At 49.4% G+C, this 143,281-nt stretch overlaps 3 protein-coding genes and 2 long non-coding RNA genes across 5 annotated transcripts; 2 read left to right on the top strand and 3 right to left on the bottom strand.

The window, feature by feature from the left end:
• Positions 1-43,802: 43,802 nt before the first annotated feature.
• On the bottom strand, positions 43,803-45,470 carry LOC121141749. The gene is made up of 3 exons (XR_005878688.1): positions 45,419-45,470; positions 44,854-45,111; positions 43,803-44,068 (listed from the first exon to the last, which is right to left on the bottom strand). It is a non-coding gene; the product is annotated as an uncharacterized LOC121141749 (long non-coding RNA).
• A 10,611-nt stretch (positions 45,471-56,081) lies between these two features.
• Mis18a (MIS18 kinetochore protein A) lies at positions 56,082-67,624 on the bottom strand. The gene is made up of 6 exons (XM_040750356.1): positions 67,538-67,624; positions 66,769-67,156; positions 64,311-64,377; positions 60,074-60,196; positions 57,174-57,270; positions 56,082-56,501 (listed from the first exon to the last, which is right to left on the bottom strand). Exons 1-6 carry the CDS (start codon positions 67,622-67,624, stop codon positions 56,421-56,423), a joined length of 843 nt encoding a protein of 280 aa, XP_040606290.1. The 3' UTR covers positions 56,082-56,420.
• Positions 67,625-70,489: 2,865 nt separating this feature from the next.
• LOC121141748 lies at positions 70,490-71,406 on the top strand. The gene is made up of 2 exons (XR_005878687.1): positions 70,490-70,593; positions 71,020-71,406. It is a non-coding gene; the product is annotated as an uncharacterized LOC121141748 (long non-coding RNA).
• A 5,592-nt stretch (positions 71,407-76,998) lies between these two features.
• LOC121141901 (melanocortin 2 receptor accessory protein) lies at positions 76,999-86,236 on the top strand. The gene is made up of 3 exons (XM_040750518.1): positions 76,999-77,398; positions 85,015-85,114; positions 85,730-86,236. The coding sequence occupies exons 1-3, from the start codon at positions 77,293-77,295 to the stop codon at positions 86,001-86,003; spliced, it is 480 nt and encodes a 159-aa protein (XP_040606452.1). The 5' UTR covers positions 76,999-77,292; the 3' UTR covers positions 86,004-86,236.
• A 1,645-nt stretch (positions 86,237-87,881) lies between these two features.
• Positions 87,882-142,295, bottom strand: Urb1 (URB1 ribosome biogenesis homolog). Its single transcript, XM_040750517.1, has 39 exons — positions 142,092-142,295; positions 138,202-138,341; positions 137,199-137,350; positions 136,446-136,578; positions 132,587-132,683; positions 130,935-131,020; positions 129,480-129,614; positions 128,436-128,560; positions 125,677-125,872; positions 124,878-125,015; positions 123,648-123,821; positions 122,764-122,893; positions 121,887-122,003; positions 120,703-120,815; positions 120,390-120,509; positions 119,078-119,194; positions 118,597-118,735; positions 117,806-117,976; positions 116,033-116,226; positions 114,466-114,684; positions 113,454-113,633; positions 112,168-113,017; positions 111,439-111,637; positions 110,417-110,603; positions 108,591-108,649; positions 105,608-105,801; positions 104,532-104,642; positions 104,361-104,424; positions 103,163-103,334; positions 102,802-102,910; positions 98,644-98,804; positions 98,054-98,165; positions 96,834-96,940; positions 96,075-96,218; positions 94,499-94,608; positions 92,998-93,195; positions 91,659-91,900; positions 88,784-89,383; positions 87,882-88,539 (listed from the first exon to the last, which is right to left on the bottom strand). Exons 1-39 carry the CDS (start codon positions 142,222-142,224, stop codon positions 88,367-88,369), a joined length of 6,801 nt encoding a protein of 2,266 aa, XP_040606451.1. The 5' UTR covers positions 142,225-142,295; the 3' UTR covers positions 87,882-88,366.
• Positions 142,296-143,281: the final 986 nt, after the last annotated feature.

The following is a 143,281-nucleotide window of genomic DNA, read 5'->3' as shown; positions in this document are numbered from 1 at the left end:
TGGCCCCACCCTGTAACCAGGGGGTACAGCTCACTAACCACCCATACCGCCATGCTCCCCATGTGTCTTACCCCCACTGTCCCTGCGCTGGGTGCCTCCGGACTCCAAATCACATACGTGGTTTCAATGGAATAACCTACCCCCTTCCCGTCGGCTGGCAGGCAGACACAGACGCAGATGAGCCCACCTACGATGCCCGAGGGGTTCTTACTGTGTCTAGGAACTAGGAGGACCACATAACAGACAACTGCATCCTGTCTTAGAGGCTGGCCCATCTCCGTCTCTCGTCTACCTGATCAAGTCAGATTGGAATCAACATCAAAGGCTGCCCGTGGGCATGTGGGAAAATAAATAGGGTCGACATTTTCCTTTCATAATAATGAGAGACGAGAGAAGACGCAGGACATCCAAGTCCAGATTCGGGTTTTGTTTTCACTGGAGCTGAAGCGGTTGCTTCACCCTGACTGACAGTCCTTGGCCAAGGAGAGAAGGCCAGGGCCATGGCAGGGTGAGCTACTCCCCAGGAAGAGTCTGCCCTTCACAGAGAAAAGAGCAGGTCTCTGAATCCTAATCAGCCTCAGGGCAAAGTCTGTGTTTGTGGAGACATCTGGTCACAGCAAACATACCAAGACATTCACAGCCAGATCCTGCACCAGCAATGTCAATAAGGACTCAGGAGTTATCCTATTGCACTTTACCAAAGTCAAAGCAACTTCTCTGTGACATTATAGATGGATGATAGACAGGAGATAGATAGATAGATAGATAGATAGATAGATAGATAGATAGATAGATAGATAGATAGATAGATAGATGATAAATAGGTGATAGAATAATAGAGTGATAAGGAGATGAGGGATGAGAGAGAGAGAGAGAGAGAGAGAGAGAGAGAGAGAGAGAGAGAGAGAATGAAGTAACTCTATCATGCTGACCTAAATAAGATTGAGAAGACGCTCTTGGAAAAATATTGTTTTAGGGGAATGAGTTCAGGAAACAGCAATCCAGCATGCAGATCCAACACAGATGTACCAGAGAAGTTAGGGAAAATAGAAGATTTTAAAGACAAAGAAAGAGAAATTCAAATAAGTTTAAGACAAAAGAACCATGGTTGCAGGATCTCATCACAAGGTTCACATCAGTCGTTTGTGGAGGCAGCATGTTAGGTATGCGTTAGACATGTGTTAGATAACATGTCCTTTACATTTGCAGAGGCAGAACGTTAGATACATATTTTACAGTTGTAGAGGCAGCACGTTAGACACATGTGTTTTACAAGCAGCTCTATAACACGATGCTGTTTGGGAAAATCCCTTTGAGAGTTCCTGCTGTTGGACCTCCATCGTTACACTGGCTACATTCTGTCAGAGTTGGACCCAAGTGACTCGTTACAAGGTTCCCAGTGAAGCTGATGCTGACACTGTATCACGAGTTATCTAACAGCTTCAAGAATGTGAATCTAGGACTGGAAAGGTGGCTCAGTGGTTAAGAACGCTTGTCGCACTTACAGAGGACTGTGGTTCAGTCCCCAGCGTCCACCAGGCTCCCACAACTCTATTTCCAGATGATCCAGTGCCCTCTTCTGGCCTCCATGGGCAATACATGCACAAGGTGCATAGACCTACATGCAGATAAAACAGCCACACATGTAAAGTAAACATAAATAAATATTCTAAGACAAGAACATAAGACAGGCATGGTGATGCAAGCTTTTCATCCTAGAACTCAGGAGGCAGAAGCAGGCCAATCCCTGTGAGGTCGAGGCCAGCCTGGTTGCTTAGTGAGTTCCAGGACAGCAGGGCTGCATAACAGAGACACCCTGTGTCAAGAAAGACAGGGAAGAGGGAGACAAAGAATAAAAATCAGTGGAAGAAAATCACCATTCCTTCTCTTAAAGAACTGCATCACATCGTAAAGGGTCACGATCTCCCGCTCTAACTGCTCAGCTATCCCTAATTTCAGACATCAGATTCGCCACTGCTTGATTTGATTGGATTTTTTCCTGATATTTTAGCATGTGCCTCTGCAGGTGTTCAGTGACACTGTTGACCTCAAACTATGCAATGGGTTCTCAACGTGGCTTTATTGATATCTGACATCTGATAAAGTCTTTGGGGGGGGGCTGTCCCATGCATTCCAGTTTGGGTTAGCAACACCCCTTGCCTTGTCCCTACACGCTCATCAGTGTATCCCATTATCCGGTTGTGTCTCCTGACATTGCCCAGTGCTGTCTGCAGGGAGAAATCACTTGAGTTAAGCAGCAGTATTCTGAGATAATAAGACTGTGGCAACAGCTACTCTGTCACTCTTGCTGAAAGTTAGATGTATTTTTAAACTGTTGCGGGATATTTGATCACACTGTGACACCCTGAGATTGTGTTAATAAAGTTAACCTTGAGTGAGGAGGCAGAGCCAGTGACTAGATGACAAGAATTAGTCATAGAAAGTATGGGGGGGCAGGATACGAGGCACAGGAAGGAGTAGTGAGGGACTTGGAGAGTCTCGGGATATTTGTACTTTCCTTTTGGTCTGGGAAGTGTGGAGAGGGGGTCAGCTGGCCACTCCTCCGGCTTCTTTGCTCTATCAGGTTTTCACCCCGACATCTGGCTCCTGAGTCTTTACTGGTTGTAGAGAGAAGCCTTTTCCTTGCCAGCCGCTTTGGTTTTTCCCCACCAGTCGCCTGGGCTCTGCCACGTTGTAGTCCCCAAATAAACACACAGGAGGCTGTATTAATTATGAAGCTGTTGGCCTTGCTTGTCTCTTACTGGATAGCTCTGACTTAAGTAATTACCCCATAACTGCCAATCTAAGTATTTCTCTTACCGGAGAAAAGTTTCCGGGCTTCTTACCCCTATGGCGTTACATCTTGACTCCCCGTGTTTCTCCTACTCAGAGTCCTCCTCGACTCCTAGTCCCACCTATCTTGCTTCCCTATTGGCCAACAGTGCTTTATTGACATATACACAGGACTTCCCCATCAACTGGTAATAGAGCAACCAAGGAAAAGCACCAGAAATCAGAGAAATGAGCTTGTTTTCTCCTGAAGGCCCCCCTATATTCGTGTAGGAAATGGGGAAACCATCGATCATGTGGGAGCAAGTCCCTCTGTGGGGCAGAATAAGTAATCAAAAGGGCCAGCTATAGGAAAACATAAGTTCAACGTGTCTGCATTGAACATCGAGAACAGTCAGTCAGGGGTGTGCCACCCGCAGTAGCAGGCCAAATGTTCGGCGAGGTGGAGAAGGAAACCCCAACCGCTGCCCCGGTGAGACAGTGCTCTAGAGAGTCTTAATACCCTAAGAGAAAATCCTTCTCTCTTCAGAGCACTGAGTCTCTCTGTTCACACCCAGAAGTTGAGGGAGACAGGGTACATTCACTCAACATCCCTCGAGATCCAAAAGGTGCTGAACTAGACGCAAAATAGATTCTCCATGAGGAGAAATCAATGCCGAAACCCTCATGTCCCGGCAGCGAGTGCAGAGGCATCCCTTCCTTACAAGAGGGTCGCCTACCTCCACCCTCCAGCCCCAGCCAGCCTCTGCCTGATCCATCTGGCTACCTGACAAGTCTGTGGGCCCTTCCCCAGAAAACATTTTAAAATCTCCAAGTTAAAACACATAGTTACAAGCTGCACTTCTAATATTGAGGCATTTTATTTTGTAATGTAGACATGTTCTTGTTTCTTTCCTCCTTCCTATATTCCTTCTCTCTCTCTCTCTCCTCTCTCTCTCTCTTCCCTCCCTCCTCCTCACACTCTCTCCATCAACAGGGTCTTTCCATATACAGCTCAGGCAGGCTTCAGACCACTCAGGACCCCCTGCCTTGGCTTCCTGAGTGCCGGGGTGGCAGGTGTACACCGCGACACCTAGCTTTCCAAGGTCCAGGGCATCATAACCACTCCACTTTAAAGGTGCATAAACATGAGTGCTATCATTCTGAGATGCTTGCCTTCGGTGTAATGTGATACATGCACACTTTTGTCTGTCAAAGTCACAGGCTTTATTACTACTACTGAAGTTTATAATCTGTGTGCTACTATAGAAAAGCATTCAATTTCAGGTAGGGGGAGTTTGAAATAAAAATGTAATTCTCTACCCAAGCTCATCAGCGCTTTGAATATGAACCCTCGTGGAGTCTATGTCCCAGGGCAAGAGCTCTACCTCCCCAGCCACACTGTCCAACGGGTGTTTCAAAATGACCAGTCACAAAATCTAGTAGGCTTTTCAGAGATGAGCATTTTTGACCAAACCAGATCAGCCAGTGTCTTTTCTGGAACATTCTGACTAAGCTCTCCAGGTTGGTTTGTCTTACACAGAGGATATTGTGTTTATTTTTAATTAGTAACACAGTGGCTCAGGCCCTAGGCTATCCTTGTTGGTTACTTCCATGGAGCAACTTCTCTGGGCCACAGGCTGCCCAGCTGTGTGTTAGCAGTCCTCTAGGTTTGTCTGGGGTGGCTGTTGGGGGACTGATGCTGGAACCAGCACACTGTTGTCCTCAGCGCTGGTGGGCCGTGCGATCTAGCGTAGGACTGCCCTCCTGTTTTAATAGGGGACACCGGCATTAAACTGCAAACCGTTCTTGGAGATGTGCAGAGTGACTGAGAGCCCGCCAATGGCTCTAGCACCGAGATGTCCTTGTTCTGGATCAGCGTTTGGAAGAAAGCCTTGAAGCTGAGCCTACCTTCACCACCGTCAGTTCAGAGAGACCTCACTCGGAAGCACTTCCCTGATGCTGTCAAATTAACCCTCATAGCGGAGCCCTCTGAGGCTCTCTGCCTCTCCCCCTGCATGGATGCCATTTCCGCATCCGTCTCCTGTGATTCTTGTGCCCACATCCATCCATCCGTTCCAGCCACTACCGGGCAGAGAAGAAGTCCAAGGACCCGAGAAGAAGGGTTTGAGGCTGGATGTGATGTTTCTGGTTCACCTGCAGCATCTGGGGAAAGATCTGCAGATTCCCAAGGCTGAAAGAGAATGTTTGGAGCAACTTCAAGCTAATGAAATAATCGAATCAAAGTCAGAGCTGTTTAGCTCGTGTCTGTGAGGCTGTCTGCTGGCTCCCTGACTAGAGCTCGGCAGAGAAAACCTTTCTTGTAACTTGGCCGTCCTCGTTCTGTGGGCGGGAGACACATTGCAGAGATGTACTGCAGCTTGGAGTCAAGGAGAAGCAACCCAGGCTCGCTCGGCACGCCAGGAGGTGACTTCTGGACACCCGCGCCGGCTCCCCGACCAGCGCCTCTTGCCTGGCTGGAGCTGGAGTTGATTTCTGTCCATTGTGCTTCTCACTCCAAAGAAGCGGCTATTTTATTTGGCTCCCAGTCTGCAGCTCACACGGTGCAGCATGTCTGCTGCCGCCTAGCCAAGAAAGTGAACCAGAGGAGACTAAAAACAGATTCGTCTAGGGAACAGGTGCTGCGCATTATCTAATAGCAAACTAAATATAAGAAGGAGACTAATTAGAGTCCTGGCATGCCTTCTGCGGCTGGCTTCCCGACTCTTTAACCCTTGAAGGGGCCTCTCTGGAAGTGGAACAGAATTCACAGAAAGGGGAGTCTGTGATTTCACACTTGTGCCTGTGTATGTGCATGTGCGTGCACGTGTACGTGTGTGTGTGCGTGTATGTGCACGTGTGTGCATGCATGTGTGTGCATGTGTGTACGTGTGTGCATGTGTGTGCGTGCATGTGTGTCTGTGCATGTGTGCATGTGCGTGTGTGCGTGTGTGTGCATGTGTGTGCATGTGTGTACGTGTGCACACACGTGAGTGTATGTGCGCGTGCGTGTGTGCGTGTGTGTTTATACGTGTGTGTGCGCGCGCGCATGCATGTGTGTGCGTGTGCGTGCACGTACGTGCACGTGCATGTGTGCATATGTATGTGTGTGCGTGTGTACGTGTGTGCATGTGTGTTCGTGCATATGTGTACGTGTGTGTGTGCATGTGTGTACGTGTGTGTGTAGGGGAGAGGGTCTGGGAAAGGACTGGTTTTGTCTGGCGATGCCCAACAGTGATAAACAGTAACAAGGAAATTCCAGCCTTCAACAACCTTGTTCCTCGAAGTATGGGGCTCAGTCCAGCAGCCTGGTATGCCCTGGTAGTTTGTAAGAAATGAGGTCTTGAGCCCCACCCAGCAGGCCCTGGGCTTGAGCCTATATATCTAACAACGGGATTCCAGTTGACTCCTAGGCACACTGACGTCTGGGGTCCATCCCATGGACTGGAGGAGGATGGGTTGAACTTCTGCCAGTGCAGAGGTGGGGTGAGGCTGAGGGAACAGGCAGGTGGGGTTTACGGCAGCTGCCTGGGGCAGAGTCAGTGCATTTCCCTCATAAAGTTCTAGACGGTAAATATTTAAGCTGTGCAGGCCCCGGGGCCTCCCTTATAAGCCGTCAGCTCTCTCCGCCACAGTACAAAGACAGCCACAGGCATTACACAGACAACCACAGCCATGTTCCAATAAAACCTTATGTCCAAAACCAAGCATGGTGCTCCTTTGGCTCATAGGTAGTAGTATTTCTGGTCCCTGTTTGGAGAGTACAGGTGTGTCTTCATGCAGTGTAGAACATTCTAGACCAGCTAGACTGAAAGTCTCCACTGGATCTGTCAACCAGACAGAATTCTTGTTCTTCGATGGCATGTGATCTCGTTATATTTCCCATGCATTCCTTATTCTGAAAGTTGTAACAGATTCAGACCCTTGCCTGCTTGAAGCATTTCTAATTGCTTGTGGCTTGAAATACTCTCAACTGTCCTCTGAGAGCCCCTCAGGAGATATGAGAGTGACATCGGTCTTCAGTGACAGGACAGCTCAGCAAAGATGGTGAGTAACAGGCCTGGAGCTGGTGTCTTCTCACCTCACTTTTTGTCTCTGTTGCCATAGCAACCCCATCAGCCCGTCCACCATCCTGAGGCTTGTACCAACACATCTCCCTGCCGGTCTGACACACGGGGGTCTGCATCTCAGACCGCTATGGAGGAGCAAAAGACTCAACTAAAAAGAAATTCCACAGGCAAGAAGGAGCCCTGCACCCCTGTTTCCTCGAGAAGCCATTGCCTCTGGTGGCACTCCGAAGAAGAGAGCCCTTAACCACGTCTGGGGTCATTTCACTTTTGTGACACTAAACAACCTGCAGCGAATTCCGTTGCCTTAGGAATGGAATTCCTAATGGTCTACAGAGGCGAGAGCAAATCCTGAGACTTCAGAGCAGACGCGCCTCTGCCAGTCCCTGCCAAGGCTGCGGGAGTTTAATGCGCAAGAAGGAAGACAGCCAGCAAGACTGAGCCATGGTGGGACCGCGGGCAGGGAGAGCCATGCACCGTGAGATCCCGGGGCCCACGGGGAGACTGACTTAGAAGTGACCCACCGAAGAAGAAAGAAGCCGGGAATTTGCACAGCACCTACATCAGTCAGGGAGTGACGGGTGGCTGCTCCCACGGACGGGAAGCAAAGGAACAGGCTGAGACTTCTGTCCGGCCTGTCTGTCACATGTGTAACCTGCAGCTGACTATGGAGTCTGGAGGATGACCTCTGGCTGGGTTAAGATGGCAATCGGCTTGACCTCGGAAAAGCCACGAGTACCGAGGGGTCCCAGCAACATCTGCCGGGTCCTCTCTTGCCACCCTCTCTGAACCCGTAACTGTGTAGAATCATTACAGACACAGGAATCTGTGTCAGCGTGGGTTGCATTTAGTTGCAAGAAATTGGAAATGTGACTAGATGGTGCTTTAAGTATATTTAGAGGGTTTGTTTTCTCATGGAGCCAAAAAAAAAAGGAAAAGAAAAAACCAGGAAATAAGAATTCAGGGTCTGACTGGGTGGTTCTGCAATTCTAGAAGGGAGGAATCTCCTTCCGTCTTCCAGTTAGTCACCCTTATGCAGTTTTGATCCTCCTGTTGGCCCACTGCTGGCTGTAGGACAGTCACTCCAGTCCCAGAACACTGTCCACTGGCTAGGCAATGATAAGGAGAAGGTCAAGGGTCAAATCATCTGTGCTAGCTTAGTAAGTTTACTCTAAAATGGCCCTCCATGAGCCCTTCCCGGGGACTCCAGCATTCTGACTCTCCCTAGGGGCTCGTGTATAAAGAGACTAGCAAACAGAGGTTTAATTTCAAATTTGGATACATTGATGTCCTGAACAAAATTGCTAAATGACTTTTCCGACATTATTTTTATTTTTGCTTTATTTTATGCCTATGGGTATCTTGCCTGCATATGTAAGTCTGTGTTCCATGTATCTGCCTGGCAACCACAGAGGCCAGAAGAGGGCATCCTACGCCCTGGAAATGGAGTTACAAGCAGATGTGAGCCTCCGTGTGGGTGCTGGGAATCAAACACAGGTCCTTTGGAGGAGCTACAAGTTCTCTCACTGTCCAGACATCTTCCAACCCCTTAAATGCCCCTTTCCCCTTGCAAGTCTGGAGGCTGAATAGAAATGACCGGCATGCATGAAAAATGGGGTGCATTGATTCCCTGAGGATGAATCATAGTAACTTCTCTTGCTTTTAAGTTAGTAGTTGTGACATCTTAGTGAAACACATCAAACACAAATTTCCCACTTTCCCAAAATTTCTATGAAAATGACAGTGAAGGAGACTTGAAATTACAACCCGCAAGGACAGCTTGGTAACCAGCAAGGGGTAAGCCAGGACAAGCTGTGGGAGAGCACAGAGAGACCTAACCCAGTCCCCACAGGACCGCAGAAATGCCCGGGGAGAGCGGGCTTCGGCTGAAAGAATGGCTTGAGTGTCTGCAGACAGCTGTACCCACCACTTCCTGGACCTGAGACAGGGAGTTTTGTTCTCTGGGGAGCTGAGCTCAGCGAGAGCAGCGTAGTTGTGGGAGCTACTCTGAAGGGGTAGTGTGACAAGGAAAGTCTGCATATAAACGGCGAGATCCCCCCACTCTTCCCACGCCGGTGCCCAGAACTGCGAGACTCTGAAGAAGAGTAAACACCTCCAACTGTTTGACGCCTGAGGTCCTCCGCCGAAGAGTGCCATCATGAGAAGGTTAAGCTGCTCTTGCCTGAAGGGACAGAAAAGCCCCTGCCCACCATTCTCGGGGTTTCTAAGCTATGATTCTCTTGATCTGGGCAAATATGCATCCATGACTGACTCCCAGGCTACCCCCTTTTCAGCTCCTGGGCATCCAGTGGCCAGTTCCCCTACTGAGAACTAAGATGACTCTCTCCATATGCTCCCCCCATAACTCAGAGTCTCACCTTCAGCAGTTTCAAGAGTGATTCAGTCATGATTGTTGAAGTCCTTCAGACTCTGAGAGTTTTGTCAGGCTCTTGGGCTGGAGGTAAGAGGGATAACGTTTCCTGCCCCATATACATATGCTGCAGGTCGAGGTGACTGGTGCTAGGATTCTGTGAACTCCAACTCTTCTAACATACATCTCCAGCCCACTATGCTCCTGCAGCCTCTTCAAGACTATAGCTGGGGGCCAGCCGAGAGTCTGTGATGGCTAGCTTTGACTGTCAATTTGATTGCATCATCACGAGACACTTAGAAGATTAATAAAAGCACTTCTGGTTGCGTCTCTGAGGGTGCTGTGGAACCATCTTTGTACACTGTAAAAATGCAATACTCTCATTGTTAATAAAAATCTGACTGGCTGACAGCTGGGCAGGAAGAGATTGGGTGAGACAAGACGTTTGAAAAATGAGGTAACAAGCCATAGCCATGTGGCAGCGGGTAGATAAGAAATATGGGTTAATTTAATGTAGGAGTTAACTATAACAAGTCTGAGCTATCGGCTGAGCAACGGTGGAACTGGAAGTTTCTACTTCTGCCTACATGAGGACTCTGATCTAATCAACGGCTTAGACCACAGGTAGGGCCAAATATAGACCAGACTGCAGACTGTGGGCGTGGCCCAGCAGGAAGTGAAGCTCTGAAGGGTTTGTCTTGCTCCTGGCCCAAAGTTGATGTTCAACTTAGCTTCCTGGTGGCTTCCCCCACCATGACCTTCCTCCAGGAGCTTTCTACCATGCCACAAATGTAAATGTAACAGAGCCATCCAATTACAGGCTGACGCCTCTGAACGGCCAACCCAAATAAACCTTTCATCTCTTCATCTGTTTTTCTTGGGTCTTTGTCACAGTGACAGAAAGCTAATTAACATATGACAGAATCTAATTATTGAATTCTCCATTGCAAGACCTGTTCCAGGACCTTCTCTTGGTGCTATGGGCCTCAATTTGCTTCTGTCTTGGAGTTTCATCTTAAATCGGGGATGTGAAAACCCCTATTTTAACACCTAGCTACACATATATACGACTTGTCTCAGCACTAAACAGTAGCTATAGTAAGTTAATAATGTGACTGCTGGGTTGGTAAAAACTGATAACGACGTCACACTGTGAGAGGTGTGTAAGATGGAGAGGACCACAGTTGTACCTTCCAGGCTGAAGGACAGAGCTCCAAGTTACACACAGACTGCACCAGGGCTTTTTAAAACAGGAAATGACACCATTAGAAGAGATCAGAAAGTTCCTAGCCATGCTAAGGGGCTACACTTGTTACTGTTCTACCATCCCTAAGGTCCAGAACCCACACAGCAGCCAAGACATCACAGCCGACAGACGCTTGGGCTCTGCCCTTCATGCTCACAAAAGCCAGAACATATACCCCCAAGGTCACAGGAAAGCTCCTTGCCTTCTACTCCCCTTCTATCAAGAACTCCTCTTCTCTAATGCAGGTATGCATCTGGTGGGTGAAGCCCGAATCCCATGCTCCCCACTCGGCAGCAAGGGAGACCCAGAGCACGGTGTTCATGGCTTCTATCTTGGGAACCACTCAGGAAATTACCAACGTGTGAGGCACGTCCAAAAATTATCAAGCTTCTACATGCAACCAATGTCTACTCCGGGGGAGCCAGCAGACTGATGAAAATGAACAATTCCCAAATTGCAGTTCAGCATTTCACCTAGAAAGATGACAGCAAGGACAGCGGAAACCGTTTCGAAGTTAAAAGTCCTGGGAAAACATGAGGGACGGGGGTAGGTCCGGGGTAGCTATTTTTCATAGTTCTTAGAAGACGTCTTTTTTTTTTTTACTCCTGTGCAGGTGATGAGTATAGCTTTTAAAAATAAATATGAAAGTATTAAAGATGTCACATTTTATACGCACCGTAGGTAGCTACCCCAGTACAGGTGGCTTTGTAGAGGCACCTGTCAGGATATTTGGTCTGATGACAAATAACTTGTTTTCTGCCAATCTGTCCCAGTGTGGTAAGAGGGCAGCCATAGCTCATGACAGCATTGGGAGGGAGGGGGATGGATAAACTTTGGGTTTTGTTTGTTTGTTTGGGTTTTGTTATCTCTCTCTCTCACTCTCTCTCTCTCTCTCTCTCTCTCTCTCCCTCCCTCCCCGCCTCCCTTTCAGTTTCCCCCTAATCCAGCATAAATATAAGCTTCATATTGAGATGTAAAAGAACATTACAGTGCCAAGGTACCAAGCTCTCAGGACACACGCTAAGGCGGGACACTCTGTTTGACACTGCTACAGTTTCGCTGTGGCTTTTTGCTTCATGAGCATCTGGTCCTGCAGGCACTGGGTTTAATTTGGCAGTGGGTCCAGAGAAGTGGATAGTCAGTGCGCTGTGCACCCGAAAGTCCCAGGCTCGGTGCTTCAGGCTGGCACCCACAATACATGTCCCCTTGTTGTCACCTTGTCCCTCCTCAAACCCTGCAACTTGCACACAACTTGCTCAGGGACGAAGTTCCACGACCCTCAAAGCTCCGGGACCTTTGACCTCCTGTCTCTCCTTTCAGAGCGCAGCCTAAGGTACACTTCCGTGCCATTAAATCTTGAAGGTGGCAAATGGGACATAATTATAGCTACGTCCAGGGCTCGCTGTCGGCTGGGTCATGTGCTTGCATTTCTCAGCACCAGGGATCCCTCGCCATAGAAGAGGGCGCCAAGCGGTTGGCAAACATCCGTTGTTGTCCAAAATGGTGGGGAAGGACCCAGCTATTGACCGGGTTCTCAGATGCCATAGTAAGAACTTCCCAGCAGACTCTGGGTCATGCAGGGCAGGGCATCTGCAAGGAAACTCATTTCCTATCCTGTGGCTTTGAGAGCCATTTGTAGCAGAATCTTCTAGGCACCAAGGGAGCCCTCCCAAGTCTTCCCCCTAAAAAATAAAATCTCAGGGCATCCCAGCATCTGTTTGTCTAGCGGGTCAGCATCCCGTGCAAGCCAACCAAGGGGCAGGGTTTGCTGCTGGGGAAATTAGAGGAAGGCAAAGATGTGACCCTGCCACCAAATCACACGCCTCCTGACCCCGTCTCAATCCATCAGGAAATCACGGGCACCTCCAGCTACATCCTTTCCTGAGACCACAGATGTCACCCTACACTAGCAGGGCCCATTCCAGGAACCCGTACCACCTGCTGAGCCCGTGAACAGACCCACTGAGCTTCATCTTTCCATTGGAGGCCAAGGCAGACCCTAAGCAGAACCCAGGATGGGAATCTTAGGCGAGCACTTGTTTTGGACTAAAGATTAGAGACTTCCCTCTCCGGTAAGAGAAATACTTAGATTGACAATTATGGGATAAATACTTAAATCAGAGCTAGCCAGTAAGAAATAAACAAGGCCAGCAGCTTCATAATTAATATAGCCTCCCGTGTGTTTATTTGGGACTGATGTGGCTCTGGAACCAGGCTAGCGGGAAGGCTTCTCTCAAGGAAAAGGCTTCCCTTTACAGACTTCATACTGCTCGATTCCGTCTCCCCCTGCTGGCCAGGCATCTCTGTCTCGGACCTCGAGGTGATTTAAACCACAATAGCAAAAGCATAAAGGAAAGAGAATGGTAAGAGTCCTACTTACAAAGGGCATAGCTTAAACTATGAGATTCCACCTCCATCTGCATTAAGAGAAGCACTTGAAACAATTTTTTAGAGAGGAAATATCTGTTAATACCCAAGCCTGCACTTTCTCCTCTCTCAGACCTCTTTACCTCAATTTTCTAGAGAAAAGAAAACATTTTCCCAGGCCTGCACACCCCACTCATGCTCATTTTAGCATCAATGGGTACATTTGGAGAACTGCAGATGCTGCCCACATAAAGGGGTTGCGTCCGGTAGATCTCTGTCAGTGAAAACACTCCACACGCGTGCTCCAGGTTGCTGCTCAGCAACACAGTGTTGACTCCCCCGCCGTGGTTTCCACGGAAGAGTATTTCCTTGCGCCATCATGAAGTTGCCAAACCATTGGATCGTGGCGAGTTGGGCACGGTCGTGTGGGCCGATTGATTTGGTGCTTTCACGGTGCTGGGAGGGGCAGGACAGTGTGACAAGTCAAGTCAGGAGGAAAAGACTAACATCGAAGCACCCGGGTACACTTTTCCTTTTAAAATCACGGGGTGACTTCCGCTGACATAAAGTTGTTACTCAGATTACCAGGCAAGGCTTGATGAGTGTCAAACGCAGAGCAATCAGAAGGCGCAGCTGTAATGTGTCCTGAAAACGCAGTCATGCCTTCGTCCTACTTCTCGGAGTAAAGCAGGACCCTGCGGCTGCGAGCTGCCGCCGTCCTGTCCTCGAATGGCCTGGACGTCCCCTCCCAGCTGCGAGTTATTTCATCCGGTCATGGGACTGCTGTTAAAAAGGGACCAGAGAAATCACTCTCACAGCTGCACTTCCAGGAGGGCTGAGGGACAAACAGGGAGAACATGTGTGCTGGTCTCAGCTGCCCCAAGGACGCAAGACAGGAGGCCTCCCAGGGTGGAACACTAGTGACACTAGCTAGCCTACAGAACACTAGCTTCTGAGTTAGTCAGGGTCCCCAAGCTCCTACCTACCAGTGGTGGAAGAGATACAGGACAATGATCTGTGTAGCCAGAAGCTGGGGGCGATGGCTAATCTCAGTGGTGAATTTGTCACACCTCTGACAAAGTGCCTCTTCTGATTGGGCGTGTCTTTGGGACATTTTCTTCACTGTCGGTTGATGGGGGGGGGGCAGTCCACTGTGGGCGGTTCCATCCCTCGTCGGGTAACTGGGGATTTGAGGCTGGAAACGAGGCAGCTGGTAGCCTTCTATGGTCTCTGCTTCAGTCCAACCTCCAGTCCCTTCTGGAGCTCCTGGCTTCCCTCAGTGACGAACTGCGCTACCTGTAAGCCCTTGTATTTTAGAAATGGCTGTAAGTGGCTTACTTGAGACCAGATAGGCCCGGAACCCAGGGGAAAACAAAGTACCCCTGCTCTGCTAAAGGAGTGTGACAATGGAGTGACCCGCGTTCATGGTCACACGGGCAGTGTCAGGTGTGGGCACAACGCCAGTCAGATGGCAGTGACTTCCTTCCACAGCCTCCCTGCCACTGTTGTAGGTAGGCCCACCAGGCCTCCCTGAAGTTTCCTGAGAGTGCCACGGACTTGCAGCCATTGCTAAAATACAAAGGCCTGTCTTCGGGAGGCACCTGAGATCTAAACCATAACATTTTCCTGTCTCTCAAAATGTGGACCATATTCAGGTATTCATTTTGAAAAACTATTCTGTTTTTTGGAGAAGAAAAAAAATAGAACTGGTGTGGTGAAGACTACGGCTAGCAGTTTTGCTAGCATTCAGAAGCTTAAAATCAACCTCACAGGGCTGACACCAAGGTGTCAACTGCTCTGGTTCTTTCTAGAAACTCCAGAAGAAAAGCCATTCCTTATGTTGTCCAACGGGGAAGGGCCTGGTGCATCCCTTGGCTTGTGGCCACAGCACCCTGACCTCTGCCTGTCGGGGCACATCTCTGTCTCACTGACTCTGTCAGGGCGCATCTCTGTCTCACTGACTCTGGCCCTCCTGGCTCCCCTTAAAGAAGGCTGTCGTGACAGTACTGGATCCTCTGCTCGATCCAGGACAAGAAACAGATTCAGGGCTTTGACATGTGGGCGTCTATGGAGGCCACCAGGAGGACAGGAGGAACCATTTGATTGGCTGTTATTCCTGATGTCCCTAGGAGACAGGAGTGAGAAGATGGTCACTGTGACCATCCACAGTCGCAGGTCACCAGTGTGGGGATGGCTGTGTTAAAGGGCCGTCTCCACGTTCCCTTGCGTACTAATGTCCTTGACTCCACACTCCACTTCTCTTCTCTGAGGCGCCTGCCCACCAGGTCCACCCTAAGACATGGAATCTTCCATCGTGGGAAGAACATTGAGCCTCCGCCGCACTCCCGGAGCTTAACTCGTAGCGCCACATCTTGTCGGTGTCCGAGACCCTCGTACATCAGACCCAGGCCACGGCTCTTCTGTCTGGCCAGACTCTTGGCGAGTCAGACAGCTGGGATCCCAACAGGCACATGGGTCCCTGCTGAGGAGAGGTAGTGCCACATTTCCTGGACTTTTGTTTTGCTCTTTTTTAATGAATGAATTCGTGACATCATTTTTCTCTCATGGTCTCTTGGGCTTTAGAAGGTTTTTGTCTTCCAGGCCACTTTTACTTCCTAAGCATAAATCCAATCCAAGATTAATGCATGGCTTCCATTAGGCGTTTAAAAACACCAAAACATAGCACACTCAGACACACTGTGAATTGAAGAATGCGTTCTTGACAGTCTGAAAGGTTCAGATTGGGAAATATGGATGCAGAAATAGTAGCGGGGGCTACAGCTGTGCTGTTAGCCCTCTGTGTCTGTCGGTTCACTTCTCCCGATGCTACGAACCATGAGTGGGAAATACTGAACATGCTTAAACTTTATTTGAGTCATTATTGTCTTAACAGAATAATACACCAAGTGCTCTCATAGAATTTACATTGTATCCAGTGTTAGAAGTAACGCAGAGGTGTTGTTACATATACAAAGGACATGTGTGCAGTGCATGCAAATACTATGTCACTTTATGGAAGGCACTAGAACACTGTGGACTTTGGTACCACAGTGGGCCTGGAGCCGATGCCCCAGGGATATGGAGGGAGCATCACATTAGCCAGCAAGAAGAACTAGGCTGAGGGGCTTTCTGTCGGCTATGTCCTGCTCTGCCACCCACTGACTATCTGAGCGAGGATGTCACTCGCCTGCACAGGGCCAGTGTCACACCTTTATAATCCAGCCCCTCCGCTGAATCTCCCACTTAATTTCCCAGCGTGGGATTGACCATGGAATTTCTTTTTAAGTTCTCTAGTGACTTCACTGCAAGGTCTGGAATGAGACCGTGGGCTGCAGATTCCTGGAGAACACCAGGACCATGTCTGGGTTTGGGGAGCCCAGGGTTAAGATTCTCCTAGGACTCCGAGACAGGGAGAGGCAGCGGCTGTAGAGAATAGGTCAACCCACATGTTGAGAACTGTAAACCTTGACTCCCTGGGACTTGAGTCCAGTGGAAATGCTCTTGGCCATTCTGACATTGGGTGCCAAGCCAGTGATGGCTGGAACCTAATGTGATTTGAAAGCCCTTGAGAGAGATGCTGTAAGTCATGGTCACACCAGCCAAATCCTTTCCCACCAAAACTTACAGAAGCAGCATCAGGGAAGACGTTCCCAGACAATAAAGACGGCACTTCAAGTGAAAGGCTAAATTTAGCAACAGCCTTTCGGAGTCTCTATCAAGACTGAAAATCTGTATCTACTTCCACTTAAAGAGATACGACATTCAGAAAACAAAAAGAAAAACAAAACCGTATGTACATACAGCTCAAAGGTGTGTATGCACACATGACTAAAATTCCTTCCCTGGGGGAAAGATAAGCAGCACCCGCGCCTCCTCTTAGGGTCCCAAGGACAAACCAATGTTCACTTCCACAAAATTTCACCCCTGGGAAACCAGCCAGTCTACTGGGCTACAGGGCAGCAGGTGACTTCAAGGCAGCCACAGGGGGAGGATGGGCTGTTTGTTTCTTGCTGGCTAGCTCTGACTTAAGTATTTAACCCATCTAAGTATTTCTTTTACCGGAGAAAGGGTCCAGACTTCTTACCCCTATGGCAGCTACATCGTGACTCCCTGTGTTTCTCCTTCCCAGAATCCTGCTCGACTCCTAGTCCCACCTATCTTGCTTCCCTATTAGCCAACAGTGCTTTATTGACATATACACAGGACTCACCCATCACAAAATAATAAAAATAAAATTCAACTCATGAATTGCTTATTTCTGGAATTTTCCATTTGTTATTTGGGACCATGGCTAACCTCTAGTAACTGAAACTGAGTGAAGGAAACCTCAGTTAAGGGAGTCTACTGCTTTTTACACTAGAAATAATGTTTGCTAATAAAAAGGAATGAAGTAATAAAACTTAGACAGGGATGGACGACTAGGCTATGCTAAGTGAAGGGAGGCCCATTTTATGTAATCCATTCGCATGAAATGTCCCCAACAAGTGAAGCCATGAAAGCAGAAGGGAGCTTGATGGCTTCCTGGGACTGAAAACTTGGGGGGGGGGCGAGGTATGACAGCCGAAGGGTACAGGAGTCTGTCTTTGTGAACAAGTGACAAGGATGTTCTGAAAACTGACTGTGGCCACGGTTTGACAGCTCTGAGAATGAAGCCCAACCACTGTGTGGGTAAATCCCGAGGCTGATGAATCCTGCTCCAGTAGAGCTAGCGCCAGGCTGAAAACCGTCACCTCGGGCTTTGTCTGTGTCCCTCCTGGTCTTCCTCCTCCTCCCCTGCATGCCGTCAGGTAGTGTGAGGTAAGAGGCCAGGAACCATTAGGAACCCAAAGGAGACGGTTTTATCTTGCCCAGCTTTGGCATACCCTGTGTAGCAACTTCTGTTTGAAAACTCGATATGAACACCAAGAGGAAGCAGCCCAAGCTGACTTAGCCTTCCAGCCCAAGGCCACAGTCCAGGGACCACCAGCAGGTTCCTATGGACACCGAGCTAGGAATGAACGGCCCTCCTGGGTGGACTCCTGACGCTTTTACATGAGGGTTTCCTTTGTGAACGCCACGGTTCTCTGCAGGTAAATGGCCTACTTAAAACAGACCCATTTCTGTATTTTCTCCATTGCTTTTTAGCCAAGGCTCCTGTGTATTAATTGCCCTGCAATCTATAGGGGTGGGGTGGGGAAAAACAAAAGAAATATCAAATTAAGTCTATCCTATAATTGGTAGGAAACCATAATTTGGGGTTTTGTCATGCTGTTCTGCATAGTGATACTGTAATCAAAATGACTCATGGGGGAGAGGAATCTCAGGCATGCTGTTCTAAGAGAACAGAGAGGACCAGCCTTCTGCCAAGCCTGCCCACCCGAGTCTGAGACCCAGGACCTACAGAGTGGAAGGAGAGATCAGATTCCTGCACAACATCACCTGAGCTGCTCATACACACACTGAGCAGACAGATGTAATTTTAAAAGAGAATGAAACACAGAAGTCGCATATTTGGCTGTTATTAGAATCACTCCAGATTCCTCTCTGTATTGCACAAGCCATCCCACCATAGTGGTCTACGTAACCCCAGCAATGTGTAAGAGTTGACACTGGACACAAAACCTGCCTGGCCTCAGCTCAGGGAGATAACATGGAGATAGGGAGGTTTATTACAGCCGAAAAGGACAAAACCAACTTGGTTTCCTTTCCTGTTGCTGTGATAAAATACGTCCACAATAGCAACTTAAAGGGGAAAGGACTATTGGGTTCACAGTTCCAGGCCACAGCCCATCAAAGCACGGAGATGGCAGGGGCAGGGACTTGAGAGGACTGGTCACATTACCCACAGTCCAAGAGCAGCGAGCAGCCTTCTCGTGGGCATGGGACTCTCTGCAGCCTGCTCCTGCGACTCTCTGCAGCCTGCTCGTGCGCGTGGGACACTCTGCAGCCTGCTCGTGCGCGTGGGACACTCTGCAGCCTGCTCGTGAGCATGGGACTCTCTGCAACCTGCTCGTGAGCATGGGGCTCTCTGCAGCCTGCTCCTGCGACTCTCTGCAGCCTGCTCGTGCGCGTGGGACACTCTGCAGCCTGCTCGTGCACGTGGGACACTCTGCAGCCTGCTCGTGCAAGTGGGACTCTCTGCAGCCTGCTCGTGCACGTGGGACACTGCAGCCTGCTCGTGGGTGTGGGACTCTCTGCAGCCTGCTCCTATGACTCTCTGCAGCCTGCTCGTGCGCGTGGGACACTCTGCAGCCTGCTCGTGCGTGTGGGACTCTCTGCGGCCTGCTCGTGGGCGTGGGACACTGTTTGCTCTCTCCTTTTCATTCGGTTCAGGATGCAGCCCGGGAAATAGGCTGCCCACATTGAGCATGGGTCTTCCAACTTCACTTAATCCCATCAAGAAAACCCTCTCAGGCATGCTGGGGGCCATTTCCCATGTCAACCATCACAACAAAGAAGCCAGAAGCCCAAAACGGCCTCCCAGTTTATCCGCTGGTCTCAGAGAAAGTTCCTGACACACAGTATCCGGTCCTTGTCTGGAGACCTGTCCATCTCTCTCAGCCATCTTTTGTGACAGGAGATAGTCCCCCCTCCCCCGGCTGAGTGCGCTCGTAGGAGCAGGTGCGCTTTTGAAGGGCATCACTGTAAATGGCGTCAGGAAACAATCCCACAGTTGGGTATATTTATTACTAAATATAGCCTGGCTTTTTGCCTCTGGTATTGTCTATACCAGCTGAGGCTTTTTTTAAAAAATATGTTTGAATAGGAACTGTGTAGGACTGCTGGAAATTCAGAATAACCATGGACAAAAAGAATAAATTACCCTCTATTTATCTCCTCTATGAAAGTCCGAGCTGCTATTTGGATCAATGATGTGACTTCCGTGAGGCTACGCACTCTGCTGCCTCGATGCTGTCTCAGGCCCACAGCGTCAGTCTTCCAGGTGAGGGTTCACCCGCGTGCTGCCAAGCTTGCTGCCAGCAGCAGGGGTGAAGAAACAGACGAGAGAGAATATGTCCCTTCCTGTGGGAGTGCCATGTGGTTCATCTATGCCTTTGTCTCAGCTTTTGTTGACTAAGAGGTGAGATGTAGTCATACATCCTCTCAAGTGAAGAAGAGGGTTTAATTTGGAAGCTGTGAGTCCATCTACAAATTGAAGAGGTTATTGCTATGAGAGGAAAAATGGTGGCCATAGGCCAGCTAGCGGCGGACAGATGCCAGGAATGCAGCTAACGGCTGGAGAAAAACAGCATCTACTCGATCACCAGATTCTACTTTTCTCTCGTCACGCCCATTCTTCACCAGCAACTTGCTTTGGCCAATGGGCTCTCAGCAGAAACGGCGCTGGTCACTTTCAGGCAGTCTATAAAAGCAAGCACAAGGCTCTTAGTCTCGTCTCTCGTCGAAAAAACCATTGAGGGATCCAGTAAGATGGCAGACAGTCTCTATCAATGGGCCAGGCGTCAGGCATCAGCAATAATGGTTGATAGATTATGTTGCTTTGGCATGGTTATTGGTGTGTCCGCAGCACGCTCAAGCCTAGCCTGGTGGGAACAATGCCATATCTTTTGCCAGTAGACCAGTAGTAGAATCTCTGTTCAAAACATGCATCCCTTTGCCATCAGCACCATAGTGCTGGGGGCTGCCTGTGGTGGGCTGAGTGAGGCTTCCCCTCATAGGCTCGCATACGTGCGTGCTTGGTTCCCAGATGATGAACTATTTGGAAAGATTAGGAGGTGTGTCCTTGTTGGAGGAGGTGTGTCATTGGGGGTGGGCTTTGAAGTTTAAAAAGTCCACACCAAGCCCAGTCCCTCCCTCCCTCTCTCTCTCTCTCTCTCTCTCTCTCTCTCTCTCTCTCTCTCTCTCTCTCTCTCCCTCCCTCCCTCCCTCCCTCTCTCTCTCTCTCTCTCTCTCTCTCTCTCTCTCCTCCCCCCTCCCTCTCCAGTGCCACACCTGTCTGTCCCCTGACATGATGACAATGGACTAATCTAAAACTGTGAGCAAGCCCCCAATTAAACGCTTTATTTTATGAGCTGTTGCCTTGGTCATGGTGTCTCTTGCCAGCAACAGGACAGAGACTAAGACACTGCCCTCTACTGGATATTCACAATGAGCCGCGATGACTTTACTAACACAATGAACATCATTTCCACCTCAGTTGGAGAATGCTTCCAACCGTTTTTCCTCCATAGTTGACCATACACGGGCACACAGCTTACTGCTACTTGAAACAATGTTGCCCAATGAAGTTTTACATAACACAAGGAACTTGAGGGGACTAAAATCTGTCCATTAATTTGTTTTCTAACTTTACATTTTCACAAACGGAGAACCAAAGAACATCATACCCCCAATAATTAGGGAATGCCATAATGTTAGTGATATGATTAACAACACACTACTTGTAGGGAAAAGGGACCAGTCAAAGAAGCACACCCTGAGCAGAGCCAAAGAAACACACTTTGGCCCTGCAACCACAACCAAAGAAATGTACCCTGGCCCTGAAACCAGTGCCAAAGGAACACACTTTGTCCCTGGAATCAGAGTCAGTGAAAGAAATGTACCCCGGCCCTAAAATTGGAGCCAAAAGGCTAAAAAGGACCAGAGAAAGAAACACACTTTGGCCCTGAAACCAGAGCCAAATCTGACCCTAATCCTGTGTAAAAAAGTAACCAATCCCGGAGCAGAGCTCTAGCCAATCTGAGCTCAGCACTGAAATCGGACCAATCCCTACCCTGGAAAAACTTCCCCAATCCCTATATAAACCCTGTGTATGTTCAGCTTGGCTGGTCCAGCTGTCTTCCAATAAACACCTTTGGATGAGCTTCGGGTGAAGATCTTCTTTTGCGGCGGCGACAGAGCAGAGGCGACCCTGGGCAGAGCAGAGCAGAGCAGAGCGAGCAGCGCTGTAACACTTGCCCGGGAAACCTTCCTTGGCAGAGCAGAGTTGTTACACTCTGCTCCCGGCTCCCTGCTCTCCGCTCTCCGCTCTCCAGGAGCAGAGCTGAACTGTAGCAACTTCGCCTGAGAAACCTCCTGCGGAGCAAAACTGCTACACTAGGCGAACATCCCCAGCTGGAAGACCCTGTCCTGCAGGAGCGGAGCGAGCTGATACACCGGAGAAGCCTTTCTCTGAGGCAAGGCTGTAAGCTGCCAAGCTTACTGCAACCTGTGGTGGTCCTTGGCTCCCGAGCTCCAGGATACCTTTACATCTGAGCTGTGTACCACTCAGTATCCTTGGCTCCCGAGCTCCAGGATACCTTTCCACCTGAGCTGTGTAACACTCAGTATTCTGTGACTCCCGAGTGCCAGAGTACCATACCTGACCCACTCCTGTTCCATCCTGTCCCGACCCATCCCGACGAAACGCTTACATTTGGTGCCAAAACCCAGGATAGGCTCTCCTGGTGCCTGGGCTCCCTTTCATGGTCTGAGCCGCACTGGGATCCTATCCCTCATCTCCAGTCTACCCGTGACTCGGATAGGCTCTCCTGGTGCCTGTGCTCCCCTTCGTGGTCTGAGCCGCACTGGGACCCTATCTCTCATCTCCAGTTGGCCTGCAGCAGACTCGCCTTCCAGCTCACCAATCGCTTGACACTCCATCCACCATCAACGACTGGGTAAGTCTCCCCTTCATTTGGTGTTTCAGCTCCCTAAGTCAGGGATACTTGTAGAGACAGAGGTACCCCAGCCAAGGCCCTTAAGGCTACAGCTGACCCTCCTCACCTTACCCCATCCTACCACCCTTGAAATTGCAATCCTGCAGTTTCCTTAGGCCCCACCGGGTCATTGCGTCCCTTCCTGACCTCCTCCCTTGGAGCTGGCTGTCGTTGCACAGCTCCTCTAGGCCCTTGTGGCTTCTACAATTCCATTCCTGACCCTTTCTTTTGGATGAGACCCTTTTAGAGCTCGGTTTCCATCTACGCCTTCTGGCCTCTAGAAAAGCCCTGGTACCAGGCGCCGAGTCTCTTCTGGCTTAGCCGGGCTAAGCCTGACCCCCGTTGAGTTGGGTGACGACCCTCTGAACGGCTTGGTCCTCTTTCAGTGGTCCTCCCTGAGTCCTGGGGACGCCCTTGACTACAGGCTGCAGTGACCTTTTCCTTCTCATCCATGGGAACCGTGTCATACGTACCCTCCCATTCCCCCTTGGGATGCCTCCTAGAAAACCTCAAGTCTCTACACCTGACACCTGAACTAAAGGGTTCTAAACTTATTCACTTTTGCAATAAAATTTGGCCTAAATACCATTTAGATAATCAGTCCAAATGGCCACGTAATGGCACCCTCGATCCCAATATTATTCGGGACCTTTACAACTACTGTGAGCGATTGGAGAAATGGAAGGAGATTTTCTATGTCCAGGCTTTCTCTCTGCTACGCTCCAAGCCTTCTCTCTGTGCCTCATGCTCTCCCACTCAACTCCTTTTGGCTAGGAAGTCTGAGCAAGATGATCCCTCCACTGCTTTTGATCCAGCCAATGAGCCTTCTCCCCGTCGAACAAAACCCTCAGCTCCCCCTCTTGTGCTGGCCCCTCCGATTTCCCTTCCTCCCTCTTCAGTGACAAGTCACCCTAGTCAGCATTCACTGGCACCCTCCTTCAGCTCACCACCAACAGTCCCTAGTCCTCCCACTACTCGGTCCCGCTGCACTAAGGGACCACCCCCTTTACCTCCCCAACCTAAACCAGCTCCAGTTCTCCCCTTGCGAGAGGTTGCCAGGGTGGATGGCTTAGTCAAAGTTCATGTCCCCTTCTCATTGACTGAACTCTCCCAAATAGACAAAAGGTTGGGATCCTATAGTGCCAACCCTTCCACCTTTATTAAAGAATTCCAGTATATTACCCAGTCCTATAACCTTACCTTCCATGATGTTTATATGATTCTTACCAACAATCTCCTCCCTGAGGAACGCAGGCGAGTTTGGGAACAGGCTAGAATCTATGCAGATGACATCCATCAAACTGATGATACCTACCCAGTTGGATCTATGGCAGTTCCTGACCAGGAGCCTGACTGGGATTACAATACCCCAGGGGGCATCCTAGCTAGGAAGCGGTTTTTAACTTGTCTCCTGGCTGGTCTCCGTAAGGCTGCTCTTAAAGCAGTAAATTATGAAAGGATCCAAAGGGTCATCCAGGACAAGGATGAAAACCCATCCCAATTCCTAGACCGTCTTACAAAGGCCCTCTTACAATACACCAATGTGGATCCTGAGACTCAAGATGGAAACCAACTCCTTATGACCTACTTTTTTTCCCAAAGTTACCCTGATATTAGGGCCAAACTCAGACGTCTAGAAAAGGGTCCCTTAACTCCACAGTCAGAAGCCCTAAATGTGGCATTCAAGGTGTACCATGGAAGGGATGAAAAGGCCCCAAAACAAAAATACCTGATGATGGCTAAAACCTCTTGGGCAGCCAAAACAAAAGCCCAGGCTCCCAAAGGACAAAGGCTCCTACGTCCTTGTTTCAAATGCGGTCAGGAAGGCCACTGGGCCCGGGCCTGTCCAAACCCTCGTAAACCACCAGGACCATGTCCAAGGTGCCATCAAGAGGGACACTGGGGCATTGATTGCCCCCATGTTCCTGACAGCATGGGGACATCAATCCCAGATCGCCCTTCAACTGACCTCCTTGGCCTGGCCATTGATGACTGACGAGGGCCCGGGCTCCCTTGGCCTGACCACCGCCATCTCCGACAGGGAGCCTCGGGTAGTTATCATAGTATCAGGGAGGCCTATCTCCTTCCTCCTGGACACTGGAGCCACTTTTTCAGTCTTGACAAATTTTTGGGGACCAACCACTCTTTCTTGTTCCTCTATTGTCGGAGTAGGAGGACAGCCCTATCAGGCCCAACAAACCCCACCACTTAACTGTATCTTTAAGGGTATCCCCCTTACTCATTCCTTCCTAGTGATACCAACCTGTCCCATCCCATTGCTGGGAAGGGACCTTTTAGCCAAAGTGGGAGCCTCCATTTCTTTTGCTCCTCCTATCCGTTTGGCCTCAGGTTTGCCAGCTGTTCCCCTTCTCCTCCTCCTACAAACCACACCGTCTGACACACTTCTTCCCTTACCATCCTCTCAGGTAGATCCTCAGGTATGGGACACCCAAAATCCCTCTATAGCCAAACATCACACCCCTCTAATCATCCGACTACAAAACCCTGCCAAATATATAACTAAGGCTCAATACCCACTTTCACTCCAAAGTCTCAGGGGACTCAAACCTCTCATCTCTGACCTCCTGAGAAAAAGTCTTCTTCGCCCCACTTCTTCCCCCTTCAACACCCCCATACTTGCAGTCAAAAAACCTAATGGAACCTACCGCCTGGTTCAGGATCTCCGACTTATTAACTCAGCAGCAGTGCCCCTTCATCCTGTAGTTCCCAATCCTTATACTCTACTCTCCACCATCCCTTCAAAAACTTCTCATTTCTCTGTCCTTGACCTCAAGGATGCCTTCTTTTCTATTCCTCTGGACCCCCAGTCACAAAATATCTTTGCCTTTACTTGGACTGACCCAGACACACACATTTCTACCCAACTTACTTGGACAGTCCTACCTCAAGGGTTCCGGGACAGCCCCCATTTATTTGGAGAAAGGAAAGGCGGGGCTGGCAGGCAGAGAAAACAAATAGGAGAAAAAAGAGAGAAAGGAGATTATGGGATGAGAAAAGGAGAGGAGGATTCCGCGGGCCAGACAGACAGACATGGAATAAAAAGTAAAGAAAAGATATACAGAAACAGAGAAAGGTAAAAGATCAGAGGCAAAACGTAGATGGGATGATTTAAAGGTAAGAAAAGCTGGCCAAAAAAAGCCAGGCATTTACAAGAAAGAATAAGCCTCCCTGTGTGAGTCATCTGGGATCTGGCGGAAGGTCCCCCAGAAGGCCAAAGGGTAGAACAACCAGCAGCACTGGAGAGACGAGAGACAGGTCAGTGGTTACAAACACTGGCAGCTCTTGTAGAGAAGCCCGGTTCTGTTCCCAGTACCTACATGGGGCTCACAGCCATCTGTAGCTCCAGCTCCAGCCCTCTTCTGGCTTCTGCGGGCACCAGGCGCACATATGGTCCAAGTACATACATGTAGGCAAAATCAGTACACATAGAATAAAAATGAGTAAATAAATCGTTGTGCTCACCTCGGCAACACACAGACTTTACTCGGAACCATACAGAGAATAGCACGTCCCCCGCGGATGGAAGATGTAAAAATCCATAAAGCGTTCCAGGCACTCTCACCCAGCAACAGAGGGAACACTGAAGAACCTGGGGTTGTGGTAGGCACCTGCACCTCTAGTACCAACTGCTTAGGAGCCTTGGACAGTCTGCCCAAAACACTAACTGAAAAGCAAAACAAGGCTGTACTCGGCTTGCAAAGGCTCCTCTTCCGGTTCCCAGCACGCCATCTCCAAGGGCACCTGGCACCCTCTTCTGTCCTCCCTGGGTACTGCACTCACACATACACACCTACACGCAGATACATATAACTAACTATAAAAACAGAATCTCTACACGTTAAAGCAAAAGTCCCCAAAGAGAAACCAGAATCCCCGTCGCCAAGACTCTTTGAAGCTGTTCTCTCGGTTATTCACGAAGCTCTAACCATGGAAGGCTCCCAGGGCAGGGCTGTCACCGCCTGGTACGCGCGCGAGCCTTGGTGGAAAGACAAGATCTTGATTGCGTCACCAGAGGATTTTAGAATAGCCTGGCCCCAGAAGAGCCTCAGAGAGAAGGAACACAGAATGGGACACCAGCCCAGTTTGAGTCTGCCCTTGGGGTTGGCATTTGTTACTGTTGCAATAAAGGAGGCTGGAACTCCATGGAGCCCTCTCAGTGGTTATGTGCTGAGAGCACTCTCCTGGGGAGAAAACCTTCAGAGGTTTCAAAGCGAGCCCCAGTATGACGTGACTGCCAGGGGCGCTCGGGTTATTCCCGGCTGTGCTTTCTGAACCGCAGACTTCTGGCTCTTTTTGGCCATGTGCAAACAGAGGAAGCTGTTCTCTGAGGAAATGCACGTCCGTCATGATGCTCAACCTGCATTTCTCTTGCTGGGGACCTGTGCAAAAACAGGCCCTTGTCTGTGGGAAGCACACTGTGGAATCTATGCGCCACGCTGAGATAGATGGTAGCGACAAATGATGTGCCTTCACTGGAATGGCGCTAAGATATCTGTTGTCTGGGAGGTGGTCGTGTGTGAAAACGGAACCCTCGGAGGAGGATCTGTGTCCTTGTAGGAGCTGCAAAGACCGCAGTCTGGCCTTCCATCATGGTGGACACAGAGAGAAGACATCTTTGTGACCTCACTTCCTGCGTTTTGATATTGGGCTTCTGGCCTTTGTAGTGGGGAGAAATAGGTTTTGTTATTTATCAGCCACCCAGCTTATGGTGTTTCGTTATAGCTGTCCAGAGGGACTAAGACAATGACCTTGTGTAAAGCCAAGGGATAGAGAAAGACAGGCTCACCAGGTAAGACAATGATCAGGATGCCACACAGGTATTCGTGAGGAGTAAGTAAGACCTCTGTCCCCTTTGCTCCCCTTACCCAATCCTATCCGTACACGGATGCCTTTATCTTTGCATGCCGGCAGATAGACTGAAGTACCACAAGCATCCATGCTTGGAAATCCTATCTAGTATTAGATTTCCTTTGTAACTGTGTCATCAAGACCACGTGTGCCGTCACTTTTCAGAGAACTGTCACCACAAAACACACTTACACCCTTCGTCCTTGGCATTTATTGGCAGTTTTTCTTATGGATACTATAACACTCAGGATTCTGGAGTCTTAGTCATGGTTCACTTCTGAATGTATCTCTCTTGGTGCAGTGCTTGCACTGGGCATAGTGGCACGTCCCTATAATTCCAGCACTTAGGAGATGAAGACAGGAGAATCAGGGGTTCGGTGTCATCTTTGGCTATATAGCAAGTTCCAGGCCAACTTGAGATACATGAAACCTATCTAAAATAACAAGAAAGGATTTCATAGGTTACACGATGCTGCTGGGAAGCTTGACAAATGCTGGTTAAATGTTTAGACACTTTTATTCTTTAAAGAGCAGAGCTGAAACTGAGGCCTGTCACACTGCTAAAATTGTAGTCCCAACCCTTAATCTATATCTAAGCACTATGGTTGTATCTGACTTTTAGAAAAACCACCGTTAGGTACACTTCTAGATAGACCACCATGACTTAACACCATTGTTTTCAAGTCCATGCGGATAGCATTTATCTTTTCACAGTTTTCTTACATGATTTTATGACTCTGAAACTGTAGCATAGAGAGCTATTTGGTTTTGGATTTAAGTAAATTGGTTTGATTATTGTGAAAGGAGAATATAAAATTCCTCACTACCCAAAGGAAGCTCATCAGAAATCCAGGTAAGATGTCTGTGGCACTCCAAGAAGAAGAGTATCTATCTGGTCGCTAGTCAGAAAGTGTCAAGCTGCGGGCTCTGTGGTGCACCCCTGTGATTCCAGCATGGGGATGTGGGAGCGGAAGGCTCAGCATCCGTGGCAGCTCTGACCACAGATCAAGTCTAAGCTGGAGCTGGGCTGCATGACGCCCTGTCTAGTGAGACAGGGTAAGAAATGTAATTTTCACAGATGGGCCACCAGGAGGCAACTTAAAAATAATCGTCCCCCATGATTCACTCCCTGAAGATGACGGACTGGGATGGCATGCTCAGGGTACCACCAGCGCCCATCACAATCCCGCCAGTGACGTACTGCCTGGGTGGTGGTGGTCCACTATGCTATATCAGCTTGTAACGTAGCATCTTTGTGGAAGCACTCTCGCCTAATTCCACATTTTGATGAACATGTTCATGTCATTGAGCAATATGCCACCATGTTCCCTTGCCTTTAAAAGGAAAGAACATAGAGTTTCTGAGCGTTCAGACTTGGGGCCAACTTTTCCAATCTTGTCGACAGTCTACTACACCAGACTGTCGGAAGCAGAGACGTGAGAATCTGAATATCAGAGAAGGAACTGGGCGTTCTCCGGCTGGCTTCCTGGTTCTCTTCCTCCCCTTGATGGGGAAAGATGAGACACACATGTATCAACTCCAACTGCTCAGTAGTAACAGAAGCAAAAGTTCACTAGGGGCTGCAGGCACCTCTCCGTGGTAAAGGGCATGTCTAACATGCACAAAATCCTGGATTCAAAATCTCTTCTTCTCTCTCTCTCTCTCTCTCTCTCTCTCTCTCTCTCTCTCTCTGAAATATCTGCCTTATCATGCTATTTCATAATCCACAGACAGTTTTGGCTGATTTCTTAATAATATGTTACCAGAAAAACACATCACAGCTGCAAGAGGCAACCTCATATGGACCATTTCCCCATTTCCTAACATAAGCTGCAAACCACCACACCCATTCCACAAAACTAGGGCAATACCCCTCCATAGCCTGGCACGCCTCAAAGACGCTTGGACATAGAAGCAATACCTGCTCTGCCCTTCACAGTATTTTAAATGGAATAGAAGAGGTAAATTTAGTTACAAAAATATATTATTTTCCCCATGGGACTTAACATAATTAGTTCATTTTGATGGAGTGGGAAGAAATCCAGCTCAGGAGTATACTGTTTTCTCTAGAATTGAGAGAGAGTGAGAGAGAGAGAGAGAGAGAGAGAGAGAGAGAGAGAGAGAGAGAGAGAGAGAGAGAGAGAGAGAGAGAGAGAGAGAGGAGGAGGAGGAGGAAGAAGAAGAAGAAGAAGAAGAAGAAGAAGAAGAAGAAGAAGAAGAAGAAGAAGAAGAAGAAGAAGAAGAAGAAAAACTCCCCACCACCGCAGCATAGAAAAAAAAGTCTCAGCCCCTCATTTGTGAAATGGCCACCGTGGGAGCAAGGAACTTCCCTCTTCTCTCTCTTTTAGAAGGCAGGCAGCACTCAGCCAGTGAACCCTTATTCATTTTAGGCGACAGGTCTTGTGTGCCTGCTTGGCACCGAGACACAGACTCGGAACCGAGACACAGACTCACAGGAAGAGAAGGGCACACAAGCAAGTTGCAGGGACAGACCACCCGAGAGCCAGGCTGGAGCAGTCGGGCCACCACCGGCAACAACAAAAGCAAGCCTCCCATAAACCTCACACCGGACACAAGGAAGGGGCGATGTCAATCATTAAAGAATGTGAAACTTCAAAATATTTCGGAGCAAACAAGGAGGAAGGAGTCTGTGAGCACGGCTCAGTGGTGAGTTCTTAGGGATGACACCTGGAAGGAAATGAAACAGTGGCGGGGAGCTCGCCCTCGTGACGGTCTCTGCTCTAGCGGAGGAGAAATAGAAGCTGCGTGGTATTCTTTTTGTTGCTGTGACCAAAGGCCTGGCAAGAAACAACTCAGAGAGCTGGAGAGACGGCTCAGAGGTTAAGAGTTCCGGCAGCAATTCCAGAGGACCTGGGTTCAATTCCCGGCACCCACAAGGCGGCTCACAACCATCTGTAACCCCAGTTTCAGGGGCTCTGATGTCCTCTTCTAGCCTCTGTGGACACACACGTTGTAGACTGATAAACGTGCAAACAGCATACACATACATGTAAAACAATTTCTAATTTAAAAAAGGAAAGAAACGCCGGGCGTTGGTGGCGCACGCCTTTAATCCCAGCACTGGGGAGGCAGAGGCAGGCGGATCTCTGTGAGTTCGAGACCAGCCTGGTCTATAAGAGCTAGTTCCAGGACAGCCTCCAAAGCCACAGAGAAACCCTGTCTCGAAAAACCAAAAAAAAAAAAAAAAAAAAAAAAAAAAAGGAAAGAAACAACTCAGTCAGAAAGATGGCTCAGCAGGTAAAGGTGTTTGCCCCTAAGCCTAACCATCTGACTTCCTTCAGAATCCACCTAAAGACAGAAGAAGACAACCCTTATTCCACTAAGCTGTCCTCTGACGTGCATATACATGCCGTGACACACACACAAACACGCACACACACACACACACACACACACACACGCCACACACACACACATTAATTAATTAAAAAGAAGCAACTCAAAGGATGGAGAATTACTTCAGCTAGGTTTGAGGGTCCTTCATGGAGGAAGGTATGGAGGTGAGAGGCTCAGCTGGAATTCATCTCTTCCCCATATAGCCGCAGGACAGGAAATGGAGAGCAGCCTCCAAGTGGCTCTAAAACCTCAAGTGGCCCCCAGTGACCCACCTCCCCCTGTGAGATTCCGCCTCCTAAAGACTCCACAGCCTTCCAAAGCAGTGCCACCGGACGAGGACCAAGTGTTCAAATACACGAGGCAAGGGGGACATTTCACACACAGACCACAACATCCCACCCCTGGCTCCTATAGGTCCGTGGTCATCCCGTAACAGAAATTGTGTTCAATCCAACTTAAAAAGTCCCCACAGTCGGCAAGAGTCCCAAGACGGAAAAGTCTGAAGTCTCTTCTGAGACTCTAGGCAGTCTCTTCACAACGAGTCCCTGTAATATCATTCCCAGTGTGGAAAAGCATAGCTCAGACCTTCCCATTCTAAAAGAGAAGCTACAACCAGGCCAAAGCAAGACTAAACCGAGCAGGGCAAACATCACTCACTGAGCAGGGAAAACATCGCCGAGCAGGGCAAACATCGGTGTCTACGGCTCCACGTCAAGCATCTGGGGCGTATGACGGGCTCATCTGGACTCCAATGGTCTTGGGCAGCTGCAGTCCCCCTGCTTTGCCGCCTACAGCATATGTAACCTCTGTTTTGGGCTGGTTCCACTCCATGCCTGTCATTTCCCCTGGGAAATACCCCCTGTCTCCGACATCCTGAGATCTCCATTGAAACTTAGCATTACCTTCACAGCTTGGCACAACGGCCTGGGTGGCCTGGGCGCCGTTTAGGGAATGTGACATTGCCTTACCTTATTTGACGTTGGTAGCTATCTGAAACCTTAGTATAACCCTACACAACCACTTTCCTCTTGCATCTTTCGTGACGGCAAAACCAGTACCTTGTGGATGATATTTCTCAGGTCTGCTGCTGGCTCAAGACGTAGACTCAAACACTTTGGATATAACATATGTCATCTGTATATGAGCATCACATACTAGATGAATGATTTACATAAGAATCCGGCAGTAATAAAACATGCCAATTGAAAAAGAAATGGTCAAAGCACTTGACTAGACAATTTACCAAAACTATATGCATGAAAATTACCATCTGTCGTTAGTTGGGGATTTTATTGCTGCAACAAACACCAATTCTATGCAGCTGTTCATCACCAAAGAGGGTCAGGACAAGAACTTAAGCAGGGCAGGATCCTAGAAGCAGGAGTTAATGCAGAGGCCATGAAGGATGCTGCTTACTGACTTTTCCCAAGGCTTTCTCAGCCTGCTGTCTTATAGAACTCAGGGATGGCACCACCCACCATGGGCTGGGCCCTCCCCCCATTGACCACGAGTTGAGAAAATGCCTGACAGCAGGATCTCCCAGAGGCATTTCCTCAACTGAGGGTCCTTCTTGATGACTCCAGCTTGTTTCAAGTTGATACAAAACCAGCCAGTACAGTCATTAAGTATATGAAAATCAAAGCGACCATGAAGTGTCACTGCACAGCTATCGGAAGAGGAAAAAATAAAAATATGAAACTAACATGTGCTGGTGAAGGTGCAGAGACATCTAAACATTTCCCACAAAGTTCAACTTTACCATGGGGCCCAGGAACCCTGCACTTAGGTGACTACTCAAGAGAAATATGGGTCTACGTCCACTCAGAAGTCTTCCAGCAAATGGACAAAGGATGGAAATGACTCAAACACCCACCACCAGGTGAACGGTTAGAGAAATAGTGCATATCCACAGGGAGAATGGCCACCAACAGTAAAAAGGAACAATAAGCAGTCCTACAGTTTCAAAAGGCATTATGCCATTGAAGAAAAGTCAGGCACAAAGGACGACACGCTGCGTGATTTCCTCCATATAATAGGAACAGGAGAAGAGAACAATGATTGCCCAGGGCCAGGGTTGTAGGGAAGGCTGACTGCAAATGAGTGTGAGGGAGCATTTTTTAGATGATGGAAATGTGATACGCCACGAGTGCGGTTACATGATAATATTCATGTGTTGAAACTTAAAACTGTACACTAGGCTCATTCTTTTGCTGATTTTATTGCAAGTGATTTATGCTTTAAGAAAGCAGGAATATGTATATTCATATTATACAACTTAGTAATAGAGTACTTGCCTGGCATACTCAAGGCTGTGTGTTCAATTCCCAGCAATACACACACACACACACACACACACACACACACACACAATTTCTATTGGACCAGATGATGCAAGCTATGAATCCCAGCTGCTTGAGAGGTACTGAAGCAGGAATGCTACCAGTTCAAGGCCTTCCTAGGCTGCAGAGAGAGTTCAAGGCTCATCTCAGCAACTTGGTAAGACCTATCCCATAACTGAAAGAAGAAAACAAACAAGCAAAAATGGTGAAAAGAATTTAGGGATGTAGTTAAGTAATAGAGCATTTATCTAGCATGCACAAAACCCTAGGTTCAATTCCAGTACCAAAAAAGGGGAGAGGAAGGGACCATACATGAAGCCAAGATCTTTTGGGAAAAGCACAAAGAGAATTTGTTCTGGAAGATATCAAAATATACTGTCTTAGCGTTTCTGTTGCTGTGACAAGACACCATGACCACAGCAACTCTTCTTATAAAGGAAGAAACATTCCATTGGGATGACATTTTCAGAGGTTTAGTCCATTGTTGCCATGGTGTGACAGGTGGCCTGAAGGCAGGCATGGTGCTAGAGAAGTAGCAGAGTGTCCTATATCTTGCAGGCAACAGGAAGTGAACTGAGACACTGGGTGTGGCTTGAGCATATGAGACCTCAAAGCCCACCTCCACAGTGACACACTTCCTCTAACAAAGCCACACTTCCTAGTAGTGCCACTCCCTCTGGGGGCCATTTTCTTTCAAACCACCACATATACCATAGAATTACTATACTTTTTTGTGTTTTGTTTTCTTTTGTTTGTTTAGATAAGATCTCACTCTGTAAGCAAGACTCCCATCAAACTTTTGGCAATCTTACCCCTCAGACTCCTGAGTGCTGGAATTACAGAAGTGAGCCACCATGCCTGGCAAGTTACCATAATTCTTCAAGGGTACTGTTGGTACAGCAATAGATAGCCTGACTGACATAGAGCTTAAAAGAAGAGCCATGTGCATAGTAAATGGTGATTTATGTGAGTGGTTAAAACTTCAGTACTTACAGCTCAAGTCTGGTTTCATTGAGGAAAAAAAAGAATCATCTACACAAGGCACACTGTGCTCAAAAATAGAAAATCAATTATCTAATCATCGACCTAGCTGTGAAGGCTCACACTACTCATTTCCTGACCCTGTTAAATGTTTAGGAGGCCACTGATTACCTTATGTTCTGATTTTACTATAAAAGAAAAGAATGCTATTACCAGCCAAGCTGATTGTAGTCACCACTACCTTCTAATGGGAACAGCATCATTTATCTCAGTGGGAAGATAAATATCTAAATTGTGCCCTTCCACCCACACAGAACGGAAGTGCTGAAATGTCAAGGTCCCTGCTGGTCCTTCTGGGATGTCAGTGAGTGGAAATCAAGCAGGCAGATGACTGACCGCCTTTAGTTAGAAGAGCCTGTGTTCCTCAATGTCCCATGGAGGGCTATGGAGCTGAAATTCCATCTCTCTGTCCCAAGAGGGAACTTCTAGCAATGCAGAAGGAAACCCAGCATGGGAGACTTGTGAAGAGCTGCTAACCCCAGGCAAAGCCTGTGGACTGCCAGAGACAAGGAGAATTAATGGCTGATCTTCAAGGTCAACCTGTTGGCATCCTAGTGTGACACCCCCACCCCCTGCGGTCATGCCAAGCCTTCAGTAACACCCCATAAACTGGATGACTTTGAGGAAAGCCACTGTGTTGGAGGGAAGCTTTTCTTTCTTATTCCTCCTCCCACCATGAGGCAGGACACCCAAGGGCCTGACACTGGGCTATCTACACCTCGGCCATTGTTATCGGTCTACTTCCCATAGTTACAACCAAGTGCCGGAGGCCGGGAACATTTTTAAATTTGTCTTGTTTTGTTGTGGTAGTGGTTTGAGTAAAACTGGCTCCCTGGGCTCCTAGGGAGCGGCACTATTAGGAGCTCTGTTTTTGTTGGAGTAGGTGTGGCCTTGTTGGAGGAAGTGTGTCACTAGGCATGGGCTTGGAGGTTTCAGATGCTGAAGCCAGGCCCAGTGTCACTCTCTTCCTGCTGCCTTGGATCTGGATGTAGAACTCTCAGGTACTCCTCCAGCACCATGTCTGCCTGCATGCCGCCATGTTCCCTGCCACAGCAATGGACTAACGGTTCTTTGGCCATGTGAAAGGCTCGCTCTGCTTACTGTATGATAGCAGCCACTCAGCTGGCAGGCAAGGCAATGGTAGACCACGAACTACCATTGTAATGAGCTAACTAGTGGAAGAGGGCAGGCATCCTGAGGAGCGATCTCAGCGGGGCTGTTGATACAGGGGAGGTTTAGGAGATGGGGTGAAATACCTCGGCATCAAAGCGCCGGGCACTGAACCGAACCCTCTGCCCAAGAGCCGGGGCCAGACCACTGGCTGCAAATGCAAGAGGTGATTTATTGAGTACACAGGCGCCTGCGGATGCTACTGCAACTCGGGTGCAGAGCATACGGGGCTTGCAGGGAGTACAATATTTATAGAGTTTTAATGGTTACATAAGTAATAGGCATTTCATTGGCTCATCTTGGGGGCAGGGGTAGTTCCCACGGACTAAGTTTCCTGGTATTACTTTATGAAAGACCCCGGCACGCTTCAGCAATTATTATCCTGGTCCCATGACTACTATGGTGATCATAGACACAACTGGGGCAGGGGTAGTTGCCAAGGACTAGGTGTCCTGGTATTGCCACATAAAAGACCCTGGCACGCTTCAGCAATTATTATCCGGGTCCCATGACTGCTCTGGTGACCACAGATCCTGTTTGACATCCTACCAGCTGGACGAGGCACCTGGTCTGGGTTTCTTTCATTAGGCAACGGCCTGGCCTTGCTTTTCTTTTTCTAGGGGGTCCTGGGTAGGGGTCTTTCAGGGGGAGCACTTGGTGGACACCTTCCCACTATGGTGGTTTGTGGACAGATGACACACATCTGACCCAGCTCGCTTGTCACTAGACGTTGTCCTACTCTGTCAACCTCATGAACAAAGATCATCATTCTTATCACTGAAGTCCTCCCCGCCTTCAACATAAACCGAAGATTGCACAAAACTAAATGACTAATTAGAATCTCTGATTCCGAAGCCGGGCGGTGGTGGCGCACACCTTTAATCCCAGCACTCGGGAGGCAGAGGCAGGCGGATCTCTGTGAGTTCGAGGCCAGGCTGGACCGACAGCCTCCAAAACAGAGAAACCCTGTCTCGTAAAACCAAAAAAAAAAAAAAAAATCTCTGATTCCGAAGAGTGTCACAGAGTAGATTATCTTGGGTTACTTTAATTCCTTTGCATGCTGTTCATTGCCCAGCCCTTTGACTGACCCTTTAGAACATACCCATACCAGATCATTGGTTCCCAGGGGTCCAGAAGCCAAGCATGTTCTTAGGTCACATCTGAAATCAATGGCTGAGCTTTCCACTATGCTTTAACACACCAACCCTGTGTTGTCATCAATGTATTTGATAAATGTCTTGACTCCCGCCGGGTGGTGGTGGCGTACACCTTTAATCCCAGCACTTGGGAGGCAGAGGCAGGTGGATCTCTGTGAGTTCGAGGCCGGCCTGGTCTACAAGAGCTAGTTCCAGGACAGCCTCCAAAGCCACAGAGAAACCATATCTTGAAAAACCAGAAAAGAAAAAAAAAAGTCTTGACTCCCCTTCTTTGAAAATCTCACACAACCATTTCCACAGTGGAATGTGTCTTTGGGGGCAACCTGAATTGCTGTTCCCAAGACGCAGCCCACTCATATTTGACTCAGAGGTAAACAAGCTCTCCTTGGCTTTGATGCGAGAGCTGTTGCATCAATAGTGCCCAACACACTACACATGCTAGAAGGGGTTCCCTTCCCATATGCCTTTTTGCTGGTCAAACCCACAGCAGTGGAAGGAGCCATATCTCACCTCATCACTGTGGAAGGTGAGGAAAAGGTGAGGAGGAACCCTGGATTAGGCAGGTTTGCTCCCTAATATGGTCTCAATTCCACTCCAGCCTCAAGCACACTAACTTTGGAGAACAAACCACACTCCAGCCATAACGGCCACCTGTCTCCTTTGTTAGCATGAGCAACGGTCAGCGTGGCTCGTTCCCTTGTTCCCAGACTTGTCTTTCAGATCTAACCGAATCTAGATCGGGGACCCTGCTGCTTGAGTTGGTTTCCCTCTAACGTTTTTATCCACCTTGATCTAGTTCTGTGGTTCTGTTAAGACACACATTAGTGACCCCCGAGGCTTGGTCTTCTTCTCTCCGGTTCTATCATTCATTTGCTTTAGAGTCTGGCCAGGCGTTGGTGGCGCACACCTTTAATCCCAGCACTTGGGAGGCAGAGGCAGGCGGATCTCTGTGAGTTCGAGGCCAGCCTGGTCTACAGAGCGAGTTCCAGGACAGCCTCCAAAACAATACAGAGAAACCCTGCCTCGAAAAACAAAACCAAACAAACAAAAAAAGAGTCTGGCCAGGACTAGAGGATGTGAGTTATTCAGCCACAATAAGATGTCCGATGCACACAGTCAAAGTTTCAAGATCCAATCTTGTGGGCTGTCACGGTGATTCAGTAGGGAAGGTGCCTGCTGCCAACCACGATGACCTGGGTTCAAGTCCTGGAATACATATGGTGGAAGGAGCGAACCGACTCCAACATGTGTGCCATTGCATGTGTGTGTAAGCACGTGTGCACATGTGCTGTTGTTTGTTCTTTATTCTTTTCTCTTACTCTTTGTGGGCCCAACACCCAGCTCCCAAATGAATCACACACAGAGGCTTATTATTACTTATGAATGCCCGGCCTTAGCTTGGCTTGTTTCTAGCCAGCTTTTCTTTCTTTTCTTTTTTTTTTTTTTTTTTGGTTTTACGAGACAGGGTTTCTCTGTATTGTTTTGGAGGTTGTCGGTCCAGCCCGGCCTCGAACTCTCACAGAGATCTGTCTGCCTCTGCCTCCCGAGTGCTGGGATTAAAGGCGTGCGCCACCAACACCCAGCTTTTCTTAAATTATTCGAATACCTTTTGTCTCTGGGCTTTTTCCCTTTTCTTACTTCTACTGTGTGGCTGGCTGGGTGGCTGGGTGGCTGGCCCCTGACATACTTTTCCCCTTGTTCTATCTTGCTCCTCCTATTTGTCCTCTCTGCCTGCCAGCCCCGCCTATCCTGTCTCCTGCCTCGTTATTGGCCATTCAGATCTTTATTTAGACAGGCCAAGAATCACAGCCTCACACAGTTAAACAAATGCAGCATAAACGGAAGCAACACACCTTTACATGTTAAACAAGTGTTCCAGAGCCTGAACAAATGTAATGCAGCTTAAAATAATATTCTACAACAATATACGTATACACAAACGAAATAAATGTAAAAATCTATTTTAAAAAATACATGCATGGTGGAGAGGATGTGGAGAAAGAGGAACACTCCTCCACTGCTGGTGGGAGTGCCAACTTGTACAGCCACTTTGGAAATCAGTATGGAGATCCCTCAGAAAAATGGGAATCAGCCTACCACAAGACCCAGCAACTCCACTCTTAGGCATATATGCAAAAGATGCACATTCATACAACAAGGATGTCTGTTCCACTATGTTCATAGCAGCATTATTTGTAATAGGCAGAACTTGGAAGCAACCTAGATGCCCCTCAACTGAAGAGTGGATAGAGAAAATGTGGTACATTTACACAATGGAGTACTATTCAGCAGAAAAAAACAATGGAATCCTGAAATTTGCAGGCAAATGGATGGCACTAGAAGAAACCATCCTGACTGAGGTAACCCAGTCACAAAAAGAGAAACACGGCATGTACTCTCTCATATATGGTTTTTAGACATAGATCTGGGGAGTGCCAACCTACAATCTCATGGCCAGAGAGTCTGGGAAACAGAACCCTCATTCAGTGGCTGATGGAAGCAGAGGCAGACTCCCATGGCTAAGCACTGAGCTGAACTCAAGAAATCCAGTGACAGAGAGGGAGGACTGATGATCAAAGGGATTAAGACTGGGCTGGTTTCACCCCCAGAAACAGCTGACCAGACAAAGGTTAACTCTTGAATCCCAGACTGATGCCTGGGAATCCAGCATGGGGCTAATCAAGACCCCCTGAATGTGGGTGTCAGTGAGGAGGCCTAGGTAATCTATTGAGCCTTGGGTAGTAGATCAGTATTTATCCCGGGTATATAAATGGACTTTGGGCACCCATCCAACAATGCGAGATGCACTCTCACCCTGGACTCTTGGGGGAGGGTCTAGGCCCTGCCCTGGATGAAATGACAGACTATGGACACCCCCAAGGAGGGCCTCACCCTCCCTGGGGAAATGAGGGGATATTGGAGGGGTTGGTGGGAGGAGGAGAGGGAAAGGGAGAGGGACCTTGTTCCTAATTTAAATTTAAAAATAAAAAATAATTCATACACAGGAAGGGGGAGTGCTGGAGAGATGGCTCAGAGGTTAAGAGCACTGGTAGCTCTTCTGGAGGTGCTGAGTTCAATTCCCAGCAACCACATGATGGCTCACAACCATCTATAATGAAGTTTGGTGCCCTCTTTTGGCATGTAGGCATATATTTCAGAACACTGTATACATAATAAATAGTTTTTTAAAAATCCATGCACAGGGGCTAGAGACGGCTCAGCACTCCTGCAGAGGACCTGGGTTCAATAAAGCACCACATGGCGACTCACAACCATCCTCAACTACGCCCTCTTACGATCTCCAAGGACACCAGGCACAAACACAGTGCACAGCCATACACACAGGCAAAACACTTACACATATAAAATTTAAAAATGGATGCTCCCATATGGAATGGCGAAGGGAAGGCTGTGTGCCTGAGAAATGTTTGTTCCGGATCTCAGAGTTGAGAGTATCTGTGTCTGGCTCTTGTTCTAAGGCCATCACCAGAGTTCCCACAGGCTCTTTGTCTTAGTGACAGGTCTTCAGGATTCCGAAGGCAGCAGCCAGGTCTGTGCTGACCCCCGAGCCGCGTCAGCCAGGGCTGGCACCCGGGCAGATGAGCTGGGGGCTGACAGGAAAGAGCAGAATGTGCCTTTCTCTGAGACTCCCCAATCAAACATGTGCTGTTTGGGCTCAGATGTCTGGCTGCAGCCCAGCACCGATGGGAAACACTGCGGTCCCAGCAAACACAAGACCTTTCTCAGTAACCCCAGCTGGTGCCCATTCTTTACCCTCACCCTGGCACTCTGCCTTTCACCGGGACGAGGCTGGGGGTCAACTTGCCACTGAGCCTACCCTCTTGAACCTGCTCACCTCATTTGACATGAGAAACTACCTCAGAAGATAACGTCTCCAGGCCACTAGGTAAGCAGTGGTGTGATCCAGACCAGAACCCCCAACCCTGAGCCCTCACACTCCCTAGGGCTTGGCTCCCCCACCCCATGGCTCTGTGAGCCATCCTCCTTTCAGGGAATGAGCTCTTCATGGAGAAGTTACTGCTCTGCAGAGCGAAAAAGGCCAACACTGAGACAAGCATGCCATGTGCCTGCCACTAAGATGGAAACAATACTATCTATAATCTGTATTTTATTATATGTTACATTTTAAAAGATCAGTATAAGCACAATACTTAATCAAAAAGAGAACTATACATATCACAAAATTTACCTTGAATTTGTATCAGTAAATGAAAAACCATACCCATACCAAGTATTCATTTCCATACCATAATTCCCCTTTTACTTTCAAAAAGAGATCGGTTATGATCATTAACCAATTATAAGCAACCCCATTCAAATGAAAGCAAAAATTTATAAACAATATGGGAATTTGGACGTTGCTCATTCCAAACTGCTTCCTGCTGGATGGGGGTGCTGTTCATACCATGGGGATCATGACAAAACACAGAAACATGTAGAAGTCCTTATTTTCCTGGTCTGTAAGACTACATCATCTCAGCTGTCTTAATTGTTGGAACTCTTGGCCCACTGCTTCCGGGGGTCTTGGTTCATCAAACCACAGAAACCCGGAAGGAATCCACAGCTTTCCATTTTCTGTAGAAACATAAACAAAAACTCTTTTCCTGAGTAACCGGTCCTTATATTTAAAGTCTGAGGTCAAAGCATTTTTGAAATATATAAGTTGGATTAATTCAGCAGCATTTATAATCAAGTATATTTCAGCAGTTGTTCCTTCCTTAGCCACTGAAGAACTGAAAAACACAATAGTAGATGGTTTCCAGACTTTCTGTGTATTTTCCATCTTTACTTGGCTTACATTACTCTATTTCTTTTACTTTTATTTATTTTTATTTATTTACTTCTCTGAGACAGGGTATCTCTGGAAATCTGCCTGCCTCTGCCTCTGGAGCAAATCCTATTGGCGTGTGCCACCACAGCTGACTTCTCTATTTACTTACCACTATGCCGTTTCCTTTTCTCTCTCAATCCTATGTATATTTTTAAACACACTGTAAACCTTTAGAGGTTTTTCATCATCTCAATCTGACTTTACTCTAAATCTTTATGTTTTTCTGGACAAGTGTCTTATCTGCTAAAAACCATGACTGTTTAAACTGCAGTTTTTCCAAGATGGCCGGCTAAGTTTGTCTCCAGCTCATCGCCTCTGTCTATGCTGACATCAAGCAAAAGCTGCCGGCTTGGAGATGTGGTCACTGCCACTTCCAGCTGTACGTACAACCTTTCAACTGTTAGCAGAGCCTCTTAAAAGAACCTTGATTTTTGTTTTTGTTTTTTGCTTATGCTGAGTCAGGAAGACTCCCTTAAGTGAGCCACTTGAGTCTCTGCTTGTCTCTGGCAAAACAGAGCCCACCTGAGAAAAATGCTGCTACCAAGAAGCCATGCTTCTCTCCGTTCTTTTGTTTCTAAAATTCCTTTTAAGCTCTTGTCATTCTACGTGGAAATTCAATCCCGCATGCTGACATCAATGACCAGTGTCCCTGCGAAAAAGAAGAGATTGGGACGCGTGCCTGTGAGCAGAAGACTCATAAGGTCACAGAGAAGACGCTGACACGTGGCAACAGTATCAGTCACTTTTCTGTTGTGACCAAGGCACCATGAGCAAGGCTGGTTATAGAAGGGGGGCTTATTTGAGCTGCCGTTTCCAGAGAGTCCACACTAGCAGGGGAGGCGTGGCAGGAATCCGAAAGATCACATCCTCAACTGTAAACAGGAACGCACAGAGCTGACTGAAAGTAGAGTGAACTATATGTTTACTCTCAGAGCCCTCCCCTGCGACTTTGCCTCCAGCAGGACTCCGCCTTCCAAAGCTTCCAGGCCTCCCCAAACAGCACCACCCACTGACGCCCAAGCCTTGAGCTACGGAACATGTTCCTCGTTCAGGCCACCACAGGGACATACGGAGACGGCTAAGTAGGCAGAAGACACGACCTCAGACTTAAAGTCCCTGGACTTCAAGCAAGCACGTGTCTGTTATCCAAGCCACATGGTCCACGGCGTCTTCCTATGACAGCCTGACAGAGACGACAGCCACCCACTCCCCAGCCCACTCTGCTTCTAGACAAGGCGTCTGTCACGGGGCCAAAGGGAACCCACACGGAGCTGCTGGCCCAAGATTCCAGAGTGACGGCACTGGGGATTTGAACTGGGGTCCTTTGATGCTGCATTTGCGTGGTATACCCTAAGCTAGAAACCCGGCAGGCCAGAGGTGCTCACAAAACTCCCTCAGATGAAGGATGAAGCATGAAAGACAGATGTTGCATTATAGCCAGACGGCAATGGGGGCTGAAGAGGTAAAAGGCCGTGTGGGAAACCCTTTCATCCCATGCCGTTCCCATCCAGCCCTGACGAGGCCAGAGATCCAAACCCAGCGTCTGCACGGAGCCCTGTGCTTCATTCCGTGTGACCCCAAGACACAGTTGACCCCAGCGAATTCCCAAGTTGTCTCTGACCCTGCACATCTGTGTGATGTTTATTTAACCTTTGACCCAGGCAGCTACTTCGTCCTCAGAATTTTGGATTTGCCAGAAAGAAGGATCTGGGCTCCCTCTCTCCTTCTCCCTCTCTCATTTCTCTTCAGTCAAAGCACAGAGACATTCCTTTGTTGGAAGCAGTAAAATTGACTTATCCCAGGGTTAGGAACTTACAGGAATCAAGAAACTAGAAAAATAACAAAAAGGGGCTCAGTGGGCAGTGAATTTCTAAGCACGTGTGTCTTCTTTACACACACGGAATTACTTTTTCCGACTTGCTTTGGAACAGCCCCAAAATAAACCCAAGATCACTTGCATAGCTGTCATTAAGTCTCCCTGACGGACCAGGACACCAAGGTTCACTGGCAGACAACCGTGGCGGGCAGTGCCTTTCCAGGCAGTATTTCAGTGTACATGCCTGAGCCAGGGCGGGGCTGTCCATCGCCACTCAGCCTCAGGAGGCACAAGCTGGCCGTTCACCACTCTCCAGGGTTGCAGTCAGCAAGGGGGGAGGCCCGAGCCTCAGGCCGACTCTCAGTAAGCAGAGCTGCTCCCCCTCGTCACAAGTGAACAGACACACTGTACCTGTGACAGCAGTGCCCAACAGCCCTGGCTGGCCATGTTTGCGTTTCAGATGAGTATAAACTTGATTAGGCATGTTTTAGGAGTCACACTAAAGAACCACGGTAGGTCTATCCTCAGTAGGAAAAAAAGGAATCATACCAGCTTGCTGGCCAGCACTAAAATCTAGCCACTGCTCCGTGTGTACACAGGCGAGTGTGTGCGTGCACGTGCGTGTGTGCAAACAATCAGCAGTCCACCTTGGGGTCTTTGCTCAGCGCATTCTACCTTGTTAGTTTTTCTTATTGTTTTAGACAAGGCCTCTCGCTGGCCTGAACTTACCAAGTATTGGAGGCTGGTTGGCCGGCGACAGAACTGGCTGGTTTCTGCCTCCCCAGAGTTGAGAGTACCAGTGTGCTCACTGTGTCCTGCCTGCTACGTTACACGGGTTCTGAGCTCTGAACTCAGTTCCTCATGCTCGCACAGCAAGTGCTCGGCTGATGGAGTCCTCTCCACAGGCCTGGCCACGCTCTCTACACAGCAATTTTGTGAGGCAGTTTTTGTGAGGGCTTAGTTTCTGCGGAAGCTCATCAACCACTCTGTGGGGGAGATTTTCAGACTCCTGTTTCACAGAGGAGAAGAAAGACAGTCAGGACTCACTGCCCCCCATTGGAGGGAGTGCAGCAGAAATACAGGCTCTGCCTTCTGGCTTCAGAGTCTTCCGCTTATACCTTAGCCAGCCTGTAAGCCGTCCTACGACAAGGTCTCGTCAGCCCCCAACACTTACATTTATTGGAGACTCAAATCTTCCGCTAATATTTTTTTCCAAAATATCAATATTTGCACTATTTTCATAAAATAGAACATGTACCTATATTTTTCATGGCACTATATGGAACCAGTGTAGAGACCCACCAGGTCAATGAGTTAAGAAAACATGGCATATATACATCAATGGAATATTACACAGCCATGAATAACACAGTCATGTCATTGACAGGAAAATGGATGAAACTAGAAATCATTGCTAAGCAAAATCAGCCAGAGGCAGAACGACAAATACTGCACATCCTTTCAGTGGCAACTGAAATTTTTGAATGGCTACCTGAAGTACCAAGGCTATCATAAAATAAGAGAACCAAGGAGAGGGCGGAGAGAGGCAGAAGATGGGGGAGGGGTAATTGGAACACAATATATGTATGTATGCAAATGTCACTGAAATCAATTAGTATGCATGATTAATGAGCATCACTATCATTTTAGAACCACATACTTGTAAAAGAAGTCGTTAATACAGAATTGGACACCAACTGAACCTCACTATGCCGTCGCAATTCCCTGAAGATGTTTACAGACATGCTTCTGCTTTCTTTCCCACCCATGGGGCTCCAGCAAGACCACCCTCACCTGAGACTCGGCTTTCCAAGGCTCCAGTCCCCTCCCTGGAGACACTGGACCTCACGTCTTTTTCGTCCCACGACCCAGAGACAGCTGCCTGCGTCTGTCTTCTCCAGCTTCCTCGGAGCTTCTGGGAGGTGCTCACGGCTAGCTTGACAGGACAGGTGCAGGGCATGTCTTAGCTCTCTCCCCCTTGGCCTGACAGAGTCCTTGGGCAGCCTCCCTGCTCTTACCACCGTCTCCGCACAAGAAGAGGCCTGGGTGCCGCTGTAAAGGAGGAGAGGGTCAGGGAGAGATTCCCGAGGACAAACAGTCTTTCACCCCGGTGGAAAATGTCGAGTGGAAACGGTGCTTCCAGAGAGTCCCTGCAAGTTCTGAGCAGTCAGTTCAGCTCAGCCCCTCATTGTCTACTCTCCGTGCCCAGACATCCTCGCTCTCTCCCACACCCCTGCTCATTCATGTTCCCCAGCCCCAAACCCTTGATGAGTCACTACCCCTTCCCTACAGGAAACTGGTGTGGGCCCCTCCCCACCCACCACCTGAATCCCCTAACACTGGAGCTTAGGAAGCTTACTCAGATCAGAGGCCCAGCTCTTGATGCCTACAAATAAAGTGTCTTCATGACTCTTCAGACCTGAAGAACAGGCCAAACACGATCCACCCTTCTCTTTATAACTTGTCAGTCAATGGAAAGATGAAATCACCCAACAAACACTCAACGTCTGAAGCCAACTCCAAAAGGCGGCTGTTTACTCCAAGTCTGTGTCAATGTCTTCCCGAGGCTCTCCTTACTGAGGGGAGACTGTTTTAATGCCACCTGTGCTGGGGAGACACTAGAAGCCTTTTTTTTAGGCTTTAAAAAAACTGAATTATAAGTCACTGTTATTAGGGGGACTCAATCTCAACTCCTTCTCCCAGAGTGCCACCAACACAGTTCAAAACTTGGTGGAAATGAGTTGTTACAGTTTTTGTTTGTTTGTTTGTTTGTTCCTATTTTTGATACATGGTTTCTCTATAGCTTTGGAGCCTGTCCTGGAGGTTGCTCTGTAGACAAGGCTGGCCTCGAACTCACAAAGATCTGCCTGCCTCTGCCTCCTGAGTGCTGGGACTAGAGGTGTGCGCCACCACAGCCCGGCTACATCGATAGCGTTTTGTGCTCAGTCGGTACCATGGAGCAAATGGGTAATCGATCATTCAAGAACTTTGGATGACTGCAAGGGATCCATCCACAGGGAAGGAAAGGCTCTCCGAAGGTCTCCCCTCCAGGAGGGTGGTCACGCTTCTGCCTCTTCAAACGCCAGCTCGCCGTGACCAGAAGGATGCCCTCCTCTCTCCTTCAGTCGGTCCAATCCAGCTCCCTCACCTGAGCTCAACCTTCGTCCTCACAGGCTACCAACTTCTAACTCGGGATCAACCTCAGGTCATTGGGCTTGCACAGCAAGTGTCTTTACCCCCTGAACTATCTCCTTGCCCTTGAGCTCAATTTTTGGGAGTCTGGCCAGCAGAGAAAAACACATTTGCTTTATTTTCTTGTTGGAAAACTAAAAAATTCTTGTCTCTGTTAACTTGGGTTTCTAGTTCCTTCTAACCTATCCTTTACCACAAGGATAAGAAGGGTCGTTATTTAGAGGCCTACAGGGTTGTGAAATTCCTACACGCTGCCTTGTTGGCAGCTGGTGGTGCCAAATCTCCCAAGAGTGGTGTGGATCGTGGTCTCCTCTCTCTGGACTCGTGGTTATCCACTCGGCACTTGGTGAAAGGATGGAATCCGCTACTCAGGCTGATCTCTGGGATCAGCAGAACTAAGAGGAAGGGTTCCCCGAGAATCTCACAGTGCGTGCGCTGAGGAGGCCCTTCCCCTGGGCCCTGGAGAGGGGTACCCCAGCATGACCTTCCCCTGAGCTCTGGAGAGAGGTACCCCAGCACCACCTTCCCCTGGGCACCAGAGAGGGGTGCCCCAGTATGACCTTCCCCTGGGCACTGGAGAGGGGTACCCCAGCACCACCTTCCCCTGGGCACTGGAGAGGGTGTACCCCAGCATGACCTTCCCCTGGGCACTGGAGAAGGGTGCCCCAGCACGACCTTCCCTGGACACTGTAGAGGGGTGCCCCAGCATGACCTAGCACTCAGATTAGAAGTTGGTAGCCTGTGAGGAGCATTGGGAGGAAGGGGAACTCCAGACCCCTTGGTGTGTGGTCCACTGTGGCATGTCCTCCATGCTTTTCCCATTGCACTGAGAAGGCACAGGTACTCGGAGTACATGCAATTCCTGTGATACCGCTGCTCGTGGGGTTCAGTACAGGCTGCCAACTTTTTCATTCATGTCACTCCCTCAAGCCCTCTCCCATGTGAGGCTGGAACTCCCAGGATTCTTCAGAGAAATACTCCCCCATTCTCCCCTTCCAATGACTGTTTTTATCTTGATAGCCAGTTGGCCTTTGTGGTAAGGGCTGGACAGCATCAGACTGCGGTCTGAGAACTGCCCTTAGCACAGCGTCCCCGAGGGTGGTGGGGAGAAGGAAGCGAGCCAGTCAGTGGACCACCCACCACCACCACACAGCAAGTGCTCACTGACACCACCACCAAGGAGACGGGACAAGCCAGCTGCTCCCCTGACTTCCATTCCTGACAACTGAGGAGGTGGACTAGGTCCACCAGCCCCTAACCTTTCTGATAACTTCCCCCCGGAAGGGCCCAGTCAGGCACTTGATTTCCCAATCACTTACTGATTGCTTCAAAAACAAGAACTGCAAAGAGCCTGTTTCCTTTCTTTCTTCCTTTCTTTCTTTCTTCATTCTTTTATGTTTTCTTTTCTTTTCTTTTCTTTTTTGGTGAGGTAATCACTTTTGCTTTATTTTTAATTTGGAAACCAAATAGTATATTTTATATGTATATTATTTAAATAAGAAACAATCTTATTTTACATATCAATCCTAGTTCCCTCCCATACCCCCCAAAGCCCCTCCCAATCCCCCATCCACTCCCCAGGGAGGGTGAGGTCTTCTATGGGGGATCATGGAAATCTGTCAAGTCTAAGAGAGAATCCCTCTATGGGGAATGGGCTCCCGAATTCCATTCCTGCACTAGGGATACATCCTGCTTCCGCTACCAGAGGCCCCATAGGCTGCCCAGTGCTCCTGAGTTCCAGGACAGCCACAGCCAGAGCTTTTACACAGAGAAACCCTGTCTCACAAAAAAAAAAAAAAAAAAAGCAAAGCGGGTGACGTGGTATGCAAGAGCCTGCTTTCAGCAGAACTGTTAACATCACTTTGAAAAGAAAATAGCAAATCCTTGTAGAAACACGTTACTTTATAACTTCGGTTTTCACCCCTTTTCTCTAACTGTCATGATGTAGCAAGAAAACTAAACAGGGAGGTTAGAGCTGCGCCTAGGGCTGTGTCTGAATGAGACTGAGGAGCACTTGATCTCTCTTGGTCTTCTATTGTGTGTCTGTCCTACCGGTGAATCACAGACAGAGTGAGCAGCGTTGGGAACCCTCCAAACGCATGCACCCCAGGCTGCCCGCGTGTGTACAAGCATGTGTGTGGCATCACCGTCACAGCAGAAACCTGATGCTGGGAGTTCAGTTTCTAGAACTATTCAGTGTCGTGACAGCCGTTGCCATCAATGTAGACGGCTGCACCTGTATATTTGATGAGATGGAGAGTGTGATGCGTTACAGACATGCAGTCAGCTGCCTCTCACAATCGTCTATAAATGGGTAACAACAGTGTGGAAAGGCACACGGGTGGTCATGTCAGGTACGCATTATTCCACTGTCTCCATGGCCCAGACATCCGTGGGGCTTGCTTTCAGGCAGGGTCTTGTACACCCAGGCTGCCCACTGTGTCGCTGAGGGTGACCTGGGCTTCCGGTCCTCCTTTCTCTTCCCCTCTAATGCTTGGATTGAGGGCATCCACAAGCATGCTGAGATTATGCTGTGCTGGCCCTTGACCCAAGGACTCCATGCGTGACAGGAAACTCGGATTTGGACACTACAAAGTGCATTTCTTGGGTGACTGATGAGAGTTGTGAGATCATTTGGTCAGGAAGCCTATGGCCACAGAGAGAGCACACGTCTGCATCTGAGATGGGCGTACTTGATAGTGTGATGTCTTGACTGTCAACTACATCTGGGACTCACTAAAAGCCACGTGGCGAGGTATGCCTGTAAGGGACCTTTTCCTCAAATAAACAATTTGTGGCGGGGGGGTCCTATGTAAAGACATGGAAGAAGGATGCTTGCCCTCTGCGCTCCCTCTCGCTGCTAAGTCCAGTCCTCCACTGGCATTAGAAACTTCTTCAGGATTCCTGCACAAACTGAAGACCAGATGAGACATCCAACCTCGTGGACTGAACAACTACATGGTTCTTGGACTTTCCATTGGTAGACAGCCACTGTGGGACTAGCTGGACCACAGCCTACAAGCCATTTTAATAAATATATATACATACATGCATACATATGAGTTCTGTTCCTCTAGAGAACCCTGACTAATACACACAGCCTTTCCAGTTTCTCTTAGCATCGTTATCTGAAACTATACGCATTTCCCAGGCTGACAGGTGTCCACCCTCAGCAAATGCTTGGGAAACAGTTTGTCACCAACAACAAATTTGCTGTCTTGTTTATTGTGGTGGGATCGCTTCATATGACCCTGCCCAGGCACAAAGCAAAATTTTTCTACTAGACAGAATCTCAATTCCGCCAAGCAGCCAGCCCAGCCCGCCCTCCTTCCTTGGAGTCTGCACCGCAGACCTTTTTCCCTTGGCTCCCTTTGATCATCATAGCTGCTGCAGCGCCCTCTCTGTTCCAGGCCTCTGACTAGATCTCACCCCGCAGCCCAGAGCACAGCCTTTCATCACTTGAGCTGCTCAGACATCTTCCGGCTGGGAAAGCATTTGTTCAAAGGCTCCCACTGTGAGGCGAGCACGTGGATGGCAGGGACATGTCTGTCATGTCGCTTAATTATGAAGTTTCCTCTTCCCTTGTGTAGTATGTCCTGGTTGGGACAGAACTTTACAGTCCTGCGGGCAGGAAGGGCATGGCAGAGAGGCCCCTTGTGCTCGGGGACCAGGACTTGCACCCTTTATGTCCTGTGTCTTGGCTCATGATAATCTCATTTGGGTTTTGCTTTTTTTTTTTTCTTTGAGACAGCTTTTCTCTGTGTAATAGCCCTGGCTGTTGTAGACCAGGCTGGCTTCAAACTCACAGAGTTTGCCTCTGCCTCCCAAATGCTGGGATTAAAGGCGGGCGCCACCACCGCCTGGCTTTGCTTTTTAATGCCGACAATGAGGCAGGGCATTTCAGACTAGTGGCTGGGTGCATTTTGAATATGCTTTTAACGGCCCATCGCCAACAATTCAATCCAAACGCTGGCTTCAGAGAGTAGGAGAGAAATTAATGTGAATTTTCAGAGAGTGGGAGAGAACTTAATGTGAATGAGACTTATCCTCAGTGAGGAGAGAACAAAGCAGGCAGACTCCTCATTCACAGACCATCTCCCCCACACGGGCTCTCCGAAGGACCACAAGAGATTCTCCTAGGCTTCCCTTCAGAGAGAGAGAGGCAGAGACGGCCGCTGTTGCCTTGGAGACGGTGCCCAGCAGGCTGGCATCACGAGACTTTGCCGGTCCTGCTCCAGGGCTGACAGCCAATGCTGACTAATTCAGTTTGACTTGGCTATGGCTTTGTTGGTGACACAATGATGGAGGGGAGAGGACAGGGGAGCTCCAGCACGTGAAGTGACTGCAGCAAGACAGCTCTCTTTAACAAAGCAAATCATGACACGAGAAATCCCCTGCGTGTTTTGACAATCACCATGGCGGATGAAACGCTGGGGACCAGCCGAGCCGTGAAACAAAGCACGCACGTGCCCACGTTTGAATTCTATTCAGAATTCCATGAGCCGATTCAAAAATATCTTCAAGACCTGCCACCTGCCAGCCCGCTACAACCGCCAGGCGGCCGCTGCAGCAGCGTGGGCGGCACTTTATTCCAAACCTCTTTGCTGGTCTCCTGTTCTCATAGCAGGCTATGAGCAACGTCCATCGGGATCCGGTGCTGCTGGGAACCTCTACCTGCCCAGGACGGTTTCCATTTCAAATCACTAGCAGTTGAGTGTCCCTCATCCACAATGCTTGGGAAAGAACTGCTCGATATTTCAAATATGTTTCGGTTTTGAAATATTTGCATAATAAAATGAGAAGCCTGGGGAATGGGCGCAGACACTGGACGGGAAACCAACACCGTTTCCACACGCATCTGACATACGTAGGGCGGAGGTACCTTCACACAGTGGTTTTAGCTCTATGCTCTTTTCACGGTGACCCATCACAGTGGCTGTGAAGTTTTCTACTCATGGGGTTAGGTTGGCATTCAGAAAGTTTTGGATTTCAGATTAGGAGCCCTGAAACCTTTGCTTAATTGAAACAGATATAGTAGAGGCCAGAGAGGTAGCAAGGGGGACGGCACAGTGCTTGCTGACAAGCCTGACCCTGGGACCCACATGGAGAGAAGTGACTCCGGCAAGAGGTTGTCTGACCCCCCACATACGGGGTAGCACGCGCGTGCGCGCGCACACACACACACACACACACACTCTGTAGCATGCACACACACACACTGTAGCATGCACACACACACACACTGTAGCATACACACACACACTGTAGCATGCACACACACACACTGTAGCATGCACACACACACACTAGCATGCACACACACACTGTAGCATGCACACACACACACACTGTAGCATGCATACACACACACATACAGAGACATGAAGACACAGAGACACACACACACTGTAGCATGCACACACACACACAGACACGAAGACACACACACGGACACGGAGACACACACACACAGATGGAGACTCACAAAAATAAATATAACAAAAATTAGCATAACATTTTTCTGTTTTTTTAATGGATTTGAAAGGGAACTTTACAGGTCATTTTAACTCAATTCCTCATTACACAATTGAGGACACTGTGGCTGGGAAGTAAGGGTCAAGGGTATGAACTACCATCTGCTACAAGCATGACAGGACCCAGACTACTGCCTCCAGGCTCCTCTGTCTGTCTAGACCTCACAGAACAACCTTCGCCTCTGCTGTTAACTTGAGCATAATTTAAATACGCGAATGCAAACCTGGGTTTCGGCAAATGGGAACTAAAACAGTCCTTTCTCGGTACCCACAGGGTCCCTGCTACAAAATGGCATTGTATTTTGCACACGATCGAACCACATCTTCCCACGCTTTAAATCACTTCTCAGTTACTTTTGATTCCTAACACAATGTAAATGCAATGCAAATAGTGTTATATGCTATTATTTAGAACTAATAACGAAAAGGAATCTACAGATATTCAGTACAGATAAAACTTTTCTCAAGTATTTGTGGGAAGTGGACAGTGTGTGTTCGTGTGCGTGTGTGTATGTGCACCCCCCCCCCGAAGGGCACACATGCACATGTACATGTACAGGAACCTATGAAGGCCAGAGTTCAACCTTGGATGTTGTTCCTCGAAAGCCATTGTCTTTGCTTTTATATTAAGACAGGATCTCACTGGGACCCGAGGCTCACCCATTAGGCTAGATTAGCTGCCCACTGAGTCCTGGAGATCCTGTCTCTACCTCCCCAGTGCTAGGATCACAGGCACTCACAACCATGCCAGGCGGTCCTAGGGATCGAACTCAGATGCTCATGCTTGCCAGCCAAGCACCTTTCCAGCTGAGCCATCTCCCTAGCACCCCTGTAATTTCTGCTCTGTGCTTCTTTGAATTCACAGCTACGGAAGCTGTGGAGAGAGGGGGTCAGCTCCAACTGCCTTCATGGACTTACGTTTTGGAAAATGGACTCCCTGAAGGTGCTTTGGATGCCTTGGTCCATTAACAGTGCCGTTCCCTAAGTCCTCCAGAGAAACTAGTGACACGGAGACAAATGGGGAGAACTCTTGAGAAGTCCCTTGTGAGTCAGGCATCTTGGTGGGGTGATCAGAAGTGTATCTCCACAAAACCTGACACCCCTCAGTTGGCAACTCCAAATGGAGCCGGCAGGCACGGGTATCGGGGAGGCAGCCTTCGGGGAGGGGGTTTAGAGATGAACCTGAGTCATGGAAACATAGGAAGCGAGTGAAAGAGAAACCATAATTAACTTCTCTGGTGCAATCTGAGTCTCACGGAGACTGCTTGCGGGAACGTAGGAGGAAACAGCTTTAGGGATGAGATGAGAAACTTAGTAATCTGATGGGGGGTGTGTGTGAAGGGGCTGGGGGAGCCCTGGCTGTGCTGTTTACCTGAGAAGCTTCCGATGCGCCAGGTTAGTTGGAAGAGGCCCCAGCAGCGACTCAGTTTGTCCCTGTGTGGTGCCAGTGAGTAGCCAGACATGGTGAATATTTATGTGGTGAAATGCGGCCCCTTGTGGTCTGATTCAGGAAATAAAAATAAAAAATCTCGTTCCGCCTAAGCGACACTAACCTACCGTACGTGGAGGAGACAAAGTGGACGGTGCGGGTCCCCAGCTCACCTGGCACACTGGTGACCGTCATGACGGCCATCAGAGTCTCAGGGACACACGTTGCCGTCGTCTGTGTTTCTGAAGCCTCCGCGATGGACATGGACACCCTGGGTGGCTACAGGACTCTGAGGGAGGTCCCTGCCATGTGGGATGCCCAGCACAGCTCCACGTGGGTCTCTTGACTCTGGGGCTTGCATGATCCTGGATGCTGTTCCCCTTAGGCTCCTGTCCTCCCAACCCAGGCAAGGTTGTGGGGTGGTACAATTCCTTGACAATGCTGAGACCTGGGACCACTTCCTCCTGCAAACCCCGAGATCTGAGGTCACCCTTCTCCAGAGAATCCTTGTGGGGGGGGCAGAGTCCATCCCCTAACACGGGAGCACGCCTATGAGGGGGGCAACACTTCCGGGTGGCACGTGTCTGTGCCCCTGTGGGTCCTACATGAACAAAGCTACAGCTGGTTCTCCCGGCACTGGGAGCAGCATGATGCTTGGGTCTATGTACCTCAGATTCCCTCCCGAGTCTGCATGTCTGCAGATCGCGTACAAGGCCTGTCCGCTGGGCTTCTCACTCACTTGGCACACAGACTCTGTGATCAGGGTGCTTGGGTCTATGTACCTCAGATTCCCTCCCGAGTCTGCAGATCGCTTACGAGGCCTGTCCGCTGGGCTTCTCACTCACTTGGCACACAGACTCTGTGATCAGAGTCCTGTTTCAAATCATATTTTTACCTCCAATTCTAAGAATTCACTGTATTCAACTAGAAAAAACCAATTTTTAATACAAGGTATTTTTAGCTTGTGTGGGAGAAGGAATAGACACAACAGAAGAATGATCACAGGTGGGTAATTACACATGTAAATGAGTTGAGTTGGGTAATTTCCCCCTGAATTCCTACTCACAGTTAACATTATATGCTAAGCCCTATGCTATCACTTCATTCGGGGGTGTTCTGTTTTATTCTTGTATGTTAATCCTAAAACACGAGGGGAACTTGGACAACCGTCTTCTAGGGCTAGCTTTTGCAGATGGTGTCACTTATCCTTATCACAGACTTGCCTGAGACTCTGATGGCCCTCATCACGGTCACTAGTGTGCCAAGTGAGCTGGGGACCCGCACCGAAACTGATGAACGAATAAACAGGATAAAAACTGCTCATCTTAAAAAGTCATGCATTGCCTCCATTCAGTCCAGGCTCTGACACTTCCGGTTCTCAGAAGGGGTTGGAGGCATCTCAAGTCTCGAAGGAGCAGTTCCCCCAAGTCTAGAGCACATCATCAAGGCAGTGAGGCCCGTGACTAACTGAGGGATGACAACCACCACTGCTGGGCCATCTGCAGTCCCCAAGAGGGTGTCCCAGGGTCTCAGAGGGGCGGGTGAGACGCAGCACACCTACGAACACCAGCTCAGCCAGATGCACACAGAGCAGCACAGGGCGGCGGGGCTGACAAGGTGCCCAATAGGTAAAGTCTTCAGGCCCCACGACCTAAGTAGGATCATGAGCGTGAGCGTCCACATGGTAGAAAAAACTCAGATTCCTGAAAGCCCCAGAGCAGAAACAGAGACAGAGGGTTCCCTGGAGAGCACTGCCAGCTAGCTTTGCCAAGTTATCAAGCTCCAGTTAAGATCCTATCTCAAAAAATAAGGTAGAGAGAGAAGACACCTGACACCAATCTCCAGCCTCCACACACACACACACAGGAAAAAGGGCACCACACTACAAAGACTGAACACCCACAAGTATGGTTAGATGAAGTATAAATTCCTGCTCCATCACCAGTTCAGCAGTGATGGCAGGTACTTCCTCTGCCTGTTTACACAGATGCTGACCAGTTTTCTTATTCAGGAAGAATAAGAATGCAGTTATAATGTTATAATCCTATGGTTGTAAGACTTTCATTTTTTCCTTAACAAATGAGATGTTAAGAATGGTCTTTCATATGTTGAATTATTTTTTTCTCAATGCTAAGTTAAACGGGATGGAGCAAGATTGAAACAGACTACATTGCTAGGAAGCAGCTGGGAAGAGGGAACCCTGTGTTTTGTTTGTATTTCTCCAGTGTAATACTCGCAACCCCTCTCTGCCCAACTTCAAGCTGCTGGTGGTTTACCCAGCGGCTCAGGTGTTTCCGAACATTTCAGACGCCAACTCCTGCACACCACAGGTGTCTGTGGTCCACTGTCAAATTAAAAAAACTAAAGGTGAGGACTGGAGAGATGGCTCAGAGGTTAAGAGCACTGACTGCTCTTCCAGAGGTTCTGAGTTCAACTCTCAGCACCCACATGGTGGCTCACAACCATCTGTAATGAGACCTGGCGCCCTCTTCTCACCTGCAGGCAGAACACTATATACATAATAAATAAATCTTTAAAAAAAAAAAACTAAAGGTGGAGTGCATACAATCTGCCATAGCTGGAACTGAAATGCCCCCCCCCCCCCCGAAGCCTTCCAGTCACTAGGGGCACACCCACAGCTCACTTGCTGTAACTCTAGCATTTTCAGAATGCTTCAGAACTGACAGGGAATTGACTGAGTCGGTCCCACAGGGTGCTGTGACAAGTCTCATCTGTACCTAGAAAGGGCTTCTGGGCTGAGCAGACCACAGTACATGCTCAGTGAGTATGTGGATTTCAGGACCGCAGAATTTTTTATCTCATTTAAATATCAATTTAGTTTGTAAACAAACAAATGAACCTTCAAGCACTTTTAAAATCTTTATTCTCTTCCTTATTATAAAAATAATACATGTTCCTTATAGAAGTTTTACATTATAAAAAGTCCAAATCTAATACATCCCACTAAAATCTTATCCGAGATGAGTGATTTTCTTACTGCTCATTCATAAATATACAAAGTATTAAAGTGACAGTTTTAAAAAAAATAGACAAATGCACACATACAATGAATTTAACAGAAAAATCACCCCAGTTTTTTTTTTATGAAAATAAGAACTCACACAATTAAGAAACAGTGACCTCTTCCCCTCAAAGACAGAGTGTGACCACACTTTGGGACCAAGGGGGGGGTGTACGGAACACCGTCAGCTGCAGCGGCCTGCAAAGGACAGCTTGGACTCCACCTCCCACAGCTTCATTTCCAAGGCCTTCAGGACATCTTCCATCTTCCGGATGGAAAGGCATGAAAAAACAGTGTGAGGGTGAGTAATTACTCATAGGTTAATGATTAAATAATTCCTGCCATTTTGAATGTTTTGCATGACGTAAAGATGTTAGGCCTAACAAAACTCTGTAGAGGAGTGACTCTAACTTGAATAAGATGTACTCATAATCTTATTAGGCTTTAGTCACAACACAACCCACAATCTACAGCTACAAGGAACTCACCATCCTCAAGAAACATTAGCATTCAGCAATGAGTCAAATACCAGGCAAGCCAATCCTAGTAAGGCCACAGGATGGCTTAGCAGGCAAAGTTAGTTGCTGCTGACCCTGACCACCTTGGTTCATATCCCTGAGACCTGACTGGAGGCTCTTCCAACCTCCACCAAGCAAGCACATGGTGCACACGCATACATGCAGGCCAAGCACACAGACCCCGAGACAGAGCGTTAAACAATTTCAGTACTGCTTTGCTCAAGGCGACATTGCTGGCTTAGCATGGGTAGTGTTTAGATCTCGGCATGGAATGTGTTCAGTGTTCCGCTGACACAGCGTCAGCTCACAGATCCACTCCCTAATGCACGACGAGCACTTTCTCACTGCCAAGTGCTAAAAGCAAAGCGTGTGACATCTCAGGGTGGCGCGGAGGGGACATAAATTGAGAGTAAACTCACCTGCTTTATAGACTTCTCTATCTCAACTCTGCTTTCAAGATTGAAAAGCTCCTTGTCTTCTGGCACGATTTGCTTTTCAGAGGATCCTAAGGTGTAACTGAGATGCAGTACAGAGTTCACGCATGAGAAGGAACCAGCACCGTCACAGCAGCTAACAACGCCCTCTGAGTCCATACTCCACGCCCCGTATGAAGAGCACTCGGCTCGTGGACACCTGGTGACACTGTTCCACGTAACCTCACCCTCACTAAAGGCGCTGTCCGGGCGGCCCTGCATTCACTTTCCGTCATAAATATTTCACTGCTGCAAGAAGCCCTCCTCTTTGGGCGGGCAGGCAGCAGAGTGACATCACAGGTCAGGGCCGAGGGCAAACAGAGCAACCCTAAGGCCCCACAGCTTGCTTTCCCTGACTTCCCAGGAACAGGGTACTTCCAAGTGTGACTTTTATTAAGTACTAATAATTACCAAGGGTTGGACAACCTCGGGGTGAACTACTTATGGTTGTAAGTAGTTGAGGACCAATACTTGCTGCTCCTGTAGGAGCTGAGTTCGGTTCCCAGCACCCACATGACAGTTCACAAGCCTCCCTGACTCCAGGTCAATCTGAAAAGCACCTGAGAAGAGTATAGAGAGCTGGGAACTCATCTGCCTCCTGGCTGAGGTGCAGTGTGGCCAGCTGCCTCAGGCTTCCCCTTGACTGACTGGATCCTCAAAGTCCTGGTGGCACACATGGTGTCCTGGCAGGGGACTGCGCACTAGTGGACACACACACAGGAGTATAGAGGCAACGCAAATTGGACCTGACGGGTTATTTAAATTACAAAAGAAAGAGGCCTGCAAGTTCTGGAGGGAACAGGTGGGACGATGACACTGGGAGAAGTTGAGGTGAGGAGGTGAATATCAATATGATCAATCCATGTATGATATCAATATGATCAATCCATGTATGAAATCAATATGATCAATCCATGTATGATATCCATATGATCAATCCATGTATGATATCCATATGATCAATCCATGTATGATGTCAATATGATCAATCCATGTATGATATCAATATGATCAATCCATTGTATGATATCAATATGATCAATCCATTGTATGAAATCAATATGATCAATCCATTGTATGAAATCAATATGATCAATCCATGTATGATATCAATATGATCAATCCATGTATGATGTCAATATGATCAATCCATGTATGATATCAATATGATCAATGCATGTATGATGTCAATATGATCAATCCATGTATGATGTCAATATGATCAATCCATGTATGATGTCAATATGATCAATCCATGTATGATGTCAATATGATCAATCCATGTATGATGTCAATATGATCAATCCATGTATGATGTCAATATGATCAATCCATGTGTGATGTCAATATGATCAATCCATGTGTGATGTCAATATGATCAATCCATGTGTGATGTCAATATGATCAATCCATGTATGATGTCAATATGATCAATCCATGTATGATGTCAATATGATCAATCCATGTATGATGTCAATATGATCAATCCATGTATGATGTCAATATGATCAATCCATGTATGATGTCAATATGATCAATCCATGTGTGATGTCAATATGATCAATCCATGTATGATGTCAATATGATCAATCCATGTATGATGTCAATATGATCAATCCATGTGTGATGTCAATATGATCAATCCATGGTACTAAAACATTTCAATTAAAGATGATCTGAAATTAGGGGCATATGGCACCCAATTCACATTGTTTCCTAATGCTTTTAAGAAATCTTGCAGAATACAGACATTTCCTTGCATTTTTGAAAAAACAGAAAACAAAACAAAAAAAAATCATACAATTCTTTATTACAGTACATAACTAAATTTACTAGAATACCAAAGGGACTGCTTTCTTAACCAATCTGAAATGCCAATACTTTGTGAGATTCTTCTGGGGAGTCAGAGGGGATTCTGAGTCTCAAGGCTCCAAGGTCAGCTCTACACAGTTTCAATACCCGATCCTCCTGCCTCCACCCGCCAAGCGCAGAGACCACAGTGTGCACCACCACCCTCAGTCCCCACCGGGCTGGGCTCTGAACCAAGGGTTCTGTGCATACGGCACCGAGCGACATCCCAGCCCTTGCTCATGATCAACTAAGGCAGCTGCTCTCACTGTGGGTCCTGACCCTTGTGGCCGAAAGACCCTTTTACAGGGGTTGCACATCAGGTATTCACATTATAATTCATAACCTTAGCAAAAATGCAGTTATGAAGCAGCAATGAAATAATGCTATGGTCGGGGTCACCACACCATGAGGAACTGTGTTAAAGGTCACGGCATTAGGGAGGCTGGGAAGCGCTGTTCTGAGAGGTTATGACGGGGACAGGGAGTGTGCACGGTGCACGCTGGTCCACACAAGTGCTTAACAGCATCTGCTAGGCGTAATTATGCACGTGACCGCAGCATCCGGGAGGCAGAAGGAGGACTGCGACTTTGAAGCCAGCACTGAAACTAGCGGTGGCGCACACCTGTAATCCCAGCACTTGGGAGGCAGGGACAGGAGATCTCAGAGTCCAAGGCCAGCCTGGTCTACAGACAGAGTTCAAGGGCAGCCAGGGCCACACAGAGAAACCTTGTCTCAAAAACCCAAAATCAAAAAACTCAGTCAGTTTTTACTTTTAAAAAATGTCTCACATTTTCTCCTATAACTTAGTGTCTGACCTTCCCAATACCAAATGAATTATACACAAAGGGTGACTCATTGGCTTTACTGTCAGAAATTGCTACTCAAAAAAATATTTGGACCCAACAGAGTTGATTAAGCACTGCTGTTCTCATACCAATTTTTGCAAAGCTGACTGAGACATCAGTCATGAGGCAGCCACTTAGCTATAAGCCTACCTTTCAATGGCTTCAACGCTGAGGCAGAACAGGTCTCTCTTGTAGTCTAGGCGCCTGGGAGTGCATCTGTACACATAGCCAAGGCTGAGGGAGCAGCCTGTACAAGACAGAGTCTCAAGAATGCTGCAATAAAAGCACAACACCACTTAGGGAGAGAGCAGCAATGCTCGCGATTGCTAACGTCCACAAGCTGAGGGCTGGCAAGACAGCCCAGTGGGTAAAGGTGCTTGCTGCCAAGTGTGACGGCTGACTCGATCCCCAGGACCCATAGGAAAAGGAGAGTTGTCCCCGACCTACACACACACACATACACACACACACACACACACACACACACACACACACACACACACAGGACTGCAGCAGATGAAAATTAACCTCCATTAGCCCCAGCTGCTTCATGTGGAAAGGCGCTATCTTCCTGTTGTTTTCCTTTTGTGTGTGTGTTGTTGATGGTGGGGTTTTGGTTTTGGGGTTTTCTTTACTTTTCGTTTAGTTTTTTTTTTGGAGACAGGGTCTCACTATGTAGCCCACCCCAACTTCAGACTCTTGTCAGTCATCATCCTCCCCCATCTGCCCATGGCAAATGCTGGGGTGGCAAGCATGCACCACTACAGCCAGCTTCATTCTGACTGTTAAGTCATACATACATACATACATAATATATACATACATACATACATACATACATACATTATACATATACACACATGCATGCACACACACACACACACACACACACACACACACACACACACACACACACACGATAAGATGACTGCAGGAGAAATGCAAACAGTCAGCTCTAGGCCACACTACTTGGGACAACAGATGACAAGGAAGAGCATAAACAAAACACCAAAGCAGGGTTGTCCAGGATGTGCAGTCTTGATCTGGAGTTAAGACAGACTAAGAGTCTGCACACCCTTTACAGTCTCAGCCCGTCACCTAGGGTCTTCAGCTCTAGGTAGGAAGGCAGCCAGGCGTCTGCTGTAAGCACAACTCTGCACCGTATGTCAGACACAGAGAACCCAATGATCTGCTCCCCGAAACACAGACACAAGACACAAGGCCAGTCCAGGCCAGGAGTGGTGGCTCTGTGAATCTGAGACAGCCTGGTCTACAGAGCACGTCCCATGTCAGGGCTACACAGAGGAGCCAGTTGGAGACAAGTTCTCCAGAGCGAGGAGAGGCGTGTGGAAAGGTCAGCGGCAGGTGACCTTGTCGGGCTGAGGCGCACACCACTGTGCTAGAGAAAAGGCGGCTGCAAAGGCTGGGCTGCTGTCCCGGCAGCGCTACCTAGGCTTGTCCTTCTATCCCCGAGCAGCTCTGCCCTATTAAAGTTAAATACACCTCCAGAGTTTTCCCTCTTGACACAGGCTCTCATGTACCCAGGCTAGCCTTAAACTTGCTATGTCTCCATGTTATGAACAGTCCTGAACTCCTAATCCTTCTGCCTCCAGCCTTCCAATGCTGGATTACAGGTGTGTCACCACACCCAGTGAAGGGACTCTGGCCACCTCCAGTGTGGCAGGCATGGCTCAAGCAGGCCTTGTCCTTCTCCCCATTCCCTCTGCCTCGTTAGAAACCGTTAGACTGCATCCCTGAAGCTGCCACCATGGTCTGTTCCCTTATCTGGCCACTTTCTCCTCCTGAGGCTGACTGACCACCAAGGTCCAGATATCAAAGTACTGAAGTCCAGCAATCAGAAGTCCCCTTTGGCTCACCTAACTAACATGCCCAATTAAAATGAAACACCTCAGGGGCTGGAGAGGTGGCTCAGCAGTAAACAGCTCTTGTTGCCCTTTCAGAGGACCCAGGTTCGAGTCCCAGCACCCACATGGCAGCACACAACTGTCTGTAACTCTAGTCCTGGGCATCCAACACCCTCACACAGACATGCTGGCAAAACACCAGTAATAAATAAACACAAAGAATAAATAATAAACTTAAAATTAAACACTCTTCCTAACAGAGGGTTTCCCTTGTGCCTTCAGAGACTGCCATTTTCCCTGTCTCCTCTCAGTCCAGGGGCGGTCTGTTGTTGCCACTCCCTGACCACCACACCCAGGACTTTCCCTTGATCCCTTCCCAGGGTCTTCCTCATCCTCCATCTCCTGGGCTTATCTCTTACTCCCTGCCCTCTGTCCCTCTGTCAAGTAAGTCTCCTTTGCTGCACCCGCTACCGTCTTGTCCCTACACTGTATTTTGACACACACTTGACTATCCACTAGAGACCTGTCTATCCAGGTGACTCGCACCGTTTCCCTTAATTTCCATCATCTGTACATAACTGCTCCTCCAGTCTTCTCAGCTCCTGTCCAGTGGGCTCTCCGTGCCCACTCACATCTTTAAAATGGTCTTCCAATCCAGTGTCTCCCCAAAGCCTTGCCAAATTAGTGCGTCTAAAGTACCATTCTATAAGACAAGTACAGTCCCGATAGGTACCGCAGTCATGGACTTTTATTAGATACTACTGCTACAGATTTCACGTATGTACTTAAGTATGTATGTATGTAGGTACGTATGTGTTGGGGAGATGGGTCAGTGGTTAAGAGTATATACTCTTGCAGAGGACCTGAGTTAGGTTCTACCTATAAGTCCAACTTCAAGGGGATCTATCTGTCTTAGTTAGGGTTTCTATTGCTGGATCCATGACCAAAGCAACCGAGGTAGGAAACGGTGTACCTGGTGTATACTTCCATACCTAAAGTCAGGATAGTAACTCAAACAGGACAGGAACCTGGAGGGAGAAGTTGCTTCAGATGTCAAGACAGGTGTTAGTATCCAGGCATCTGTCCTTGGGGCTCTGACGGGATGCGCCTTCAGCTTCAGCCACTAAGAGCACCACCTGGGCTCATTTACTGTGTTCCCTTTGAAAAGGTCCCGCCCACCTCCCATCCTTCTTTCTCTCCCTCTCTCTCTGTTCCCCCATCTCTCCCCCCCATTCCTATCTCTCTCCCCCTCTTTCCTCTCTCTGGCTGCTCCTGTCTCTGGAGGCCAGTCTCCCCCTTTCCCTTCTCCCTTTTTATGATACCTTTCCCTAATTAAAAAAAAACCCTCTGCTTGAACCCTGTCACACGGCGTCTTTATCTCACATGCTGCTTTTCTTAAATTACAAGGGGGTGTCTCTGTGTAGACCTGGGTGTCCTGGAACTCGCTCTGTAGACCAGGCTGGCCTTGAATTCACAGGGAATCTGCCTGCCTCTGCCTCCTGAGTGCTGGGAGTAAAGGCGTGCGCCGCCACCACCACCATGCCCTGTAACTGAGGGTCCCTCCTGTCATATGACGTTAGCTTATGTCAAGCTGACGGAAGAGCCAGTATGGGATCCAATGCCCTCTCGTGGCCTCAGCCCTGTAACTGAGGGTCCCTCCTGTCAGATGACTTGGGCTTATGTCAAGCTGACGGAAGAGCCAGTATGGGATCCAATGCCCTCTCGTGGCCTCAGATCCCAAGTAGAAAACCTCACCTACACTACCAAGAGTGAAGCTGCATAACAATTAGGAGGCTACAACACATTATCAAGATTGTTAATCAAGAAAAGGATTTAGAAAATCCTGAGCTGTGGACTCCTAGGATAGACTAATAAAGGATAATCTAAATTCTCACTCAACCACAACAGCGTACAAGAGCTCACATGAGCCCTCTCTCCTCTGGGCATCGTTTGAATGTGGTCTTCCCGAGCGCGTCAAGTGAGAGTGTGCAGCCTTCAGAACGGGGTCTCCTGCAGGTGACTAAGACTGGACAAGCCACCATGGTGGAGCCCCACGCCCAAATCCTGGTGGCTTTCTGAGAGGAGGGAGAAGACCAGAAGACACACACCCACCTAGGGCCCTAGGACTGCTGTGTCTGTGGTTGGGACTGGTTGTCTGTGGCCACAGATGGCCTGTCTGCACCCAGGCGGCCACCGACGGAGATTCTGTGTGAGAATTTCCTATCTGTGCCAGGACACGGAAGAGACAGGCAGCACTGCCACGGGCACCTCAGACTTCGAGATTTCAAGATAGGTCAGCTCTACATTTACATTCCACTTTCTTCAGCATCAAACCCTAACCCTAAGATCAGGGCTAGCTACACCTTTAGAAACTTAGAAACTTCCACTCTCCCATCTAAAGGGGCTACCCCACCGTATAATGGGTTTTTACTTTTTACATGCGTCCAATCCCCATGAAGAGCTGCATCACAGGCAATCTCGAAGTCTCCCTGACCTGGTGTCACAGAAACGCCTTTACTTACCACCCGTCTTCATCTCTGCACTTGGACAGCTTCTGCTCTTTATCCACAGACACGTTAGAGGAGACGCCTGGAAGAGAGCGGCAGTCTTTCTTAGTGTGCTAGCTGCAATACACCTGAAGACTGAACTTTTAACTCAGCTGTAACCTTTATTTCAGAACTCAGAGGACTAGGGAAACAAAAGGAGCCCAAAGCCTTGGGGGGGCGGGGTATACAAGTCCAACACTAAAGGTGCAGGGGCCTTCTGGGAAAAGGTGGGGTAAGAGTTACTTCACACCCTTCTCTGAAAACTAGTAGTAAAACGAACAAATTACCAGCGACTGTGAGACTCACAAGCTACAAACTACAAGGAACAACGACCAGGCAGAGTGGGCCTGGGGTCCAGACTAAGGAAGACGGGCATCCCTGTACCCCAGACCCAACAGAGCACCTCTCTCTAAAAGTAACAGAGCGGTCCCCAGCCACCACACATGTTGCGCTTGGGTCCTCGGCAGCTGGACCAGAGAAGCAGTACAAAACATTCTGTCATTTAGTAAAATGGCCAAGGCAACCTCTCCATCTCACCCCCATCCACACGCGCCTTAGTAATCCCCAGGCCCACATTAGACTAGAAGGTGAGATCTGTTCCAAGAGTTTATCTTGGCTTTTACAGCTCTGGGTATCACGCCACGCAAGCTGTCCTCAAGTCTTACTCAAGCCCTGAAACATCAGCCCCACCTCTCGCCTGGACAGCTGCTATGGTAATACAGCTGTGGTAGAGCAGGCTCTGCCACTCCTCTGCTGGCTTTCACTCATACATAGACCCCCCCCCCCTTATTTCCTGGTCTTCAGTCTACACTTAGGCAACACATGGTGGCACATGCCTTTAATCCCAGCACTCGGGAGGCAGAGGCAGGCAGATCTCTGTGAGTTCAAGGCCAGCCTGGTCTACAGAGCGAGTTCCACCTCCAAAACAATACAGAGAAACCCTGTCTTGAAAAACCAAAAAATAAAAATATAAAAAGAAAATTTCCAGCACCCAAACTTAACATTTCCTTAGGGACTGAAAAGACAGGAGTGAATTTTTTAGTTTAGTTAATTTATTTTTGAGTGTTTTGCCTGCATGTATGTACATGCAGCAAGTGCATGTGTGATGGCATCAGCTCCCCTGTGAGTGGAGTCAGCAACAGTAGCAAGCCAGCCCGTGCTGAGTCAGCCCGTCAGTGCCTGGTCCTCGGCAGGTGCTCTGGACCACAGTCATCTCTCCAGTCCCCCATCTTTTAATATGCCAATAAAACTACGGGAGTGAGAAATGAGTTCATAAATATATTAACTTACATCGCCATGTTGCGGCTATAAATTAATGTAATTGTTGAGCCATGTACAGGGGTACACACCTGTAACGCTCACTAGTGTTGAGTCAGGTGCAGGGCTACACACCTGTAACGCTCACTATTTGGAAAGCTGAGGTACGATCATTAGTTCAAAGCCATGCTGGGAAACGACAAGATCCCCATTTCAAAGCAGGAAAAAAAATTTAATTGGTAAATGTCATAAACGTGAATAAAGCTAAATAAAACACTCCAACTCGGGCAAGAGGAAATAGAAATTAATCTGAAAGTTAATTAATATTAACAGAATTTAGTCTAAAAATTAATCTGGGGAGGAGGTTCAAGACAGCGTTTCTCTGTGTAGCAGCAGCTCTGGCTGTCCGATTTGTAAACCAGGCTGCCCTTGAACACACTGAGATTCGCCTGCCTCTGCCTCCCGAGTGCTGGGATCCAAGGTGTGGGCCAGCACCGCCCAGCCTAAAAATTAATCTGTTAGAAAACACTTTTACATCCTCCTGCATTTGTCGAATTGTGCAAAGGGGTGGAATTACTGCCTACTATAAAGGACAAAGAAAAAAGGATGGCCAATGTGGGGATAAATAAGCTCATCTAGTTCGTGCCGGTTACGCTTTAAAACCTAACAACAGTATTATTACGTACAGAAAGCAAGATGGGCATCCTCGGAATACTGGGAATCAATCTACCTCTGGACCCAGCAATACCAGTCTTGGGCACGTACCCAAAGGATGCACCCTCCCGCCACAAGGACATTTGCTCAAGTATATTCGTAGCAGCGTTACCCATATAAAAGCCAGAATCTGGAATCAACCTGCAGGCCCCTCGGCCGACGAGCGGATAAGGAAAACGCGGCACATCCACACCGTGGAGACCCGCCCGGTGGAAAAGAACAATGGGATCTTGAGCTCTGCGGGCGGATGGACGGCCCTGGAAGGGCCCCGGCTTGGCGGAGCCCATGGGATCTGGGGGTCTCGTCACACTGCCCTGCGGGAAGCGGCTGGCCCGTCTGTGAGTGGCGTCCGCGACGACGCTTCACCGACGCCAGGGACGCGGGTGTCGCCCTCCTCCCTCCCCTCCCCGCCCCGTCTGCCCGGGGCCCCTCCCCGGGAACCCGGGGCCCAGCCCGCACTGACAGCGCAGAAGGATGCAGTTGTTGTCCTCCTGGCCCGCCACCCAGGTCAGCGAGTCGCCCAGCGGCCGGCGGCAGCGCGCGCACAGGAACACGAGCGGGTTCTCCCCCGCCGCCGCCGCCCTCGGCTCGCACCGCTCCGCCCCCGACGCGTCCGCGCCCGACATGCTCGCCCGCTTCCGCTGAGTCTTCCGAGAGCCGCTTCCCCCGGCCGGCGGCGAGGAGTCGCTCCGCCTGCCGCCCGCGGCTACACCAGCGAGAAGCAGGCCGGCATCGCGGGGAGCCGCCGGCAGCGACGTACGAATCTGCCGCGCCGCGGAGCCCCACGGGAAGAGCACGGCCGCGCACGCGCCAGGACCCCAGGGGCGGGGCTCCGCTCGAGGGGGTGGGGCCTGAGGGCCCGGCAGCTGCTAATGCGCATGCTCGTCGTCCTCGCGTCTCTCCAGGCCCTTCCCCGCCCTGGTCACGGATGGTCACGCCCCTGCTGCTGGGTTAGCAGAGCTGGGAGGTGGTGGTGCACGCCCTTAATGCCAGCGCGGGCGGGTCTCATGAGTTCGAGGCCAGCTGGGTCTACACTGAGAAACCCTGTCTGGAAAAACAAAACCAAACAAGCAAGCAAACAAACACAGGAACAAAAAATTACTTCCTATTTTAGTGTCTCTAGCCAAATCCTATGGTCAATACTTTATATATAGCAGGCTGTCGCAGCATAGCATCCTTCATTCTCGGAGAATGCATCTTGTTGTTGAGCAAGAAACACAGCTCTCACTCACCTCAAAGTGGCTAAGGGAGAGTTTATTATGGAGGCAAATGCGAGTGGCCACAGCCAGGGACACAGATATCCCGCTCCAACGCAGCATCAGTTTGGTGAGGTTTTAACTGTATGTGAAGAGTCATGGTAAAGAAACTGCCAAAAGCCGGGCATTGGTGGTGCACGCCTTTCATCCCAGCACTCGGGACCGGCAGAGGCAGGCGGATCTCTGAGTTCGAGGCCAGCCTGGTCTACAGAACAAGTTCCAGGACAGCCTCCAAAGCAATACAGAGAAACCCTGTCTAGAATCCCCCCAAAAAAAGAAACTGCCAAAATGGCCCATTTGACCATCAAAGATGAAGGTTTTCATTGTAGATAAGAAAGAGAAAATATCCAAAGGCATCTGGGAGAGTTCAGAGCAGAGAGAGAAAGTGGCAGATGGGACCTGGCCCAGGGTATCTGCCAGAGAAGGGAGAATAGCAAGAGAGAATAGTGGAGACATGGAGACAGAGGCAAGTGGAGGGGGGTTGCCAATACAGTGAGAACATGTGGGTATCCGGGAGGAGGAAGCCTGGGAGCTGGACCAGGCCTGGGAATTTGGGGTAGAGGAGCCAGTGGGAAGGGCCAGGAAGTTAGAGTTGGGGGTTTGAAGTGCATGATGGGTACTTTTGAACAGGGACTGGAGGCCAGCATGGGCTTTGATATGCGACCACAGACATATGTGTCAATGGAGAGCCGTATGTCTCTTCTGCCAGAGAGGCACGGGGATAGCTACTTCTGGAACCTGTCTCACAAGTTCCTGAGGAATGCTGGCTTTTATTTAACTGTCCGAAATCCTTCTGTGGTCCATCGTGGGGTGGGCCAAGACCTGTCATTTCTGGATATATGCACTTCCTGAGACTTAACATTAAGGTAATAGAACAAAGAGAAGGGAGAATAAACCAACCAACTTTTCAAATACACTGGCAGGTCTATCAGGAAGGCAGTTACAGCTAGGCAATGGGAACCCTCTGCTGTAGACCTCCAATGCTATCCGGCCAGACCCTTAGCATTTGGACTGGAGGCTGGGGATCTGCTCTTATATAGCAAGTATTTACCTAAGTCTCAAGGAAGTGGCCTCACCCAGAGGAGGGCAATAAATGACCATGTAACCCAGGTAATGGGGCTCTGAACTTCCCAGCATCCCCACCTCTGCAGTCACTGACGTTCTGGTCCCCCAGTTGACCTTTGTGGCCTCTGTCTCTTTCCAGGAATTTTCCTTCAGAGTTCCAAGATCCCTGGTGGAGGCAGGAAATAGCAGTCATTGCCAAACACTCTAGAACTCGATGGAGTGGGAGGGGAAGGGAAGGAAAGATAGCCCGGAAAGAAAGAGAAGAAAGTTCGAGAAGAAATGAGTGGCTGAGGCCTTGACCATTTTGCTGGAAGAACTGTGGACTGGTTTTTACTCACACTCATTTAAGGGGGACATGCAAATGTCAGAGGTCAGAGGACAGCCTGGAGTCCCTTCTTGTCTTCCCGGGGTTTGAACTGCTGAGCACCTTTAACCTCTGAGCCGTCTCACCTGCCTTGTGGGTGCTCACAAGTGCGTTGGCAGCTGAGGAGAATGAGAAATTAATAACTGCTGATTACAACCAGACAGGCTTTAATTGCATGCACGTCAGCGCTTGCACACCTGAATGACAATAAGATGTGATTGCAGGTCCCGGAGGCGGGTGGCTGACTTCTCTAGCAGGCAGGTTTCATTGCAGCCGCGTTCTAAGACGTTTAGATGTGGGTGGGAGGAGGGGATCCAAACGGTACCCAAGGCTGCCTTCCCCCACCAGCTGGCACCAGGAGAATGGCACATTGTGCCCTCAGCCCCCAAGGACCTTCTGTCACCATAAAGAACTCTTCTGAGTCGATACAACTCAGTCTAGGGTAAGCCGGAGCAGGGGGTGGGGTGACATTTATATCTATCTGTGTTGCAGATGAAACTCAGGAATGTGTCTCACCAATGTTTGGCCCCATCTTCTCCTGGGGACAGCTAGAAACCGAGAAACTAAGTTCAAAACATGCTTGTTTGTTTGTTTGTTTTTTGAGACAGGGTTTCTCTGTGTTTAACAGTCCTGGTTGTCCTGGAACCCACTCTATAGACCAGGCTGGCCTTGAACTCACAGAGATCCGCCTGCCTCGCCTCCCAAGTGCTGGGATTAAAGGCGTGCACCACCACTGCCCGGCTTGGCAGGATGTTCTTTAAATAGTGTTTCTTCTCTCCTCTATTTGATGAGTGGAATCACAATTTCCTAGTTCTCAACTGATCCTTGGTTCTCCGAGAAAGTTCAAACAAGTAGGGAGAGCATGAGGTTTTCAGTAAACCCATACATGATACAGGAGAACATGGGGTTCTCAATAAACCCATACATGATACAGGAGAACATGGGGTTCTCAGTAAACCCATACATGATACAGGAGAACATGGGGTTCTCAGTAAACCCATACATGATACAGGAGAACATGGGGTTCTCAGTAAACCCATACATGATACAGGAGAACATGGGGTTCTCAGTAAACCCATACATGATACAGGAGAACATGGGGTTCTCAGTAAACCCATATATGATACAGGAGAACATGGGGTTCTCAGTAAACCCATACATGATACAGGAGAACATGGGGTTCTCAGTAAACCCATACATGATACAGGAGAACATGGGGTTCTCAGTAAACCCATACATGATACAGGAGAACATGGGGTTCTCAGTAAACCCATACATGATACAGGAGAACATGGGGTTCTCAGTAAACCCATACATGATACAGCGGAGCTGAGAAACCTACATGTCTTCACTGATGCATCTTGTTCTAACGATGCAAAGGCTGAGGTCCACAGGGTTCATGAGCAACAGCTGAGACCACTGACAGAGATTTATGAGAGCCTGGACTGTTAACTATGGAGCATACCCCTCCCCTTCTAGGAAAGCTGCTCCCTTCCCCCACAGAAACAGCTAGAAAGAACAGCGTCATCACCCGCATCTCCATTACGACTTTAACTGGAAAGCAACGATGCTAGCAGTCAAGGTCTTGGAGGCATTTGTTAATGTAAGTTTCGTTGTTATCTCAGAGATGAACGGAACTCACAAAGAGTCATTTCTTGGGACTGGGGAAATGGCTCAGTCAGTAAAATGCTTGCCATTCAGGAATGAGGAACCGATTTGATCCTCATAACCCATGTTTATTGAAAACAACAACTAAGCAACACTAACTGCTCGTGGGCTCTGGGGGTCGAACTCAGGCCCCTTGTGTTTGCAAGGCAAGCAACACTTTACCAGTGGAGCTGTTTCCCAAACACAAAAGGCTGCTCAGGCATCCATTTACTTCCAGTCACACAAAGGTGGCTTTTAAGTTATATTCCTTACAGAATGATTTTAAATAGAGCCAAGAGCTTCCAGCTTCATAAAAATCAAGATATTAGCATTGGAAAATGCTATTCATTAACTAAATATAAGTTTTTCTGGATTTCCTCAGGTTCTCCACTAACGGCCAATCCAGAATGCTGTGAGACGTCTGTGTCTTTCATCTGTACCAGTCTCTGGCACTTCCTTGCCTTCCCCTGGCCTCTTCTGAAGGAGACCAGGAAGCCATTTTGTTGGACACCCTTGATTTAGCTTTTCCTAATTCTGTCTTAGTCAGAATTACCAGGGTCACACATTTAACAAGAGCATCACAGAGTGATGTGTCCCTCAGTGCACACACACAGACAAACATGATCATCACTGCTTGTCTGTGACTTGAGATGTATACCTGGAGGTTTCTTGTGATTATTTTTCTCTATGTAAACAATGTTGTTTTATGTTGTTATTCAATTAGTAATTAACAATTTGGACATTCTTATTAAATGAGGCAAATACTGTTTTCCCCCAGGCTTCGCCTACTGATTTGAACGTAGAGCCTGGAGTATGGTAGGCAGGTTCTGTTTCCAGCACTGAGCTATAAACGCCTTGAACAATATAAACAGATGGGGGAATAACTAAGACTCCTCTACCCCGTGCCCATTTAAATACCCGTCTATGCCAAGCCCCGCCACTAAGACCAATTAAACTTTGCTTTCTGCGTGAGCTCACACTGGCTTGCGTTGGGGCGGCTGTGGCATGGACCCAACAAAGGCATCTGTAAAGACGATCTCACCGCGCTGTCCCTTCTCTCGGTGGTGTTCTCCTTTTGTTTCTGTCGCTTTCTGTCCCTCTCTGGTGCCTCTGAATAGCTGTTTCGTTATGTCTTATCTATATGTTTCAGTTATTACATGAGGACTCATTAGTAGGATATGTGCCACTCCACAATTACATATATTTTTTTAAAAAACCCTGCTTGATTGGGGATTTAGCTTAATATTTTTTTATGTGTAAACAACTTAGAATGGTTGACAGTTACAGCCTTTTTTTGTTTTGTTTTGTTTTTTTTGTTTTTTGAGACAGGGTTTCTCTGTGGCTTTGGAGGCTGTCCTGGAACTCGCTCTGTAGACCAGGCTGGCTTCGACTCACAGAGATCCACCTGCCTCTGCCTCCCGAGTGCTGGGATTAAAGGCGTGTGCCACCAACGCCCGGCTCAGTTACAGCCTTTTATTAAAGCCCTTTTTAATTTTTTTTTTTTTTTGGTTTTTCAAGACAAGGTTTCTCTGTGGCTTTGGAGGCTGTCCTGGAACTCACTCTGTAGACCAGGCTGGCCTCGAACTCACAAAGATCCACCTGTCTCTGCCTCCTGAGTGCTGGGATTAAAAGTGTGCGCCACCAACGCCCGGCTGCCCTTTTTACATTTTATGGAACATGTTTAATCTGATTGATATTATCAGTAAATTCTGACAATAAGTAAATCATGGTCTTTGTCTTACATATTTTTACAAAGCACCCAGAGATGTTAAGACGAGTATAGGATTGAGTTAAAAATTCAGCAGAAACTTACTAGAGTAGATCAAAATAAAGGGACTGAATCACCTGAAGGTGTAAAGGAACAGGAACATGGGCATTCGCCAGCTACCCCAGGCTGCGTAAGAAATCATAGCCATGTGGGCTGTGGAGATGGCCCCAACGGCACATTGCTGCCTGCCTCGCAAACATGAGGCCCTTGGTTCAAGTCCCAGAGCCCATGTCAGAAAGTAACCAGATGTGATGAATGGTGCATGCCTGTAATCTTAGCACTGGGGAGGCAGACATAGACACCCTGGGGCTCACTGGCCAGCCAGACTAGCCTATGGTGAGCTCTGGGTCAGGGGAAAGCCAGGGGGATGGCACACACACACACACACAGAGTAGGGGAGGGAGACAGAGATAGAGACAGAGACAGAGGAGACATATTACCATACACAAAAGAACAGCCATTCATGCTGCTGGGGTTTGCCTGGCTCCTGACTAAAATTTGTCCTTGGTTCACCCCAGAGGCCAGCCCCTCCTGCTAGTGCTGCAGGAGAGTGACTGTGTCAGACCTGTGAGACAGCGGCTCTCAACCTTCTCAATGCTACAACCCTTCAATACAGCTCCTCATGCTGTGGTGAGCCCCAGCCGTAAAGTTATTTTGTTGCTACTTCGTAACTGTAGTTTTGTTAGTTATGAATCATAATGTAAATATCCGATTTGTAACCCCCAAGGGGGTTTTGACCCAAAGGCTAAGCGCTGCTGTGTAAAGACCTTGGCCTGGAACTTGCTCGACGTGTTTGTGTGGTGTTTTGTTTTCTCAGTGCTGGGAATTGCATGAACCCAAGGCCTTGTAGATGCCCTGTATTTTGCTCTGTGTTTGAGTCACATCCCAGGTCAATACAATGTCTTAGCTGCTGTATCAATTACTCAAAGCCAAAACAAGTCACAAGGACAGCTCATATCCAAGGGCTCGCCACTGTGGGAAAATGAGTTACTCAGTATCTCTATAATACTACCTAGGAACAAAGAGAGAGATTGCTTCTTGCAAATTGTTGACAAAACAAGCTAGAGATCACAGGGTTTGTACTGGGCTGCCTTTTGTGACTGATCATATATATATGGGTCTCACTTGGAATGTCTGTGTGTCTGGGTGAATGGAGTGACACACCAATTTCCTTGATCTATACCTGGACTTTCATGCTGGAGAGGTGATTCATGGAGGAGACTCGAGATTGTGAGAGGGTCTAGTCACAAGTTAACAAGAACAGGAACTCGGCCCACACTTTAACCTCTAGGGAGGGAAGGCTACACATCACCTTAGATACTGAGACACGCCACCAGAACCTAGTGATTCAATGGCTTGCCCCTGTGCTCTAGAACCCCGAGACCCTATCCAGGGGGTGCAGGAGGTGCTGGGGGGTGTGCATGGAGAAGGCCAGGAAGCTTCCTACCTCTTCCCAGAACCTCAACCCTGAGGGAAGCACCGAATAAACTCTGGGCTTCCTTTGCTTTCGGTCACCTGCTTTTGCCATCAGCTCTAGAGGGCACACAGCTGAGCAACAGCCTCCCATGGCTTAGGTAACTCCTCTGATGTGTGCTAACAGCTGCCCAAGTTGTTGCTTAGAGGCTCCTCTCGTCTGTCTTGGGTGAGCTGGCACACTGCCCTGACTTGTCCCTGCACAGAGGATGATGTTTTCATGTCAGAGAGTGGAAAAGTCCACCCTTAAAGCATACTAATGTCACTGTGTGCCTCTAAGAACCACAAAACTGGACCACACATGCACAGGCCACTCATCACTCCATCACTCCTTACCTCCATCATCCCTTACCTCCATCATCCCTTACCTCTATCACTCCTTACCTCCATCTCTCCTAACCTCCATCACCCCTTACCTCCATCACCCCTTACCTCCATCATCCCTTACCTCCATCACCCCTCACCTCCATCACCCCTCACCTCCATCACCCCTCACCTCCATCACCCTTACCTCCATCATTCTTACCTCCATCATCCCTTACCTCCATCATTCTTATCTCTATCACCCCTTACCTCTATCACTCCTTACCTCCATCACCCCTTACCTCCATCACCCCTTACCTCCATCACCCCTTACCTCCATCATCCCTTACCTCCATCACCCTTACCTCCATCACCCCTTACCTCCATCACCCCTTACCTCCATCACCCTTACTCCATCGCCCTTACCTCCATCATCCTTACCTCCATCTCTCCTAACCTCCATCATCCCTAACCTCCATCATCCCTTACCTACATCACCCCTTACCTCCATCACCCCTTACCTCCATCTCTCCTAACCTCCATCATCCCTAACCTCCATCATCCCTTACCTCCATCACCCCTCACCTCCATCACCCCTCACCTCCATCATCCCTCACCTCCATCATCCCTTACCTCCATCTCTCCTAACCTCCATCACCCTTACCTCCATAATTCCTTACCTCCATCACCCCTCACCTCCATCACCCCTCACCTCCATCACCCCTCACCTCCATCATCCCTTACCTCCATCATCCCTTACCTCCATCATCCCTTACCTCCATCACCCCTTACCTCATAATTCCTCACCTCCATCACCCCTTACCTCCATCACCCCTTACCTCTATCATCCCTTACCTCCATCATCCCTTACCTCCATCACCCCTTACCTCCATCATCCCTTACCTCCATCACCCCTCACCTCCATCACCCCTCACCTCCATCACCCCTCACCTCCATCACCCCTTACCTCCATAATTCCTTACCTCCATCACCCCTCACCTCCATCACTCCTCACCTCCATCACTCCTCACCTCCATCACTCCTCACCTCCATCATCCCTTACCTCCATCATCCCTTACCTCCATCATCCCTTACCTCCATCACCCCTTACCTCATAATTCCTCACCTCCATCACCCCTTACCTCCATCACCCCTTACCTCTATCATCCCTTACCTCCATCATCCCTTACCTCCATCACCCCTTACCTCCATCACCCCTCACCTCCATCACCCCTCACCTCCATCACCCCTTACTCCATCGCCCTTACCTCCATCATCCCTTACCTCCATCTCTCCTAACCTCCATCATCCCTAACCTCCATCATCCCTTACCTACATCACCCCTTACCTCCATCACCCCTTACCTCTATCATCCCTTACCTCCATCACCCCTTACCTCCATCGCCCCTTACCTCCATCACCCCTTACTCCATCACCCCTTACCTCCATCACCCCTTACCTCCATCATCCCTCACCTCCATAATTCCTTACCTCCATCATCCCTTACCTCCATCACCCCTCACCTCCATCACCTTTTCCCCAGCCTCAGACCAGCTCATTCCTTTACATCACAGTGACCCTGTTCCCTATCCGTAGGTTACAGAATTGAGACTTGGGTCTTCTGTACCCTCGATCTTTGCCTCACAAATGACTCTCTGCTGTAAAACATGTCAGTGACTGTCACACTCCAGTGTACAAATCAGACCTGGTTTGGTAGTGACAGCTTCTGTCTGACTATACCTGAGTTGTATTCTTTCATGATAAGCTGGAGACCTGGGAGCCAGGGGAGGGACTTGTTAAACCCTCGGTGACCAGCCAGTGGGTCAGAACTCAGGTGGCAACCTGAGGCTTAGGATTAAAACTGAAGTGGGGAGAGGCAGGCGACTGTGGGACTAGGCCTATCACCTGAGAGGTTTGCCAACCTTGGGCAGTTACTATCAGAACTGAGCTCAAGTATGAGACAGTGTCTGCAGACAGCAGGAACTTGCTTGGTATGAAAACCCCACACTTTTGCTGAGAGGTAAAAGCAGGAGAGGAAACACAAGTTCTCCCTTGTTTTTCCAGGGAATGATTGTCTCTTTGCTTTGGAAATCCAAGTAAAACCTCCTCTCCTTCTAGTCCAAGAGCTCCCAGCAGAAGGCCTGCCTTGGCATAGCAGGATCAGAACTGGGTGGGCTCACGTTGTCTGGGGTGCTTCTGTTGATACTCGGCAATGGAGACAGGAACAGACACTTAGAAAACAAGTAGGGACAGACAGAAAGTCCCAGGCTCGTTGCATGACTCCCAGAGGCAAAATCCCAAGGTCCCTCATGCACGCACCAGCTGCTCATTCTAGTAGTCCCCGTATTCATTTGGGGCAGTAACTACAGGTCATTTGAACAAGCAAGCACATAACCTAGGGGCGGACCCCACGGAAGCCTGGGTTCCTCCTTACACTTAGTGTCCGCTGAGAGCTATGTAGACCCTGTGCCTTATTTCCTAAGAGCTCAGTCCTGTGGGATGCTGACCCAGATACACCCGCCTCTTTGGTCTGAACAAAGGCAGCTGACCCCCACCCAGCTGGCTCCTTCCTGTAAAAGCCAGGATGCCCATTCAGTCTAGTATTGGGATTTTCTGTTTTTGTTAACTGGTTGTGCAAAAACAGGGTCTGCCTTCAGAATCCAAGCCAGAGGTCTACTCGTTGCTTAACAATTCCAAGAACTGCCTTGGCGTAAGTCAAGGGCACTGGCAGGATTTCCTGCCGCCTTACTAACTTTCCATGTGTCAGAAGCAGCAATGGTGCCTCTGTCTAGCTGCACTGGTCATTGTCTGCTTCTGGCCCACTTCCCGGTCCCTCCACTGAGAGGCAAGCTAGAGCTGAAGGGGAAGTCGTGTCACTAGCAGTAGGCTTGTCTTGCTTTGGAGTCTTTTCCAGGAGAGGACGGATCCAGAGGCCATATGTTGGGAACAGCCCCCTGACCTTCCAGCAAAGCTATGATAAGCAGGCCCCGTGTCTGGAAACTCACAGATGAGCCCGGGTGACTCTGACAGAAATGAGTTAAGCAATGCCATCCCTGGGGCCCACAGCCCAGCAGCAGATGTGAGCAGACAGTGGCCTCCACAGCCACAGTCATGGCCAACAGGACCAATGCCTCTGTCCTGTACACCAGCTATGAATATTACCTGGATTACTTAGACCTCATTCCCGTGGACGAGAAGAAGCTGAAAGCCCACAAACGTAAGTCAGAAGCTGGGAGGGCAGCCAGGCAGGGGCTGGGCCCTAGAGGAGGCGCTCCTGGCTTTGTCTTCACTGACTGCCTCCAGGAGGCTCACCCCAGCTCCAGTCCTGCACACACACACAGAAGTGAATCAGGCACGGGACAAATTGTACCCCTAACTTACCCCAAACTATGCAGAACGTTCCTTTTAAAGACACACGTGTGTTTATTTAGGGGTGGGGTGCCACAGTGCATCTGACAACGTCCCCAAATTGTCCTCTTTCTCTACCACGTGGGTCCCTAGCATGGAAATCCGGCTGTCAGACTTGGGAGCAAACAGCTTCTGCCCTGAGTTTTCTTGCTAACCCAGCAGAATGTTAAGACAAATACACACACACACACACACACACACACACACACACACACACACACACGCTTTATCTTTCCGTTCATTTTACTAGTGTATATTAATTGTACAAGATAATGAGTTTTGTTATAACAGTTTCATACATGCTGATAGTGTAAAAATGTTTGGTTTTGTTTCTTTGAGATGGTGTCTTATTAGACCACTTGGCTTGGTTGGTACTTACTATGTATATAGCACAGACTTTGCTCAAACTCACAGAAATCCTCCTGCCTCTGTCACTCAAGTGATGAGACTACAGGTATGCATTACCATGGCCGGCAAAGGACTTTGATCATATTCAGCCTCTATTACCCTCCCTCATCCCCGATTCCTCCCCCCCTCCCCCCACTCCCTTTCCCCAAATAGCTGCCCCTCCTACTCCCGTGCCCTTTTGCCTCTCACCCTGCGGGGCTGGGGACTAAATCAAGAGTCTCCACCCCAGCCTCTCCACCTCCCCTTGGGAAGTAGATTTCCCCATGAAGTTGAATTTGCCTGGGGCTCCAGTAAGCTGGGTGAGTTTCTTCAAACTGCAGAGTTCACTTTTTCTCACTGTCCATATTTAGATCTGGGGGATGCATTCCCAACACCTCTAAAGATGCTTGTCACAATCACTGCTAAATTGCCAACAGCTGTGCAGCGTGGTCTCAGAGGACAAGCACGAGTTAACATCCGTTTCTCGTCTGCCTTCATTCGCCTCTTGAGCAACTCGGCAGTTTGTGGGTGTTCTTCCCTGATGAGCACAGCTATCTGGTCAAGGTCCAAAGTCAGCCAAGGTGATGAGCTCAAAGGCACAGTCCTGGAGCAGGGGACCTGCCCCTGTCTGCTCCACAAGGCGTCTCAGGCTCTGTAGACACCCCCCATGCTGTAAATGAACCTTCTCAAAGGGATGGAATCATTTCCATATGGAAGGGAGATTGCTGGTTATATACCAGCTCAAAACAACGATACAGTAAGCACACAAATAAACATTAGTGCTTATGTCAGTAAACGCAGGTGCCCACTCGTGTTTTCCAAGGACTTCCCTTGTTCCCAGCACAGCTATGGGAAGCCCCCTGCGGCTTGCCGTGTGGTGTCTGATGCAAGGGAGAGAGTCATGATATTTGGGGCAGGTTTTTGCACATGTGACTTAAAAAGATCAGAGGGAGAGAGTAGTGGGGCTGAAAAACACACGTGCTTGTAAGCGAGGCCACAGGTTCAGAACCCGAGGCTATGGGTTGATCCGGACATAAAGCAGGTCCTGTCTTCAGAAGGGTTTGTAAACTAGGGCGCCGTTGAGGTGCAAAGCTGAGTGATCTTCAGATACCGTGACTTTCTAAGGGCGGAAGACGTCCCGAGAGGTCACCACCTGCTCTGTAGAGCTGCCCCTCTGTTTTGGGTGGGAGGGTTTAGAGTCTGTGAGCCCGGCCTCGCCTGATGGCCTATGGTCAGTTCCTGGGACCCATGTGTCAGGAGGAGAGAACTGACCCCTACAGGCTGCCCCCTGATCTCTACACACACAGTACGCTGCTGTGCACACACAATACACACACGTGGGTAAGAATACATTAATTTGTAAGCTGCTTAAAGTGAAAGCATGAGGACCAAAGGTTGGAATCCCAGAGCCCACATACAAACCCGGTAAAGGAGCCCAGATCTGTAATCCCAGAACTCAAAGGGCAGGATGGGGGTGGGCAGAGAAAAGAAAAGTCCATGGGTACTCATGGGCTAGCTAGCCTGGGGTACGTAGGAGCAACGAGGCCTTGTGTTAAGTCAGGCAGAAGGCAAGGACCAGCAGGCATCCAACCCTCACGTGTGTGCGTGGGCATGGCCTCACACAAACTACACAATGTTAACCTGCGTTTCAAGTGCCCCAGTTTCTTAGGTTAGTCCTAACTACGTTACAAAGGATAACAGACCACAGTTCTATCCCAAGTCATCTCCGGTGCCTCAGAAGAAAGGAAATCAGTTCTGAGCTGAAGGCTGTGGGCTGCCATATACCAGCGACAGGCCAAAATCTGGTGTGACGCCGTCACAGGCACTTGACAAGGACACTAGCCTTGCAGCTGATGACTGTTTCATGGAGATGTGTCAACACAGTAGAACATGCAGATAGGCTTTTGAAGACCCTGTTGGAGTGTTGGAGTTGGGGGGGTGTTGATTTTGTATCTGTCTCCCTCTTGGGTGCCAATCCTATATTCTAATCTTGCAGAGACAAATGAATTATTCTGATAAGACGGGGCTCCAAGGACTAGTTAGTGTTCTTATTTGGAGAGCAGTGAGGTGGGTGGCCCTCCCTTGATGACAAGTGGCTTTAGTGTCCTATTATCTACCTCTGTGGTCCATGTCCCCTTCCCTTTAATTATGGGTTAGGAAGAATTCGTCACGGTACAACTTCTGCTGATGCCCTGCTCTGGCTTCAGCAATGCTGTGTGTTCACCCGCTGCTCCAAGGAGCTCAGGGAAGGAGAGCGGAGACACCATTAATCGATCTCTCCGGGTGATAAGAGGGGGCTCGATGAGCACATAAATGAAAGGCTGCATGTAACTCTCTTCTCCCACGAGGAACATCAGACTTTACCTGTGCTTTCAAGGCCTTCAGCGAATGGTTCACCCCAAGCACATGACATAAATCCTGAAAGTGACATTTAAAGAAAGAGGTCACAATGTTTGCTTTGGAATAAACCTTCATCAAAGGTCCTTGTGGGGCACGGCCCATGGATGATTCTGTTACTGGAACCTTGTGGTTTGCAACTGACTTTTAGACAACCACAGCACATTCTCTGAAACATCTTTGGAGAGAAATGATGGGCAAGTTTTCAGGGTGATTTGTTTCTGGAAAACAGTAAGAGGAGGGCTGTGAATATTTGCTCAATAGATAAACTTTGGGAAAATTTTTCTCTGCGGTAGAATCAGAGCTTTCACTTGGATTTGTCCTTGTTGTTGTTCCGGTATGTTCCATGAAAAAGGCCATGGTAAGGACCACTGGTGGCAGCTCACAGAAGAGCAGATGCAACACAAGGCTCTCTTACACACGAGCCTGTCAGAGGGGGGTCGCGAGGCGGCCCCATGAAATCCTCAGGAGCTGACGACTTGGGGCTTACCTCTCTCTGTCTTCCCTGAGACTCCACGCTCCAGCCTTCACTCATGACTTCCCAATCCACAGCTGAGCAGAAAAATGGAGTAAGGCAATAAGGAAGGATGCAAGGTGCAGGAAGTCCAGCCATAGCTGGAGGAAGACTCCAGGACCAGTTCTTCTCATATCCCGCTAGACAGAGCCTAGCTGAAAAGGAGGCTGGGAAATGTAGTCTTTATCTCTGATAGCCATGACCGCAGACGAAACAGGGGTAGAGAACAGACCCTAGGATTGGTAACTAGAGCTCCGTGCCAGTCACCTTCATTCAGACCCTAGGATTGATAATTAGTGCTCCGTGCAGTTACCTTCGTTCAGACCCTAGGATTGGTAACTAGAGCTCCGTGCCAGTCACCTTCGTTCAGACCCCACATTTTAGTGACATCAGAGGACACCATGATACTGCTTCACCATCGACAAAAAAAGGATCTTAGTTCTCCTTTGAAATTGGAAGCTCTGAAGAAGAAACCATGCCAGGGAATCATCCTACGTGTATTTAATCAACAGGCACCATGGCAGACAAACATAGATGTAAGAAAATAAGATTCAGAGATGTGAGAAAATGTCATACTGAAGGGGCCAAAATGTCTGGGCTTTCTCCACTTTGTTATTCCTCAACAAAGAAAATCAAATAAGCAACGACAACAACAAAAACCAAGGCTGATTTTCTAGAACCCTGAATGTTGGTGACACCAGCCAAAAACTAGAGTTTACTGGCTTTGGCTCCTCACTGAAGCACCTGCTCTGAGGTGGTTTAATTAACTCCTAAGAGCAGGAGAGGGGGAGAGGAGGAGGGGTGGGGGGGCGGGGCAGAGAGGGGGAAGGGAATGAGGGATGGAAGAGAGTGGGCGGGAAGGCAGGGAGAGGAAGTTGGGGGCTCTCTGTGAAAACAGGCCTGTGGGTGTGGGTCTGTCAGTGCTGTCAGTGGGGGATGACAACTCTTGCCTCTAGAACGCAATGTTCCCTGTGAGGAGCACTCAAGATGAACTTTGGGCACAAGAGGAAGAGGCTATTATTCTTGGCTTTCCTTTTCAAAGGGGCACGGGAGTGATGTTAGCACAGACACTGACCAGTGACCACACATCCTCATTCCCATCTACAAAACTGAAAGTTCGCCTCTCCGTGGGCTCTCATTTCCTGCTCGGCGTCAGGGATGATGACCAGGGCTGCAGCAGACAGTTGAGAGGGATGAGGCTCCTGCCTGCTAAGGGCTTGAAGCGGTTTTCCTTTGAACTTATGAGGACCTACAGACCTCAGATTTCTCATTTTTATGGAGAGAAAAAGAGCGTTAATGTCCACAGATATCAAAACGACCCAACCAGAAGAAAATCACAAACTAAAGTTTCAGAGGGCATATGCTCATACCTGGGGGATTATGAAATAAACTATAACTCTCTGGGAGTACAGGGATGTAATGTTGAGAAAGCCAGAAGGGTCTTTTGATTACTGTTAACAATAGTGTGGATAAGGAGGTTTTTTCTTAATTGTAGATGTGTGTGTGTGTGTGTGTGTGTGTGAGAGAGAGAGAGAGAGAGAGAGAGAGAGAGAGAGAGAGAGAGAGAGAGAGAGGGAGGGAGGGAGGGAGGGAGAGAGAGGGAGGGAGGGAGGGAGGGAGGGAGGGAGGGAGGGAGGGAGGGAGGGAGGGAGGAGGACTTTGAAATGTGTGACGGGTACCTGTGATGCTGAGGGAGACTGGAGGCCAGCGTGAGGTTTGAGATGCTGACGGGCAACATAGACAGCCATAGGTCCCTTCTGCCAGAGGTAAGGGAAACGACTCCTTTCAGTAGAGGTGAGCCAGCTTCACAAGTTCTCCAGGAATGCTGGCTTTTATCTAACCGCCAGAAATCCTCCTATAGTCAGGGTTGAGGCCATTTCTGGATATTTGGACTGCCTTTTGGGGTTTGGGGAATTGGAGTTTCCTTTGGACTCAACATGTTTCAGCTTAGGACATCCATTATGACCTTATTTCCCACATCCCAGGAGCCCAGAGGTCCCCTTAAAGTGCTTAAAGTTTCTTAGCTTCAGGGCAGAAAGGGGAGAAGATGCAAGAGTTAGTTTGGGTCTTTGTTGCCCTTGCCTCCCTGGAGTGCGAATGCTGAAAAGGACTGACAGATTACAAGGCAGGGGCTTGTAATAGCACAGCATCTTCTCTCTCTCTCTCTCTCTCTCTCTCTCTCTCTCTCTCTCTCTCTCTCTCTCTCTCTCTCTCTGTAATATAGTAGTGTGCAAATGTGCACATACCTGTGTAACCAGAGTTCAATGTTGGCTGTCTTTCTGCAGTTGCTTGACACCTTATTTATTGAGACAGGGTCACTCACTGGCCCTTGAAGCTCAGCAGCTCGTCCATTGGCTTGGCTGGCCAGCCAGTGATCCCTGGGATACACCTCCCACCCCCAGCAATACAGACACAGATGAGCACCTGGTTCTCCACGCATGCCTGACCTCAGGTCACCATGCTTGCGCAGTAGCCTCTTTGCCAGCTGAGTCACCTCCACTGTCCGAAGCCCCATTTTTGGCATTAACTGTTAGGGTCCACTTCTGCAAATCTTGTTTTTTTTTGTTTTTGTTTTTGTTTTTTTTTTGAGACAGGGTTTCTCTGTATTGTTTTGGAGCTTGTCCTGGAACTCGCTCTGTAGACCAGGCTTGGTCTCGAACTCACAGAGATCTGCCTGCCTCTGCCTCCCGAGTGCTGGGATTAAAGGCGTGCGCCACCACCGCCAGGCTTACTTCTGCAAATCTTGTTTGTTTTCCTGTCTGGGTCGTAGGAAGCAGAGATGCCACTTTTCAAATGTATCCATAGACTGAAATTATTTGGGAAAAAAACTGGGTACGTACTAATAGAAAGCATACCTCTCTCTTGTCCTCTGCCCTCAGAACACAGCGACGTACACACCCCTCACACTGCAGTCATTCCTTGGATGGTTGCTTATTTTCTTTTGTACGACATTCATAAATCTCCACTGTTTAGATATGACACATGGTCGCTCTCCTTTGTGTTAGCTCTCACAACTGTGTAGCATTACAGTTCACTCTAACAGAAGCGTGCGCTACAGGGCTCCGTGTGCCCAGTAAGTACTTGTTGGGCTGCAGGCTGTCTTAGGGTCTCTGTTGCTGTGAAGAGACACCATGACCACAGCAACTATACAAACATTGAACTGGGGCTGGCTGACAGGTTCCGAGGCTTAGTCCATTATCATCATGGCGGGGAGCATGGAGGCAGACACGGTGCTGGAGAAGGAGCCGAGAGTTCTACACCTGGATCTGCAGCAGCAGGAAGAGAGGGTGATGCTGGCCCTGGCCTGAGCATCTCAAACCTCAGAGCCCACCCACAGCGACACACTTCCTCCTGATAGTGCCCCTCCCTACGAGCCTATGGGGACCGTTGTCTTTCAGATCACCATACTATCCTTCAATACCCTCTTTGTCACGCACTGAGGGGTGTGTAGACTCTTCCCGACTTGGACGTCTTGTCCTGAGGCTATAGGTAACCACCCCAAGGCCCCCATAGCGTGACGCTTCCCTAGCCTCCTGTCAAATGACACTGACCAGGAGCCTAGCAGCAACAAACCCTCCTGACCTGCCAGGTTCTGCACAGGGATGGAAGAGGCTAAGCATGTTCCCTGGTTTCCGTTAGTCAACAGGCATATATATGACCACAGTGTTGCTACACCAGTGCCTGCGACAGGGTCACTAGCCAGTTCCAACCCCGGCCCAGGCCTCAGCCCACTTCCCCACAGGGGTAACGGCCTTGACCCCCAACAGGACCCAATGGTCCTGTGCAGTTCTCCTGGGTTTCAGAGAATGCCCCACACTCCGGAAGCTGATCCTACGGGGCCTGTCCCCAAGGCTGAGAGGGCCCTTGACACACGGAGCTGCACACAATGAGAAAACAAAGTCATAGAGTCACTACTCAGGATTCGTCCTCCAAGCAACAGTATAGCCGAACAAAGCTTGTGGGGGCCCCAAGATTCTGTTTAAATTGACATCAACTTAGGTGACTCACACGCTTCTTCCCAGTTAACAGCTGGAAGGGACACGGCCTCCGAGGCCCTGGCGGGGTAACTGCTTGCTGAGGACAGTTCTGCTTGTCAGGCTGATGCGGCTGACTGTCCCCTCCTGCAGATTCCATCGTCATTGCCTTCTGGGTGAGCCTGGTGACTTTCGTGGTGCTCCTCTTCGTCATCCTGCTCTACATGTCCTGGTCAGGCTCCCCGCAGATGAGGTAGGTGGGGTGTGCGTGCGTGCGTGCGTGTGTGTGGGGGTTTAAAAGACCCCCCAAAGGCACTGTGTGTGACTCTCCCCATTCCCACAGAGGACAGGAAACAAACCTTGCTGTCCCTGAGGCATCTGAAGAGAAGGGCCTCAGGCCCCCAGCTGCTCCCGTCCCGTGCCCCCATTTTGTAGCACTGTAGCCACGTGAAGAATGGTTCTCCAGCTTAGCTAGTCCCTGCTTGCCCTGGTGCCACTTCTGAGGGAGCGGCATCCCGTTTTGTGAATAAAATCCAATGCAGGCGGGAAGCAGTAGCCAAGGTCTACGCCTGGCTGCCATGTTCCCTGCGCTCAGCAGAAGACAGGTCTCTTAGCAAAAGACACAGCGAGGTCACGAGATGAGCTGACTGGGCCCTGTGTCTGGATTAAAGGCCAGTGTGCCCGTGTGAGAAGAGATGAATGCAGAAGCAAGAATAAGCTCTGAAGGAAGGACCTAAGAGCTGGTTCCCAGCCAAGCTGCCTTCCCCGCAGGCACAGGGCAAGCATGGAGGGACAGGTGAGCCCCCAGCTCAGAGCTATTCTCCAGCCAGCCTCTGTGATGTCTGCCTCTCGTTCGCTCTGTCCACAGACACAGTCCCCAGCCCCACCGACTATGCCCACGGGATCGCAGCCTCCACCTCCTCTCCTGCCTCCGGAGGACCTCCAGGCAGGCCACAGAGGACACGGGAAGCAGAGCCGGCTCTGACCAATGGCTGCAGCAGGAGAGTCCCTCCGCCTCACCCCCTGTACCCCTAGCTCTCCCCTGGGACCAGGCCTGGGACCAGCAAGGTGCAGCGGTGAGCCTGGAGACCGAACTTCTCAACTGTCGAACGGATGCCAGGGAGCCAGTCAAAGCGAGCTGATGAAAACTCGCCAACATGGACAGCTATGCCTTTTTAAGACCATTTACAATGCAGCAAGACACTGACTGGGTCAAAACCAAGTCTACAAGGACTGTCACACCCAGGTTAACAGCCTGGCTAGGATGGAGAAGCTGCCCCAGACACGGCCGATTCTGCTGAACACGCTTAATCTGCTTACTGCTCCCTTGCTTTGGGATGCACGGGGAATAAAACACGAATCGGGATAAAGACCATTACCCTCTGCTTTGCCTCTGCCATGTCTCCTGCCTGAGCACACCTGGTGCTCACTCTCGTCAGGATGCCGGGGAAGCCCATCCACAGACCTCCCACGTGCCCTCCCAGGTCAGCTCAGTTGGGTCACCTGTCCCTTCCCCAGTCTTTCAAGACAGAGCACAAGGAGCGTGTCAGAGCAGGGCCTGAATCCAGGGGAGCCAGCCAGCCTCCAGCACTGTCCCAGAATGTCCCATGCTAGCAAGTAGCTTCGCATTTTAGACGCTGCTTTATGCGACCATGGCTCTGAGAGCCCCAAACAACTACGTGTCTAGCACCGATGGCCTGGTTGAAGAGAGACAGCACAAGGCCCAGAAAACAGGCAGTGCATCCATTAGTGCGGTCAGGGGTTGGTAGACTTTATCCTTAAAAGATGGCTTTCCCGTTCCACCAGAGCCCTCGCTGAGGCAGCCTCCTGGTACTGACTGGGGTGACTGGGGTGATGGCAAAACCCCGAAGAGCAAACCCCTTCTGTAAAACGGTGCCCTTATGTGTACACGGCCGACCTCTGAGAAACTTCTGGAATGATTTAACCATCTCTAGACTCCATCCATCTGGTGCAATGGGAAAGTGAGGTATGTGGTGACCATGCTGCCTTTGGAACGAGGAGAGTCCCCATACGTCAGCACAGAGGCAATCCATTCAGTATCACAGATGAGGACTGTGGTCTAGAAGGCCAGGTGTGTAACTCCATGCCAGGTACAGAAGACCATGTAGGACCCGCTCTCCACGGCGAGGGCAGGCGTGGTCTCACCAGACTTGGGGAGGGTCAATGTAAACAAGGAGATGGAGAGGAGAAAAGGCCAGCTCCTGAGCTCAGATGCGGCGCTGCAGTCACGTGACACCCAAGGCCGCACCCATCTCCCCTAGTCACGTGACACCCAAGGCTGCACCCATCTCCCCTGTCTCCACTATGCACCGCCACAGACTGCCAGGAGGGGAAGTGAGGGAACACGACCTATGACCTCTCCCCAAACCCTACCCAGGGGCAAGACAGAGGAGGCTGGCACTATCAGACTGCACGTGAGCTTGCCCCATAGGAGCACTCAACCCACAAGTCACTGAGACCATGGACCCAGGGGACAGTTGAGCACTGGAGCTTGAGACAGGCTGTGGAAACTTGCTGAGGTCTGGTGGCCCACTCCTTTGCTTTCAGAGGTCTGGGCTACAGGGACATGCTCCAGCCACTGTCCCCCTGTGTTACGGTCAGAGGTACCCATCAGCAAGACAGTGTCGATAAACCACAATCTAAAGGCACGTTTCCACCTCAGTGTCCTGGGCTGTTCCCTGCAAGTAAAGGTAAATGCTCCTTGTCTGTGTAACAGGACAACACACGGACACACGTAAAAGCACAAACGCTGAAGTGGAAACCAGCCATTCTCAGTCCTACATACACCACACAGGATAAACTAAGTCACCAGCTCTTAGATGACAGCTCAAACCCAAGGGACCAGTGTGCAGAGTACTGTATCTGCAAATCCAGGAAATGTCACACTGACCTCTGCCAGAGGCAACACCTCGTAACAAGGAACTGTAACAGTTAAATTCTGACATAAAACGCAGGTCTCTGAATTAAGTTTGTAAAATGAAAGCAAAGTACAAAGTGACTCACAAAAGTAGCTATTTATTATCAAAACATTATAAAACTCAAAATCCTCTCTGGAAACAAAACTTAAAAATACAGATAGAGTCTTCCCAAAGTAGAGGTGAAAGCATTTCACCTCAGGGGCAGCACAACACACTTCAGTAACAGCAAACTCCAAGGAGCTTGCTCATTCCGTCACAGAAGATACTTTGCGGTTTCTCACAGAGAAGGCTGAAACACGGTCACGTGCACCCAGAGACGCAAGCATCCACATTTCAGCTTGAACCCATGAATCCATTCTGTACTTACGAGCAGCACTCAGGGAGCTTCCTCTGCCAGGAGCTCCGGGACGAGGGAACGGCAGCCCCCATCACTACAGCTGACTGCAGGGTCAGCACCGGGCCAGGCCTCTAAGTCCTCTGAGCCGTTCTTGCTGGCAAACATTCCAGCGTTCAGTTCACACCTCCAGGAACCTTGGTCCACTGGGGCGCTGGTCAGCAGGGGCGGGTCAAGAGTCTGAGATGATGTTCCTGCAGAGCACAACAATGTCTTCCTCCTCACCACGAGGCCCATCCTTTACAGCCTCACAGACCATTCCGACATGAGCGAGGAAGGTGTCTGGCTGCTGGGCCCCCAGCCAGATGTCCTTAACGTACAGAGAGACCAGGAATGCTGTGGGAGCTGGGGAGAGGGGGACAAAGCCATTAGGATGTGTGCATGCTCAGAGGGAAAGCAAACCACTACCCACAGTGCACCGGGGCTTTGTGCAGCTGCCAGACACACTATGTCAAAACCCGCGGGAGCACGGGTGAGCATGCGGATTGAAGCTGAATGCCCTTTTAAAGCTTACTTTCTTCTGATGAGTGTATACGGACCCACCCTCTCTCACCCCACCCTTTAGTTCTGACTGACGGGCCCACGTTACCTCGCTTGGCTTCATCCTTCTTGCTCAGGCCATCAAGGCACAGGGCCTCCACCACTGGGTGGAGAGGACTGTCTACCTGGCCCTGGGCCGCCAGCAACTGCAGCATGACCGCGCTGAACTTGCAAGCCACGTCCTGTGCAGGCCCTGCCAGGCCCTGGGTACTGCAGTGATGACTATACAGCCTCAAGATGCCACTCTTCACAGCACTGTCCCTGAGGAGGTCTGCTACCACCACTGGGTATGGCAAAATGTGGCTCGTGAGCCAGTCAAGGAGTCTTGTGGCCTCTGCCCTGCTGAGGGGGCACTCAGCCAATGACCGCAGCACCCAGTTGGCCACCAAGGAAATAGCAGCATGCGTAGAGTCCAGTGTTTTACTTCTAGGGGTAGCCTGGTCCACAGACTCCTGAGTAGGTTCAGGGATGGGGACAACTGGACCCCAGTGAGTCAGTGTGGCCCTTAGGAGGTCCTTGCATGTCTTCAAACTAGATGCTTCCAGCTCGGGCTCTGCAGTCTCCTCCACCTCTCCATGCCTCTTCTTCCGGCCTCGTGGGCCTCTGGCATGGGCAGCTGTCACTGGCTTGTTCTTATCCTTGAGCATTTCTGTTAAAGACAGAGAGAAAAGCTGAGGCTGGGGTTGCCACATCCACACAGTGTGTGTGCGAGCAGTGTTGGATCCCTCGGAGCTGGAGCTAAAGGTGCTGGTGTTGTTCTGACAGAGCACTAAGCACTCACTCTTTAACTCTGTGTTTTGAGACAGGGTCTCTGAGTGGACCTAGGCTTACTCATCTGGCTGAACTGGCTGCTAAGCTAACCTCAGGGTCCACTGTGTACATCTCCCCAGCACAGGGTTCTACATGCTTTGCCATGCTCAGCTTCTGTGAGTTCTGGAGAGCCAACTCAGGCCCTTACTCAAGTGTGACAAGCACTGTGTAGGCCGCGCTTTCTCCCGAGCCTTCCCAATCTGTCCTCTTAAGTCAAGAGCAAAGAACAAGGCGCTCGTAGGCCCCTCCTTTACAGGGGAGACCCTCAGCACTCACATTATTGTCTGCATCATCTACATCCCCTAAGCCTCTGCGCTTTAGACTTGCTCCTGGCACAGCCACACCTGTGGGAACAGCAGAGGTCCCGAGGCCAGCACCTGTTTGACAGAGCTCCAGCAACGCTGAGCCACGTGATGGCCGCCGCACCCCCTTTGGTTTTCATCCCACCTGCTGCACACTCGGAAGCTGGATACTCGGACAACTTAGGGATACTGGATGGATAGAAACTTTCTTATGAACCAATTATGCCTTGGTCCAGGAGATTGCTTCTAAACCCCCCCAGAAAAGTCCTGAACTTATTACCCCGCCCCCTTTTAGGGAGGTATCCTTAGCTACTTGAAGGTCTTCCTCATGCCTTGGAGGTTGTGACACACATAAGGAAACCAGAGGTCTCTTTATAAGGCTGAGACGCTCTTGAAACATCTGTCCCTGAACTTACACAGGAACAAGATACTCAAAACAAAGTAAAATCAAAAATGTCAACAAGATTCACTGGGCTAGAGGAGTTGGCTACAGTTCAGATCGCAAGCCTCTTCCCACTGTAGACTCAGGCAATCACATGGCATAGACAGCAACAAAGTTAGGCTAGCTGAAGTTACCTCTGTCCTACAGAGACTCATATCCCTGAACAAAGACTGGAGTGGAAAGATGATAAAAGATGAGACGTGTCAGGAACCCCCCTTCTTAGAAAAGTGAGCACACGGAGAGCCACCATGGGGTCGTATGACCACGGAACAACAGAATGCCAGGACTAGACATATAGACTAAGTCTATAAAATATAAATGTAAACAGTGTTATGCCAGAATTTGAATAGTAACTGCAGCAGCTTTGGCTTCAGGACATGTTTCAGGCACTCTGACCATTAAGAGTTTCATACACTGCTTGGGACATGGCCGTATGCCCGGGATGGCTTGAAGATTGTTCTGGTCTGATGTCCTTGTACCCACAAAAGCTACTGGCCTGAGAACAGGCTGATATATGCCTCTAGATTCTTAAAATTTGGGTTATAGGGTTGATGAGTAAAAGTGGTTATGAAAGATAACTGTGTATCAATGATGTCAAAACTTTAGGGAAAATGATTGGCAATGATAAGTCTGCTCTGTCATAGTTTATTAACGATGACTAAAAGATGAATAAGAGAAAATGTTAAACACATGTCAAAACCAAAAATGATAATCTATGTTTTGGAACAACATGAATGTATCCTACCTACTGAATTCTGTGTAAACAGAGAGGCATACAGGCTGCTAGTCAGATTCTCCCGACCACAGCGGCCTGGCTCACTGCCTTCCCTCTCCTGCCCCTTACACCTCCGCTGGGACCCGCGTCTCCACAGGGGCTGTGCTTCTTTCCCTCGCCCAGCCCCCCTGAGTGAAACTAAGCAGTGTCTGGTGTCTCAGTCCTCCCTTCCGCTCTTGCACCACCCATCTTCAGACCCCGCCTCATTCGGAGCTGGACTCTCCAACTGCAGCAGTGTGAAGTGAGTGTTCAGGAGGGCCCTGATCGTGTGGGTGAAGGGACTGCTAATGTATGCACTTATAGCTTAGCAGGCTATGGGGACATGTGGGAACACTGGGAAGCGGCTCACTGGCAGTCTACCCTTGAAGGGCGTAGCTAATCCCAGGTCCCTTTTTATCTTCTTAGGTACTGTCACGGCGACATAAAGCTAACACACTTAGGTGCCAAATTATCTAAAGGCAAAAAGGCCACAGGCACTGGGGCTCTAACTGAGACCCAGGTCCTCACTCCCACCAGAGCCACACCCGCTCTGAACTGTGGCTAAGGGAGGGTGGCGGATGCGGGCAGTAAGGGCAGTAAGGAGGTTAGAACTTACTCATTAGGTCCTTGTCTTGGTGCTGCTCAATGATGGCTTTCAGGGCTCCTTGGAGCTTTGTGTCTCTTTCAATGAGGCTCCACTTATGTAAGAGGACCAGGACGTCTTTGGTGGAAAGTGTCACCTTGTTCACAGTGAATCGGCCCATGTCCTTGAAGGTCTTTAGGACAGTGGCCCGATAACTCAGCACAGACTCGAGTGTCCAAAAGAAGCTCATCAGCTGGGCAGAGGTCAAGGTTGGCCTGTTTGGAAGTCAACGTTACAGACTGAGCAAAGCCAACCCTGTCCTAACCAGCCCAGGAAAGTCAGGGTCACACAAACTACACTTCCTTCTAAGGCCAAACCAGTCTGCGCTCAGGACACAGCGGAGGAAAAGTGAGGCACTTTAAAGAGGCCTGGAACCTCAACTCTGTGCTGGAGGAAGAGAAATCTTTTTGGAAAGCTAAGCTAAATGAGCAGAAGATGGAGGGTCGGGGCCGTGGGAGTGACACACAACTCCTCTGGAGCTCAGGCAGGCCCTGCTCAGTACACCCCACAGGCAAAGCCTGAGTGACGCTCAGTGGAGGAAGAAAGCGTTCCGTTGTTTGAATGTCACTTGCTACACACAAGGTTGAATGTTTAACCATCACTTCCAAGGGCCATCGGCTGTCGGGCAGCAGTGTGCCACACAATCCCAAAGTAAGAGGTATGGTTGCCCAGCGGAGTCTTAATTTGAATCGGAACATGAAACACTGCTCTTATCAAAAATTGCCTCCATTCTGACCCTCCAACACACGTCGGCTCCCAATGTGAGAAATCTAAGTGCACATTTTCTCCAACAATCACTCTGAGGAGAACTCTGCCCACAGAGGGAACCTAGGACCCGACTCAAAGATCAGCTGACAGGACCGATGAGCTCGAGGGTTCATGTTTGCATGCATCTCTGGAGGCTGGAGGTGGTGAGGAAGGCTTGCAGGCGCCCTGTCTAAGGCTGAGGGTACAGGAAACATGCTCTTCTGTGAGCTCTCACTTGCTTAAGCATGGTGGGGGTGTGCCCAGATGTTTTTCCTGCTAAAAATGCCCTAGCTTGATGCACTGTGGGTCCTAACAGTCTGCTAAGCCTTCAGGGTCTCCATGAGAACCTTGGAGACGGAAGTGGAAATAAGGATGGAGCTACAACGGATGTCCTGACGCTGACACAGCCAGCGCGCTAGCCCAGTCCACACCACGCCATGGCTCAGGGCTTACGGGCTGGGTTGTGAGAAGGGTGTGACCACAGGTGATGGAAAGGAATAGCAGTGATAGCCACACTGCCTCCAACTGCAAAGCAGGCTATCTGTCTATCTCGCGGCAGGCTCACCTCAGGAGCTTTGTGAGTGCGATGAGGACACACAGGAACTCAGTAACGACGTGCAAGGCAAGCGTCTTCTGGGACTCGTGGGAGGCAGGCTGGCAAGAGGGCTGCGCCCCCTGCTCTGCTGCTTTGTTTCCCAGGCTGGTCACCCACAGGGTGTGTAGCAAGGAGATCACGTTGGAGAGCAGCTGAGTCTCCACAAATCTGAAACCAAACAAGGCAACAGTCTAGATCACTACCACCCGTCAGGGAGGCCAATTTGTGACAGCCCTACCTGCCTTCAACAGTCGGACCTGCTCAGCCCTCAAAGTATATCATCTAAGTAGAAACAAGTTCCTGGTGTAGAAATGCAGCACCAAGCCAGGTGAGGCCACCAGACCACTTCCTAACCAGAAAACTGTCCCAAGTCCCAGAAGTACAGTAAGAACAGCAATGCGGTTTTAGTAGCAACTTGAACTATAGATGAAGTTATCACAGGACAGGCTATTAACCGATTATGCCTTTTAAAAAATCTGAACATCTTGAAACTGTTGATGTTGGAAGACAAGGTTTAAGCTGTTTCTTCCTTTTAGAAGGATTTTATGCCATCAGTTCTTTTGAGGCAGGGTCTGACACTGTAGCCCAGACTGGCCTTGACCCTCTGAAACTCCCTGGCACAGCCTCCAGAGTCCTGGCAGTGCATGCACGAGTCATAAAGTCTGCACAAGAAACTTTAGAAAAATATCTTTTTAATGCCAGTCTCCGGCAGTGCTTACCTCCAGGTATCAACACCTAGTGTTTATATTTAACCTTTGGTTGAAAATAAATCAATGAACGACCATCTTCTGCAACTCTGGGTTATGATATGACAGTGCCACAAACCTCTGGGGATGAGGTGCAGGCACCCTTAAGAAGTCATCTAGTGTTGTGACACATAGGACAGTTAAATATGCAGAGTTCCTTGTCAAGCTTTTCAAAGAGCTGAGAATTACTTCTGAAAAATGAACAAAAGGACCCAGTGGCCCCTGGGCATATTACAGGTGCCCTGCCACAGAGAGAGCCCTCCTGACGGTGCTGCTGTTTGTCAGGGACCCCAGCCTTCCACACAGACTCACAGTGATGGAGACTATGAGGAATACAGGAATCTTCTGCCCAGCCCCCCACCCGGTGCCTGAGAACTCATCTATTTCCACTGGGCATTTCAAGAAGCCTTCTAGAACCAGAGGCCCAGATGACAGCATACTGTGTCAAACCCTATATAAAGCTAAGCCAGGGGATGAGTGTGACAGAAAAAGGCAGGAAGGCCAGTGGGGTTCTGCCGAAGAAGACGCAGCTGTGCTTCAGTCCAAGGCAGACAAGAGACACTGAAAATCAGGAGTTTGCAGGAGGAAGAAAGGCCCTTTGGCTGTCCCCAGGAGCTGGACTGCAAGCCCACAGGAATATCAGTGGACACCATTGCACACCATCTATTGACACTTAAAGCCTTTAGAGATACCAGGAACACACAGCTCACACAAAAAGTTCTTACCTGCTCTCAAGGATGTGTAAAATCCATGTTAACAGGCTATAGTCACGTATGATTTCATAGGCAGATCTGGTGATGAGGGCAACATTCTGTAGAATTTCCAGAATCCAATTCTGCAAAGCCCAAAAAGTCACTCCTTAAAGGACAAACTAACTTACTCAACCAACAGTGATTTTCCCCTCCCACTGTTTAACTTTTAATAGTTTTTAGATGGGGACTCCCACTGGTCCCAGACACCTGACGGCTGGGATTACAAGCATTAGCCACTAGGCCAGCTCTCCAAAAGAGTGATTTCAGACTGCATCAGCATACAATGACAGAAGACAGACTCCCAGCAGTCAGTGGCCTGGAGAGAGCGGCACTTCCGGCAGTCCATCATCGAGCCGACCCACAGCAGACATGCTCCATGAAAACCACATAGCTCAGATATGTGATGGTCCAGGTGGGACACAGCATAGACACCAGACTTCCCAGACCACCAACGCAGGACTATCCTTAACTGCTTCTGGGCACCTCAGAATTCTCTCACTATAAAAATAAGAAACTACCACATTCAAATTCCATTTACTGCAATGTGTTTCTTCATCCTGACTGTAACCCCCCACATCTTACATAAGACAGAAACAAAAGCTCACAGGTCAAGAGTTAACCCAGGCACCTAAGCCTTTCCTCATTTACTTCTTTCAGCAGGCCGTGTATTTAGAAAATAAAATCAGCTCTGGGTCCCAGTGACAGGCAGGGGTCAGGGCAAAGTCACTGGTTCCTGATGGGTGAGGGGAGGCAATCCCAACTCTCAATTCTTATTTACTACGGTTCCCCAAAATCAACGGCAAGATAAGAATTAAGTCTTTAATTAAAATTCAGAGTGCCTTTGACTTTTGACCTTTTAGTGAAAACTATAAACTGTCATTGACTTAGATGATGACGACGACATTAGACAGGGATCCAGCCTGAGACGCCACTCTAAAGCTTGGAAATCAGTGCATGGTGACAGGGGAAGGGACACAAGAAGTTATGATCTCACAAAAACAAATAGAGAGTCAACTTCAAGTCTGGTTACGCCTACAATCCTGGTATATGAGAGGCAGGAGGAATGCTGCAAGTTCAAAACCAGCAACACGAAATTCAGACGTCAGAAGTGAGCCCTTGTTTCAAAAACAAAAAGAGTAAACTGCAGAATAATAACTGACATAAACTAATAAAACTGAACACACAGTGTGACTGTACACAGGAATTTTGGAACATGGTTCATGTTTTGCATTCCAGGCTGGCCTTGAATCCTCCTGCCTCAGCCTCTTGAGGGCTGGAGTGCTTCTGCAAAGGTCTATTTCTTCAGACACCACAGGCAAAGCTCCTGTCACTCATGTGGGGTAATTTGCATTTTGGCTTTTTAGCCAACTAGCAAAGAGGCAGAGGCCTCTCCTCCTGTCACCAAGGGTGTAGTAAGAAGGCTACAAAGAAAACCGCCTGTCACAGGACAAACAACGCCAGACCTCACACGCTATGCCCATGAGTCACTCAGCTGGGACGACACCAGAGAACACTGTTAGCCGTGCAGGGAACCAGAGGACATGCTCACCTGAGCCACTTGGTCACACAAGGGGCTGCTGAAGAAGGACAGGAGGACGTGGAGCACTCCTCTCCTGGAGCACAGCTCATAGCACTGCTTGTCTCTAATCCCCTGCCGCAGAATTCCCAACACCCATTCTTGCTCAGCTTTTTGCTAGGCAGACAAGTAAGAAAGCATTGTTAGATAAGTTATGGCCCTTTTGTTGGACAATCAAACAGCAGTTTCCAGGTGATGGTCAAGAGCTCTGGTTTTACATCAAGAGCCTCATCCCAAGCCGGGCATTGGTGGCATACGCCTTTAATCCCAGCACTCAGGAGGCAGAGGCAGGTGGATCTCTGTGAGTTCAAAGCCAGCCTGGTCTACAGAGTGAGTTCTAGGACAGGCTCCAAAGCAATACAGAGAAACCCTATCTCGAAAAACAAAAAAAAAAAAAAAAAAAAAAAAAAGAGCCTCATCCCATTTTTATTCCATTATCAGCTCAGAAATCAAAGGCCAAGTCAAGTTAAACACTCAGCCATGTTGAAGTGGGAGGGAGCTTTACAGAAGGGTATGTAATACTCAGTCCAGGGATTCAGCAAGTCTCCGAGAAGCGCCAGGACACAGGAGTGTGTCTGGCTCGGTGGAGCAGTCCAAACGGCTCCTCTGCCCTGTTTGTGTAAGGTATTGTGTGCTAGCTGTGTCACCGCGGGAGGAGGGGGCACAGAGCATGCAGTGGCCGAGTCATCTTGTGCACGCGTCTCCGGAGACTTGAGGACTTGGCAACACTACCTGGAAGTCAGAGCTGTAGAAGAACTGGTAGAAGCCTGGCAGTTTGTCCATGTGCAAGGTTTCGTGGGACAGCAGGAACTTGCTGATCTTCCAGTACATGTGCTCCTCTGAGAATACACACAGACGTCACTGACAGGCTCATGGCACAGTCCGCAATAGAAACTGGGGGTAGATCCTACCCAGCAGAGGGTCTGCATCCTTCTCCTGACTACTAGGCCCTCAGAACCAGCATGACTGGAACCCAAGGCCACCTCTACAGGCCACCTTCTCCACTTGGCTGAGAAACCATTCCTGGACTCAGCCACAGAGCCAAGAGCAAAGGGCTTACACTGTCTGCTTCTAGCCTCTCCTAGAAAGGAGCTGACCCAGGAGGGAGGCTCGGACATCTGGCTCTGGGATACAAGGCAGGGAGGGTACACATGTCCTCTTCTTACTGCAGTCTCAAAGTCTAGCTGGAGGGCCACTGGTGACCAACACATGGCCTTCCTTGGCACAAGGACTGATGTGGCAGCTATACCCAGGCACCATGGGCTCCATGGGAGGCTACAACCATGAACATCTGATTGTATTTTCTCCTAACAGACTCTTTTAAATCAACAGAGTGATAATTAGTTAGCCTCCTCCCCAAGTTTCCAAGGCAGGGAAATAAATGTATGTCATACAAAGTATATGACAGATGAAAACCAGACCTGAATTCTAAGAGCAACTTGATTATACACTTGACTGTCCACTAACTGGAGAGGCCTCAGACGGTGAGGAGGTGGGGATTGTTTTCTCAGCTGAGATTATGACCTTGCTGGACCAACAGAGCTCTGGGGTCCCCAGGGCACCAACCTTCTACTGGTTTCTCTCTGATTAGCCTCTGGTGGGTCAAGGCCTGCTACTTGCATGTCCTTTCAGAGGTGTCTGTCCCGCAAGAGCTGTGATCTAACGTTCTGGGTCACACCTATAGTGACTCATGCTTTCCAGCCGAGTACCTGGGGACAGCACACACCAGGGCCTCTGCTAAGCATGTGTCAGTGAGACAGTGTCAGTCGAGCAGCTGTTAACTGAGATGGGTGTGTGCAACCTACTAGGGCTTTCAAGTGCATGACCCCAGGCCTCTCACAGTCCTAGAGGCCGGGAGCACTCTGCAGAGAAACCCTGTGGGACTGACTCCGAGGGTGGACTCCCACAGCCTGTTTTGTCTGTTTTTCCTCCACCGGAAACTATGAGGGTACCTGGTTTCAGGATCTGCAGTGCTGCCTTGGCAATGAAAAGAGCCAGGGTGAACGGGAGCCTCATGTTCGGAGCTTTAATTCCATTGCGGACAACATCCAACAGGTACAGAACCTGAGCAGAGGGGAAGAAGATGAGCGGTCTCAGCAAGTGTCTGTGTGTCACAGCTTTGCAGGGGGTGTCTGTTCCTTACAGCGGGACACTGTGTGCCTTCCTTTTGGAGATGCTTTCTGCCGGCCTGCACACTGAGAGAGAAGCTGAGCAGCGCTCCCTAGAAGGGGACCTGCTCCTGTCCCTCTGCACCACAGGGTGAGCGTCACTGAGTTTAGAGCAGACACATTCAACAGAAGGGACCTGCTCCTGTCCCTCTGCACCACAGGGTGAGCGTGACTGAGTTTAGAGCAGACACATTCAACAGAAGGCAAACCATTCTGTCTAGCCACAAGGAAACAGAGGGCCCTGTTTAGACGGCAGCCTCACAGGCCTGAGTAGGGCCTCTCACTCCCGCCTTCTCCACACTCCTGCTGCCCCAGGGACAGCCCGCTCTCCAAAGCCTCACCTGCACCCCACAGTACATCCAATCTCTCCTCACCTGTGCCTGTTCCCGGAAGCGCGCTCCCTCCACGTGTGAGTAGTAGGCTGCCAGGACGGAGTAGGCAGCGGCGCGCATCTGGGGGTCATAGCTGCTGAGGGCTGCCACAGTTAGACCCAGAGCGTTTGAATCCAAAAATTTCCGACAATCCACCACAAACTCTACAAAAAGTAAATTACAGCATTAAACACAAGATCCAAAGTTCATGACTCTTGTACAGCCTACAGGATTCACTTTCTTTTACACCCTACCAATGCCAGGGGGACACAGAAAACATGCGCCTCTCTGGCACTGAGACTGGGCAAGAGTATCTTCTTTTCTGGGGCAATGATTGCCCTGTTTCTAACCACAAATGATCCCAAAGCACTGAGGCAAGTGAGGGCAACACGGAGGCCCACTGTGAAATCTCAGCACATCAACAGAGTGGAACACCACACAGGACCTGGCTTCCAGACCCTACCTTGTTCAGCCCTGTGCCTCTGTTCCATGTAAGACCAGAAGGAACAGAAAGTTGGGAAACTCAGCCAGAGCAAACCAGTGGGGTCTGGACTCATTCTGTACACAAAGGGTTTCCCTACCTTCACTCTGGCAACCTCCTTCCTTTATTCTTTAAACACAAAAAAACCCGTGGCAGAGTGGTTCACCAGACTTAAACAAAAGCAACAGTCAAAACTGTCTACTGGCACTGGGGGCCAGGGCACAGCTCAGACACAGAGTACTTGTCTACCACACAAGGCCATGGGGCGATTCACGGTGTTGACGGGGTCAGGGAGAGTCTGCTGGCTGACATTCATCCGCTCTACGTGAGGCCTCAAGGCACCCCAACTGTCCCAAGAAAGTGCCAGACAGATGGATCACACACAGGGGAGCAACCCCAGATCCTCGCCAGCACAGCCTGTATCTTGTCAGCTCCACTTTAATGGGAGCTCAGGCCTTCCCCCAGGAAGAATTCTGTCCAGGAACCTCAGAAGAGCTGTTTCCCTTGCTGAGAATGAGTAACCTGATGATAACTCCCCAGAGAGATATTTAGATTGAGTGGCCAGGGACCCCATCAGGACCTAACAGAAGCAAACCGGGACGAGTGTCTTCTGTGGACACTCGGGATACGCTATCAGTGCAACACATTTAAAACTGAAGCAAAGACGGAGCGTGCGGAGACAGATGGTGAGAACGAGGCTCGGGAGGTGGCTGCTGGGAGGCTGGAGACAAAGCTGTTGTGGAATAATCCGTTACGTGCACTGTGAATATGGATCACTCTTTTGTTTAATAAAGACCTGACTGGCCAACAGCTAGACAGGAAGAGGTTAGGAGGAGAGCCAGACTGAGAGGACGCTGGGAAGAAGGGTAGAGTCACCAGCCAGACCACAGGAAGCAGGACATGTACAAAATGAGGTAACAGGTCATGAGCCACGTGGCAACAAGTAAAGGAATAGAAATGGGTTAATTCAAGTTTTAAGAGCTAGTAAAACACAAGGCTGAGCTATCGGCTGAGCATTTATAATTAATAATAAGTCTCTGTGTGGCTACTTGGGACAGAGCTGACCAGAGGTCCCAACTAAAAACTCCACCTACAGAAATGCACTGGCAGGGACCAAGATCAGAATATGTCACTGACTTAGAAGACTGGAGGAGAAACTATCTAAACCCAAATACAGAGACAACTATCTGAACCCAAATACACAGGAAAGAAGATCTAAGAGCTGCAACAGAGCAGTGAGCAGCAGGGCAACCTGCAGGAGGCCAGCGAGTGACCGAGACCTGACAAGAACCTGGAGACACAGGGGCCACACTTCTCTCAAGCCAACCCAGCTGGGCTGTACAGTGAAGGAGCTCCAGCAGACAAGCCAGAAACAGAAGAAAACTATGAAAAAATGAAGTAAAAATAACAATCCTAAGGGTTATAGGTAACCAAAAGCCAAGTGCACTGGCTAGTTTTATCAACCTGACACAAGCTAAAAGTTACCTGAGAGGAGGGAGCCTCCAATAAGATTGTGTTGTAGGCAAGCCTGTAGGGCATTTTCTTGATTAGTGATTGATGGGGGAGGGCCCAGTCCCTGGTGGGCGGGGCCATCTCTGGGTTGGAGGTCCTGGGTTCTATAAGGAGGCGGGCTGAGCAACTCAGGACAATCAAGTCAGTAAGCAGCTCTCTCCACGGCCTCTGCATCAGCCCTGCCCTGTCTGTGTCCCTGTCCAGACTTCCTTCAATATGGACATTTAAGCCAAAGAAACCCGTTCCTTCCCAACTTGCTTTTTGATCATGGTGTTTCACTGCAGTAATAGAAACTCCAACTAAGACACTAAGAAAGGAGAAATGGTCTATACTATGGTTAGCCTCTTATACACTGCGTGAAGCAAAGTCATCTAGCTGGAGGGTAAACTGTGATCAACCGTATGACATGAGCCCCAAAGCAACCAGACCTACCCTTAGCAGAGATAAAACTGAATGAGAGCTGTGATTTCATAAAGTATACATGGTGTACACGCTCCAACTAAAAGAGAGACAGATGGTCTCATGTTATTAAGTACACGCTGCTCATGGGAGAACGCAGGAGTTAAAACACAGACTGGAAAAAGAACAACCAGGTGATTGCTCAGTAACTTAGAGACTCAATTTGACAATGTCTAACACCTGATGAATTCTGATATGGAAAGAGAGCGAGAAAGTTTCATAAAAGTATCAAACTGCCGATAAAATTAATATTGCTTTGGAGAACAAACGTATCTAAGAGATAGCTACATAGCAAATATTCATGCATAGACCATGGTTGAGAGAGAACAGTCTAAACGTTAACTACACTCAGTGAGAAAAGTTGGAACTCTGATGGCTGGGATTACTTTAGTAACGACTAGGACAAACGAATTCTCGACGTGTCCATGAGGAAGAATCAACTTCCTGTTTTGTGACTTTCTCTGCTCTCTACAGTCTTGGCTTTGTACTTGTGGAAAAGGACTGTCCTTGGGTGCTGAAAATACAACACACTATTTAAAAGTGGCTACAAATGCTGTTCTGTTTTAAGAACCTTTTGAACAATAAAATCCTGAGACGGCCTAGCCAGGGCAATATCATGGATAACATCAAAAGCTCCCAAGTTTAGTGAACATCAATGGTACTGTGGCTCTGCTCCCAGAGCACCAGGAAGTGTGCCTCAGCCTCCTTCTACGACACCCTCAGTCATGAACTGTAGCAGAGCCCACAAGAACTGCTGAGGAAAAAGCACGTGTCACTGCCATTGGTGACTGCTGCTTGGCTGGCCGTTTCCTGGCCAAGTACTCAGAGAGGAGACGTCGAAGCAGGTTTCCACTCTACACAGGCTAAGGTGAAGCAGGGAGACAGAAGGACCACAGGCCTGCCCGAGCACATGGTCAGCAACGCCTGACGGGGGGAGCACAGACTGCTGGGGCCTCTTCCCACACATGCATGTGCGTGCACACACACGCAACTCACCCACACGAAAAAAAAGAAATAAAAATTTTTAAATAAAAAGGAAGCCATGCCTAGAAGTAAGATGCAGGTTTTTTTTTTTACTGTGTGACTGAAAGTTTTAACTTTCTATCATCTAAATCTTAAATTTTGCATGTATTACCCAACACTAAAAATAACTAAATTCCCAATTCTGAGAAAAAGGAACAATATTATCCCTTGTTCTTCCAACTAAGTATAGCTAAGGACCTTGACTATAACTCTACATAAATGCATGGGAAGGCAAGAGGACTGGAAGATAAAGGTGTCTGCTGCGAGGCCTGGCACCCTGAGTTGGGTGACTGGGACCCATCCTTAGAGCTGTCCTCTGACCTCCAGCTGTGCCGTGGCAGATGTACGAACCTCCTATGCACGATAATAAGGACTAATTAACAAACCAAAGCCTATCATGACTGAAAGGGAGGAAAAGCAGATCCACTCAGGGCTCTAGGCCCAAGGAATGACAAGGCAGACTGTGAGTTCGAGACCAGCCTGGTCTACAGATCGGCAGACTGTGAGTTCGAGACCAGCCTGGTCTACAGATCAAGTTCTGGGACAGTCTCCAAAGCCACAGAGAAACCCTGTCTGGAAAAACCAAAAACCAAAACCAAAACCAGAATGTGTTTCTGACTCAGGACTAACCTGGGAGCCATGACAACAATTAACAGCCGTCTGACTGCGAAGACGGGCACACTCACCTGGCCTGGTCAATTCCCCAAAGAGATGGAGGAGAAAGCAGGGGTCATAGATGCTGTCCAGGTCCACTCTCACAGTGTCATCCTTAAACACCAGTGGCTCCCCCGTGTCCTGAAACAGCCAAGCCACAACATGCTCATGGATGTGATCATCTGAATGTGACCACTGTCAGAGCACATAAAGCCTAAGCAGTTCTATAAAAAAGCAGGGTTTTCACATGATGTGATCTTTGAGGTTGCTTCAAGATAAGCTTGTGGGGCATAATAAACAGTGTGACCCAGCTTCAGTACGGACACTGGGGTCCAGTCTATGCCTCTGTACAAAGTTGGAGGGGCAGGGGAGGGCAGAAGAGCAACACCTCACCTCGGTGGGCAGCAGCCTCCGGCACTGTGGGAAGTGCAGGATGGTCTGCATCATGCGGTCAGGGTCCAGCAGGCGGAGGATGTCCCCGACGCTTGGCTGCTGCCAGAGTGACTTTCCTAGGCTTCGGCATGTCTTGTGATGTTCCACAGCTGCTGGGCCCCATAGCAGAACCCTAGAGTCAGAAAGGGAACACAGACTGGTCACAGGACCCACCAGGAGCAGAACTGACGACAACGACCCCAACATCAAGACCCTAGCTCATGCCAAGTGCCACTCCGGGTAAGCAAGCATGCTCTACCACTTAGTAACCCTCACGACAGCGTCTGAAATCGGCATGGTGCAGGGACAGCTGGTGATGGCAGCAGGAGTCAGCACCCACACACACTACTCTTGGTGTATCTGGCCAGACCCTGAGTCGTTGGCATGCATTAATTCACTCAGTCTGTGCATGATCCCGCAGCTTACATTGCCACTTCCTGTGCAATGGGGGAAGAGGTACTGAAGCGACTGGGGAAGTTGCATGGCCCCTCACTTGCTGGCTGGTGAGCAGCAGAACAGGGATTCTACATGACAGGGTGGGGCTCCAAGCCAAGCTGTAGCAGCTGTAGAATCCTGACCTCAGTCTGCCCACAGGAGGGACCAAGTCATCAGGACTGCCGTACAAGTCTTTAGTCAGCCCTGCCTAGAGAACCCACACTGTGCACCCCGTAATCTCCTGCAGCTGCCCACAGACGCCCAGAGACACGGCAAGGACTATGGGTGGGTCTGGTTGGTTCCTGCCAACACTCAGGTAAAGGCTTTGTCCTTGACCTCCAAGTGTGCACTGTGGCAAGAACATACTACGCATATGCCTCCATTTATACAAAACAAGAACATGCTACACATATGCCTCCATTTATACAAAACAAGAACATGCTACACATATGCCTCCATTTATACAAAACAAGAACATGCTACACATATGCCTACATTTATACAAAACAAGAACATGCTACGTGTATGCCTACATTTATACAAGGACATGCTACACATAGCCTCCATTTATACAAAACAAGGAGCACAATGTCAGCAATAGTTTAAAACAACAACGTCAAAGAATGAGAAGTCTTGAACCTAGAGCTCCCTGGAGGGGGCTTCGTCCCTGGGCCTAACGTTCCCCTGTCCTTTGTTCATGGCCTCCTGGCGAGCTAGTACTCACCGGAAGCTGATGAGACTGAGGTTGTTCTGTTCATACGCCCGAAGGAGAAGTAAAATCTTCTGGTCTAAAAGCAAATGAAGGCCACTTTTAGGAAACTGAACCCCTGAAATGCACAAGAGGGTACACCCCACCAGCCCGGCACACACAGCCTGGCCATCAGGTCCTCCTCACCCAAGACACTGAGGGTGGCACTGTAGGTCCCAAGTAGCACAGCAAAGTGGCTGCTCTCACAGACAGAAGGGCACATCTTCACCACTGTGGACATCAGGTCCACCAGGGTCTCTGGAAGAAACACATGGGACATAAGCACCAAGGAGACACATCCTCAGGACAGTAAGGAAGGTGCACACCACAGTGGGCCCTGGAAGCTGGCACTGTCCTCTCTGCGTAAGGGTGGCCTGTGGGCCTCTACCCAGCCTCTTCCCCAGGATCCCATTCGTGCATTCTTGTAATAATACACCTCCAGGACCACCGTCTCTCTACGGCTTCACAGGCTTGGGCTCAGGATCTACACACCCCTTTCCAACAAATGTTTAGCATACTCCCCAGTTATGCCATCATAATCCCCAGCATGCAAACTCCTGCCTGCACGGGTGTGGAGCCCATTCTACTTTTTAATTACCTGTACCAATAATGTGCATCTAACAGTTTTCTGTCTTTAACCTAGCTGTTTATGACAGACAGACCCTGTGCTGATGCCTAACGGTCTGGGGGTGATGGCTTTGTCTCCAAACAGGGTTTCTTTGAGCGGGCAGGAACATTCAGACTGTTCTGACACTCACACCAGTCTACACTGCACTGAGGACTCACAGCACAAATTTCATGCTGACTAGGTTGGAGACAGTGTAAGCCTGGCTGGAAAAGACAGCAGTGGGCTACCATCAAGGAAGTTCCAGCCCTTCCTTCCTGCCGTCATTCAATCTTCCCTACAAGACTCACGAGGTTAACCTACTCCTCTCAGGGCAAACGTCCACACTGTTTTCCCATCCCTCCCAAATTCTCCTAATTCCCAGACTGTCACACCAGCTCATGACCGGCCCACATGGGCCTCCACAGAGCCACTGTAAACCAAAGTCTTCAAAACAGGTGGCAACTTCTGTGTCACGGTTAAGACAGACTGGAGCTGGGTCCTGGAGCTGATAGACAGATTGCAGTACTACACTCTGAAACAAACGGTGGGTGACGAGCTGGGAGACGCTGGAAGACAACAGCTGCCACTAAGCTGGGAGGACAGAGCGTGGCGTCACCTTTTACTTGACTGTCCGGATTTTCCACTTCTTCAGATATCAGCATGGTTGGCAAAAACAGAGAATGCTGGGTGAGCATCATGTGGACCACCGGAAGCTGGATAAGTTTTGTGTGCACAGAGCTTTCTGGACCATACAAGAGCTTCATGGCATCAAGGAGAGTCTTCAAAAAGGTGAGGTCCTGGTACCGAAATCTGGAAGGACAAGCCAAAAGGGAAAGTGCCATGAAGGGAAGTTGATTTTTTTAAGAAATGACATTTGTTCTTAGAATTCCAGAAGCACAAAAGTGAGAATTACAGTGACTGTACATACATTCATCACCTGGTTCTTTCAGTGACATGGCTTGGGATTGTTTAATCACAGGCCTGTCTGTCTACCATGACAGGTGTGGTAGAATATTATTTGAAGGTGTGGGACTTTTGTTTATGCTGCATTTGTTTAACTCTGTGAAGCTGTGATTCTTTGTTTGTCTAAAACATCTGAGGGTCTAACAAGGAGCTGAATGGTCAATAGCAAGGCAGGAGCAAAGGTAGGCGGGGCTGGCAGGCAGGGAGGATAAATAAAGGAGACCCAAGAGAGATGAAAAGCAATGAGAGAAGAAGGGGAGGAGGATGTCAGGGTCAGCCACAGCCACCAGCCACCCAGCCACCAGCACAGAGTAAGAAAAAAGTAAGATACACAAAAGCAAAAAAGTCCACAAGGGAAAGGTAAACGGAATAATTTAAGAATAAAACAAAGCTGGCAAGAACAAGCCAAGCTAAGGCCAGGCATTCCTGACTAAGAATAAGCCTCCATGTATGACTTATCTGGGAGCTGGGGGGTGGGCCCCTCAAAAAAAAGCCAAGAGTGAAACATCACACAACAGGGATCACTAACCTAATCATGAGGAGACTCTGTCATGATTCAGACATCGCAGAAAGGCCTGACACACACTAAGACAGCTGGGTCACTAGCTACATAACCACACGTGGGATCACCATTGCATTAGTGTGATCTCTGACCAAGCCATCATATGTGGCATGTGGCTCATTTTCTCTGTGGCCAGACACAACAGACCGCTCTGTTTAGACGAATCAGCAGGCAGGAGAACTGAGTATGGGGACAGCATTATGCAGTGCACTCTACTAGGTCAGCCTCTCTTGTTCCTTGGCCATTCACCAAGCTATATCTAAAATCCCTTCAAAATCCACTATAGGGACAGATCTATGAAAAATTCTTTTTTTTTTTTTTTGGTTTTTACGAGACAGGGTTTCTCTGTATTGTTTTGGAGGCTGTCGGTCCAGCCCAGCCTCAAACTCACAGAGATCCGCCTGCCTGCCTCCCGAGTGCTGGGATTAAAGGTGTGCGCCACTGCTGCCCAGCCTATGAAAAATTCTTGTAGCCCTCTCTCTGTGAATATTAGGATGTCCCTATACTTGTCGGGAAGAAAACAGGAAGTTCTGAGGAAAAGTTTTGAAACAGAAGAGGTGTGGTGGTGCATACTTGTAATCCCAGCACTTGTGAAAAGGGTTCAGAGTTGGAGGGAGCTTGGGCTACATGGTGAGACTCTGTCTCAAAAGAGGGGGGCAGGGAGAGTGAGGGGAAAAGAGGGAGAGGGAAAGAGAGAAAGAAGAAGGAGAGGAGGAGATGAAGACAATGACGACAAGGGGGGCTAGCTGGAGAGTGGAGAGACGGCTCAGTGGTTAAGAGCACTGGCAGCTCTTCCAGAAGACCCGGGTTCAATTCCCAGCACCCACATGGCAGCTCACAACCATCTACAATGGAATCCAATGTCCTCTTCTGACAAGCAGAACACACAGACTCTAGAGCACTCGCACTCACACACACACACACACACACACACACACACACACACACGCACACACACACAGAAGGAAGAAGACTACCGATGTCGGTATGTAACCTGGAACCATCCTTCACTTCTCTCTTCTGCATGACGTTTCCTCTGGCATTACATCACAAATGGTCAGAAATGAAGACTACAGGCCCCACACATCATTTCATGATTCCCTGAACACCCAAAGTAAAGCATCTGACCAGAGCAAACGTGACTGAGGTCACATTAACGCCCCGCATTCCCTGCTGGGAACAAAGTCTCTCAAAGTGTGCAGCTAAGACAGTCAGCTCTACACGTAAGATGGGTATCGATGTGCACCCATGGACATGTGGGAGTCACCACAGGGTCACACAGGTAGGGAAGGCGCAGAGTAGCCTAGACATCCACCAGCAGGGAACCACTGTACGATATAGACATGGGATTTTAGATCTGTACGCTTTAAATCAGAAACATGAGTACAAATAGCAAACAAAGGCAAAGAATGATATGAATGTTCAAAATATCAAACACATGCAATAACATAATATACTGTTACTTTGCCACATAAAGGGGCTGGTGGCTATAGCTTGGTATAAACAAACAAAACCAGAAGCTAAGCAGAGCCTTGGAAGATGACAACTATGCGGTGGGGGGGGCAGGGAGGGAAGATGAGAATCATTAGGCGTAATAGGGAAACATGACACTCTTCGTGTCTGAGCGCAGCTGTCATCTCTACACTTCATTTTTACCAACTGTGTATGTTTACGTGTGTGGGTGTGCCCAGGTCACAGCATGAATATGGAGGTCAGACCAAGTGGTCAGAATGAAACTCAGCGCGTCTGGCTTGGCAGCAAGCACCTTTATCCACTGAGCCATCTCAACAGCCTGGTTTGTTTTCTTGAGATAAAGTTTCATGCAGCTCAGGCTGGTCTTGAACCTGCTATGTATGTAGCTGAGGTTGAATGCAAAATTCCTCCCAAGTGCTGCATTACAGACATGCAATACTGTGTCGTTTCCACTTTTGTGTTTTTGAAATGTTTTTCTTCTCTACACACAAGGCTGACAGCCGTGCTGTGACTGGTACTCTAATAATGAACTATGGAGATGTGCATGGTTGGAACACCCCACACCTTTATAAGCAGCACCATGAAGATCCAATCAACTTACTTGAGTCCTGTCTTCACAAACTGCTGCCAGTCACCAGGGTCAACATCTTCAAGTGCATGCTAGAAGAAAGCAAGCAAAAGCACATGAAGCTGCCAGGGAGGGAGCACAGCGAGACTCCCGCGTGCAGTCTGCCAGGGAGGGAGCACACGCGAGACTCCCGCGTGCAGTCTTCAGGGAGCAGTTGGATCTGCTCCAGCTCTTCTCTCTAGCCTCCTGAATCCATCCTTCCTACTAAGCCCTTGTCAGTCTACCCTGCAGCCACTCCAGCCACCTACTGCCATTCCTGCTGACACTAAGTGGGCAGAGAGACAGGACCTGATCTTTCAACAAAGTCTAGCATGCAGATTTTGGATCTACAGAGAATATAAGCAAAGTACCCAAACGATATAGGGCGTTGTTTGAGACAGGGTCTCATGGAGCCAGCCTTGAACTAACTTTGGATAACCTTCAACTTCTAATCATCCTGCCTCTACTTCTTGAGTGCTAGGATAACAGGTATGAGCTACCATGCTTTTATTCAGTGCTGGTGACGGAACCCAGGGTTTTGTGCATACTGGGCAAGGGCTCAGTCCACTGAGCTACAACCCCTTGTTTTGTTTGTTTTGTTTTTTAAAGTAGTAGGGACATTTTGTCAGCACACCAGTGAACACCAAACATGCAAAGGGACATTTCCCAAGTGGCCATATTATGTTTCCCTCCCAACCTTTTCAGACAGCACTGGTAGATTTGCAATTAGCCTTTTATTGAGGAACCAATGGGAAATACTCACTCTCACCCACCCCAGGAAACAGTGTACAAGGGAAGAGGTCTGTGGAACAAGAGGCTCAATGTAGGCCTTGAGGCACCAGTTAAGTCAACTTCACTTACGTCACGGCCTCCACCAAGGTCAGCATGACCTCAGTGCCAAAGGCTGTGAAGAAACCCAGGGCACGGGGCCCCCACTGAGGGCTTCTCTGACTCATCTTAAAGCCTGTCTCTCTGCCCCAGCAATTGCTCTTTCAGGGGTTCACCTGGATGTAACCGATCAAACGTGCAAGGGAACTGTGGTGGTCAGGGTTGAGCTTGACAGGATCTAGAATAATCTACAAGACAAAAACCTCTGGGCATGTCTGTGAGTGAGTTCCTAACACTTAAATTCAGTTTTATCTCAATTATTTGTATGCTGAGATATAACATCTCTAGGATATTCGCTCACCTACCATGGTTTTCTTATTTTTACACTGCTGGCTATCCTGGTGCTGGCGGCAGGGTACTGTGGACGGAGCATGGGGACCGACAGGTGCCAGCCCTCTACCACTCAGCCACACGCCAGCTCTGCACCGCTGGTTTCTGTAGTGGGTGTGTGAAAGCTTTATCATCACAAAACCCAGGAAACGTACATTTTCATGGGACTGGCAGAAATGGTGTTAGACACCATACATGGAATACTACTGAACAACCAAAACCTTGCTACTCACTGCCCTATCTGTAAAGAGTCCTTTAACTAAGAGAAGAGACACTCAGGGTACATGCTGAAGTTAGACCATCTTTGGGTTCCTGTTACTTTAAATTCACAAATCTATGACACAACAAATGAAGTCTGAAAATACAGCTTGTTTTATACATATGCATATAAAAGTGATAAAATCCAACATCTACTCCTGATAAAAGATGGTTTACAAATCCAGTGCCCTCCCACCCCCACGCTGCCTCTGGACATCACTCCCTTCATTTCCTAGGAGGCCTCATTCACACACGCAGCTAGAAATGGAGCTTTCAATTTGGCTTGTCTGGCTCGGTGTCCCCTCAGACATAACCAGAATGTATCTCTAAGGAGAGACACTTACCAACAACTCGCTTACTCGCAACAGCATTGGCCTCTCTCGCTCCTGGGCGTTTTCATCTCCTGGCTCCCTGTCACTGAAGGATACAGCCAGCCACTGCATACAGGACCTCAGGAGGGTCTTCCTCCAGGCATTCAGTTCTTCTGCGGACTCTGCCAAGGCTGCTGAGACAGAGTCGGCCACGATCCAACTGCAGCAGAGACCAGGTGGGGGGATACACTGCTAAGGGCTGTGTGCACGGCGAAGTGCCGACACTACCCACCCTTACTTAACACCACACTGTCAGTGGGACCAGAGCACCAGTGACTTGGAAGTTACTATCTTTTTTTTTAAACATAGTTCCTTTATTGATTCTTTGAGAATTTCACATCATGTACCCTAATTTCGCTCATTTCCCAGTCCCCCATATCTTCCCCTCAGCCCACCTGCAGTACCCATAAAAGAAAAAAAAATCAAAACAAGGAAACAAACAAACAAAAAAAGAACAAAACGAACCAACCAAACAAACAAAAACCTCTCTGCTTCTCCTTCTCTCTTGCCTCTGCAACACCCTGGTGGCATTGAGAGCAGTGTGTCACACATACACCCTTTGTCCAACCAGCTTTACGGTCAATGTTTATTGCAATGAGTCACTGGTCGGACCCAGATTCATTCCTAACTAGGGTCTCCCTACCTCCGCACTGGTGACATACAGGGCCTGGTGCTTTCTTTGGAAGGCTGTTCTATCACAGCATTCAGTGGCACTCTGTCTTCTCTACCCTCTGGAGACCAGAAACCTCACCACCTCACCCAACTTAGATACTGCAAACAACGGGGAGCCACTCTAGAAACTGCTCTCAAGGCTCAGGCCCAGCACCCACTGCAGACACGCACTTCTCCAGCCATACGGCTGCTCTAGTCAGAACTGCGGTGGCGTCTACTGGCACAGCAGGAAGACAGACACTCTTCATTAACTCTTTCCGCATACCGAAGAGAGGAGTGACACTAAGAAGGGAAAAGCCATCCAATGGCCTCGGCTTGCGTACCTCTTGTGACTACTCGGAGTCCGGAGCAAGCTGGGCAAATGGTCCATGAGAACATGCAGGTCTTTGGTTCTTGCGAATGGAATGAGCTGGGCCAGGGACTCCAGATGCAGCTCATGTTTGGAGAGCCCATCAGTATGAACAAACCTGGGTCGTACTCGTCTCCACAGGGCCCTCAAGACAGGAGTGACAGCAGAGCACACTAGAGAGACACAAAGCAGAGGTTATTGTGTACCACGCAAGGCACCTATGGAGAAGCGGCTGCCTGTGGGAAACCTCCCTTTAGGCAGCACCTGTCACTCATACAACGCAATGTCGGAATCACTTTTATGCTTACTATACATGGTTAAGTTGGATTGGGGGCAGACTTGAGGCTTAGCATGGGGAGAATTGGACTCACACTGCTTGGACTCAGTATGAACTCACCAACCACTTTCTTGAGGGAAAGGACAGGGTAACGGGACACAGGATGGCTTAGCTCTCAGTTACTTCCGCTCAATCACAGACAGTCAGACCCAATTACTGCCCACCCTACCCTGCTTTTGTAATTAGGAATGGACAGGCACCTGGGGCTACACTCAAGACAGGATATTGAGATGTTGAGCCTAAAGAGATTACAGTAAGGAGGAATAGCACTGTACCATGCCCCAGAACTGACAGGGTTTAAGATGGCAAGCCATCCTGTTTTACAGGCAGAAACGCCACGCTGCCCAAAGGCAGATCTCTCCATACCTCCTGTTGGCCGTGTGAAGCATCCCTGTGTCCTGTGCTGGAGATACACATGGATGAGGGGGAGGAAGTCATCCGGGTGCTCCTGCAGGAGCCCCACACCAGGCTGCCCACACCACAGCTCAAACTTCAGCAGGTGGGTGCTGCTGTGCTGCAGAAGCAGGCTGGCAATGCCCAGGGATGCCTCTGTCCGTCGGAGCAGGCAGTACTCAAGTAGGTCAGCTGGGACCACAGGGGCCAGCACAGGGTCTCTCTGCAGAGTCCGAAGGAATACAGCATCCAGCTCATGCTCAGCCAGAGCAGGGAGCAGAGCCCCCAGGCCTCGAACATACTCGGCCCACCAAAGGAGCTCACTGCTCTGCAGCGGGTCCTGGGGGCTGCTTGCCAGCAGTTGTACCAGGGTCTTCCCAAGGTTGCTCAGTTGTCTCTCCTTTCCTGGAGACCGTGTGGCTTGCTGGGTCAGCAGGTGGGCCTCTGGCAGGCCCAGCAGGGCCAGGGTGACCTCTCGGATCTGGACACTTTCCATGTATGGATGCAGCTCCCGCAGGGCCTCGAGCTGAGGCAGGGTCTTGGGTGTTGTGGCGGAGTCTCCAGTCCTGGTGCGCAGCTCTCTCAACACACTTTGAGTGATGGCTTCTGAGTACTTTGCCAGGAGGCCTAACTGACCCAGTTTACGGAGGATTGGGGAACACGCCACCAGCAGCCGAAGGACACCTGCACTGAGGTGGGACGCTAGCAGCTTCACGAGGGTGGGGCTGAGCGTGTGGGGGGGCAAGGCTTTCCGCTCCAGGGCTAGAAACCAACTCTCCAGTGTGGGATGTCTGAGGATGGCCACCAGCACCTCCTCTACTGTCTGAAAAACAAGGGCACACTTTATGTGACACAGGATGGGGAGGCTGCGGTTCCCTGCAAGCATTCTGTGTTCTCAGGGAAAACAGCAGGAAGCACTTTGCAAAGCTGCTCTTAGCCCCAGTTTTGATGGCGCTCTCAGGCAAGCTTGCAGCATCTGCCACACATGAGCTATAGAAGGCCCCCGTCAGCACAGGACCCAGCTGCTTGACCCCACCCCACCCCATCAGGGGCTCAGAAACAAATAGGAATGTAGGCTGACAAGACTGGAAAGGAGTGATTGCAAGGACAGAACCCAGATTAAGCTGTTATCCCTGGGCAGGGCCACACCATCTCACAGCTTTCTACATTTCTCTATTCTCCTACCTATGGTGAACACAGAAAGGACAGTCAGTATCTGCGACCTGTGGGAAAAGGATACCAGGCTGTGGTGGTGGTACCTTATCAGTGGCCAACTCAAGTGAAGCAACGGACTCCATGTCCAAAAAGAGATCAGACTCAGCACGGGCGGCCTCTGCCTTCTGCTGGTTCTGGGCATCCAGCTGCTCAGCGTGGACAACCAGGTGCTTAAGGAGGTCCAGGAGGAGCTGCAGGAGGGTGGGGCCCACACTTTTGCCCAGCTGTAAGAGACACACGACGCTCAGGCAAAGGAAGGCTGACAAGCCAGCAGAGCACTGACTGCCTGGTCCTACGGAGTGAATCAGTAGAGACTGGAGGTATAGGGTCTCTCACGGGAGACTGCCTTCCTCCAGGACTGTGAGGTGATCTCCATTCTTACCCAGATTAGCCAAGCTGTACATAAGGACGCACTTGTACACACACTCACTATTTAGGAGCATGGGATAAAGAAGACTTGTCTTCCCAAACCGCAGAGAAATACAAATGTTAAATTGGCTAAAATAAAGGGAACGATGGCTCAGCGGGTACAGTTACTTGTCACCAAGTGTGACGACCTGAGTTCAATCCCCAGGACCCTCACTGTCAAAGGAGAAAATCAATTCCCACACGCTGTCCTCTGGCTCCACAGGCACATCCTGTACATGCACCCAAGTAAATAGATGAATGAATGTAGTAAGTGGATTTTTTTAATAAGAGGAAGAGCTACACAGCCCATCAGCAGAAAGTTCAGCAGCGAGCTACGGGACTCTCACAAACCATCAAAGAGCAGGGCTGGCTACGCTGCTGCTGTCCAGGCTACCATAGCAGGGACCTTGTCCTGAGGACACACCCTGGCCCACACAGAGGAGCACTGCTGTCTCTGAACAGTTGCTTGAGGAGAGGGGCCCAGCAGAGCCAAGAGCCCAGCTTCCAGAGCCGGGGTCTGCCTCGTGGTCTATCAGGATTTCTGTGCTTGCATGGCCACTGTGGTGCAGACTCAGAGGAGCGCACACTCTCTGCTGGTGGAGAGAGAGCTGGGAGGAGGAGGAGGAGGAGGAGGAGGAGGGCACTGACCTGGCGGAAGCTCTCCACAGTGCTCCTGAGGTACAGCAGCACCTGTGTGGCTGCGCGCAGCACCTGCTGCAGAGCTAGACGCGGGACAGCAGCTAGCAGCTGTGTCTGAACGTGCTTGTCCCCAAGTGTGTGGCTCTCATACGATGTCTGCAGCAAGGTGGAGAAGCAAGATGATGATGGGGGGTCAAGGGGTACAGAGCTGCTGGGCACCTGCAGTGGCTGAGGGATCAAAAGGCACAGAATAGAAAAGAAATTACCTCAGAAGCAAAGGCTGCAGACTCCGGTGACAGCTGGGTAAGGAGCAATGAAGGGCACTTCACACTGAACACATGGTCCAGTGTGGCACCACACTCAAGGAACCCAACCCCAACACTAACAGCTGACGCCCCCTAGAGCATGCCTGCCAGCAGAGCGCAGAACACCTAACGCGCAGTATGAACAGACCTTTTTGTGAGGACCCGACTGCCACAAAAATGGGATTTGATCACTGCTGTCCCAGGACAAATTGCTGGAAGCTAGGAAGTACCACCCAAAGCAGAGCCCTGCGAGAGCTACCTGCCTACCCCGAGTATCTTGTCAAAAGGACTGGAAAATGGGTAGAAGGAAAGGAAGGATCCAGAGCAGTCCCGATCCAAATAGAAACTATTCACATATAATCACCCACGGGACTCAGCAGCTACTGAGCTCAAAGCCACTGAGTAAGGATGCTCAGCGGTTCTCAAGCCCAGCCTGAGGACCAGCACAGCAGCAGCATTCTTTGGGACAGTGTGACAAAGGCCGATGGAGTCTCTGCTGGCTGGATCATACTATGGCCAGGGCCTGGCTGGCAACCAAGTCTCAGCAAGCACCAGAAAGGGTGAACCCAGCCGCCATCCACTCCACAGAGGACGGACACCACATTGGCTCTCAGGAGGAGCGGCACTGAACTCCACTGCCTGCTGACTGGTGGGAACCATGCCTCTGTGCAGAGGAAGAGCTCTGGACCCAGACTGATCAAACCCTGCCCCACCTCTAATTGCTGGTGGAAGTTCTCTGCACCGCAGATTCTGAATGTATATATTAAGGGTGGTCAGAGCCTTGAGCACCTCAGAGGTGGTGGATCAAGTGATTTATAATATACACGGCACACCATCAACATGGCTACCATCACAAGACTTAGGTGACCTGCGTTCTTAAGCACAGCTGAAATGGAATGAGTCCACACAAATCCCAGACAGTTTAGACACAGAGCACCACAGCAAGAATCCTCCCCATCACCCCAGTTACTCCCCCAGTTCTAGTGTGGAGCTCATCGGGTTACTGAGGGGCAGGTCTGCTAGCCAAGCACACTAGGGTCTGCAGAAGACAGCGGAGATGAGCACTCCACCTCACTCGGTAAGGGAAAAGGGGAAGAGCCACTTGTTGTCCTAAGCTGAGCAGGATGGCGATGGGAAGGTAAGCTCTCACACTGTGAACCATACAGCATCTGGACCGCGCAGCTAACCGTACAGCGTCTGGACCTCACAGACGCACATCGAGCTATAGCATCAGGGAGAAACACTGGGGAGGAGCAGCGAGTGCAGCTCACCAAGGCCTCCCGGGCCTGCTCAGGGATCCAGAGGCTGTAGTATCTGTGAAACTGGGCAAGGTGCTGATGGCAGAGCAGGCTGGCAGGCTCAGTCTTGTCATAAGCCTGGAGCAGAAGGCACAGAGCGAGGGGGTCCTTCTGGGTATGGAGGAGGTCGGTCAGCACTGCGATCAGATACGCCATGATGCTTTGCCCTGCAGAGGAATTGGCGGGCAGGGTTAGGGAGTAGACTGCTTCTATGACATACTGACACAACCCCCTTGCAGAGACACGTCAGACTCAGGAAAACCGAGTGCTAGCTCCACGAAGGTCAGACGCCCACACGGGAAGGTGCAGGCTCCTGCAGTGTCCCTGGCTCTCGTTCAATATATAGAGACGCCCACATGGGAAGGTGCAGGCTCCTGCAGTGTCCCTGGCTCTCGTTCAGTATATAGAGACGCCCACATGGGAAGGTGCAGGCTCCTGCAGTGTCCCTGGCTCTCGTTCAGTATATAGAGACGCCCACACGGGAAGGTGCAGGCTCCTGCAGTGTCCCTGGCTCTCGTTCAGTATATAGAGACGCCCACACGGGAAGGTGCAGGCTCCTGCAGTGTCCCTGGCTCTCGTTCAATATATAGAGACGCCCACACGGGAAGGTGCAGGCTCCTGCAGTGTCCCTGGCTCTCGTTCAGTATATAGAGACGCCCACACGGGAAGGTGCAGGCTCCTGCAGTGTCCCTGGCTCTCGCTCAGTATATAGAGACGCCCACACGGGAAGGTGCAGGCTCCTGCAGTGTCCCTGGCTCTCGTTCAGTATATAGAGACGCCACACGGGAAGGTGCAGGCTCCTGCAGTGTCCCTGGCTCTCGTTCAGTATATAGAGACGCCCACACGGGAAGGTGCAGGCTCCTGCAGTGTCCCTGGCTCTCGTTCAATATGTAGAGACGCCCACACGGGAAGGTGCAGGCTCCTGCAGTGTCCCTGGCTCTCGCTCAGTATATAGAGACGCCCACACGGGAAGGTGCAGGCTCCTGCAGTGTCCCTGGCTCTCGCTCAATATATAGAGAGCACATGGTCTGACATCATGTCCTCAGGTCTGCAAGTGGAGATCCAGGCATACAGATAGCTAGACCAAAGCTACCTGGGCCCAGGACTTGCTGGTGGCTCTCTGTCCTGTCCTCTGCCTTGACACACAGGTCTTTCCCATAGGTAAGGTGGGAACACATTCTCCAGGTGCAGCACTCCCCCCCTTTATCAGGTACCCTGGGAAGACCGGCATCACCTCCCCAGGGATCTTAGATACCATGCTGTCAGGTGGTGTGGCTATAACACGAGAATCGCCTGTATCCCTGGGTCACTTCCTGGAAGACAGCCACCAGAGGAGCTACCTGGCCTGTAACGGCCTATGACAAAGTCAGGAAACAGACTTTTACTCTCAAACATGGGGGCTCATGTGTATGGTAAAGTCTGGGCACTCTGAACTCCTATCATCTGTGAGTGCTCTCAGGTCTAAACCCAACAAATAGCCAAGATCTGTCCCTATCCTGAAAGTAGGACTGAGCAGCCCCAAGAAACCCTCCGGGTGGTAGCTGGCTGCACAGAGTCACGTGAACACATGACTCGTCCTTCAGGGACTACTTTGCCAGCAGCCCTGTCACCTGCACACTCTCCCTGTACGGAGCCCCAGGCTGAGGGTCCGGCACTCTGGGGAATCTGATGGTTGGCTCTTCATACTCTCAGCCTCTGGTACCCAAGCCCAACCTCTTCTGTAGACACCTGACTATGCACAGGTACCTGCTGTACTTTCTGTCCCAAGGAGCACCTTATTCCTGGCCTCCAGAGCCGCAGGGACCAGAGCACTGAAGGGGAAGGTGAGCTGAATCATGTCTTCATTTAACAAGAATCCGATGTCCTCGTCCAGGCCTTCGCTGCCTTCCACCAGGACATCCACCATGTCCAGCACATCTGAGACACAAGAGAGGAGGGGAGAGGCGGGGAGGGGAGCTTATGAAGGAGCCACCAGGGATCCCACTGTAAATAGCCCAAGACAGGGAGAGGCAAGAGGACACTTACAAAAGAGAGAGAAACAAAAATTTTCAAACTCCTCTCGGGGAAAACACTTCAGAGATGAAGATGCTGCCTGCAGTTTTAACAGCATTTGACAAAGTACAGGTACCCAGCTAAGGCAGTAACTGAAGCCCAGGATCATTACCCCAAACGTTCAGACAGGTGAGCCGACACAGACCAGTACTTGGGCGTCTGGGTTCAAATCTTGAAAAGGCTAGGAAGTAACTGTGGGAGCCTCTCTGCCCCCAGGCTTTGTAACTGCACATAAAGGAGGGCAGCAGTGCCTTCCTCACCTTAGAGCTGTTATGAGGTTTCTGTGAGATCTGTAAAGAGCTTAACAGTGCCAGTGCACAGCACACAGAAACGCCCAGCAGGTGAGCTCTCCACGCACAGCAGTGTGAGGCTCTCCCACACAGGGAAGCGGGCGGTCTGTACTCTGCCCAATGCCTCATGCCTGGTCCTGTCAAACTCGATACCGAGACTCTGAGCACGGGCAGTGCTCTGGGCACGGAACCTACCATCAATGTGGGAGATAGGAATGCTGACATCATCCGTGTCTTGCTTCCCCACAGTGGCCTGCAGGGTGCTGGCTTCCTGAACAAACTCAGAAGCTTTGTCCGTGTATGAGTAAGGACTCACCACCAGTGTCAGTAAAATCTGGACATAAGAGAGGCGGGTGAAGACAGTCAAACGGTGACAAGTAAAGAGAAAACGTTAAGTGCCCTCATTAAGAATAATAATATAATTTTACTGAAAAGACTTTTAAAGCTTTTGCTTTAGTTTTATTCTACTGCTTTGAGCTTGGGAGAGCCTTATTCCTTCACACGAAAACAGACTTCCCGAATGGGGTCAAGAGGCATGCAGTAGCACACTGCTCTACCGAGTGGGCTTGCTCTCGGTGTCGGCAGGGCTGGGAAGCCAGGCGTGAGTGCACCAAGAAAGGCTCAGTGTACCACGCCGGCTGCCGCAGGGCACACTGCTCCACGGGGCTGCACTCACCCGCTCCAGGAACTGAATAACGGCTTCCTTGTGCTCTTCTGCGGTGCGATCCAGGTGCTCCAGCCACAGCTCCAGCTCTTTCCACGTGTGTTCGAACACACCCGTGTCCCGAAGAATCTGTTGGCAGTAGAGCAAGCAAATGTCACAACAAAACCTGTTTCCTGTGCAGCTGCAACTTCCACACCGACGTGCCAGACTACAGGGGGCTGCCACTGCTGAGGATTGGGCAGAGATCTCTCCACACCCCATTGGGACAACATGGTTCCTTTCTCACTGCTGTATAACGCCCTTCCTTTCCCAAACTTGTAATGAGGAGAATGAACGAGGTGGTTCTTAGGGAACTGGTTTACCAGGTTTATCATCTGGATTTTTCCCAAAGAACAGTTAAGCATGTGTAATGACCCCTCACAGTGACTCAACCCTTAGCCTGAGGAAACTCCAACCCAGGCAAGAAGGATACTATTCCTACCAGGGTAGAGCTTGTTGTGAGGCAGAATCTCAGTTGCCCTAATGGCCAGCTGATGTAGGAGCCTCAGGGGCTAAGTGCTCTTTGTGGCACAGGGCCCTGCACCAGTGTGCACCAAACTCCTGGTGACTGTCAATCCCCTCTGCAGTTATTAGTCATGACATCTGGCTGGGGTCGAGTTCACAGCTAAATGGTCAGTAGGGAAATGGACATGGTGAGGGGAGGGACTCAAAACAGTATAGTCTTCAAGCAGCTCAGACAAGAAGCTCAAAATGCAGCAAAGCCATCGGCCTTCCAAGGAAAACTGCAAAGTAACATCACGGCACTCTAAAAGCACTGACCACTACCTAGTGCTTCTGAGACAGGGTGTGGAAATCTGGCCTCAAACCCACTGAGTCTGACTGCAGGTGTGTCTTATGATGACTGGCTGGTGACCTGACCCTGGGAGAGTGCCATTGCAAGGAGAAAGAGAGAGCCAAGTCCTCCCCCTGCACACTGACTTTGGAGACACTGAGTTGTGCGTGGTGGGCAAGCTCAAAAAGTGAGAGGCCCAGACAAGGTGGAGGGTGGGAGTGAGGGACGAGGCACAGCTCTGAAACAGTTTCCACGGCAACAGAATATGTGTAGAGTCTATACGGTGCGAGCTGTGACTCACTGCTTCATATTTCATCTTTGTGGTGCTTTTATTTATTGCATGCACCTGTGCATGCACACACACAATAAATAACATAAGAATTTTAAATGTACTACACTCTAAATTAAAGCCTGCAAAAATCTACTGTACTCCATGACATTCCCAATCACCCACCATAAGGAAAGCCAGGTACACACTTGTCAGATACTAACCTTTATAATCAGAAGTTTAGTGGATGACTTGAGCTGTAAATGGCTACTGTTCACAAACATCTTCATCAATAGGTAAAAAACCGAGCGTTCTCCTCCAATGATTTCTGCATCGGGGCCTTCCTAAGTTTGGACATTATCTCAGACTGTTAAGATGTACCATTAACAAACATGTGACTGCATGCCCAGAACGGAACAAAGGAGAAGTGACGTGCTGTATCTTCAAATGTGTTAACTGGCAAAACTGTGAAAGGACGGAGACAAAGGGCAGCCCAGCGAATTGGCAGCAGAAGACTATAGAAATTCCACCGCCTACCTGTGCCTTTAGCCACATAAACTTGTTAGCAGGCAATTCCAGGGCCACCTTCAGCATGTGGTGTTGCAAGATGGGGGGGACCTCCTCAGGAGGGCCCTGTTCAGAGATGACGCCTGCAGACGGACATCAGGGAAACACAAGGTTACCCAGAGCTGACACTGACCAGAGAAGAAAGGAAGAGTGCAGTCTGCTCTCTGTGTTGCATGCTTCCTCGCCCAGGCTGTGAGAACATCCCACCCGATGTCTAGTCAAATTCTCCCAACAAAAGTCAGAATCCACATGCCCAAAACATGCCTGGGTGTCCCCCAGCCAATTCCTACCTATCCTATAGCTGGGGTCAGCACTCCACACCACACCACACCGCCTCCAAGTGTGGTTACTAACTCATCAATGTTACAACACCCCAGGAGTCTCTGCAGGGCATGGGCCCTATTATCCATGCCGTAAGTATTCTGTGGAGAGAGACTATGACCACTGAGCCTGAGCCTGGACCCTGGTCTCTTGCCTCCTCCCTTGCTTGGGAAGGATGTAGTTGCTAAGTCTATGTGGCCACACTTCTGTAAGTTTCATATTCTCATGGAAAAGACAACTTTTCACTGCTGATTAAAACACTAATTAAAAGTCTCAAAAATATTATTTCAATAACTTAAATAAATTCTAAGAATGGCATTTTTACAAGTCATCTTCTGTAAGCCCAATTATAAAGTCAATTTTATTAGGCAAACGAGACCATCAAGGAGCCATGTCCAGACAAGCATGATGATACTCTTATATGAGGTGGTATGAACCTCAGCGAGGTGAATCATGAAGTAACTACACCCAATGAACCTCTGCACAAAGAGGGTGGCATGTCCCCACTACAGGGCTCTCCTTTCTGCTGCCCATGCACCCCTGCCTGGGAGTGAGCATCGGGGATAGCCCTGAGCAGCTAACTTGGGTTGCTTGGCTTCCCCTTCTCTACGCTCACGGATATCCTAAGGGCTCGCATGATGTGTACTTAAGGGGGCCAGCATCAACAGAGATAGTGTACAGATAAGTAACGGTGGTGGATCACATGGGCTGGTAAACTGCCCACCACCCCTTCCTGGTTCCCAGCTCCTAGACTCTACTATAGTTCACTGGAGTGTCCTTCATCTCCACTGGCAGACACAGAGGCAGCCTGCCTGCCATCCCTGAAGACCCACCTTTTAGGAGTTTGCTGAAGTCAAAGTTGTACTGCATGACCGTGTGGGGAACAACCTGTTGGTAGAGGCATATGACCTGGAGCAGAGCAGCTTTCAGAAGAATGGTTTCTGCATCATCTGCATCAACGGGAGACAGCTTATGTCAGGACAAATACTTCCCCTTTGTCCCTGATCAGGTGAGCATCCATCCTACACACCCTAGTCAACCACATGCCGAACACTCAGGCTACAGAAAGCATCATAACTAGATTTAAGGACTGTTCCACGGACATGGTGGTTAAGTCCACTTCACTGGGGCAGCCTGGTCAGGGCAAGGCCACCAGTGTCTGGGCTCTCCTGTCCTCATCTGAGGACACACAGCAAGCCCTGCCCCATGGTGCTGCTATGAGAACAATCAAGATGTAAATACAGCCGGGCGGTGGTGGCGCACGCCTTTAATCCCAGCACTCGGGAGGCAGAGGCAGGTGGATCTCTGTGAGTTCGAGGCCGGGCTGGCCCGACAGCCTCCAAAACAATACAGAGAAACCCTGTCTCGTAAAAACAAAAAAACAAACAAAAAAAAGATGTAAATACAGACACCACACCCGCCAACACCAAATTGTAACACAAGAGTGGCATCCTTACCACTCACACAGCACCAGTGGTCAAGTCTTCAGAGAGACACGGTACTGGCATAAAGACTGAATGCATTTCTAACAGATACTAAATGTCAATGTACAATTCCATCTCATGCTTCCCTTACACAAAAAAGGGCACCAGGTCTCTTCACAGCCAGAGGGGACTTGACACAGAACTACTGAGGGTCCTCTCAGGAGCCACCCCAGGCTGCCTGTCATCTCTGCCCCAGGGCAAGAGCATAAGCAGCTGCTGCTCTCACCTTGCTGGGCAGCCCTGGGGACAGCAGGAGTCTTGTCACTGCTCTTCCTCCCGTTCCCAGGCTCCTGCTTGACGTCTTGTTTTTTACATGACTGCCAGACCCAAACCACCGTGTTGAGATCTGGCAAAATCTAAGCGAGAGAGAGAAGTGAAGAATAGAAATCAGTCAGGTGAAACATGGAGAGAAATCACTGAAAAGGCAGAAACAAAGCCAGAGAGGGAGGCGGCGCCGGCATGTGTGAACACAGTGTGGTGTGCACACGCACCGGCATGTGTGAACGCAGTGTGGTGTGCACACGCACCGGCATGTGTGAACGCAGTGTGGTGTGCACACGCACCGGCATGTGTGAGCGCAGTGTGGTGTGCACACGCACGGGGGCGGGGAGAACAGGCTCGTGCCTGTAGCATGCTTCTGCAGTCCATCCTAGAGCTGCGCTCACTCCTTCACCCGACCAGACAGTGGGTGGGAACAGCTCCCGTAACTGGCCACCTTGCTATCTATCACGGCGCTCTGCACTCTGGGCAGTGTGCAGAAGTCATACCTGACTAGAATTAGCCATGGGAGAGAGCAGGGTCCCTCCAGCTTTGCTCGCTCTTCACTGGAGTCACAGCACCCAGTGTGTGCCCTTGCAGGCAGGGGGAGAGGCATGGTACAGCCACTAGTGAGCCCCGGGTCCACCAGAACCAGAGCCCACTGGTGCTGTGCCAAGGCGAGTGCATGTCTGACTGTTAGCTGACTCAGGACCTGCTCTAAGTGAGACCTGTAAGCAGTTTTACCAGCTGCTCCTATCCAGCAGCTAAGACGACACATGCCTTGGCTCCCACCCCATGTTCCCAGGATGGCCCTTCGTCTCTTCTACCTTTGGTGAAGGGGTCTGCACCAACCTTGCTCAAGGCCCCTCTGAAGAGCTGAACAAAGTCTTCCATCATCTCAGCTGTGTACACGCCCGAGTCTTGCCAAGCCTCTTTATCCAGACAGTGGTCAACTGTTTTCAATGCTCTCTTCAAAATGACCGAGATAAGGGACAACGCTGTGTGTTTCACTGGTATGCTGTCCAACTGGGAAGAAAACGAGAATGAAACCCATAAATGTCTCTAGGTGGACACCTGACTGGGGACCTTCCCCGTAGACATCCATTCTGACTGCAGCAGTCACCAGGAAAGCAGTTCCTGAAGGTGCCTGTGCTTCTCGGTAAACGTTCTCTGACAACCACTCGGCCAGGGCAAACGGTCTTCAGTGCCAGTAGCTGCCTGGCATCCACAAGAAGCGCTCACACGAAGGAGGGAAAGAAAACGCGCCAGGCTGCTCAGATGAAGCCCGCCCTTGTGACAACGATGGCAGAGGCTCTACTGACAGGCGACAGAACCTTTAGGAGGTAGCTTCAGTCACCAACAAACACAGCTCTCATGGCAGAGCTAATTCCTAAGAGGAGCTGTTGTTAAGACAAGAACAAAGCTGAGCTGCCCAACACGGGTGCTGGCAACCAGAACGCCTCTAGAAGAAGAGCAAGAGCTCTTAGCCACTAGGAAATGATGTGAAACTGAAGTGTCATTTGTCCCCAGAGGTCTTAACAGTAGGTGTGTGTGTGTGTGTGTGTGTGTGTGTGTGTGTGTGTGTGTGTGTGTGTGTGTGTGAGGGTGTGTGTGTGTGTGTGTGTGAGAGGGTGTGTGTGTGAGAGAGAGTGTGTGTGTGTGTGTGTGTGAGAGTGTGTGTGTGAGAGAGGGTGTGTGTGTGTGTGTGTGTGTGAGAGAGAGTGTGTGTGTGTATGTGTGTGTGTGAGTGTGAGAGAGAGTGTGTGTGTGAGAGAGAGAGTGTGTGTGTGTGTGTGTTCATGAGAGACAGAGACAAAAAGTGGGTGTGTGTATGTGCAAGACAGAGAAAGAGAGAGCTTACCTTTGTTTTTACATTTTAAATTTCTTTTATTTTTTATCTGTGTGTTTTGCCTGCACGTATGTCTGTCTGTGCACATGTATGCAGAAGCCAGAAGGCATCAGATGCCCTAAACTGGAGTCCAGATGGTTGTGAGCCAATGTGTGCTGGGACCAAACCTGGGTCCTCTGGAAGAGCAGCCAGTGCTCTTAACCCTGACCCATCTCTCTATCCCTGTGACTTACATTTAATGCCTGAGTGAACATGATCTTGTTGCACACCAAAGGCACTGCGGTCACCATCACCATCGCCAGGAGCCTTGGCAAGGGGATAAACTCTCTGGTCCAAAAGGCCCGGGAGATCTCTGGCTGGGCCTCATAGATCTGAGAAAGGGAAGAAAGAGACTGGGTTACTGAAGGAGGTACTAACTGTAAGAACCCAACTACCCACTCATCACTACACACACCACTAGCGCTAACAAGGCTTCCGGTGCCACTCCCGGCTGCACTGACAGGCGCCTGACAAACCACACTATCCTTTTAGAGAGGGCCTCTCTGTGTAGTCCTGGCTGTCCTGGAACTCACTCTGTAGACCAGGCTGGCTTTGAACTCACAGAGATCCAAATGCTTGTGGCCTCAAGTGCTGGGATTAAAGGTGTGCACCACCACTGCCCAGTTAACCATGCTGTTCCATGAAAATCCTTCAGACAGAGATACTCAACATTCAAATGTGTTCAAGGTGTCAAAGCTGGACCTCAGGGGAATTGCCAGCCACACAGTAAACAAGCCACATCATAAGGACGCAAGCGAGCCTAGCTGTGACTCCCAAGGATCAGGAATGAGCTCAACTGAGTCAAAAGGGAGAATTCTAAATCCAACTCCATGAAAAGCCAATGCTACAGAGGACCAGGCCCCCAAGCCCCATGGTACAGGTAACCCTTACCTGAGACAGGGCTTCCCTGCACACCCAGCAGACCAGCATGCGCACTGCCCACTCCTCCGTGTGACACCGCCCTGCCAGCTAACAGCTCGCTGTGCTCTGTACCTTGTTCAGCAGCTTCACGTTGTTGAGCCAAGTGGACTTCACTCTTGGGAGAAAGGAAAATGTGACTTCCTTGAAGTATTTGGTCAGCAGGTCTGGGCACACCTTCAGGATGTTCACCACCAGAGTGGCCACCAGCTCATCCCCAGCTGCAGTTTTCAAACCCAACAAGAAGTGCAGGAGTGTCAGGTTTCCTCCTCTGTTAGGAACAGAGACAGGACAAGAGAGGTCAGCCAGACAAGTTCAAATAAATACAATGAGCACTCCAGCAGTCACATGACAATGAGTACATTTTCTCTAGGGTACCCAATGGGGTAAGCCTTGGCCTACAGAGGAGCCGCAGGGGAGAAATCCCATGGGCAAAGAGCCACGGTGTCCCCAAATAAGCAAAGTGTCTTCAAGCACTTTAGCTGGGCATGGTAACACACTCCTGAAACACCACTGCTCAAGAGGCTCACGTGGGAAGTACGAAAGCTCTGGACCAACCTGGCCAATGAACAAAGGCAAGCAGACAAGGCCTGCTGACATTAAGCCTCAAACAGGAAGCCCCAATCCCAGGATCTCTATAGCTGAAGCTCCAGGGCTCTGGGCTTTATCTGCCCAAAGCCGTAAAAAAAGGCTATTTTCACATCTGCTTGATCCCTAGCAGTCTGCGCATCCAGATGTACCTGGGCTTTGTCATCTGCTTATTAATTCAGCGGCTCACAGGGCTGCCATACTAAGGCCTACCACCTATCTTTAAAGTCGTCACCTATGGATACTTCAGTGTCACACGGCAGTGCAGGGTGGTCAGGGACTGGCCCGCCAAGCTTAATGCACTATCTGAACCTCACAGAAAAAGGCTTCACCCCTGCTCCACGCTGCCACTCTGTCTGCTCACCACTCTGTATGGCAGTCACCATCCTAGGCAATAGCCAGTCTCGCTCTGACCACTTCTCACCAACCAGACTGTGAACAGAGGAGTAACTGTAAACGGTGGAGAAAAGTCACAGAAGCCTTGGCCAGGCAAGATGACAGTGACGACAGAGGCTATGAGCAAGGGTTACCACGATAAGCTTCCCTGAAGTTGTGACATTTGTGGGGACCAGAAGAAATGATGGGATGAGTCCCATGACTGCTGGGGCACTTTGCCTTCAATTCCTCAGTTCTTTCCTTTTCCAACCAGCACAGTGTTTGGTCCCCAACCCCTAAATAAAAACCTATTGTTTGCCAATAGTTTCAAAAACCTTACATTAACTATGGCTTTTGCAGGGGCACAGTAATAGAGGGGAAATGCTTAGGGGTGTGTAAGGGGTAACACTGTACTGGATTCTGAAATCCTTAAGCTGCATTTTAACAGGAAAATTAGTTCATTTTGATGAGAAAAATAGCTACTATTAAGTTTTTTAAAATTAGGACTAGGGATACAGCTCAGGGGTAGAGCAATTTCCCAGAGTGCTTAATGCACTAGGTTTGATTCTCAGCATATAGAAGAAAATAAAAACATAAAACAAATATTAAAAAGTAAAGGAAGGGCTGGAGAGATGGCTCAGAAGTTAAGAGCACTGACTGCTCTTCCAGAGGTCCTGAGTTCAATTCCCAGCAACCACATGGTGGCTCACAACCATCTGTAATGAGACCTGGCGCCCTCTTCTGGCATGCAGATATAAATGTAGGCAGAACACTGTATACATAATAAGTTTTAAAAAAAGAAAAAAAAAGTAAAGGAAATGCAGTAAATTAAATCAAAATAATCTCAAAACAAATCCAGTCACATGCAGAAGATTTTTCCACTATGCCACCATGTTGAAGGAATGAATTAAGTCCCTACAGCCACTCCAAGTTACAAGGACTGAATTCTTTTGTGTTTGCTTGTCTGCACTATAAAGTGTCTCTATTATGTAGCTCTTCATGTCCTGTAACTCACTATGACTGGGACTGAACCCACAGAGATCCAACTGCCTATGCCTCCCAAATGCTATAAAGGCATATGCCACCACACCGAGCCTGAGTTCATAAAGGACATGCTATGCAGACAAGAGGAGGAAAATAAATCACTATGGACTAGAAAACATGCTCATATTTTTGCTACTGAATAAAGGTGGGGCAGACTGATTGCTTACGTTGTTAGAGAAAAAAAGCAAAGACATACAGTTATCTGACTACAAAAACACATCCAAAAGAATTAATACCATTAGATTGGACTTCCTACCTCACTGATAAAATCTCATAACTGAATGAAGAAAAACACACACACACAAAATGTCACTTTGATGTCCTACCCAATGGGAGCATGTTGGAGGCGCGGGGGGCTCAGCCATCACATGGATCAGCTTCAGAATCCAATGTCTTGCACCCAGGGCAAGCACTGCTGCTCACAAGGCAAGGGCCTTGCCCTCTATGTGGTAACAGAGCTCAGGGCTACTGTGAAGTCTGTGTCAGCAGACTTCCTTCCCTCCCTGGGGAGATCGGCTCTAGAGACTCTTTATCAGATGCAGAGGACACGATTGTCTTTAGGTACCCACACACGCATGCGCACTACCTTCCCCGTGTAAATGCTCCTTTTTCTGTGTGCCCAAATTGCTACTGTGAGCCCTCTGCCCCCAAGGGCTGATGGAGAGACTCTCTAGGTCTCCCAGAATCACCCCTAAAATAAGTTTAATCTTGTACATGATTCTAACTCTAAGCTCCAGGGCCATCCCTTGGCTGGTTTCCACTGGATGGACAGGACATGCCACCCTTTAAGGAACACACACATGGGTTCACACAGCAATGTATTTTACCTGCCAGAAGTTCCCAATGAGGCGTCATAAAAACAAATCCCATGCTTTCGAGAACAACAGAGATCTATCAGGAAGTTGTGAACGAGGTCCCTCACCATGGCTTTCCCCGCCTCTTCAGCAGACGCCTAGAAGGGTTAACAAACTATCAATCCCAAAGTTCTACCTACATAATAAAAGCAGAGCAGTGTCACCAGATGATGACTACTAAGAAAACTCTTTACAGCAAATACTTGAGGTCGGTTTAAAAAGCAAACAAGTAATCCAGGAAACATACATACACTGATTACCATGAAACAATACTTTAAGAGGGCTGAGTTTAAACTTGTACTTTTAAAGTCACAAATGACTTCTTTGTCTTGCGCTTTTGAATAAAATCCCACATTTGTGAGTGCTTTTATGTGAAGCCTGTGGGGCTTCCTGGTGAAAGCATGTCCAGAACAGGTCATGGGCAAGTCACCAAGATAACAAGAAGCAACCGCAGGCTCTCAAGAGTTACTTGACCACTTGGTTAACAGGGAAGCTGAGCTCTTACCAGGCCAGCCAAGTCCATGTTCAGAAGCATCCACAGAAAACCAAGATGAATGCTAGGCTTAGGCCAATATGAGGGAGACTTTTAATTTAGCAATCAATTAACAATCACAACATAAACTATCTCTGTCAATAAACAAAATGAGAGGTCTTCTAGACAGAGTTCTGAAATAAGAAAGTTACACTACAAAAGCTGGATATTTTAAAAAGGAAAAGGAGAAGAGCCAACCAAGAGGAGGAAGACGTAGCCTGGAGAAGTTAGCTCTGTAAACCCACCAGGGAGGTGCTGCAGGGGCAGCCAGGATGCCACTCAGCAGGAGGTAACTGTTTTCTCTAAGACTAGAATAAAAACTTTGTCATATCTTGCAAAGGATTAATTTACCTATCTAACCAAAAGTCAAAGGAAACAGATCATATGGGATTTCTTTAGAGGTCCAGGGTAGTGTTGGGATGCTTTCTTTTTCTGACCGTGAGGGTCACACACAAGGACAAAGCTAAGGGAATCCAGCGACTCACCTCAGTGCTCTCTGGGTTTTCTGGAGCAACATCAGTGATCCCATTCCAGTTGTAGAGAGAAGCTATGTGGTTCAGAAGCTGCCCCGTAAAGAAACGCACCTTCTGGGTTTTTGTGATGTTTTTATTGTGAATTACCTGGATATAGTAAGAAGAGAAAGAAAAAGAAAGCCAATAATTTTTATAATACTGCTCACTATTTCTACTATTATAAAAGTATGTGTGCCAAGGGAAGATAAATTACCAAAGAAAAGGAAAATCAGAAAGAGAAACAGAATCTGCCAACATTCTCAAATATCTTAAGACTACCTACTCACTATTCTGGTGTGTTTAGTTTTAGTTACACCCACAAAGCACACGTGTGTACTAACTGGTTTTCTTTTTTACCTGAGGTTATATTTACTGGTTGATCGGATGTTTCCTTTATTTGTATGGTTCAGCTCTTCTCACACCATTCAAAATTTCATCAGAGCATCATTTTAGAGGGCTTTACCATTCTGCGCTCTGACTGAACCATAAGTGATGTCACTGTTCCTGTGGTGTATTGCTGGTCCCACACTCTGGCTATTCCCCACAAAGACAATCAGCATCCTGTTAAACAGTTTCAACACATCTGTCTAGGGAGTAGGCACTGGCTCTTATAAATAGGACCCAGATCAAGATCTCAGCACCACCCAGAGCTACCCCTAAATCCCTGTCACTGTAGTCCAGGAACATGTATTCCAAATGTATCCTTGGGTGGTTCTACTTCAAAGACCAACCATAAGTTCAAGTAAAGGGGTTCTTGACCTCCACTCTGGGAGCTGTGCTGTAGGATATGTTGCAACATCACTGGTCTCATTCACAAAGGACCAGTGGACTGTCCCATCGTGACAATCAAAACTATCTCCAGACACTTGCAAATGTTATCCCCTGGTGGAGAAGTCAAACCTTTAGTTGAGAATCACTACAGTAAATATTATCTAATGTGTTGTGCGTGCTATTAGCCTCTTTTGAAGCACTGGCTTCCAACTTTAAATTCTGGAGGGTCAGTTTCTTCACTGATCAACGAAAGTATCTCTATATAAAAGCCATGATCCCCTCACCAAGTTTTAAAATGTTTAAGATAACCGAAAAGGGCAGAATGTGCAACATGACTCAAATGAACACTTGGGCAGATGTGTAAAGAAAGTATCATTTGCATTTACAGCCCAAGATACTGCAGCTGAGTCACTATGAACTGCAGACTGGCAGCTTTGTTTTTAGGGTAACACAAGAGGCCAGGCTGCTTGAGCTCCAGCTCTTCTTTAATCTCTGGCTCCAGGACTAACTCCCACCAAGGCCAAGTATAAGCCTAAGAAGCTGTTGTCCAAACTACCTCACAGGAAGCTTAACCCTAAAACACATGGGGGCAGGAGGGGGATGGGGAGTGGGGGTATGGGGAAGCCTTTAGGCATCCTCAAAGAAACAGATACATACCTTTGTTTTCAGTGTAGATAACAAAATGTTGATGGTAGAAATCTTGTCCTCCTTTATGCCTGAGCTAAAAATGCATGGGATAAATTCTGAAAATAAAAGTTGAGAATTAAACTCTGAGCTACTTTGAAATGAAGAGCAAACAACACCACACCATGTTCAAATTCTTTAGGGAGGGGCCAGGAGGATGAGGTGACCACAGAGAAACCATAACACCCCAGCCTAACCCTGAGCTAGTTCCTGGAAAGAGCAGGGGAAAACTGTCTGAGGGTCTACGGTGGCCAATTCTCATTGTCAGCTTGAAACAAACTCTGGACATGTCTAGGAAGGTGCTTCCTCCCACAAGATTTAAGAGAAGAGGGAAGACCGCCCTGCTTGTGAACAACACCATGCCATGGCCGGGCTCCCTGACTGAACAGAAAGGAGAAGGTGAGCTGAATGCCAACACTCTTCTCTCTTTGCTTCCTGCCCACGGACTCAATGTCACCAGCTGCCCTGAGCTCCTGCCACCATGAAAGACTGCTCCCAAAAAGTACAAGCCAAAACACCCTCCATCCTTAACTTGCCTCTGACAGGTACTTTGTCACAGCAACAAGAAACTACCAATGCAGACCCTAAGCAAATTCAGTACATCTATCTCCTCCTGTAACGCTGTCACAACAGCATCAGAGCCACCACGCAGCCCAGGCTGGCCACATACAGTCTCGCCTCTACTCTTACTCTCACTGCTGAGAGAAACTCAGGTTCCCTGTCCTGGGGGAGGCAGGGCCGGTCACCAAACACTTAGGCTGTAGCACATGGGGACTCCTCCAAGGACTCAGTCCAGTGTTCCGCCAGGACATAAGGGTGTGATTCTGAACTCTGACTGAGCAACTGCCATGCCCTAGCCCAGGACTGTCATCCTCCATCTTTTTGAAATGCTTAATAAGACACCAATGTTCCTAACAGACTATAACAAGTCTCGCACTGAGGAGGCTGTCTTCAGAAGTGGTCAAACTGGAGCTCCCTGGTGCCTTGATGCTCTGACAACATGGAGTGAAGCCATAAGGTAATTAAATTTATCTGTCTGTTCTACTTATTATGATGCAAGGAATCAAACTCCTTGTACATGCCAAGTAAGTGCTATACCACTGAGCTATATATATCCCAATCCCTTATACTTCACTTTTAAAAATGCAGTTACTGGGACTGGAGAGATGGCTCAGTGGTTACAGGCACAAGCTGCTCTTCCAAAGGACCCAGGTTTGATTCCCAGCACCCACATTAGCAGATGAAAACTGTTGCTAACTCCAGAGCCAGTGTGTCTGATGCCCTCTTCCGTCCTCTGCAGGCAGCACACGCATGTGGCGTACAGGCACATACAGGGAAAACACCCACACATAAAAACAGACACACACATAAACAGGTTAAAGCTCCAGATGCCAAGGAAGTCAGGCAGTCGGGCAATGATTCTGCGCATTTCTTCCTCATCTGCCTCAGGCTGTGCTCAGCACTCCAAGCAGCCTCAAAGGGCACCAGCAGTGCTGTCAACACACACCGCCCGGAGCCTCGCCCCGACACGTCCTCTGAGCTCTGCAGTCACAGCCACCGCAGCCACAGCAGCCGCAGACTCTTTTGGAAGAAACCACTTGTGGTAGGTTTCTCCCAGCTCCCACCTTTTAGCTCCAGGACTTGACCTATAGTGTTGTCATCACCCGCAATTAGGAAGGAGAGGGCGAACTGGATGTAGGCCAGCCGGACGTCATGCACCCCCTGGAGGACAAAGGAGACTCACATGTCACACGCAGCCATTAGAGACACAACCCAGAAGGCATGCACACCTCCCCGCTTAGTGTCACCAGCCTCCTGAGCTTGTCTCCGGGCTCAGCACGGGGATTCCTCATTCTTCACGGGAAGCAAGTTTTCTGTGCATCCCCTCTGCCTTTCTCTCTCTCTTTAGTCCTGTTCTCTATAAAAGTATGGCTGAAAACAGATGTGCCCCTTCCCTGACTTATGACAAGAGTTTCTTTAGTTCACTCTAGGACAGGGCCAAAGAGCCTTAGTTCTGCGGGGATCCATTCCCTTTGGCTTGCTAATGAAAACAATCTATCATGCTTTAGAAAAGCCAGAGATAATGGAAACACGGCACTGCTTTGATGAGAGGCCAATGTGGTGATATCTGGTTTTTATTAAATATTGCAAGTTATTAAATTGCACTAAAAACCAAAGCACAGATGCTTCATGTTATAAACCCATGGACAGCCCAGGATACAGCCCACAGGCATCAGCATGACCCAGCAAGGCGGGACACAAAGATCATGACAGTGAGAACAGAGCAGTTGCCAAAGGCTCCCAGAAGTCAGCGACCAGACTGAAGGCAACACTGATGTATAATAGACAACTGAGTTATATCCTGCTATCTCCTTGTGGGCCCTAAAGTTTGCAGGCTTTCCTGAGAGTGTGGCAGGCAGGACCTGCATTTTTGTCTCTTGTTCTGGTGTTTACTTGTACGATGTGATCAGTTTTACCTCCCAGTGTTGTTAAGACACAGTCACAGCTCAACACAAGGAAGAGAAGGCACAGGTCTCCACAGCTGCTCCAGCACTGGAATGTGTACTTAGAGCCTCCACCACTTAAACTGAAAACCTTTTCCAATTCCCAATTATTCCAAGATGCCTTAATGCATTGCCAAGAAATATTATGATAGAAAACGGTTTTGAGTGCCTGGTAAGACCAAGAAGTCAGCGCCACTGCTTACAGACCTTTCTGGCCCACCTAGCAGCAACAGAAGAGGTGGTGGCAGTGAGGACAATGACAATGTTTACTGGTTCCTGCTCCATGCATGTCAGGCACTACAGTCAACTCTGAATCGCTGTCATCTCACTCAGCTCTCATCCCCAGGCGGGGGGGCGGGGGATGGGGGGTAGGGATATGGGACAGGGGATGGAACGGGGGGAGAGGGTGGGGATGGACATGCCCACTTTGCAAATGAGTTAGAAAAGCCCAGTGCAACAGCAGCAGCAGCAGCAGCATGCAATGTAATACTGAAAGTCAGGGCTCTGGAATCCCTAGTCCCACTCTGTTGTCACTCTAGATTTTTCGAGACTATGGGTACACAGTGGAGTTAGACTAGATCTTCCTGTGGGTTCCTCCAACCAAGAATTTCTAAATGAAAGGAATCTGGTTCCCACCTGTTGGTTTCCATCTACACCCCAACCAACCTCCAATCTCAGGTTCCTACACTGTAGAGAAACTAGCCTGACAAATCTCAGAGACAGGAGCACCCACCTCCGTAGGCTGACCACAGCAGGTCTCCACTCCCAGACCCTTCGGAGGCCTCTCACTCCCACTGACAGACAGCCTGTGCCTTTTCCTCATTCCTACTCTATGATCTCACAGGGCTGTCACCCCAGAAAGGAAGCATCCTGAACTTCCCTGGGCTTGTTCTGAAAAACACTTTATAAACGCGACCAAAACATGGCAAAACCACTCTCTGGCACGGGGTTTAACAAGCTTTCATTGGCTGGATGAACAGAGCCATGATCTGCTTTCTTTGGAAACAACAAAATGCACCTTACAAACCAGAAATGACTCTCCATCTCCAGCTATACGGCATGAAATAAAGAAGGGGGCAAGTCAGCAGAGCGTTGGTGGCACACACCTTTAATCCCAGCACTCGGGAGGCAGAGGCAGGCGGATCTCTGTGAGTTCGAGGTCAGCCTGGTCTACAGAGCGAGTTCCAGGACAGCCTCCAAAGCCACAGAGAAACCCTGTCTCGAAAAACCAAAAACAAAATCAAAACAAAACAAAACAAACAAACAAACAAAAAAAAAAACAGAAGGGGCAAGTCGAGCATTTAAGATATTTAAAGTCACCCAACAAACCTACCAACAAACAAATGGATCTTATTTGGATCCAGTTGGAACCAACAAGTATAAAAATGGTTTTTGAGACAGGAAGATACAAAGACCAAACTGGGTGTTCATGGTAAGAAATTATTAATGGTGACAGTGCCATAATGGCATTGTGGTTTTGTTTTTCAAAAGACACTCTTCTGCTAAGAGCACATGCTGAAATATTTATACTGAAATAGGACTCCCGCCTGGGATTTGCTATAAAAGTCAACTGAAAAGGTGGGGTGTTAAGTGGGTAAAGGTGGCTGACACTAGCTAAAACCAGAACACGGGGTTCCTGGTGCCGTTCTATTTTTAATGCCTCTGATATATGTGGAAAACCTTAATGTCTAGACATTGCTGACCACACATACAGAGCACCTAAGGTAGCTTCTGTAGATCACACACAAAAACCACAAACACTTTCAAGGTGAAACAGCCCACCTGGGAGCCTGAGGTGAACCAGCTGCTGTAGCCAGAGTGTGGGAGGGGCAGCCCTAGCTGGACTTTTCCATATTGTCCAGGCTGTCTGGGTGGCCTGGTACAACAGGCTACTTTACTCAGACAGCTATGATAACTAAATCAGGGAGTGGGGAGGATAGATTATCTGATAAACAATCAGTGCTAGGCTCGCTGCCAGACAAGACAAAGAGCTTTGACACTGGCCTTCCGTGCAAACAACAAACACTCTTCCCATTCATTACAAATGCAGTTCATGTCCAAAGCCTTTACCCACAGATGGGAGTTTGTTGACATGTTAATTAAGCACAGTATCTAAGAGACACTAAAACCTGAACTTTCTTCTCTCAGAGACTGCTTTACTTGTAATTCTGTAAAACCCTCAATACCAGGCAATGTCATAGAGCCATAAAAGTTACATGGCATTATTAGTATTCCTTCGGTCTACTTCCTAGCAATTAAGAAATTTAATCCCCAGACATACTGGGACAACCAGCTAGCACACTGTTATACAAGAGATGTAGAGCAACACAGTTCTCCACCTCAGTGAGTGGGGGACGTGTTCACTGTACTCCATTCTCAGGAAGAGGGGAGCACTGGGGCCTGGCTGTGCACACCACGGAGCACCATGAGGCGCCAATCTGGCGAACAGGACAGGTACCACCAAGACCTGCAGTTGGCTCCTGTGTGGTTGTGTTTTGTGTCACCTCTAGAGCTACCAGCGAGCCCTTCAGTGCCCCTGAAAACAGAGCACTCCCACCCCATTCACACCGGCGTATCCAGTCTCTACCTTTTGGGCTGAGTCCAAAGGGTTCCTCTAGAGTGGACAAGAGACCTGGGAGCTGTGAAAACTCACAGCTGGAGCAGAGCAAGGCTCCTGTAGTCACCCACAAGAGAAGGTGCTTACATATTATCCTCCCAGCGCAGAGTCCTAAGCCACTAAGCCAACCGCGTTCCCTCAGGGAGGCCCAGATCTTCCTGCCTGGATGTCCCAACTGTTCAGGCTCTGTTGAGGCACTGGCCCCATCAAATCCAGGGTAGCGGGTAGGGAAAGGATACTGCCCTACTCAAAGGCACAGTGTTTGGCAGGTACGGGAGCCAAGGGAGGGGAGGAGGAAAGTGATCACCAAAGACTCCCCAAGGGAAGGGAATTATGGACAAGCATGACACTGGGGGGTCTCACCTTTGAATCTCTCTTGGTTGCCAGGGTATACAAGGTTTTTTTATTCAAATCAAAGCAGCTGCACATATCCCTGGCGGCTTCAGGACCCTGGGTTACCATGGCAGCCATCAGATCCAGGCAGGCTCGAGCCAACCTGCACAGGGACAAGAAACCAAGTGTGAGGAACAGGGACAGCACTATCAGGAAGCCCAGTTTAGGATTTGCTACCCAAAACCAGGAAAAAGAAAGAAGTATGAATGTTCTTTTCTTCTGTATTTTTTAAGCACAACAAAAACTTTAAAAGGAACTAAAAAGCCAAGGGAAGATCCTAAAGCAAAGATGAGAAAATTACTGTTATTATTTGAAGCAGAGTTTCACTATGTATGTAGCCATGGCTGAAGGGGAACCCACTATGAAAACACTAAGCTGGTCTTGAACTCACAGATCTGCATGCCTCTGCCTCTTGAGTGCTGGAATTAAGGTGTGAGCCATCATGTCTGGTGCTAAAAATGAACACTTTATCTCTCAAGTGACTGTCAATGATGAGCAGCCACATCTCAGTCACTGCATTTCGGGGACACCGTCTAGGCAGGCGAGGCTATGTGAGGAATGTCTGAGTCCAGGACAGTGAGGAAAGCTACAAGAAGGCTACAGCAGAAGGGACACTTGGTGGGAGAGAGAAGTCAGCAACAGTCCCTGCTGGTCACTGATGAAGGGGGAGCGGAGACACGGCCAAAGTCCCAGCACCCAGCCAGCACAAAGGCAGTGACTCACCGGTAGCCAGACGCATACAGGGACTCGCACAGGAGCTTCATGTGGTTGTTCAGTAGCTTCTTCACGACATTGGTACCCACCACGTGGAAGTGCGTAAGATCACTGGCTGTCCTCAGTAATATGGCCTCAAAAACTTGAAATATTAACAGCACCTGCAAAGGTGTAATTGAACACTACTCATCATTTCATTCTTGTCTTAAGAAGTTACGCAGTTAGGCCTCCCCCAGATCCTGAGCCAAATAACAGAGAGTAGCAGGAGAGAGCTTAACAGCCTCACCTGCCAAGACCCAGGCTCTAAACTAGAAACAGTCAAGAGGTTGCTTACAGTTTCACTAGATGAAAGCAAAGGACAAAACCCTATTGAGATTGAAACTCACTAGTCTGAGGACATTTGGTCCTACAGCCTGACAACATGAAGTCCAGCATCTTTGAAACCAATCAACTCCACTGTGTTCCGAGTCTGAAACAGGGCACCTTCTTATTGGCATAGTAAACCAGTGCCTCTAAGAATCTACAACCCTAGGGCTGGAGAGACAGCTCAGCAGCTGAAAGCACTGGCTGCTCCTGGAGAAGACCTGAGTTCAGTTCCCAGCACCCACATGACAGTTCACAATTGTCTGCACTCCGGTTCCAAGAGATCAAACACCCTCTCCTAGCTTCTGTGGCACTAAACATGCATGTGGTACACACACACACACACACACACACACACACACACACACACACACACACACACAGGCAAAGCACTCATACACATAAAAATAAATGAATAAACATTGTAAAACTGTAACCTTGAATTATGACGCTGTTTATAAACTACTAAAGAGAAGCTGCTATGTCCCTTCAGAATGTTTTCAAAGGCCACAGAGGCAAAGCACTGGGACAGGAGACCACTTTCTGTAGGGAGCTGGTACTGCCCGAGACATGGATATCACACTCTGCCAAGCTCAGTGCCACAACACTGACTTCTCTCTCTCCATCACACAAGCAACAAACAACCTACTTCACTCTCGGGCCGCTTCTCTCCACTCAGGAGCTGGAAGATTTCTGCACACTCCATGGAAATCTTGATGTAGCCCTCAACGACATCACACATGTCTTCCCGTGGTAGTTGCTTGGCAGCAGAAATGAAGGCTTCCAAAGCTGAAATAAGAGTTAAGAGATGGATAGGACACCTCCCCCGAAACCATCACAGCCACCACAACACCAGTTCCCTTGTTCTGCGAGTCTCACACTCTAACGTGCCCAAAGAGGCAGAGAACCCACTGAACTGAAGGTTCATGTTAAGGCTGTAACTCCTACAGGACTATCTGAGGACAGGGCTTCTAAGAGACAGTTAAAGATGATTGAGCACCAGGCTGATGCCCCAATCCCATAGGATTGGTGTCCTAATGACAAGAAGGGACACCAGAGAGACCCTCTTTGAAAAGGTGATGTCACATGAGGTCAGCGAGAGGAAACTGTGTGCAGGCCAGGAAGAGCCTTCATGCACAGGATATTAAGTTCTTTCTATCCGGAACTTCAAGAACTTAAATGTTGCTTATCATCTAGTGTGCAGTCTATGGAAAACACTTAAATGAGGTGGGCAAACTCGGGCTGCAATCCTGGCTCTAGCCCTAGAAGAGGACTTGATTCTGCAGCTGAGGGCCATAAGCTGAGTAGAGTCAACCATATCTTTCTTCTTGGACAGCAGCTCTATGAGCTGATTCAAGCCATTCTGTAACGTCTGGTCAGGTGTGAGGATCAAGGAGCCTCACATTATGAACATGCTAGGTAAGACCATATCAGGCAGAAACATAAGCTTGACCCAAACACCTGGACCTACATCCTAGAGTAGCCACCTACTAGCTTCATGGTGGTGAGCAAGTCACTGAACGCTGAGTTCTGGGTACCTTACTGTGAAATGAGCAGGGGCAAGGAACCTACCCAATAAGGCTTACAAAGTATAAAGAGCTAACTCTGGTTCACATACAGCACAAAGGAAACCCTTCAAAGCCAGCAGCACTGAGGTGACATCTGCTCACATTCAGGTCTCTGCTAACCGCACAAGGCCTTTTCCAACCTCACTTTACGACAAGAGCAGCGTTGCTGCACATCCTCGCTGCTTAGCCATCTCCAAGCACCCTGTCTAACCGCACAAGGCCTTTTCCAACCTCACTTTACGACGAGGGCAGCGTTGCTGCACATCCTCGCTGCTTAGCCATTTCCAAGCACCCTGTCTAAGCAGTGCTGTTACCTTAGGCACCTGCAGCAGCACAGCCAAGTGAGACAATGAGCAAGGGCCATGACATTCTGACAAAGGTGTCCCAGTGTCCCAGGGGATCTACCCTCAGGGGCCCTAGAGTCACTCACAACACCTACTCCTCTTCAATACAGCATAGAATCCAAGTGCTAACTCTTTCTTAGAGAACACTTGCCAAACTCAATCTCCGGGCAGCGCAGGGTGTTCTAGGGTGGGAACTGCTCACCTGTTACACTTGCCAGCTCTACCCCCATCTTTCCATTCCCGATTACTGAGCACCCACCACATATATATATATATATATATACCAGACCTGGGATGTGCTGGTAGTGAACCAGCTGTAAATGGTCTCCACCAATGTGGTAAAACGTGGCGTGAATGAGGCCAGAACGCAGTCCATGGACATAGGTTATGGACCTATCGCTCACTTAAACAGACGTGTATTACAAACTCTACCGAGAGCTGTGAGGAGAGAAGGGGAAGGCTGACTGACAGGAGTTCGGGACGGTAGAATGGGATTCTGACCAAGGGAGGACGGTGTCTGCGCAGTCCAGCCGCCCGACAATGACATGAGGGACAAGAGAAGCCCCAGGCCTGGGGGAACAGTGAGGGTAGGAACAGCAAGACTGGTATTGGATGAGGGGGAGGGTGGCCTGCGGTGAAGACCAGCAAGTGGGTAGACGGAGCGGTGGTGATGACTTTGGTCATTAACAAGTGCAGTACGATCGCACCAAAAGACGCCTCGAGAGGAGCAACACGGTCAGAGCAGCAGTTTTAAGACCGCCTCACGATGCACGCGTAACAGGGTCTACGAAAAGGGCCCAAGCCTGGGCAACTGATAGGCTCCAGGGACACGCGGGAGGACCACGGGCCAAGGGATGGCTGCGGCACAAGGAGGGCTCGGGAAGGCACACGTAGGTGACAAGGGACAGGGACCACATTTAAGCCGAGCATGTCACACTCACAGGATGGCCGGCTTCATCACCGTGAAGGGGCAGACACTTTTAAGAGAATCGGACTTCAGCAGACCCTTTCTAGATCTAGAATCCCGACTCACTGACCATCACTTTAACCCCGACACTGGCCCACGGAGCCCCCTCTGCCAACGGAACCCCAAAGCTCCTCCCCACCGAAGGAATCCACACATTCCCACATTCACCCGCTGACTTCCGCTTTGCTAACCTTTCGACCTGGCTGCCCCTCTGGTGCACGCCCGGCTGGCATGATGCGCTCGGCTGGCATGATGCGCTCCAGCTCGACCCCGACATAGGAACATAGCACTTTACAGGAAGCAGGCTCGCTCTTCTCCCGCCAGAGAGCCTCCTGTCCTTTCTACAATCTTGAAAACCCACTTCCTTGGGGAAACCTTCTTCAGTCTCACAGATTAGGGTCCCAGGCCCATGACACAACGCACAGCTGGCTCCTCTGGAGGACTTGTGACTGTGTGGCTTTACTGAGCACTGCTTTCCCAAACTGACTGTCAGACCCACAACGGCAAGACCGGGTCAGACTCTTACTCTCCCATTTCATCTCTACCTAACAAACAGCAGCTGCTGCCAAGTGGCAACTACAAGGGCGGGCGCTGGATTCTGAGGAGGGCATCGTCTTCCCAGCAGACTATCAAGGGTGGGCGCCAAAATTTAAAAATAAAAACTGTGCCGGGCGGTGATGGCGCATGCCTTTAATCCCAGCACTCGGGAGGCAGAGGCAGGCGGATCTCTGTGAGTTCGAGGCCAGCCTGATCTACAAGAGCGAGTTCCAGGACAGCCTCCAAAACAATACAGAGAAACCCTGTCTCGAAAAACCAATAAATAAATAAATAAAAACTGTAAGAAAAAAATGAGTTGAGAACACTTTTGAGAGATGGCAGAGAGAGAGAGAGAGAGAGAGAGAGAGAGAGAGAGAGAGAGAACAATTTTTGAAACACTCTCGCCATATGGTGTTTACTGAGTTTACTGACACCGACAGGGTAGCAATGTCACCTTTCACAAGTTCCAGCCCCGTCCCTGACCTTCTAGCATTTCTAATATAGGAAGTCAGGTGTAATTGGTTTGGAACTTGTTAGGTGGATCAGGCTAGCCTCGAACTCACGGAGGTCCCTCCTGCCTCTGCCTCCCTCTCAAAGTGCTGAACCAAGGGCGCGCACCATCAAGCCCCGCGACGCTCGATTAACTCAGCAATTTACTTAGCCGAGGGAAATATTTCACTGTCTTATTTTGCTCAACTGTGGCTTCCCTGAGAACCAACGTCTCCTCACAGGACGGTAAGGGGCTGTGAGGTGCGCTCACGCTCGCCACCGAGCGAAGCTTCTAAGGTGCAGACGCGGGCCCGTCTCAGTCCGGCCCTGGACCCTGGACCAGGAGCTGCAGGTCCTCAGGGGTCCTTATGGGGCTTGCCACGCGTGACACCCCGCCGTCACTAGGGCTGACAGCTGCTGAGGAGAGCGGAAGGGGACGGACGCCCCCTGAAGTCTCGGGCTGACGGGGAGCCCTCCCTCCCTCTCCCGACAGTCCCGGGCTGTCCAGGGCCGCCGTCGGCGCCGGCACGGACGTGCAGGGCCGGGGACCCCGTCTCCTGCCCACCGGAGCCGCGGCTGTCAAAGCCCGGAAGCCGGGGAGAGGGGTCGGCTCGGCTGCGCCCGCCCCACTCACCAGGCGCCGGGCCCTGCGCGTCCCTCAGCTGGGTCTTGAACCGCACGCCCGTGAGCTCCTCCGCACGGGCTCGCTTGGCCGGGCCCGCGGGGGCCGCCGCGCCCCCCGAAGCCTTCCTCTTGGGGACCCCCATGGCGCACGCCGCCAGCCCCGGACCGCAGCACGCTCGCAAAACCCACGCGACCGGAACCGCCGGCGCCAAGGACGGGGCGGACCCAGAGGAAAAGGCGGGGCCTGAGCGGGGAAGCCGGGGGAAGAGGCGGGCTTAGGGTGGAGAGCGGCGGAAAGGGCGGGGCCTGCTGGAGGCGGGGGAGTGGAGAGAAAAATACCTGAAGGGCGGGGCGTGCTGGGGGCAGAGTCTTTGGGCCGGTCTGGGCGGGGCCTAGTGCTGGGGGCGGGGCCTGGAGGGCACGGGGATCTCCTGCTGGGCGGACCTAAGAGCTTCCCCGGTGCTGGCAGAGCAGTTGGGGTCCCTGAGCCAGAAGAATTCCCAGACCCCTCCCGAAGGTCTCCCCCTGACGCCCACAAAGAGCTTCCCCAGACTCATGAGCTCCTTGTAGTGCTGAATGCCAGGAGGGACCAAAGAAAGTGTGATTTAAGTACGGTGTCCGCAACTCCGCTCCCTCACTAAAATGCAGACTGCAAAGCGCGCTCTCCGCAGTCCTGGGCTGGAGAACACCGAGTAATGCAATGTTTAAAGAACTGTGTTTTGTTGTTGTTGTCAACTATTGATTTACAAGCTGCATTAAATTCTCTGGCATAATGTGGGACAGTAAAAATGAGTAAAAACGGGCAGCTACATTTTAAAAATACCAGATTCTTATTAATACCGGGATATGTATTCAAAACCCCGAACTAAGCTGTCAGTTGGGCAATTTGATGGTTCCTGAAATTCCCTGTTGTATTCTTCTAGGCTGAGGAGACACTGCCTTGTGTTTTTAAAGCATCTAAGAATGTGGTCCCTGAGGCTACCTCGATTGTCTTTAACTATGATATCTTTAACTATGATGTCTTTAACTCTGAGCCTGTAGACTAGAAAGACTATTGCACCTGTGGAAATTCCTTCATCATAGTTCAGGCAGAAAAATAAATTAACCAAAGCCATGTAATAATATTAAGAGAAGAGGATAAAGACAGGTTTGTAACTAGATGTCCACACAGATGCTCCTCGGTGATTAACATTCATTGCC

The sequence above is a fragment of the Mesocricetus auratus genome, unplaced genomic scaffold, assembly GCF_017639785.1.
Source record: "Mesocricetus auratus isolate SY011 unplaced genomic scaffold, BCM_Maur_2.0 Super-Scaffold_100008, whole genome shotgun sequence".
NCBI classification, from domain to species: Eukaryota; Metazoa; Chordata; class Mammalia; order Rodentia; family Cricetidae; genus Mesocricetus; species Mesocricetus auratus.
The sequence above is the reverse complement of the archived record's forward strand: the minus strand, read 5'-3'. Positions and strand labels throughout refer to the sequence as shown.

Excerpts from the sequence above, each read along its gene's own strand:
- Mis18a (XM_040750356.1), bottom strand. The coding sequence starts at position 67,624 with ATGCTGCGTTGGAGCGGGATATCTGTGTCCCTGGCTGTGGCCACTCGC. Across the intron at positions 64,378-66,768 it reads CAACTGCATCCTTCTGCGCT|GCGTCTCCTCTAACGTGTCT; the intron begins GTCAGTGCGGGC and ends GCTCTCTTCCAG. Across the intron at positions 57,271-60,073 it reads AGCGTTGAAGCCATTGAAAG|TTACACCTTAGGATCCTCTG; the intron begins GTAGGCTTATAG and ends ACTGCATCTCAG.
- LOC121141901 (XM_040750518.1), top strand. The coding sequence starts at position 77,293 with ATGGCCAACAGGACCAATGCCTCTGTCCTGTACACCAGCTATGAATAT. Across the intron at positions 77,399-85,014 it reads GAAGCTGAAAGCCCACAAAC|ATTCCATCGTCATTGCCTTC; the intron begins GTAAGTCAGAAG and ends CCCCTCCTGCAG. Across the intron at positions 85,115-85,729 it reads TCAGGCTCCCCGCAGATGAG|ACACAGTCCCCAGCCCCACC; the intron begins GTAGGTGGGGTG and ends CTCTGTCCACAG.
- Urb1 (XM_040750517.1), bottom strand. The coding sequence starts at position 142,224 with ATGGGGGTCCCCAAGAGGAAGGCTTCGGGGGGCGCGGCGGCCCCCGCG. Across the intron at positions 104,643-105,607 it reads TCCGGACAGTCAAGTAAAAG|AGACCCTGGTGGACCTGATG; the intron begins GTGACGCCACGC and ends TGTTTCTTCCAG. Across the intron at positions 104,425-104,531 it reads TGCCACCCTCAGTGTCTTGG|ACCAGAAGATTTTACTTCTC; the intron begins GTGAGGAGGACC and ends ATTTGCTTTTAG.